Source organism: Miniopterus natalensis, chromosome 9 (assembly GCF_054644295.1).
Source record: "Miniopterus natalensis isolate mMinNat1 chromosome 9, mMinNat1.hap1, whole genome shotgun sequence".
In the NCBI taxonomy this organism is placed as follows: Eukaryota; Metazoa; Chordata; class Mammalia; order Chiroptera; family Miniopteridae; genus Miniopterus; species Miniopterus natalensis.
In genome coordinates this window covers 12,045,176-12,187,179 of record NC_142089.1, presented here as the reverse complement: position 1 = coordinate 12,187,179, position 142,004 = coordinate 12,045,176, and the positions used below count along the sequence as shown (strand labels likewise).

Below are 142,004 nucleotides of genomic sequence, written 5' to 3'. Positions count from 1 at the left end.
CAGAGAGAAGACATAAGTCTCCCAAGAAGACAGAGAGGTCAGAGGTCTCTAAGGGACACGTCCTGTGAGACCCACAGAAATGGGGAGGAAGCTCTGAGGGTGCCCTGAGCAATCTGTTTGCCCCTGGCAAACCTTCCTAGGCTTCCCTATGGGACCATAAGCCATTCTCTCATTCATTCATTCATTCATTCATTCATTCATTCATTCATTCAATCATCCATCCATCCATCCATCCATCCATCCATCCATCCATCCATCCATGCATCCATCCATACACTCAATGTACCAGCACTGTGTGCCATGCCAGTCATAGTGAGGATCCCTCCCATGCTCTTAGCTTTGTTAGCGGACTACATGGAGGCGGAGACTGGCCCAGAAAATCCTCCTGTTCATCTTTGGGCTTTTAAAATGTTAAGATGTTGGACACTTGAGCTTCAGACTCAAAGAAATTATTAGGAAGGAGTATCCCTGCTTATGAAAGAGCAATGATTAATATAAAACCCAACCCTCCATTCTAGACTCCTTGAAGGTAAGTCAGGTCCCTTGGGAGCCAGCATAGTGTGGTGACACAGACATCAGCTCCGGGGGTGGAAAACTAGGGTTGAGATCCTGAATCTGCACTAATTAGCTATACGACCTTGGGAAAGTCGTTAAACTTCTCTCCTGTACGGGAGGGTAATAATGCTAACCAGGGAGGTGACGCGAGGGCTAGATTAGATAAATGGAGCTGCAAATACTTCGCACATGTTAAACATGCTAGGAACAGTTATAGGAAAGAGAATCCGGCTATCAGCCTTGGGGGGTCATCATCTCATAACCTGCAGGACGAGATGCTCTGCCAAGGTCAGAATAATTCTTTTGAAATGGATCACTACAGATTAGTGGGCCTTACGCATGGAGTGGCTCCGGCAGTAAGTGGGCTGCAATAGTGAGTTTCTAATATAAAGAGCTCAAGAGTGAAAAAAAAAAAAAAGAAAACACAGGATGAGACTTCAGAGATGTCAGAGATGAAGACAAGAAGGGAGAGGAAGAAGGGCTAAGACCAGGCCCTCTGGGATTCATTCCAGCGCGTGATATCCTCGTAGACACCGGTCCGAGGGCTGAGCGCCCGACCTGAACCCCAGCCCCTGCTCTCCAGCTCGAGACCTTGGCCAGGCCACTGACACTCGCCACTGCATCGATGAAATGGGGAAAATGCTAATACTCGCCTTTAGCTTATCACAAGGAACAACGAAATCAAACTTGTGCAAGGACTTTATTAAAAGCATTCAATAAATATTATTCACTGTGGGAAGTACCACGTACCCATTTTACAGGTGAGGCCAGTGTGGCTCACAGCATTCATAACTTGCCTAAGAGGACAGAGCCAGCGAAGGGCAGAGATGGGTTCCTGGGGTCAGCTCCCAGTCTGTCTTCTCACCCACCCCCAAGGCCCCATCATCACCATTGTTCCATGCGTCTGTTGAACAGTTAGGTTTGCTGGGACTGAGGCTGGCCTCACCATCAAGAAATAGCATGGGGTGTCTACCCTCAAGGGGTTTGTGGCCCTGTAGCGTAGAAGGGTAGTAACAAGGGTTAATTTGCATTGAGCGCAGCCAACATGTGAGCATATGGGTGCAAACCAGGAGAGAGGGGGTCTCCTTGGCCAGGGATTAGAGGAGAGGAGCCTCTGGGAGAATGGGAATCATTACATTTGAGATATGGAAGGAAGGCTCTGAGAAACAGCTGGCCTGACTTTTTTTTTTGGTCCCCATCAGGGTCTCCATGCTCCTGGTGTACATCAGTCGAGACTCTGTTCTGGAATCACCTCCCCAGGAATGTTTCCTGAGCGACTCGGACCATGCTGGGCACCCATGCACCCCCCCAGGACTGATCCTCTCTCCAGACACTCACCACCATTCAGATCATCATGAGCGTCGAGGTTACCTGCCTCTGCAGGATGTCAAATTCCTCTCAAAAATCCCTGAATCAGACCAGTGCATGTGGTCCTAGTGTGGTGTGAACAGAAGTGCCATGAGAACAAAAGCAGCTGGTGTGTTAATTATGGGATTGTTTTGATAACAAAAGACATGGTGTTTGGGGGAAGGCCTTCATCTGCTCCAAACTGTCACCATAAGCAGGTCCAGCATATCTGTCTTCATAGAGATTATAACTAAAGGTCAACAGACCACCTTCTCCCATCTGATTGGGTATAGGAGGCACAAGGGGTTAAGGTAGAGGCTATGAATGAACATTGGTGAGGCCTCTGTTACTCTGTTGACTTCTCCCTGCCTCTGGCTCCAGATCTGATCATATTTGAGAAGAAAATCCATCATCAGAGAATGATAAGGCATCCTGCTGGTTGGGCACAGAGTTGGAAAGGACTAGTAGGGTATATCTCTTTCAGCCTCACTTAAATGCCTCCAGAGACAAGGAGCTCACTACCTGAAGAGCAAACCCATTCCTGAGAAACCAAATGGACAATTCTGTGACTTCTATCCACAGATCCTAGTTCAGCTTTTGGAAGCCACAAGAGTGAGTTCAGTGCTGTCTGTCCATTTCAGCTGCTTGGCTGTTGTAGACAGAACATCAGAGCTGAAAGGGACTCACGGGGTTCATGCCTCCCCTCAATACACTGGGGCTGTGGTCACTGCGGCCTGAGGCAAGCTGACTGTGTCCCGCTTTCTTTCTTCATCTATATGGCAGGATCATAAACAATGAGAACTGGCCCCAGAGCCAGGGCTGGGCCCCAGCCTCCAGCCTTCTCATTTGCTGCCTTTGGTCACCACCTTCGGCGAAAGGAGAGTTGGCCAGGATGGGTCTGGATCCGGCTGTTCTTGCTCCCCAGTCGTCCCGGTGAGCCTGGCACACACAGCGGGGGGGACAGGGGGGGCTGGCCTGGCCGTGTGCTTTGTTTAGCTCGCATCTCTACCCTCACTCATCTGGCTAATGTGGCTCACGGAGGCAGTCCAGGGAGCTAGCCAGCAGCCTCGGAGCCAAGGGAGCGTTACCATTAGGTAAACTTTTGGGTTCACTCCAAAATGTGGAAGGGGCTTGCTGACTCCTAGGTGCCTATCGCCCAAAAGTCGGGCCAAAAGCTGCAGCATCCTTTCCTTGGTCCTCAACAGAAACCCTCGCTGAGTCCCCGAGGCTGTCCGGTAAAGCGGACAGAAAAAGCAGGGCCTCTGGGGACAAAGAAGGCAAGTTCCAGTTCTGGCTCTTTCACCAGCTGCGTAACCTGACTCAAAACTCTCCCCCTACTTTGGTCTCTGTCTCCTCATCTGTAAAAGAGAGATAAAAATACCCCATTCAAAGGGCTGTTGTGGGGTTTTAACCACGAGAAGTTAAGAAGAGTGCCCGGCACAGTGTCTGGCATAGACCCGGCTCTCCAGAGACGCTGGCCTTCCTGTCCCAGCCTCCCACACGCAGCCCTGTCCTCACCAAATCCCCTCAGACCTCAGCCTCCTCTGGCTCACACTTGGAAGATCACGGTTACCATGGCAACTCGGGCAGCGCAGTGCCTGGTCCCTGTTCACCCAGCTCCGTCCCTCTCCTGCCCCCAGCCCAGCCCAGCTCAGCTCTGGCAGCTGCCACGGCAATAGGATTGTGTGCAGCACAGCCAGCCCCTCCTGTCGCAGCTGACCCCCTGCCACCAGGAGATTTTAAGGGGTTTAGGACTCAGTGGGCATCATGGGCTTTTCCCAGCCAGCACAGGCCCTCCTGCACCCTCGCCCGCTGGAACCCTCCCGGATTAGCTCTGCTCCCTCATTAGGAAGCCTGGTTGGGCCAGGACTGGTGTTTGGAGAGCTCTTCTTGCACCAGCTCTGCTTCCTCCTCTGTCCCGCCCCCTCCAAGCATTCACTCAGCAAATCCTCTCCACATCCCCTTAGCTGGGCAGGCTGGGTCTTGGAGAAAGGGTGTCTCAGGAATTGAGAATTGGCAGGAACTGAATTCAGAGAAATCTGGGTTCAAATCCTAGCTGTATTAGTTTGCCAGGGCTGCCTTAACCAGGCCCACAAACTGGGGGCTTACACAGCAGACATTTATGGTCTCACAGTTTGGAGTCTTGAAGTCCCAGACTAAGGTGTTGGGTCCTCCCGAGGGACTATGGGAGAATCCGTTCCAGGCCTCTCCCCTTGCTTGGGTGGTCTCTGGGGAAGCTTTAGCATTCCTTGGCTAGAGAAGCATCACTCCAATCTGTGTCCAAATTTCCCTTTTTTATCAGGACACCTGCCACAACAGATTAGGGATCCACCTTTCTTCAGGGTGATGTCATCTTAATTAATGACAGCAGCAACGACCCTATTTCCATATAAATAGGGTCACAGGCTGAGGTACTAGAGGTCAGAACAACATGTGAATTTTTTGAGAGATACAGTCCAACCCATCACACTAGTTCCATGGCATTGGACAGGTCACATCACCTCTAGGGCCTTACAAAGGCTCATGTTGAAAATGGAGTAAATATAACCAAGTTATTTGCCCGTGTTGTAAAAATTAAATGGGGCGATGTGCTTAAGTTGTTCGGTCCAGTACTGTAGTTGCTCTGAGTTCCTTTTTGGGGGAGGGTCCTTTCTTCTGGGACCATACCCATTGGTTGCTTTTATTCTTTTTTTTTTCCTTTTAAGTATCATGTCCTTTTTATTTATTTTTTATTTTATTATTTTAAATTTATCTTTATTGTTGAGAGTATTACAGGTGTACCATTTTACCCCCCATTGACCTCCTCCACTTCGCTCCCACCCCCTCCCTAGGCCTTCACCCCATTATTGTCTGTGTCCATGGGTTATGCATATATGCATATAACTTCTTTGGTTAATCACCTCCCCCCCTCCACCCCCCCCTTCCCTCTTTCCTCTGAAATATGATCTTCTCTTGCATGCGTCAATGTCTCTGGATCTATTTAGTTCATCAGATTCTTTTGTTCATTAGCTTCTTCTCAAAGAAGACCCTTCAACTTTTCCTGTAGTACTGGTCTGGTGGTGATGAACTCCTTTAGCTTTTCTTATCTGTGAAGCTGTTTATCTGACCTTCAATTCTAAATGATAGCTTTGCTGGGTAATCTTGGCTGTAGGTTCTTGTTTTTCATCACTTTGAATATTTCTTGACACTACCTTCTGGCCTGCAGGGTTTCTGTTGAGAAATCAGCTGACAGTCGTGTGGGTGCTCCCTTGTAGGTAACTAATTGCTTTTCTCTTGCTGCTTTTAAGATTCTCTCTTTGTCTTTAACCTTTGGCATTTTAATTATGATGTGTCTTGCTGTGGGCCTCTTTGGGTTCCTCTTGTTTGGGACCCTCTGTGCTTTCTGGTTTTGTAAGTCTATTTCTTTCACCAGGTAGGCGAAGTTTTCTGTCATTATTTTTTCAAATAGGTTTTCAATTTCTTGGTCTCTTTTTTCCCCTTCTGGCACCCAGTAATACGAATGTTGGGCCTCTTGAAGTTGTCCCAGAGGCTCCTTATACTATCTTCATATTTCTGGATTCTTTTTTCTTTTTGCTCTTCTGGTTGGGTGCTTTTTGTTTCCTCATGTTCCAAATTGCTGATTTGATTCTCAGTGTCCTCTACTCTACTGTTGATTCCCTGTAAATTATTCTTCATTTCAGTTCCTGTAGCCTTCATTTCAAATTGGTACTTTATTATGTTATCGATTTTCTCAGTTATTTCTATAATAGTATGCTTAAACATCCTTATAAACAAAATTCTGGACTCTGTGTCTGTTAGGTTGCTTGGATCTATTTCATTTAGTTCATCTTCTAGAGATTTCTTCTTTTCTTTCCTTTGTGACATGTTTCTTTGCCTCCACATTTTGGCTGCTTCCAGGTGTTTGTTTCTATGTATTAGGTAGAGCTGCTATGTCTCCTGGAATTTGTAGAGTGGCTTTGTGTAGTAGGTGTCCTGGAGGGTCCAGTGGCTCAGCCTCCCCAGTCACCTGAGCTGGGCCTTCTAGGTGCTCCCCTGTGTGGGCTGTGTGCACTGTCCTGTTGTAGTTGAGCCTTGGTTGCTGTTGGTGTCACTGGGAGGAATTGACCCCCATGCCAATCAGCTGTGAGGACCAGCTGCAACTACAGCCAGAGAGCTTCTGTGCTGGAGATACCCCCATGGAGCAGGATTTACTTCAGTGGAGCTTTGGTGTTCACCAAGTGTGCCCCTTGAGTGTGTCACTCGTGGATGTGGTAGGGTTGTCATCCAGCGTGGTCGGGTCTGACCACCAGGTGCACTGTCTCTGGGGCCTCCCGGGAGGCGCAAAGTCAGCCTGTGCCAGTGCCTTGCCCAGGGCCACCCAGCATGAGCTACACAGCAAACCGTAGTTGGCTGCTCCTTGTGCTGGGCTTGGAGGTGCCCAGGAGAGGCCAAGCTATGAGCCAGTGCAGCTGCCGCTAGTGCCAGGCCTGGGGCCGCTTATCAAGCCGCATGGGGCAGCTGCTGCTTGTTTGAGAGATTTTAGGAAAGTCCTAAGCACGAGGCTCGAGAGGCCACTTGCACAGAAAAGCCCCTGGAAATGGCCTGGATGAGCTGCAGGTGGGGAGGGGCGGGGCCTCCGGGAATCACGGGGCGGGGCCAAAGGTGCGAGTCAGGTGCTGGCGATTCAAACATGGCGCCTGCCTGCCGGCTGTGTGCGGGGAGGACTCGCCAAAGGAGCCATGGCCTCCGCCAGCCCTTCTGCCTGGGAGGAAGCCGCCCTCCGCCTCTCGCCCGGATCCCAGGCAGGTTAGTTCCCCCCGAGTGTCCCGGGTCCTTTCCGGCTGCTGCCCGGCGCTGGGCTCAGAGGGAGCGTCCGAGTGAGTCCGTGCCGGGCCCTTTAGAGGAGCTGCTGGGGCTCCCGCAGCTTCCGGGACCCTCAGGGACAGTCCCCGCTGGGTTCACAGCCCGGGGTTGCGGGGATGTCTCTTCCTGGGCTGGAGCCCTGGGCTGGGGGCCTGCTGTGGGGCTGGACCCCTCGCTCCCCTGGGAAACCTCCACCGCCGAGATTCCCTCCCGGGTTTCAACCGCGGCACCGGGTGTGGCCCGCAGCGAGTCTCCGATATTCAGCCCCGACCCGCCCGCGTCTCCGCCCCTCCTCCCGCTCTCGGTGCTGCTTCGGTTCCCTGGTTGTGGGGCTTCTGTTCAGCAGATCTCCGGAGGCTCTGAGTGCTGGCGGGTCTGTGTTTTAGCTGTGATTGTGATGTGGTGCGGGAGGCGGCAGTGCAGCTGCTACCTGCGCCGCCATCTCGATATCAGCGGTTGCTTTGATTCTTGACGGAAGGAGTGAAAAGATGGGCGGGAGCAGTTCTAAGCCTTTGGGCTCCGTCGCGATAATCCAACCTCCTAGCAACCCGATGGGGCCACGTTTTTGCCATTTCCGCATTGGCTCCATCAATTTATTTGACAGATACTGGGTGCTTTATTCGTGCCATCTCGTCTTTACAAATGTATTATTATTGTTATTTAACAGATGAGGAAGTTGAGGCTCCAAGAGGTGGCGTGGCTTGGCCAAAGTCACACAGTGGAAGGAAGGGGGGGCCGGACTCCCCGGCTCAGAGCATGGGTGTGTCTGGCTGCAGGGGCAGGTGCCTGACACAGCTCAGCCTTTTCTCTCCTGCATGGTCGCCAGAAATCCTTCGCTGACCCCCTGTAGCCCACCCCTGGAGGGGCCCTCTGTGCTCCCATGCAGTTGGCACCCTGCACCCAACCCCCGGCTATACTTTTTTGTATTTATATCCTTCCTTTGCCTGTCATCAGGCTGTTTATCAGCACGCAGCGATGAACCCCTTATACATGTTAAATATATATGCGTCTCGGGGTGTGTGTGTGTGCCTTCCCAGTTATATTTATGCAGTTCCTCCGAGGATCAATTTAGCCAAATAACCGAAGCTATTTAGGTAGCTGACATTCTCACTGTGAAGGGGATGTGGGTGCCAAGTCAGCGAGGTGCTGGCTCTGCTCCCAGGCCTCCCCAGGACTGTTTCCTTAACTTGGGTCATGGTGTGGTGGAAAGTGGAGCAACTCAGCAAGTCCAGGGTTCGAATCCAGGCTCTACAATGGTGTGCTGTGCAACTTTGGGGGTGGGAGATCCAAAGCTGAACCTCAGTTCAACTTAAAGAGGCCCTTTTCTCGCAGAGCTGTTACAAACTTTACTTGATGTAATGCATTTAAAGCTCTTCGTTCATAATGGGAGCTTATGTGGTTGGTGGTAGTTACCTCCATTCTCTTCTTTCTCTTTTCCATCCCTCCATGTGGCTCCAAGAGGGGATTAAGATAAAGCTGAAATTCTCTGGCTTGGCGCTTGAGGTTGTCAGTGATGTGGCTGATTCTCCTTCCTCCAGAAATTATTCTTTCACTGTGCCTGGAAATGTAGAGTCTATTTGGTGCCCGTTTAGTCTCTTCTTGGTGCTCTGTGCAAGCCAACCCTACAGCTTCCAGCCGTCAGCACACCAGCGGGCATTCCCTGGGTGCCAGAGCCCACTCACCTGCCAGAAGGCAGGCTGGAGGTGCGAGCAGCCCTCAACCAAAGACTGAAGGCAGGTGGTGCATAGTACCCAGCTCCCTCTCCCCTCAGTCAGAATAACCCGAGTCTGTCCTACGCGCTTCATCCCTGTGCCCCAGTGGGAGGGAACCCCAACTGTCCACAGCAGAAACCTGCTCCATAACCCTATTAGTTGGCTTCCTTCTCTTTCTCTCCCTGTCTCACTCCCTCAGGTTCCTACAAGTGCGTCCAGCACCCCTTCAAAATAATCCCTATACACCCATATCCTTGTCTCAGGGTCTCCTTCTGGGAAAACTCAACCTAAGACCAGATGGGGTGCTGGGTGGTAAGAACTTAGGCTCTGCCCCTTCCATCTGTCTTTAAATCCTTCTTCAAGGGGCTGGAAGAGGTTAATTATTTAAACTTTCTGAGCTTCAGTTTCCTCATCTGTAAAGCAGAGGTGGTCATCACAGTACCTGCTCCCTAGAGGTGGGATGTCACTGACTGAGGTGACCGGTCTCTCTCTGGCCTGGCTTCAGCCTGGTCCATAGCCCTCTCACCCTCTTCGTGGAGATCCTACTATTCAGTGATCTGCGTATGGTCTTTCTTCATAGAGGCTGCACTACCCCATCTAGAAGACCAATTCCATGAGCAGCGGACCTTTGTCACTGGTCACTGCTGTTTTCAGCACCACGGACAACGCTGCGCCTGGGCTACTCCTTGGATGGTTTATCTGGCTTTGTTCTCGCTGCCTCGCACAGTCCCGCCCTTTGCTCAGTCCTGCCCCTGATTTTGTTTTAGCTGTGCCTGTCACCTTAGATTCCTGTTCTATCAGACTCTATCCTTTACATCCAAGGCAGCATCCCAGGCCAGTTCTGCCCCTTCCTGTACCCTGCTTCCTCTGAGGACAGTCCTTGGGGGGCCAGCCTGAGGTCTTGGGCCTCTGGCTAATGCACCTGCTCAGCACCTCACGTCTCTCCTCGCTTGTGCTCCTACCCCGGTTCTGGTGGGATGCACCCAGGACATCCGCAGCTCGCTCTTCTCTGCAGCAGCTGGCAGAGAGTACAGCTGAGAACCCCTCCAGGACCCTGCCTCATGTGCAAGACCCCTCCCCTCTGTCCTGACTTACTGACCATTGGCACAGTCAGGCCTGCTCAACCTCAGACTTGTGTCCAGGCCTCCTGATGCTGTCTCTTAGCATCTCTGTGATGTCCAGCCTCAAAAGTCAAGAGCAGCAACATAGCCGTGCTTCCTTTTATCGCCCTCGAAATGTCTAGGACAGTTCTGGACATAGGGGAGAAATCAAAGCTTGTTGAACTGAATGGATTTAGGAATGATATAGTTGGGTAGGGGCAGGGGCAGAAGGCCTGGGCCAGGGCAGCTTGCTATGGCCTCAGGGAATCCTTTCCCCCTCTGGACCATGGTTTTTCCATCTGTGCTCTGACAGGCACAGACAGGATGATCTCCAGGTACCTTCTCCCTGCCCTTACCACCCCGCTGCCTACATCACCTCATTCATTCATTCAGCAAGTATTTATGGAGCCCCTATTATGTGCCAGGTGCTCTCATAGCCACTGGGAATACAGCAGGTAACAAGCCAGTGTCAGCTCTCAGGGATCTCCATTCATCATCCCCACCACTCCCTCCATGACCTTGACTGCCAGCATCAGCACCGCTGCTGCATTATCATTGCCCATGATTTAGTGAGCACCTACTACATGTAACACATCCAGCCGAGAGCTCAGCACGTAAAAAGGCACCCCTCCCTTGCAGTACATGTCCTGCTTCCTACTCTCTCATCTGCACCAAGGTAAACCCCTCCTTGCAGGGACACAGCTCCAGTTTCCCCCAGATGGTACCCTCAAAGCCTGCTCCTGGTGTAAGGCTGTCTGACCTACTTGGAAATCCTTTAGCATAAAAAGGAGTTAATGCTTCACCTCAGAGGCATTGCATTTTCCCAGAGTAGGAAAGGAAATAAGACAAAGGCTATGGCTTTCCTTTAAAAAAAAAAAAAATGCTATAAGATGGCAGAGAGGGGCCGGGGACAACATGGGGCTTGCTATGGGCTCTGGCAGCCTCTGCCCACAGCAGCACCTCAATGAGACCCCTTTAAGGAATAACTGCTAGGGCAATACTGATGCGTCAGATGGGACAGATAAGCCTTAATTCTCTGGCTGCAAATGAGCGCATCCACTTGCCTCAAGTAGCTCCCCCTGCCCTGCACCCCGGCTCCCTTCTAACCTGGCTCTCCTGTTACAAAGGGCTCTGCCAGCCCCAGGGCTGAGATTTATTTAAATGGTGAGTGAGCCGTGTGGCTAAAGTGCGTGTTAAGCAATGTTTATTACAATCAATAAATCACAGTCCGGTATCTGATCCAGGGACAGAAATAGCTCGCCAGCCCACGCTGCAGGGGAGAGTGAGGTGACCGCAGTCCCAGAGATAAGACAAACCCAACGAGGCCGGCCTCTCTATAGTGGCTACGAGGGGCTGGCATGTCCCAGAGCCCTGGTCTCATCTCTCCTGACAGTCCCTCCTCCTCTCCTTGAAGGGACTTCGGGAGAGAGCAGGTCTGCCTCTCCTCCCAGCAAGAGAAGCCTGGCCTGGGAGCAGAGGTGCGGCTCGGCGGGCCAGGCGGGCGCCGCGCAGAGCGGGCCTTGGACGGGAAGGCCGTCGGCTCTCCTTTGGTGACTACTTTGCTCACTGTGGGTGGAAGTTTGGCTCCATTCCTTACAAGCGTAGAAGGGAGGCAGGAGGGGACTTCAAATGCCATAGTCAGAAAGTCTACAGCTTCAGATGAGGGGACAGGAACACAGGGAGAGGCAGGATCAGATCGTTTCAGAGCACAGTTTTGTTATCACAAAGAGCTGGGTTCAAATCCCAGCTCCACCACTTCCTTGAATTCATTACCTGACCTCCTAGAGCACCCACTTCCTGCTGCGTAAAGCTGGGGTGAATACTACCCCCCACCTCCCGGGGCTGCTGGGGCCACACGATGGGTTAATCTACATAAAGTATTCAGCATGGGGCCTGCAGTGGTCAGCACCGAGCAAATGGTACCCATTGCGGGGCGTTGGATAGTGGCCCCAAGGACGTCCCACCCTAATTCTCAGAACCTATAAGTGTTACTTATGTGGTAAAGGGGACTCTGCAGACGTGATGAAGTAAAGGATCTTGAGATGGGAGATTATCCTGGATGACCGAGAGGATGATATAATCACAAGGGTCCCTCCCTAGAAGAGAGAGGCAGGGGAAGTGAGAGTAAGAAAAAGCCCATGTGACGATGGAAGCTGTGGGAAGCAGAGCCAGAAAGAGAAGATGCTACTCAGCTGGGGTTGAGATGGAGGAAGGGGCCGCAGGCCAAGGAATGCAGGTGGCTTCTAGAAGCTCAAAAAGGTAAAAAAACAACAACCAGATTCTCCCCTCGAGCTTCCAGGGGGAACCAGCCCTGCCAACAGCTCACTTTTGGCCCCATAAGACTCGTTTCAAACTTCTGACCTCCAGAACTGTAAGAGAATAAATGTATGTTGTTTTAAGCCACCGAGCTTGCAGTAATTTGTTACAGGAGCAACAAGAAAAGCCATATGCCTGTGAAGACAATGACGTTGAGGATGCTGGTGCCAACTTCCGAGATGCAGTCCAGCTCCCCGTGGGTAGCGCAGGCCGTCACCATCGATCTTCGCGGAGGGTGAAACCTGGCCAGAGAAGGCTCTACGGCTGCCTGCTTGGCGTTACCAGAACAGGCCAGGTGGAAAGTTGGAGCACCGCACAGATTTCAGATGCCCACATAGGTGGCAGCCAAATCCTTGGTGGTCCCAGGCTTGTGGCTGACAGGTAGACCATCTGAGCCACTTAGCAGGGCAATTCGCAGGACTTGGGTGTGTCAATTAACACCTCCACACCGGCCAGGATGGCAGCTATTTGGAGCTTGGAGAAGGAAGGGATGGCAAGAGCAAGTGTTGGAGCAATCAAATGCTATGTGGGCCATTAAGAGTAAGAACTTGGCAGAACCAATTGTCAATACGGAGAACTGGACAGAGGCTCGATTATAGGGCAAATGCAGGAGACCCCTTCCCTGGTAAAAGACCAGAGCAAACTTTCTTCGATGCAGAGCCATCAGACACTGGCCCAGGGCTCCCTCCAAACCCCTTGGGATCAGTCCTAGACCTCAGGGTGAGGGGCACCCTACCGTGGTGTCCATGAGCTCTTGCCACCCAGAGGGAAAGACTGAGGAGCTTTAGAATGAGGAGCTTTGTTTTCCTATGAATCGTGCTCTCTTTGGGCTGATGCGAGGCCTCACTGCAGGATGAGAGAGGAGCTCCTGTTCCGAAAGCAGACAGATGCGCTGCGGAATGACTCAGGCTGCAGGGAGCCCGTGGGCAGCAGTTTCCTTTTTCTTAAGTGGAGCTGCCAGGTCTCTGGAGTCCTTGCCTGTCCCACGAGGACTGTGGTGGGTGACGATGGAGGAGGGCATGTGGGGTGGGCGCTGGGACTGGCCCATGGGGAGATCCCGCGGGAGAGAGGGGTGAGGTGTGGCCAGCCCTGGTGAGTCCTGTCTCCACGGATGGTTCCCAAATGCTAGTGCCTGAGTTAGCCACAGCAGCATCACCCAGGGAGCCTGTCCAGAAAACAGACTTCAGGGACCTGTTGCCAGAAATTTCTGTTCATGGTCTGGGACAAGGCATTTGCATTGTTAGGGCCACTCTTTCTACAGCTGCCCCCAGGACCTGCCCCCAGCGATCAGCTCCGTCCCTTCCCACGTGCTCCAGCCCAGCCCCGGCTCCGAGCCAGCCTCCCTTGTTTCCGAATCTCAGCTGCGTTTCTCAGTTAAGACCCTGGCCTTCCGAACTTGGCACTGGGGCCACGTGCTCCTGCCCCTTTCCCAAGGACTTGCCCCTTCCGTGGACCACCAACCGGGCTTGTTCTGCCTCAGATTCCCAATCGGCGCTCTTTCCTGCCTGCTGGGTTGAGAACAACATTGGGGATGGGCCCCCGGAGATTTGAATTTTTTGTCAATAGAGTCTGTACGCAGGGCATCGTGTGGGAACACGGGAGGGAGAGAAACTTCCTAATTCTGTTAGCTTTTATCTGCGTTCGCATTGAGGGTGATCAAACTCATCTCTAACCTCCCACTGCTCCCCAACCACAGCGCCTGCCTGCGTCCCCCAAACCTGGCGCCCACCTGCCCAGGAGGACAGCTCTCAGCACCCCCTGGAAAGACCCTCCCAAGCTCCCCCACAGAGGCTTCTCGTGAATTCTTGTCTCTCGCCCCGCCTTTGCCTCTCAAGACTGCGCAGTAACCCTTCTCTTGCGTGTAAAGTGAAGTGGCCAGCAAACCATTTCTGTCCTGACTGTGTCATCTCCCGGCTCCACCTTGCCCAGCCGGTGTTCAGGTGGGTGCCTGACGCGGCCCATCCGCTATCCAGGAGAGAGTGGAAGGGAAGGCTTTGAGGATGCAACACTTAACCTCCTGCTCCTGTCCTTCTTTCAAAGAGAGAGTTAGTGAACAGGCCAAGTTTGCATATGACAAGTTTTTGCACCTGTCTGAACCAGGTCTGGACAGTTCTGGCCACCCCCAGGAACAAGGTGGGAAAGAATAAGCTGCTGCTGCCTCGAAGCCACCAACATAGCTTCACTGAGTCATTTGCATCAAGTCAGCCAAAGCACCAGCCATCCCAAACATCAGAGAAGCTTCCGGCCCAACGTTAGCCCCAAGGCACATCCAAAAACCAAAGAGAACTGTCTTTCAAATGTTCCTGAATGCCTTAAATTATTTTTGGACAACTCTCCCACTCTCAGGGAATGTGGTGAGGTCTGTCTGCTCCATGAGGGCCCCAGGAAAGATCATTTCCCGCTCCAGGGGTGGAGCTGATGGCCGTTCCCCTCCAGGGACAAGCTATAAAGCAGGCCTTCAAAAAAGTGTGTACTCCATATGACCCGGCAATTCCATTTCTGAATATATATCCCAAAGAATGGAAAGATCTCCAAGAGATATTCACACACCTATGTTCATATCACACTGTTCGCAATGGACAAAAGGTGGAAGCAACCCAATTGCCCATCGGCAAATAGATGGACAAACAAATGTGGTATGTCCATTTAGTGGAATATTATTTGGCCTTAAAAAGGAAGGAAATTCTGATACATGGTGCCACAGGGATCAAACATTAGGACATTATGCTGAGTGAAATAAGCCAGCCACAAAAAGACAAATACTGTATGATTGCACCTATATGAGGTGCCTAGAGTAGTCAAATTCATAGAGACAGAGAGTAGAATGATAGTTTCCAGGGGTTAGGGGGAGGAGAAGGGGGGTGCTGAGTGGGTGTGAAGTTTGTTTTACAAGATGAAAATATTCTGCAGATCGTTGTATGACACTGTGAACATTAACACGACTGAACTGTACGCTCAGAGTAGTTAAGATAGTAAATTTCATGTTATCTGTTTTTTACCACAATGAAAAATTTTTAAAGTGTACACTATACATCTATTAGATTTTTTAATATATAAGACTATAAGAAAGCAAACAAAAGACGCCCTTAATTCCTGTAGCCTGGACACCTATTTTTAAACATTTATTTCTAAAAAGTAATATTCACAGATGCTTAGAATACTAAAACTATAGAAAAGCATGATTTAGATATACTTTTAAAATTTTACACAAAAAGGATCTCTTTTGTACCATTCTGGGTCTCGCAGTTTCCACTTAATAATGCACCTTGGAGGTCGTTCTAAAGCAGCTCATCCAGGTACATCTTTCTTTTCAACAGCTCCACAATCCTGGCAGGAGTGTCCGTTTTCAGAGGCCTTATTCTAGGTCAGGTATTATTCCGAGCGATTATCATGTGCTAGCTCATTCAATCTTTCCAAACCATCTGAAGCAAGTCCAATTATCACCCCCTTTTATACAGAAAGAAATGGGTCCAAAGAGGTTAAGTTACTTGCCCAGCCTCACCTAGCTAGTAGGTGATAGAGCAGGAATTGGAACTCAGAAAATGGGGTCCCAGAGCGGTCCCCTTCGTCACATTGTCACCCTGACCCAGGTGGTATTTGCTTTGTACAAACGAATTAGATGTTTCACCAGTTCCCTTTTGGTGGTCATTCTGGTGGTTTTCACTTTTTTTTCTGCTATAAATAATGCCATCTCTCCCCCCCCCCCCCCCCATCTCTCTCCCCATGTGTGTGTGTGTGTGTTGCGTATTCTGACTACAAGTACAAAAATGAGTCTACGGGGTAAATCCCTAGCTATGAAATGGATGCATTAAAGGGTTTGTGCATTTGAAATTTTGATATTATCGCCAAATCACCCTCCAAAGAAGTGGCATCGATTTGCACTCTCGTTGCTAATGGATAGAGGGCCAGCAAGCGTCTCTTTTGAAGTGCGCACCGAGAATATTATAGGAATACCTGGCAGGGCTCGCAGCTCTTCTTTTAAAAGCTGGTCGATCACACTGGCTTCCTGAGAGAGGCTCCTTAGGCGGATGGGGGTCTGGCCCCGGAGCTGGCGTGGGGGGCACCCGAAGCCGGGACAGTGTAGAATCAGCACCGAGCACAACAAGGCACTGACCTGCGGTCACCGAATGCCGACGGGCTGGGCTCTGTGCTGAACGTGAATGTGCTGTTGTCTGGCTTTTCCAGGTGAAGAGAGCAGCCTTCCTCGGATAACCGCACCCCAAGGGGACCCCATTGAGGCCCCCCAAGGTTGCAGTCAGGCTGATGACAGGAGACCTGGGTCTGAGTCCCAGCTCCCTCGACTTGCTGGGGCGCCTCAGTCAGTGCCCCTTCCCCGGCCTCGGTCTACCCACCGACACAATGAGACGGTGGTACCAGCGCTCTGTGGCCCCTTTCTGCCCCTTTGTACTGTGATTCTGCCGTTCTCGACACAGGCAGGCATTTTCCCTGAACCACTCTTAGCTTTAGGTATTTCTGTGGTGCGGTATGTGGGCCCTGGAGCCAGGCTGCCTGGATATGAAGCCCAGCTCAGAGTCATATTAACTGTACGTCCTCAGGCAAATGACCTAACCTCTCTGATCCTACGATCTTTCATCCCCAAGTGGGAACAGAATTGTTATTTGTTAGAGTTACATGCAAAGCGACTGGCACTTGGTAAGCACTCAATGAATCTTAGCTTTGCTGCTACTACTACGATTCCTACCATCATTGGCATCTTCATGCCATTGGCGCCTGGAGCAAGGAGGATGCTGGAAAGGGCTCCTTGAACTTCAGCTGCCTGGCTGATCTTTAAACAAGGGACCCCATGGGCAGCTCATGCCTTGAAATCTATTCACAAATAAAGCTTCCATGTTGCATGTCCCGAGCGACTTGGAGAGATGGAGAGGCCTGTTTGCATTTGTAACTCATGTTGGTAAAGGGTTTGGGGGTCCACCAGGGAGAGGATGTTCTGAGATGTAAACAGGCAGACCCGCCATTCCCTGCAGCAATGCCCTTGGTCCCCTGGGAGGCGGCTGCTGGAGGAGAGGTGGAGAGGACACTGTGTGGAGCTCTTTGCTCTGCTCAGTGGGAAAAGCAGGACTTGGGGGACTGATGGATCTAGTGGCAAAGGCTCCGTCTGACACTTAGGAGCTGAATGTCCTTGAGCAAGTGGCTGTGCTCTCTCAGCCTCAGTTTCTTCATCTCTAGAATGGGGATAATAGTTGCTTTGGCATCTGTAGTAGAGCCAATCATATGAAAGTGCCTGTCACATAGTAGGTGCTCAGTAGCTGTTAGTGTAGTTTCCCTCTTCTCAAAGTTCAGGCAGCCCTGTGGGCAGAGCTTTGGTGAGCTGAAAGCTTTGGCCATTAAGGTGACATTCTTTTGTCCTTCCCCGAGAGGCATGGGTCCCTGCTTCTCGGAGCGTGGTTCATGGCCCAGCAGCATCAGCGTCCCCTGGGACCATGTAAATGCAGACTCAAGCCCACCCCCAGGCTCCTGGATCAGCATCTGCACTTTAATAAGATCCCAGAGGATTTGTGTGTAGTCAAGTCTAAGAAGTGCTGGTGCGGGGCCCTGATCACTGTCCTCACTCTCCTGGCTCAGCATTGCCAGGGGGCTCCCCTCTCCTGGGTCCAGATGGCAATGAGAAAAAAAGGGTGTGGTTACTTCAGAGCCACGTAGGGGGCAGGAGATGCTCCCAAGGGGCCACCACTCAGGGATGCAGGTACCTGCTGAGATGGTAGCCTGCCCCCTACCCTTCCCTGACTCTGGGGTTCAGGGGGCCTGCAGGGACTGGAGGCCGTGTCACCACCCAAACAATCCTCAGAGGTCAGGCCAGTGGAACAGGGTTTCTGCTTCCCCTGGGCATGTCTCCCAGAAGCTTCCTCCGGTTGTCCTGTCCCTGTGTCAGGGTCGAGCTGGGGACGCCGAGGCTCTGGGCCCAGCTGGCTGGTAATGAGGCAGATCCAGCAACCAGCCGCCGCAGACAGCGTATTAAAGACGCTTGATCCCACTTTAATAACCTGCCAGCCCGCTAGGCCCAACGCGACTCAGGAGTCGTGGAGCAAGTGGGCCATTTCTTATTATTTTTAATAAAGAGCTTTTCATCATGACTTCGTTGGCGCTATTAACATGCCGTGTGTTTAATAAGACTACATGGTAACAAGGGGGCCGTGTAGCTACTTGTGTGTTGAAGAAGCAGGAGCTGCGGCGGGCGCGTCCACTTTCACATGGCGTGTGCACCGTGCAGGTGGAGTCGTACACAGGCCGGGGATGCCGTGCACACGTGAGCGCTCAGCTAGGTACCTGTATGTTGTCACTCATGTGTGCACCTGAAAAGGGCACCTGAAAAGGGCACACATGGACCTGGTTGCATGAGTTGTACAAATGTATGCACAAGTGTTAAGAAGAGTGCATGTGCACACACAGAGTGCTCCAATCCATGGCATGGGGGCACAGAAAAACGTTCCCCACAGACCCACAGGCTCTGCAGAGCAATAGGACTGGGGATGGGGTACTGGAACCCCTATTATCCCGTGTGTGTTCAGTAGGAGATTGTGAGGGGAGCAGCCCCAAGAGGGATGTGGTCAGAAAAGAGAGGGGAGGCCACGGCCCCTGAAGGGTGCTGGCCGGGGGGTTCAGGGACAGGAAAACTGTGGGTTAGCAAGTAACTCTGAAAGGGGAGAGGGAGGAGGAGCCGAAGGAGGGGCGCATGGGCCCCTCGGAAAGCGTTCTGATGGGATAAGGGCGAGGTGGGAGGCTGTCCTGCCTCCCCCTTTCCGAGATGCCCCTCCCACCCCCAAGGGTCTATTTGTGGATTCACCTTTAATCTCTCTCACACACACACACACACACACACATAAGATAAAAGCGCCCGCAAACCTTCATGGAGAACCCGCACTGAGCCACCTATGTCCTGTGCTGCTCATTCAAAACTCTCATAACCTCTTTTGGGGCGCGGGGGGGGGGGCCTGCCTGTCTAGCCTTCCCTCTGCCCCTCCTCCTGATTCTGCAGAGCTCCTCTCATCTCTTCTGCTCAGAGGCCTGGGGATGAGAGGCTGACAGGTGTCACCCAACAACTTCGTGAGGGAGCCGAGGAAAAGGGCTCTCAGAGAAGGTGAGCAGATGAGCCAGGGCCTTGCAGTAAGGGGTGGGGACCTGGCATCCGATCCAGAACCTCAGTCTTGCTGTGGGTGCCGTCTGTCCCTTCTAACAACAGAGGGGAAAGTAGACATGAGACGAGGGCTGGGGGCACAGACGGAAGGGAAAGGAGACCAGGAAAGGGGGAGAGGTGCATGCAGGGCATGGGGTGGGCTGACAGTGAGCTCCCGTGACTCATACGCACTGCCCCACCTGGTCATCCCCTCAACCCAGGGAGGGAGGGAACGAGGGATCGGAGGCCTCATTCTCACAGCTGAGACCTGGGAGGCTGTTCAGTGTGCCCCCAAGTGACATGGCAGAGCAGGTGTCCAAGCCAGGTGGGCTGCCGCCGGTGGACATGCAGTGGGCACTCCCCCCACAGTGTGACCACACACCTTCTGGACACAGGCCACTCCCCTCTCGCTCCTTTGTTGGCAGAGCCGGAGCACAACCAGCCAGCACCTTCCTTACAAAGTCCCTGCGCTGGGCGGCTGGCCGGTAATGAGACACCTGTCAGCCTTCTTGTCCCCCAGCCTCTGCGCGGAGGAGATGAGAGGAGCTCTTTGCAGAGCCCTGGCGAGCGGAATAAAGAGGGGAGAAGGGCAGGGGGAGAGGCAGAGGGAGGACACTGAATAAAAACCATCGACGTTTGCAAAAGAACAGACACAGCATTTTCCTTTACCTCCTGATCTGTAAGCCTCTGGAAATTGGGGGCCTGCGGGGGTGCCTCAGTGCAGCCGGTTTAATTCTGGCCTCTCAGCTCCACACGGCTTTCTGGAGCCGGCATCGAACAGGCTCCCTAAAGGAGACATCGATAGGCCTGGGAAAGACAAAACAACAGCGAATCCCCTGCTTTCTCGGGGGCTGGGAGGAGGCCACGGGTGGGTGGGGGGCGATTGACATTTTAATAGCAGCGGCCTGCGTGGCGCTGGGCAGCCAGGCCCAGACAAAGGCCACAGGTCCCCCGAGTCCTCACCCTGGCCCCCTGCAAGTTCGCTGCTTTCCTGGGCCCTGTGCAGAGTTGGCCGGGAACCCGCTGGCCCTCGGAAAGGTCAGAGGCTCCTGCCAGCCAGGCCGAACTTGGGCCTTGAACTTTAAAAGGCCAGCAAGAGGCTGTTGGGGGCTGTTTGTGAAGCTGATGCAGGGAAGTGGTTTGGGTGGGGACTGTGGCGCTGGGGACAGTGGGAGGACCACGGGGACGGCCCTCAGAGGTGGTCTGTGGCAGCCCAGCGCCGGAGTTCTCAGCTCCAGCGTCAGGGGAGCTGCCTCAGCCCTGTGCTTACACAGTGACCTACTTTCCCAGCTCCTCCTCTCCCCACTGGGTGCCCACATGAGCAGCCCCGCTCCGGAGACTGGAGCCAAGAATGATAATGAACGTCTCTGAGGCACAGCCCAGGATCCCCCATTATTGCTCACTGCTCCGATCCACATCCCTAACCAAGTCCGGCAGGTCTCAGACAAAGGAAATGAAGCCATGGTCGGGGATGGGCTTTGTAAACTGTAAAGGGGGCCGCACAGGAGAGAGGGCTTTGGATGTGTGTCACTGCCACTCCAGAGAGGAGACTCTAGCTACTTTATTGAGCACGTAGTGGGGGCCAGGCGTGGGGTCAGCGGTTTGCATAAAAAGGCTATTTAGTTTGCAAATGGCCCTGTAAGGGAGGCATTATGGTCTTCCTCTTACAGATGGGGAAAGGAAGTCTCAGCTACCTGACTTCCAGTCACACACTCCTTTGTCTTCTCTAGTCACCCGGGGCCTGTGGAGCACCACAGGCCCCCCCCCCCCCCCCCGCATACCCTCTCAGGGTCCCCTCTCTCCAGTCTTGCACCAGTCCTGTGACCTCCAAGTGTCCTTAGATTTACTGTTGCTTGCCATGGCACCACTTTTCCCAGAGGTTCTGGAATGTCTCCCTGTGGGGCACACAGAGAGATGGACAATAGTGGTGATGGCCTGTTCCAGCAGTCCCCAGAGAGAGTGACCTCAGGATCTGGATCTACATACCCTGCCAGGTACACTGAATGTGGCTCTATGAGCTCAGCTGGTGGCTCACTGAGATACCAGTCCAGGGGACTTCAGGGGTCTGGGGGTGGGGATAAGACAGGGCCTTATCCTGGGTGTTTGAGCCCAGTGGGCACCATAAAGTAGATAAGCTCCTATAAGACCAGCTCCCTGCCATGGCTTGAGAGGCGGGCAGCCCTCCCCCCACCAGCCACATGTAGAATCGATGACCTCCTTCATCCAAGTCTGGAGGTTGAGGGACAGCAGTGGGAGGCTGCACGGGAGACCACCCAGAACCCATACTTGGGAATCAGCCAGACAGGAGCCCAACCCTGTCCTATCACATATCAGTGGTGTGATTTTGGCAAGCAGTTTCCCCATACTGGGCCCATTTGGGGCCTGAGTTTTCCCATCTGTAAAATGGGAATAAGACTCGCTCCACAGGTATTGCAAAGGTCCAACATGCCCGGTACAGCACAGACACAAGTACTGTTCACTAATATAGATATGGAATTAGGTTCAAGCTAGGCCCCCGACACTGCCGCCTGCAACTCCCCATTAATCTCTGGAGAACAGGACCAGGAACAAGGGATGGGCATTTGGAGCCATCAACAATGGGATGGACTGTCTTGGGGTCATGAACAGCAGGCAGTCAATGGGCAGAGGCTGGCTGACCGCCTGGTAGGGAGGTTTGGAGGGCTCTTCATGTCCAGGGAGGTGAACTGGATGGCCCCTGGAACCCCCTTCTATCTTCACAGCTCTGTCCTCTCTGGATCCCCATTGTTCTTGCCCTACTCTTAAACACGTGGGGAAACAGCCTCGGAATGTCACTATCTGCTCAGATGACTTGCATTGGATCAAGTGGAGGGTTGGCGCCACTTGATATAGTTGGGTCCTCAGCAGGGGCTCAGCAAAGATTTAGAGTAGTGATGATGAGGACAGATGGACAGAACAGCCCAGAGTGGGCTGTGAAGATCGGACAGTGAGTGGGAGAGCGATGGGGTGAACTCCTGACACAGCCCCAGTACTAGGCCCCGAGGTGAGTATATAGCATCCTTGCCATGGCCCAGTGGGGGACACATTTTTGGAAGTTCAAAGTGGTAAGGCTAAATCAAAGGTAGATATGGGATGCTGTGGGAGCCAGAGGAGGGACCAGCCCGGAGGAGATGACCCGAGGCAGTCCCAATGGGTAAAAATTCGAGAGAGTGATGGGGGAGAGATAAGTAAGGCATTCCTTGCAGGCAGGGGAAAAGAGCAAAAATTAAAAGCGCCTATGTCCATCACCATCACACCCAAGCACGTATCACTACGCCTGGCAATCGCAGGTGTTCAGTAGACACTTGCTGGATGAATAGTAAAGCCAGCGCTGCACACTGCTTGTTAGCCTAACCCGTATAACAGCCCTGTGAGGCAGCCACGGTTATCGCCCTCACTTCACAGGTGGGAAACAGAGGCACAGAGCGAACAGGGAACTTGCTCAAGGTTAAGTGTCTTGAATAAGTTAGTAAGCGGCGGAGCTGGGATTCAAAACACAGGACCTTGGCTGCAAAGCCCATCCTCTGAATCACTCTGCTGGAGTGTGGTCCCACTATGCTCCCCTATTGCTCAGCTGCCTACTGTGCGCAGGAACCATAAACAGGGTTGTATTAGTTTGCTTCTGCTGCCGTAACAATGCACCACAGGCTGGGTTGCTTAAATGACTGAAATTTTTCTCATACTTTTGTAAATTAGAAGTCTGAGATCAAGGTGTCAGCAGAGCTGGATTCTTCTGAGGCCTCCCTCAGAATGGCTTTCGTCCCCCTGTGTCCTCACACCACCTTCCCTCTGTGTGTGTCTGTGCCCCAATCTCCTCTTCCTGTAAGGACACCAGCTCTATTGGATTAGAGCCCACCCTAATAACATCATTTAGACTTTATTACCTCTTTAAAGACCCTATCAGCAAACATAATCATGTTCTGAGGCACTGGGGTTTAGGATTTCAACATATAAATCTGGAGGGGAAACAATTTGGCCCATAATAAAGGGGTTCAGGGGACAGGTGGGAGATGAGGTTAGAGGGATGGACAGGGCTCAAACCCCGCTGGGTCTGTGCATGGATGGGTCACATCTGGACTACATCTGGAGGCCCAGGTGAGAACCTAAGCAGGATCACTAGGCTGTACCAGATGCTCTCACGCTCTGGGACACAGATCACTTCAGTGGGATAAAAGGCCCCTATGGGTGCCCACTTTGCAGCTGAAAAAATAAAGTTGGTAATGACAGCCAAGCATCCCTGTCGAAGCAATTGTACACATTTGCTTTGGCCAGGGGTGCACGGATGATTCATTTTTAACTGTAACACATGCACATTTGAAAATCCAGTAGGGCTAACTGAACACTGTGAGATTAACCGAACCACCCCCACAAACTAAAGTGATAAATGGTGAAGTTAAACTGGAAGGCATTGCTAATTACAAAGCAGGGAGAGAAGCAATTGAAAACCATAGCTTACTCAAGACCAGCCTGCTGGTTCGCTGATAAGTAACAGGGCATCCTTCCCCCAAAAACAAGGGAATTGACGTGTTCTGCATGAACACGTGCAGAGTGGGAGCTGTGTGATGCTGTCAGGTGTGCGAGGCAGTCAGATCTCTTTGAAGAAAGACATCTCAGCTCCGAGTTGATGGTCAATTCTAATAACTCACAGAGTAGGTTAGTCATAAATAAGTTTAGTCTGATGTGAAAACAAGAGTTCATGGAAACCTGAGCCATTTACCTGGAAGAGTGGAAGAAAAGACCCTCATTATGACTTCGCTCATGGCCCACCAAGTGACCCCATGGTCCCCCGGTAAGCTATAAACTGTCCTTTGAAAATCTCTGTGGCAGAGAAAGATCTCAGACCCACCACACCTGGCCTGCCCCCAAGACTGTCCAACACAGGACAGGTCCTGATATGGACATCAAGCACATTAAACACATCCTCAGCACAAGATGTGAGCATTTTCTAAATGCATATTTAAAGTCACAAAGAAATCGAATGGCAACCTTCAACAATTAACATGCCAGCAGAAAGAGTCTGCACAGAGAGACAGAACGGCCAAGTTCCATTTATCTGTTCAGACGCAGCTCAGCCACAAGGCAGCTACGTTGGAGACTCAACTTACTTAGAAATGTGCTCATTTATCCAAAGCCTGGCTAAGGCTCTTTGAAGTCTGCGCTCCTGTGGAATATTTTCTCTCTATGTATTGCTCCTCTCCTGTTCATCTCCTGTATTCATTATCTTCTGCTATCTAACAAATTCTCTCCAAACTTAGAGGCTTAAAACATCACACAGTTTCTGTGGGTCAGGAATCCAGGTGAGCTTGGCTGCGTCCTCTGGCTCAGGGTGTCAGCTGGGGCTGCGGTGTCATCTTAAGGCTCAGCTGGGGAGGGATCTGTGTCTAAGATCGCGCTAGTGGCCGTTGGCAGGATCCAGTTCCTCGTAGGGTTTTGGACTAAGTTTCCTGGGAGCTGTTGTCCATGGGCCTCCTTCAGTTCCTCTCCACGTGGACCTCTTCACTGGGCAGCTCGTAATGTGGCAGCTGGCTTACAGAAGTCACAGCCTTTTGTAACTTAATCTCAGCAGTCACATCCTCGTATCACTTGGGCCAATTCTACTGATTAGCAGTGACTCGCTGAGTCTAGCTCACACTCAAGGAGAGGGGCTTACAGGAGAGTTTGAAGGCAGGAGGTGGGGACCACTGGGGACCCTTTTAGAAGCAGCCTACCATACGTCCCTCTCCAATGTTCTCTTGGCCTCACTAGGTCATCTGAGACCACAGTTCTCCCTCTTGGATTTTTAGAAGACACCCCATTAAAAAGGGGTTGAGAAGTAAGGAGTGAGGACTTGGAAGAACATGATGTGGGTCAGTCTAGCAAACCCCGGTGGGGCAGCTGCTCCGGGAGAGAGATGAGAGGCAAGTGGACAACAGATGTAGCCCCATTACAGGAATGGGAGTGGCTTCAGCCAATCCCCCCCAGAGTCGCATCTTAATAATGCACTGAACTTGGGAGAAAGGCGGTGTCTGTGGCACACCTGATTCGAGCCTTTCTCCTGCTCCCTGAGTCCCCTTGGCCCTTGTCTCCAGCTCCACCGTGGAGAAGCGCTGGGGGGTCAGGGTCATGATCATGGGGGTGAAGCATTGCACTTCATCTGTTCCCTCGAGCTCAGTGGATATGAACACCTTCAGGAAGCGAAAAAACAAAAAACCAAAGCCTCTCTAAGAAGGTTAATGGACAATCGTCCCCATACCATAGGAATGTCACCTCCTTGTTGTGGGGAGTTAGGAGAGGTTAAACGGTTTGTGGGACATGGCAGGAAAACACGATACACATTTCAGTGGTCTTGCCTTGGCCGGGTGCACGAAGCAGCTGGGAACTTGGAGGGCAGAAAGCAAAATGCAGCGAAAGTGCTGAGAGCTGCTGGACAAATGCAAATGTTTAGTTACAGGTGAAGTCTGGCCGCGAGCTTTGGCTTCATGAACGGAGCTTCATCGATCTACAGCCCCCAATGGGCGGCAAGGGAAGGCCAGGGCTGGCACTAGGGTGCGGCATGGGGGGCACAATTTTAAGGAGACCCTCACTGTCAGACACGCAAGGTGACCCCAGGCCATCGCTGGGGTGGGCTAACCTCTCCGCCTGCGTGGGCACTCCGTGTCAGGTTTTGTTTGCCACTGTGTCCGCTGAGATCCCTATGGGGTCCGGCACTTATTTGTGGGATGCATAAATGAATAAGTCACTAAATCAATCAATAAACTCCCCTGGGTGAGATTCTGCTCATCTGTCAAGACCCAGCTCAAAGGCTGACCTACTGTGGAAACCCTGCCTGTCACCTGGGCCACATCTTGGGCTCTCATCCCCCCCCCCCGTAGCCCCCCCTCCCCATCCACCACTGCAGTGTGCCTGTCGACAGCCTGTAGGATGGTGCCCAAGGGCTTGGGCTCCAGCAGTATTCTGCTGGGGTTCACATCCTCGCTCCGTCTCGTTAACTCTGTGACCTTGGCCAATTCGCTCGACTTATTCATACCTCAGTTTCCTCATTTGTAAATTGGGGCCAATAATAGCTGTGTTGTAAGGATTAAAGATGTTAATACATGTTAAGCACTTAAGATGATGCCAAGCACATAGTAAATGCTCAATAAATGTTGGCTATTCCCTGCAGCGGCTCACTTAGCGCCCGGCACTGTAATTATCTTCTTAATTAGATTGTGAACTCCACAAGGACAAGGACTTTGACTTGCTCATTTCAGTGTCCTGTCTTCCGGCACACAGTAGGCTGTATATCTTGATTCCCTTAGTGGGCCATTTTCCCTAAGGGGATAGAACAGAGTCTTGAACTCCAAGACTAGCCCCGTGGCCTTCAGTCTCCCCAATTCCATTCCTTAGCACCCCCACGTGGCACAGTGGACCCCGGGGACCTGTGGCGGGCTCTGAGGCCCCTGTTCCCCCTCCCCTCCCCCTCATTAATCTTGATTAGGGAGGCCTTGCGCTGGAGTTAATATTCTTGTAGATGCCTATCAGTCATGTAGCAGGGACTCTCTGCCGAGCTAATGAGGAATCATAGTGCTGCCGTGTTATTTCTTAGCTAATTAGTACACAGACTTCTGCTGGGGGAAAAGGTCAGGGAAGATATTAAAAGAAAGGGAGAAAGTTGGGGTTTCCAGGAGGTAGGGCGTGGGCGGCGATCCCACAGGAGGCGGGGCAACATCGGGCTCTGGCTTCTCCTTCCCCTGGACTGGCCCCCGGAGGTCAGCCTGGGGCACAGAGGGTGTCCCCACCTTGAGCCACGTGGCTACACGAACCCCAGCCCACCCTGCGCAGGCTGTGAGAGGCTCCGGCTTGCGGATCCAGCATCCTGGTGAGAAAGGCAGAGGCCATCTGGGCAGCTCCCAAGGCCCAGGGTGGCGGGAGGGCTGCGGGCTGTGAGCAGCGAAGGGGTCAAGGCCAGGCTGCGAGGCAGGCCAGGCGGGGGACCGGGAAGCCAGAGCGGAGGCAGGGTCTTGCTGCAGCATTTGTCTGCTCTGGGCTATTTGTTCTGCTCAAGATTCAAATTCTAAAGAGGGAGCTGGGTTCCCTGCCTGCCCCTCGGTGAGCAGAAGGTGGGGCTTGTGTGACGGTCCCATAGAATGACATTACAGAGGATTCATTTCTCCAAAGGGTTGGGGCCTTACTGGGGAAGGTACGCTGGGCAGATGGGGAAGTTCCCTCTGCCTACGTCATAAGCCAATTTCCTCTTTTATTCAACAAAGATGTGTCAGGTGCCCACTAGATGCTGGCTCCTTGGGCTGTGCTTAAGGAACAAATGCCTGAGTGGGGGGGTCAGAGAGACCCACATGCGTCCCCCAGGCATGGCGCACTCTGGGGGGCACACTGGCCACAGCGACGGGAAGAGACCTGTAGTTTGGGGTTATGGCATCTTGGACAACCTAAAATCCCAGCCGAGCAGGCCAGACAGGCCCTGAGTGCTGGTCGCATGAGGTGGCCGGTCGCCCCTCTGGGCCTCAGCTTCTCTGTCTGGAAATGGCTGTTTAATGATTGACTAGGACGCCGTGTATGACAAAGGCCTGGCACATAGCAGGTGCCCAGGACGGCAGGGTTGCAGGATCCAGGGTGAGGCCCAGTGAGTAATTTGAGGCTGAACCAGGAAATGAGTCAAAAGGTCCGGTTTCAAGGAGGAAACAACGGAAGACTAGGAAGCCCTGCCAAAGACAGGATGAGGTAAGACAGTTCTGGAAGGTCCTTCGGGTTGGAGGACATGGGCGCAGGGCCGTTGGCCGGCCTAAAGCTGGGTGCAAAGCAAGTTGGGAGAGCCAGTTTCCCGACTCGGTGGCGGTGCCCTCGGTGTGGAGAGCATGCTTCCTCCGTCCGACTGGGCACGCTCCAGGGAAGGGGCTGTGCCTCTCTCGTCAGTGTGGCGTTTAGCAGCACAGATTGGAGCCAACTGCTTCTGTTTGGATCCGTTTTCTGCCACTTCTGAGCCTCAGTTTCCATACCTATAAAATGGAGGTAATAGTGGCACCTGCACCATAGAATGTCTGCATGAAAAGCCCACACTGAGTATTTCATAAGTGTTCACTAATGCATTGGTCATCGATTGCTGCATAAATACCCCAAAACTTAGTAGCTTAAAACAACAATATTTACTGTCTCAAAAGAATTGGGGGCCAGGCCTTGGCTTGTGTGGCTCCGTTGGTTGGGCATCATCTCATGCCCCGAAAGGTCGCCGGTTCGATTCCCAGTCAGGGCGCATGCCCAGGTTGTGGGCCCAGTCTCCGGTAGGGGGCGTGCAGGAGGCAGCCGGTTGATGTTTTACTCTCACATCAATGTTTCTCTCTCTCTCTTCCTCTCCCTTCCTCTCTCTCTAAAAATCAATAAAAAATCTTTAACAGAAAATTGGGGGTCAGATTTCTAGGCGTGGCTTAGCTGGGTCTCTGGCTCAGGGTGTCTCCCAGGTTGCAATCAGCCGAAGCTGCAGTCATGTCAAACTCAGCTGGAAGGAGAGACTGGGACTTCTCCCAAGCTCACTCCCGCAGTGGCTGGAAGGTTCCATTCCTCATGGACTGTTGGACTGAGACCTCAGCCCCCATGAGCTGTCATCTGCTATTGTCCTCCCCCAGGTCCTTGCCACGTGGACCTCTCCATAGAGCAGCTCAGGATATGGCAGCTGGCTTCATTCATGAGAGCAGGGGAGGGGCCAGAGCGAGTGCCAGCACTACAGAAGTCACATTTTTTTGGAACCTAATTCAGAAGTGATGCCCCATCACTTTTGCTTATTCCATTCACCAGAAGCCCATCACAAGGTCCAGCTCACAATCAAGGTGAGAACCCCAGGAGGCAGTCCTCACTGGGGGCCATGTCAGAAATTGGCCCCCACACCTCCTAGACGGGGGGCTGCCTATGTTGGAAAGGGCTGGGAGTGAGGCTTTGTCCTGTCCTTCACTGCTGCATCCCCAGAAAAAAGCCTGCATGACATTCGTCCAGTGGATCAGACAGGGGTCCCCTCCAGGCAGGGGCTGGAGGGGAAGGGGCCTCCTCTCCCCTCTCTCTTTCTCTGAGCACCCAGACAAGGTTTTGCAGCCCAGAGTCCAGAATAATCCCCCCCCCAGAGCCCCTCCCACCCAGAGAAGCCTCTGGTTGCATCGCAGTGTCTTGCTCTGACCTCCCACTCCGGAGGAAGGCAAATTCCATCCAGAAGGAGATGTGTGAAAATTGGATTTGCTGGCAGGGTCAGGGCTTTATCCTAGCTGTCACCTGCCTTTGAAACAGAGCTTCTCCAAATGATGCCTCTCACTCCTGGCCCTCCCCTTACAATCAGAGCCTGCCAGCCTCCAGCAGTTCCTTCCCTGCCATTTCTGTGGCCACCTCCCTGGCCCAGGCCACCTTCATCTCTTTCTGCGCCCCTGTAGCCTCTTGACTGGCATCCTCTCTCCACCTGGCTCCCTCCTTTCTGTTTCTCACACAGCAGCCAGCGAGGTCTCTCACAAACACGATCAGATCACATGTCCCTCCTGTTCAGAGCCTTCCAATGGCTTCCTGTCACTCTGGAATAAAACCCCAACTCAGGCCCCCTGCTGCTTCTCGAAGCTCAACTCTTAAAACTCGCCCCAGGCTCTGTCTGCCAGTTCCTGCAACACCTGAAGCTCTTCCTCCCTCAAGGCTTTTCTCTGTTCTTCCCTCTGCTGTCTGCAGAGCCAGCTCCCTCTGATCCTTCCTCTCCATCTTAATTGCCACCTCTTCAGGGAAGCCTTTCCTGATTGCACTACGCTCTCATTATTACTGTTCACATCATCTTGTTTATTTATGTCTTGGCACGGATTAGCAAATCATTTTGGTTTAGTTGTTAGCTCGTTTATTGTCTGTTTTGCCTACAACAGTCAGACCCAGGAGGACCAGGCAGATGCCTGATTGCTCACAGCTTTATTCCCCGGTGCCAGCGTGCGGTGGGACACATAAAGTCCCCTTCTCCAGAGGGGTGCAGCAGCAGTCCCAACATCCCTTCCTGCCTGCAGGCTCACCTCCTCGGGTCCATGCTGCATGCAGCTGAAGGTGAATCGAGGAAAGAAGAGCTCTGGGCATGTCTCTCCCGTCTCAGTCTCCCCAGCTGCCCAACGGTGTCAAGGACGATAGGCTCAGGTTCAGAGCTGGGCCCAGCCAGTCCTGTCCTAATATCCCCTCGCATGTGCTCTGTGCGCTGTACCACTGGTACGTTTGCTGTTTTCCTGGATGTTCCCTGACCTTCCCCATCTCTGTGCTTAGGCTGGTGTTTCCCCTCCACCTAGCAAGCCTTTCTCTCCTCTGGAGACACATGTGCCTACTCATCTTAGCTCCGGTCGCCTCCTCCAGGAAGTCAACCCTGGCCACCGTGGTTGGTCAAGAGGGAAGAACTTGGGATTTGGAGTCAGACCTGGTTCATGTCCTTGTCCTGTCATTTGCCCATGTGTGATCTTGGGCAAGTCACCCACCCATCTGAACTTGATCAATGAGAACCGTCCTGTCTGTCAGAGTTGCCACGTGGAATACATGATACGAAGGTGCCCGGCCCAGGGAGCTGTAGAATGGGCATAAGAGGCCATTTCCAGGTTTCCTGGCCACTCGCATTCCCCCTCCCGCTTAATTCTCCCCGCAATGCACTTGGCGGTGGACTTGTCTTCCTCTGTCCCCTCTGGTCTCTGAGCCACATCTGGATAGGACCAAACCCTCTCCATTCCCTTGCCCTGCCCACCAAGGCACTTGCTTTGCACCAAGAGGGTTCACAGAGAGTTCATTAAATGTTCTTGACCTTTCTTCTCTGGATATTCTTCCTTTATAGAAAATGGCAACTTGATACAATGTCCTGCCCATTCATTCATTCATTCATTCATTCATTCATTCATTCATTCATTCACTGAGCGTCCATCCTGTGAACAAGAGAGCCACATCTCACACCCCTGTGGAACTTGTTTTCTAGAATTTCGGACCTGCCATCATTCGTTTGATCAACAGACGCCTCCCTGTTACTGTTGTGTGTGTACCAGTCACCCCGTGAAAGTCTCCAGTCTTTGGCAGTCGTTTCCATGGGCACCCGGGTCCCTTTTCCTGTAGTTCCAAGTTTTCTGGGCCTCATTCCCCCGAGCTCTACTCCGCTCCTTCCATGAGGCCCATGCGACATGGGACCCACGCAGGCAGAGACCTATGAACCCCCCCGGCCCGCTGCAGCCAGGGAGGGTGTCGGGAGTGCCCTGCCTCCCAGCCTCCCGTGTGCGCCCCAGCCTCTCTGACCAGGCTCCCCACCTTCAGAGGCAGCCGAGGTGCCTCGCAGAGGGTCCCACAGGGCCTCCTTTCTTAAAGAGGAGTGACCATGTGATCTAGCAACCCCCCTCCTGGGTAAATATCCAAAAGAGCTGGAAGTGGAGTCTCATAGAGATATTTGCACACCGATGCTCATAGCAGCACTGTTCACAATAGCCAAAATGGGGAAGCACCCCCAAGCCCCCATCACAGGGTGAATGTGTAAAAAAATGTGGTCTATCCACGCAAGGAAATGTTATTCAGCCTAAGAAGGAAAGAAAATTGTGACGCGTTCTGCACAATGGATGAACCTTGAAGACATTATGCTCAGTGAAATGAAGCAGTCACCAACAGACAAATACTGTGTGATCCCACTTATATGAGTTACTTAGAGTAGTCAAATTCGTAGAGACAGAAAGTAGATGGTTGCCAGGGGCTCGGGGGAGGGCGGATGTGGAATTGTTTCGTGGGTGCGGAGTTTCAGTTTCGCAAGATGAGAAAAGTCTGGGGATCAGCTGCACTACAGTGTGAATATACTTAATGCTACTGGTCCATACACTTAAAAAGGATTAAGGTGGTACATTTTATGTCAGACGTACTTTACCACAATTAGAGAGAGAGGGGAGAGAGAGAGAGGTTGAGTGGAGAAGCTCTCCTGGAAAATGACACCTGGGCAGGTAGGAATGGTCCTGTGGGATCTGACCTTGGCCTCCAAGCCCCACCTCCTCCAGAGAGTCCTCCAGCTTTCACTTCTGCTCTCTCCAGACTGGCCAGCCCTCTGGGTACGTAACCCCTTTCCTGCCGGCTCTCTTTAGCACAGCCCACGAAGGCTGCTGCTCCAGCTTTCCTGAAGAAGGAGCTGAATTAGAAAGGAAACAAAGAGGGAAGAGTGAACCTGGAAAGAACACGTTCCTGATCCAAGATCCGACCACCGCCAACCTGCTACTCCAGATTCGGAGCCTTGCTCGGTCCCACGGGGCCCCCCTCTGACTGCCAGGCTTAATTCTTCATTTACAAATCAAGCTGTTTTTCTGCCTGTAAAGCCGGCTTGGCTGTTACCGGGCCCTTTCCTGGCTCACCGGGTTCAGCTCACCTGGTTCGCAGACCCCCGCCTGCCCCAGGGGCCGCCTCTGCGCCCCCTGCCGCGCTTGGGGTTCACCCTTTGGGCGCACTGATGCGTGACCCTGGGTAACTTCTTTGTCCAATCCAGCCTGGTGTCTGGACCCTTAAACTCGGCCCTTGGCCCCGTGGATTCACCTCCACTAGACCTTTAAGATACGGTTAGGAGTCGGGGGCATTTCCTCCTTAGCTGCTGAGCCCCCTACCCAGGGCCCTGGGGCCGAGAGAGCCCTTTGGGGAAAGGGAGGCACAGGCACCAAGCCCCCAGACCCTCGGCCCCAGGTGACAGCCCCTGGGAAGAGGGCAGCCGGCTTCCCTTCCTGATCTCCATATGCCAGGATGTGAGCTCAGGAGATGAGAGGCCAGAGCTCAGCATCCTCTGACCCTCCGACCTTGGCCATCAGAGAGCTGTAATTGCTCTGCAGCCCATTTGCTACCCGAGCACAGCCCCACCAAAGCCTGGTTCGTCTCTGCCTGACTCAGGGCCTGGCAGATGAAAACCATTCTCTTCGCTTCAGTCCGCGTGTGATGAAAGCCGGACTCGGGTTTCAGAGCTGGCGGTGGCCTCAGGAACTGCCTGCGGGACTGTGTGCTCACTCGACAGTCAGCACGACCGAGGGGCTGCTTTGAGAGCCACACCACAGGGCGACACACCTCCTGGCCCTGGTCCGAGTGCCCGGGCCACCCCCGCGGCAGACAGTCAGCCGGAGACTCATTCACCTGCGGCCCCAGCTGAGGGTTCAGCTCTGCCCCGCACTCGGGGCCCCCCGCCACTCCCGCATTCCTCCACCTCGCTGGGCTTCAGCTCCCCCATCGACCAACGGGAACCCCACTTCCCTGAGCTTCACTGTCTAATGTGACGACACATGTAAGGCACCCAGCCGGTAGCAGGAGGTCAGTCAATGCAATTTCCCTGCCCCCCCTCCAAGACGGCCGAGGAAGCGGGGAGCACCCCGCGCATCCATTGCCTAGATTACCAGGTTCAGGCTGTGCTGTCGCTGACCTGCTCCAAGCGGATGGCTGGGGAGGAATAATGATAGGCTTCTTACGGTTGTATATTACGGTTCTCAGAGCCCATTTCAAATTCTTCATCATATTTGTTCTTTAAAAAAGACCTGGGGGGCTGGCAGGGGAGGCGTGATCAACCCCATTTTATAGAGACAGCTGCCGAGGCCCAGAGAACAAAAGGACCTTCTCCAAGGTCACAGTGCTGGTAAGTAGCAGAGTTAAGGTGGGAGCTCAGATCCTTGTTTGTTTTGTTTTTTAATTTAGTTCCGGAAAGTTTGCCAAGGCACCACCCTGTTCTCGGGAGCCTCTGGGGCAGTCAGCGTCCTAGGAGAGCGGGGCCAGCGATCCTGGCAGGGTGGCACCTCTGGAGCCAGCAGAGCAGCTCCCTGGTTGAACTAATTGTCATGCTCCCTCACACTCACACTGAGCCTGCCTTCCAGAGAGACCCTAAAGTGCTTCTGAGCTCCTCGTACATATTTATATGCCTGCGTGCTCGATAAAAATAAAACCACTTCACCCACCGCTGAAACGCAGCCACTCGGGGTGTGAAATATGGGGCTTATCGAACAGCCACAAGGAATGGCGCTCAGGGAGGGGCTCCAGTCCCCCTGACATTGCAAGGGGCAGGTGGCAGGAGGTGGAATTTAATTATCTTGATAAGTAAATGTTGGACTTGGACACAGAAGCCAGGTGGACAGCTGGTCCTCAGGTACCCAGGATGCCCTGAGCCTCCCTGGGACAGAGAGCTGGTCCTGCCAGAGGAGACAGATCTGCCTGTCTAAAGGGGAGTGTGGACCCCTCAACATACACTCCTCACATGCACCCCTGAACCTCACTCCCCAAGAGCCGGCCCGTAGATACTGGGGACCCCAGCTCTCTGTTCTCCTACACTTAATTCCCAACATGTGCCACTCTTTCCTTTAAATGGAGGTGTCAGGAGGTCTCAGTGATCTAACGTGTCTTGGAGCAGGACCAGGATGAGCATCTTTGCTGGCGGTCCATTTCTGTCAGCCTAGTTAGGAAAGGTATTGTTCTGGAGAAATCGAGCATCTTCCCTGGCCATTCAAACCTTCCAATGGGACCTGGACTCTGCTCCGATGGCTGATTCTGAGCCCGCTCTAGATTCAGACCCTGGGTCCCTCCCTTCCTCCCTCCTTCCCTTCTTGCCTTCCTTCCTCTCACTGTGCTTTGCCGTCTTACCACTATACTCCCAATTCCCTGGGCAAGCACGGGAAAGGCATCTAACACATGCATGCTGAGCCCAAAAGTTCTTCTCTAACTCTTAGGCATCCATCAAAGCTTCAGGTCTCAGTCCAGAAAGCCAGTCCTAGCTCAGTGCCAGGTACAAGTTTCTGCTTCCTCGGTGATCCAGGAGGGGAGAGATAGAGAGATGGAAGGTGGAAGCAGACTCATGCCCAGGTGACACCATCTGTCAGGGGACTCAGGGATCTAGCCCAGGCTTTTGCCTCTTACAAATGGAAACGCTGAAGCCCAGAGAAATGAAATTGGCTCCCTGTACTATAAATCAAACTGGAATTTTCTAAAATGTTTTGGGACCTAGAAACTCAAGACAGAAAGCAGGCCAGTGGAGAGTGGAGGAAATGATCAGGTTTCATCATAGGGCTTTTGCAACGAACCAGAGCCCTTTAGTTACAAATTCCTTTATACTCCCAACTGGACAACTAGTCTGGCTGGCTGGACCTTCCTTCTTTGCTTCCTGGCCTCTCCAGAATCACGTAACCCAGGCCTGAGCTAGGGTGGCATCGGAGGTGCCAAGGGGCAAGGTGAAATGGGCCTAGACCTGGAGAGACAAGACAGGTGAATCAACCGAAGAGACTACTATGTTGCTGTGTAGCACCGACAGAACGCACCACAGACGGTGGGAACCCAGGGAGCTGACTATCTTGCTGTTGGCCTCACTTCCCTCATCTATAGCATCATGGACCCATCGCACAGTTGTGACTCACTCAGGAGCTTCCGTATACACGTTTTGTGACAGCACGCTTCTTTGTGAACGTCTAAAGCTTAACAAATCAGTGCAACAGGAAGCAGATTCGTTTTACAGAACGTAGGCCCTCAAACTTGAAAGGTTGTAAAGATGGAACAAATCGCATATTAGATGGCGCCACCTGTTGTCCGTGTGCGGTACTGCAGCTTGACAAAAGATCCCAGGTCTGACTTGACCATGGTGGAGACAAGAGTCCAAAGCCCGGAATAGACTGATTCGTGCCCTAAGATGCCACAGAGGGTACGTGAATTTCAGATCCCATTTGCATTGACCTTTTTTGCTGGTTCACGGTGACGGCAGCCCTCTGCCGAGTCCCTTGAGGTCTTGACCCCGGAGCCTTGGCCAGCCTCTCCACTGCAGAGTGCAGGCAGCTTAGGGTGTGAAGATGGAACCACAGCGTGGGGTAATCACGGCACTGCACGGCTGCCTTAGTAGGCAATATTTGTCATAGCTAGTATTTATTGAGCGCTTACATCGTTTAAAGCATTGCCTTATTTAATCAGTGCAACAGCTTGATAAGGTTGGTACTTTTACCTCCATCCCCATTTTACAGGTGAGGAAATCAAAGTGCAGGGAGGCGAAATAATTTTCTCAAGTTCTTACAGCAAGTCCGTCCTTCCTCCCTCCCTCCCTCCCTTCCTTCCTTCCTTCCTTCCTTCCTTCCTTCCTTCCTTCCTTCCTTCCTTCCTTCCTTCCTTCTTTCCACCCAACAGTCATTTTCTGGAGTGTCAGAGCTGAGATTTGGGCTTAGACAGGCCAATTTTAGAGCCCATGCTTTTAGACACTGCGCTTGACTACCTCTGTTGGCACTTTCTAACTATGACTAATACCTATTAGTTCAGGTCTTTTATACTTACCAAATTCAATGATACAGAAAAAAGTAGAAATCTTGCTAGTGTTTTCTAATCTTGATTCACCCATTCACTGCTCCATCCATGAGCTCATCCACCATCCATCTTTTCTCTAGTCCATCTGTCTACACACCCACCCACCATCACCCATTCATCAATCCACCCACCCTTCTTTCCATCTTTCCATCTGTCCTTCCACCCATGCACCATCCATCCATCCATCCATCCATCCATCCATCCATCCATCCATCCATCCATCCATCCATCCATGTATCCACCTAGTAACTCTCACATTCATCTATCCATTCATCCATCCATCCAATTATTCATCCACCTATTTATCTTTCCATCCATTCATCCATCCATCCATCCATCCATCCATCCATCCATCCATCCATCCATCCATCCATCCACCCACCCATCCAAACACTTTCTTGAGCACCCACCACCAGCCGGGCACAAATAATATAAATCAGCTGTGGTCTTTATCCTCATGTTGCTCAGTCTCAGAAATACATAAAGGCAAAGCGGCCTTAAGCAAGGGGCTTTGCCTCTCTGTGCCTCAGTTTCTTTGTCTATTTTGGAAAGTTAAAAACAGAACCTGCCTTATAGGGTTATAAAGGGAATGCAAGGAATTAGTACAAGCAAAGCACTTAGCACAGAGCCTGGTACATAGTAAACACTCACTAAATGCCATAATTGGCAGTGGTGGTTGCTATTATTATTACTACTACTATGGTAATCCAGGAAGAGATCAGACATGTCCAGGGCGAAAGCAGCATCTCCAGTCCAGCTTGTGATCTGCAGAACTCTTGCTCATGAGATGTTAATAAGTATTTATGCAAAGAGTATTCTGAGGCCAAATAAGTTTGGGTTTCAAGTAAACAAAACTAAAAAACTGCAGAATTTCTCATAGCCTTTAATATATTGATGCGAACCATGAATCTCCAAGGGGGGATGGCCTAATATGAGCATTTCTCAAGTGTACTTAACCATGGGACCCTCTTTCAAGGAATGTTTATCACAAACATGCAAAGCAAATGTTTGGTGGGACCCAGTTGGTGAGATGTTGGCCTCCAGTGTCGACCTTCTCTCTGCCAAGCTGGTCCCAGGGCTTAGCTTCCTGACCCTGACTCCTTCCTACGGTCCAGCTCCTTCCTCTGTGTCTGTGATGCTGAGGTCCATTCAGCCACCCACAGCCTCGGATTCCCCACGGAAAGCCCGCAGGGTCCTTGTGTGGAAAGATGAGCTGGAGCTGGGGCTGGAGAGTCCAGATGGGACTGAGGTCCATTAAGGACACGTTTGGACTTAATTCCAAGCGACTGACTCCGTATCGATTTGGGTCACTGGTGTTAAGGCGTCAGTTTCAGTTGCTTTTAATTTAAACAAACAGTAAAAGACTCGGTCCTGTCTGGTGTGTTATCTGGTGGGTGTTTAATTCCCAGCACGGAGAGGCAGAGAGCAAGGTAGGAAGGGGCCAGAGGACTGCGTGAATGAGTGTAAGTGGGAGAGGCAGGGGCAGGGGTGGAAAGGGAAGGAGAATATTCTCATGTGTGGATCACTGAGTGAGGCCCAGAATCCAGCATTCCTCTACCTTGGCCACTTTACACAATTCTTTTCATTTCTCCAAAACTCAACTTACTTATCTTTAAATTGGGCATAAATAAAGCTGCCACAGGGAGCTCTTATGAGGACTGAATGAAATGAGAGAGGTGGATCCCACTGAGCTTATGAAAGATTTTTTAAATCTCATTTCTCCTCGAAATACTGGCTTCCAAGGCCTGTGTGCCTGTGTGTGTGGGCACACACACATGTCATATGTGAGTGTGTGTATCTTGGCCAGGAAGAGCACTTAAGAGCTCTAGCTCTGGACTCTTCCGCGGTACAAATCTGGTTCTATTACTGTGTTATACTGGGCAGGTTGCTCAGGCTCTCTGTGCCTCATTTTTCTCATCTGTAAAATAAGAATAATGATAGTATGTTATCATATGTTATTGTGCAGATTCAACGGGTGCCTGGCAAAGGAGAAGTACTTTCATAAATGCTTACTACTCTTAGTGTCATTGTCAAACTTCACAGGGGTCTTTCCCCCATCCCTTTGGAAACTACACTGTGGAACATAATAATATACCATATCCCTCCCCTCTCCTAGAAACAGACTATAGAGGTCACAGAGGACCTCTTTGACCTCTGGGGGTGTTCCCTAGGGTCAGGAAAAGAGAGATTTGCTTTGTGCTGTAGCGCCCTCTGTTGGGAGAGCCCAGCTCAGCACCATGGACAGAGGGAAGCTGGGGACAGAGGGCCGGCCCCACTGGCCCCTGGAAAGCCCAGGGCACCGGCTCAGCCCCTGCACAAAGAGGAGACATGCCCCCCCACCCTCACTCATGGATCTGAGCGCCAGGGCTGCAAAGTGGAGGCCATGCTGGCGGCCCATCCGTTAGGAGACAGGAGCCAAGGGTCGTTAAGCAAATTAAAAGCCTGTGGCTGCCCTGGGTGACTTTTCTTTTGGCTAAGTCACCCCGTGCCCTCTGCTAACAAGGCCTCTCAGCGCTTCAAATATGCCCGCGTCTGGGGCAAAAGAAAAGCCCCTGATGCTGTGTTTTATAAAACAGGAGCTGGATGAGTGGGGCCCCCCAAGGGAGGGTGTGCGAAGCTGGCGGTATTACTATGAACAATTACCATACGGTATAAACACGCGCATTACCGCTGAGCTGTTCTTGGGAAACCAACTGCGCACCTGCACAGGATGTCCTCTCCCTGAACACGCGGTCCGCGGGGAGGGTGCTAGTTCCCCGGGAAGGTTCCTGCCACAGGGTGCCTGCCAGCACCTGCCAAGCAGCAGCCTCGGGCTAAGAGCTGAGGGATGCGATGGTTACGACCAAGTGCCCTGCCTTCAGCCACCCACCCTCTCATCCATCCACCCAACATATACTTACTAATGGCCTACTGCGCGCCAGGAGCTGGCTAGGAAGAGCAATAATTATAATACGGGGTGATGTTATAAGAGAGTGAGGAGGATTCGGAAGTCCTGGGGTGAAGGACCCACCACGTCCCCCCAGTCCAATCCTTGGCATCAGGAGGCAACGCTCCCTTGGCTCTCGGGCCTCCCTTCCTCCTTGTGAGCCTCTCGCTGGATGTCATTCCAGCTGCCATAATGGAGGCGAGTCTCTAGCCCCTTCCTGCTGCTCTCTGCGGACTTTCCCCCCAGCTGGTATGGGCCCATGGGTGAGAGGGAAGCTGGAACCCCACCTGACCCCCAACTCTCCTCCCTAATGGCTGGGCTGCAGTGAGTGCAGACCGGAAACCGCGCCTGTTCAGGTCTCACCCGATGAACTGTCGCCTGTCAACCTGCCCGGATGCACTCTGACTGGCAGCAAGGCCCGCAGAGCAGGAAGGTCTACGCTGTGAGGCCTGGCACTGACCTGCGAACTCGGACCAGCCTGCCAACGCGAGGGTCCCCCAGCTCGACCCCGCTCCCCAGCCAGGAGAGCCCTTCCGCAGAGAGCTTGGCGCCTGGGATGACTTGGGTTCTACTGGCTTTTTCCTGGGCCAGAGGGTCAGGGAGGAGACAATCAGGGACTGTGCCCCGTGGCATGGCTGGATCAGCCCAACAGGAGAGTGTGGGGGAGGGGTGACGTCAAGCTGACCCTCAGAGACTTGGGGGGGGGGTGAGAAGGAGCAAAGAACAGCCAACCAAAGTGAAAGGAAAGGACCCAAGACTCCAACATTCAAGCCAGAACCAGCCCAATCAGACTGGCAGCCAATTAGTCTGATTCAAAAAAAAAAAAATACCCTCATAGGGACAAACTGTAATCAAACACCTATTTATAAGGGTTTATTACGATCATTATTATTATTTTACTGAGAGGATCCTTCTAAAGCCTGTCAGGTGAACGTTTGCTTTCAGGTCTTCATAAATGCAAATCGCTCCTTCTCTGGGGCTGGGAGGGGACTGGGGTGGCGGAGCTGCCGCAGGGCTGCCTTGGGAAGCCTGTAGTGCGGCTTGGAGAGGACAGATGGAGGAAGCAGGTCCCTGCAATGGGGCATCTCTGCACAGCTAGTTCCCTAGCTGGGGGCTCTCCATGGACCGCTACACAGAGGACCCTGGGCCAGGAACCAAAGACCTGCATTTGGAGCCCAGTCCTGCCCCTGGCTGTGCTGGCCTCTCTGTGCCTCAGCCTGCCATCTACTGGGTCCCTGCCAGGGGTGACATTACATGCTCTGAGCTGCCCCATCTAACCTCACCCCCAGTCCACCCCAAGTGCTAGAGTACGTCTCCACTCCTAGGAGGCCCCAAAGCCCATAGCCAGGCCGGAGGCTCAGTGGTGTGTGTGTATGTGTGACCCCACTCCTCAGGCCTGGGGTGGGGGTGGGAAAGGTGTTAGGTCTGCCAAAAAAGTGAAAACGTGGTCTCTGCCAGGAGGAAACAACCAGTTCCTTACCCATCCCTGGCTGGACCCAAGAACGTGGCTATTCTTGGAAGAAAAGACAAAACGTATCCCATTTCCTTGGGTTCCTGGGGGAGGGCGTCTCTAATTGGGGAAGTTTCAGAACACCGGTGCCCCTCGTCTTTCCCACTAAGGGCATTCATAGGTGGCAAGGCCAGCGCCCTGGGCCACACCCTGCCTGCTCTGCTCCACCAGGGAGGGCGTCGCTCTCCTGGAGGCTGTGGAGGCGGCCTCCCTCCAGCGGTGTGTGCGGGGGGGGGGGGGGGGGGGGGGGGGGGGAACCCAGGGATGGAATTAGGTGGAGGATCAGGTGGAGCTTGGCTTCTGGAGGGCAGGGGACTCGGTCAGCTGGGAGGCGGCTGTGAAGATGAGGGCTGAGAGCGAGCTGTGAGTGAGGGGGGCCTGGGGGAGGGGAAGGGGTGGGAGACAGGGAGGAAGGGGAGGGGGCCCGGGAGGGGGGAGCTCTCCTTTTCCCTGCAATAAATCGGCTTAGCGGACGGGAACCAAACAGCCCAGAAAGGATTAAAGAAAAGTCTGTATAATACAGCGGAGCGCGCGCCGAGGGGAGGGCGGCAGGGCGGGGGGCGGGGAGAGGGGGAGGGACGGAGGGCGGGCGGGCGGGCGCCGGGAGGGGGGCGCTCGCGCAGCCGGGAGAGGCGGACGCGAGGCGGAGAGAGCGCGGTTTGGCTCCAAACTCCAGCGCCGCCGCGGCTCCGACTCCCGGCGGTGGTGGGTGCCGCTCGCAGTCCAGGAGCCGGCAGCCGGCGGCAGCTGCGCGCCCGGGGACGCTCGGAGCGCGGGGGTCGCGGCGCCCCGCTGAGCCCGAGCCCGAGCCCGAGCCCAGTCCAGCCGAGCCGGGCGCCTGGGCGGCCGGGCCGCGGCGGCATGGGGGCGCCCCCGCGGCGCCCCGCGCGGTCCGCTACCGTCTCGGCCGGCGGCCCGAGGCAGGAGCGCGCCTGAGCCCATGGCGAGGGGACCTGCCCGCCCCGCCGCCTCCGCCACCGCCGCCGCCCCGCCGACGCCGCCAGCCCCCGGGCAACATGCGAGCCGCCCGGCGCCTCCGCGGCTGCGTGAGCCTGCTGCTCGCCGCGATCCTGGACCTGGCGCGCGGTGAGTGCGCGGGCGCCCGGGCTGGGGACGCGCGCGGGGCCGGGCCGCCGGGGAGGGCTCGGGGTCCGAGCACCGGTCTCGGCGTGGCGCGGGGGCGGGGGGGTGTGGGGGGGGTGTCTGTGGAACTGGTCGGCTTGGCGAGGGAGGAAGAATGTCTCCTGCGGAGCGCGCGCTCTGGGTCTGAGCCAGGGTGTGTGTGTGTGTGTGTAAGAGCGTGTGCCTTTGTTGCGTCCGTGTGTGAGGGTGCCCGGGCAGGAGCTGTGTGTGAAGAGTGTGCTGGAGTGCATTGAGAGATGTGAGTGTATGTGATGGTGTGAGAGTGAGCGAGTGTCTGGAGGGGTGTTTGAGTGTCTGTGCCAGTTACACGGAGAAGGTGTGTGTGTGAGTGTGAGCGAGGGTGCTTGGGGCTGTGAGCGGGTGCCAGCTTCTCCGCGAGGGTGTGAAGTGTGTAAGCTTGTGTCATTGTATGTGTGAGCATGTTAAAGCGTGGGTGAATATGTGAGGTGTGGCGTTTCACGCGTGTCCCAATTGTGCGGGTCTCTTGAGGGGTGTGTGACAGCAATGACTATTTGGGGGGGGGGAGCATGCGTGCCTAGCAGGTGAGAATGTGACACTTGGGCAGGAGTGTGGAGGTGCGGGCGCCTGGGGTTGTGTTGCTTTGTGGGACCAGAGTGTGTGTGGTGCGGTGGAGTGAGTGGTTCCAGCCGGGAGAGGGAGGTATGGACGGGTGGAGCGGGCGAGGAGGTGTGAGCAGTGTGTGTGTGTCCCGAATGGACTGGGTCCCAGCGAGGCTGAACCCGCTGGACCCAGGGGTTCCCAGAGCAGCGATCCCAGGTTCCCTAGCTCCAGGGTTTGGGGTTTGCAGCTCCCTTGGTGCCTCCAGCCCGGCGCCACCGGCTGGTGGGTCTTAAGTGCTGCGGGAGTCGAACCTGGCGACTCCGGCACCTTTTCGGTCAGTGAACCCACGCATTGGCTACCAGCCCAGCAGGACCGAGGCGGGACTGGCGAAGAGCCACAGGCGATGGGACTGGAGGGTCCCCGTCCTCGATGCTCCCTAAGCCTAGTGTCAAACCTGGGTGCCCAGAACCAGCCCGTCTAGAATTACAGCTTAGTCCCGCTGTGGAGAGGGGAAGGGACGTGGGGTGCCAAAAAGTAGCCATTGTGACCAGTAGGGTCTCACCCCCCAGTCCAGCTGGGTGATGGGGGAGGGGGTCAACTCTGTCCCCTGCCTTATGCCTTGCCCTAAGGGGTGGTGCCTAACCCGGCTCTGAGAGTGCCTGCCAGGAAGAGGCACCCCCTAAAATAACCCCACCCGTGTCTACTCCGAGGTCCTTGCAGAATGCTGGGTCTGCGGAAGGGAGGAGCTGCAGAATTCGAGCCTGAATGGTGGTCATGCTGGCAAAAAAGGGGGAGAGAATGGCATAACCCAGAAGGCAGGCCAGCCCTGTACTTGGTCCCCTTATCCTTGGAGCAATAGACTTCTCAAAGTGGATCAAGATCTACCCCCAACTTTGGGGCGAGGGCTCCCTCCCTCGGACGCCTCTAGAGGGAAAGGTTATATGGAGAGGAGGGGTGGGGACAGGCGGTTGTCCGGGTGCCAGCGCTACCGAGGGCACCGGGATTGTTGAAAGGCACTGGAGCCCTCACCTGGACGTTGCAGGGAGCAGGGGCTGGGAGTGGGGGGCAGGAGAGGAGCACCCCTCCCCGGAATACTCAGAACAGGGAGACGCAGCCGGAGAGGGGATGGCCGCTAGCGGTGAGAGAGGCTTTGGTGCGAAACCCGTTCCATCAGAACCCCACCCTGCGAGCTTTCCCGGGAACGAGCGAGCCGCGATTTTCGGGCTCCCGAGCTTCCGAAAGCCGACCCGGCGTCCTGGAGCCCCCTTGCCAGCCTCTGCAGGCTGCGGGAGGCGGGGGGTCCTGGCCTCCGGGGATGAGCGCAGCTGGGCTTGGGGCGCCGACGTGGCCTCTGAGCTCCCGCCGCTCAGAGTGAAGGAAAAGCGCCCACCCGGATCTCGGACCCGAAACTTTCCGTGCCTGGGGCGCGGGCGGGGGTCCCGGAGGGAGCTGTCTCTTCTCCGCAGGGGGAGACAAGACTGCGCGTGGGTGGGGAGTGGGCCCCTCCCTCCCCTTTCCAAGTCGGTGCCCACGAGGGGGCGGGGGTACAAGCAGGGTGCGTGAAAGATGCAAGAGGCCGGCTTGCCGCAGGAGGGCGCCCTTCCTGTATGCGGCTAAGCCGCGCACCTGGCATTGGTCTCTGCCGGCCCACCTGCGGGGCGCTGCTGCGGGGGGCCGGGTGGGTGGAATCTAGAGCAAGCATTCAGAAGCAGGCTTGCTCAGTGGGGGGCCATGGAGGTCATACTGGGGAGGGGCATGGCCGGCGCGCCCCGGCCTGTTCTGCCCCGTTAGGTTGCAGGGCAAAGGCGCTCATCTTTGGAGAGGTGGGCCTTTGGGTTGGAAAGGAGTCCTCTGCGCACAGCACTGGCTGGGCGGGAAGTTCCTACCCTTGGCTCCCCGTTCCTCAGTATCTGACTCCAGAGCAGAAACCCACCCTTCTCAGGTCTCCCAGGTCACCCAGGAGCGCCTAAATGGCGTTTTCAACTGGCACTTCTGGGAAGGCAGCCCTGCACGTGCGCGCCCGTGCAGTGGCCCTGGGGAGGGGGAGGGCACCCGGCATTGGGAGTCGGGGCAGGAGAATGGATCTCCCACCTGCCTCATTGGCCCTGGGAAATCCTCCAGGAAGGGTAGTCAGGCTGAGTTAGGTGGAGCCAAAGGCCCCAGCCGGAGGCCCTGCCAGTTCTCTCCACAACCAAGGGTCAGCCGGTGGGTTGGGTGCGGGTGGCTAGCTTGGCTGGGCCGAAGCAGCCGCAACACTGAGACTGCGGGGGCTGTGTAGGCTATGGCTGGTGTGAACACTATATATATTTACCCTCCCTCCCAACCCCCAACCCACACCCGGCTTGGGGCGGGGCTCTGCACTGCAGGGCTCCTTCTGAGCCCTAGGCAGCTCTGTTAAGGGGCCTGCCTGGCGCAGGCTGCTCCTCTCCTGCTCCCCCAGATTGGCCCCACCTCCAGGCCTAAGCTCCACTCCCTTCCCACCCCAGATGCAAACTGGAGTTTTGCCTGAGATGTTGAACTAGGGTTTCCTTTTTAAGTGCAGAGCTGGAAGCCACCTCCAAGATCACTTACTTTAGTGGTTCAGAAAGTTCTATTTGTTGTTGTTTTTAGCAGGAGTATCTTCTTAAAGTAGGAACTGATTATCACCCCCCCCCCCCCCAAATCCTAATGCTATAGGCAAGATCATAGGCACAAAAGGAGAGCGTCCCTGGTCCATGCAGTGATGAGACCCTGCATCTAACAATCCTTCCACAAGTCTTTAACAATCGAAGCTTGCTCCTGTCTTATCGTAGCCGGGTTTTGTGATTTCAATGGCCATGATTATGTGGATCAGCTGCAGTGTGTCCAGCACATGCTGGCTGCCTCACGGTCCTCACGCACGCTGCGAGATGGGTTTAAGCTTCCCTTTTCACAGGTTAGGAAAGTAAGGTTTAGTTTTAAGATTTTTTTTGATACAGGAGTACTGGCTCCTTCCAGCTCCCACCTGGTCCACCGCAGGCTCCCTCTTTCCTTCCAGTGATCCCTCTCTTAGGCTGCAGAGAATTCCTTGGGCAGGGCATGCGGGCAGGAGCACACAAGGTGCCAGTGATGCCTTAGATTGGCCTGGCTACCCGGCTTTTCAGAGCATCTGTCTCATGTACACTTAACCTATACTGCAGTTCAGGGGCGGGGTGGTGGGGGGTGGAGGTGGAGGAGTCTAAGCGACTTGCTCAGGTTCCTGGGTAAGCAGCCTGTGACTTCAAAGGCAGAGGCCAGACAAAGAGCTGAACAAAGAGGAGGCTGGTTAGTTCTGTTAACTGGGTTGCCTGGGATCCATGTAGGTGTCTAGCCCGGCTTGCCACCCTGCCCACCTCTGCTACATCCTCAGTCCCCTTGAAATTCATTTATTCATGCACCCAATGAATATTGTATACTGATTGTGTGTGAGGCGTTGTGCTAAGCGTTGGAAACAGCCCTGACCATGGTGGGAGGGTCCCTGCCTTTATGGTGCTTATGGCCTAGTGGAAAGTTAAGTCTTATAGGGAGGAGGGGGCTATATCTTCCATCCTCACTGAGCGCTCACTATATGTCAGGCATTGTGCCATGTGCTTTTGGTTCTTGTCAACCACGCTGAGAGGTAAAATTAGCCTCATTTTGCAGATGAAGAAACTGAGGCTCAGAGAGGCTAAGTGACTTCTCCAAGGCCACCCAGCCAGTAAGTGGTGAGCAAAGATTTAGACATAGGGCCGTCTGAGCCTTTCCCTCTGTGCTCTGCTGTCCCCTGCTGAGAGTGGCCCTCAGTGCCTTCCTCGGCTCCAGCCACGTGGGCAGTTGCGGTGTATCCAATCCCCTGTCTGGACATTTCAGTCCTTCCCCAATCCTCGTTGAGATAGAATTATCCAGCGTGTTCGTCTGCACAGATGGGAGAGCGGGTGTCCCTGAAAGCCCTCGTCACCATCAGGAGAATGAATGGGCATCTGCTGTGGGTAGGACGCATCTGAGAAGAGAAAGACCTAAGGCCAGGATCCTTAGCCCAGGGGGGGTGACAGCTTGGGCATGGTCCTGGAAAGATCAGTGACAGCCCAGGTGGAAATCGGTTGATACCTGCTTAGATACCAAGTGAACTGATGTCCCCTATAGGACGTTCTTGGGGGAAGAGTGATTACTTGGGGTGTTAAGGGGATGCTTCAGAGAGGAGGGAGAAATTTAGACCTTGAAGTAAAAAGAGGGCATTAATACAGGGAGAGAAACGTGTGTGAGCAAAGAGCCAGAGGCAGGACCATGCCCGGTGGGCCCAGCCCGACTCAAGGCTGCCCCCCCCCCCCAACGCAGAGGGGGCTGGGAGGGAGGGGTGAGCCTGCCGATGGCTGCCCTTCACGGTGCACCTGTGAGAGCTCGTTAGGCATCAAAGGCCCTCAACCATCCATGAGGCAGCATTAGGAGCTACGTTTTGCAAGTGAGGACAAGAAGCCCAGGATCTTTCTCTCTCTCTCCCTTTCTTCTCTTTTCTTTCATAAGTAATGAATGAGGCTCTGGATCTTTTTTTAAGTGGAAGAACTGGGAGTTTCAGACCCAGGTCTGAAGCAATCCGGAGACACTGCTGCTCCTGGAGGAGAGGAGAAACTAGTGATTTTTCATCATTTGCAAGGGGGAATGAAGCAGCCTCTACCATTTGCAAGAGGATGCAGAGCCTTCCGTTTTGAGTGATAGATGGTGGTGGCGGTGAAACACATGACATCACTTCCTAAAAGGGATCTGTCTCCAGGATGAGGTTCTTGGGAATGAACCAGAGAGATGATTTCCTGGAACTCACTTTACACATTTGGTGGGTCCAGTAGCCGCAGGGGCCCATGATCACCAAGTCCTACTGCCCACAATTCCATGGATGGAGCAAATAAATACAGTGTGTACGGAGCTGGAGGTGTACAGAGTAGCTGCCCAAAGGAGTGGAAATGGACATTGTGACACCCAGGAAAAGAATCTGGTTTTTGGCTTGGCCCCCAGCCATTCCTACATCTCCTGGCAGCACACCAGATTTGCTTTGGGAAATTTGCAACTGCCACCCCCAATTGCACACCACCTTTGTAGGTGACACAGTCAGGTAACACACCTCAAGATGAGCCCATCAGACACACTCTCCCTGGAATCTGAATATTAAGTAGAGTGTCAGGAAGACAGAATCACTGGAGAGTCCCCCTTGCTCCTGAAGGCCCCCAAATGCTGGTTTCCTGAGAAATAATGATGGGACCTACCTCCCAGGGTGCTAACAGGATTGAACAAATCATTACATGCCGAGCTCTTAGCTCTGATGAGGGTCACCAGCATTATCCACAATTATGCCAGAGCTGCTCCAGCTCAAGTGGCATGTGTCCTCCCAAGGCCAAGGGCTTCAGCTTGTCCTGTTCCACCAGTTCCTTTTTTGACTTGAATTGTCCAGAATGATTTCCACTACTTACAAGAGAGGCACCCCACTCGGCACCCTGTCTAGGTGTGATGAGCCTTAGAATTGCCGGTTAGCCACTGTAGGTAACTCCTGGAGGATGATTCATGGCCCTCTGGCTGGTGGTGACCGGTCCCATTACCTGCTCCCTGCCTTTCCCGGAGGCCTGAGGCATTGCTGTCCCCCACCCCCCACCCAGTGCAGTCCAAGACCCAAGTTGTTTCTCCCAGTGAAATTCAGGGGTGGAGCCAGTATCACCGTGAACCTCCCAACCCCACCTTAGTAGACTAGAAGCTCCCTGAAGACAGGGATGCTCTCCGGGTCGGCTATCGAATCTTCCCCATGAAACACATGATGGGTGCTCAGTAGAGGCTGGTTGTTTGAATGAATAAACCACCTTTGGCCTTTAGACATGTGCGTCCTGGTTTAGAAGAGGGCTGGCTACATGGCTTTCTACAGAAAAGTTATGAAAAGGCTTAAGGCACCCCCGGCCCTGGCGTGGGTTCTGGGTCTGAGCGGATCTTCAAGATGTGTTTATTAAATGAATGAATGAATGAATGAATGAATGAATGAATGAATGAATGAATGAGATCTCCCTTAGCCTGAGATTTGGTCCAGACTCTCAGCCTGGGCCTGTTTCATGGCCCTGCTCAGTCACCTCTGGAAGTCCTTCCCAGTGTGAGAAGGTGTTCATGCCCAGCTCTGCCCACCATTACTCACATTGGCATCACAGCTGGCATCTGGGGGATGAGCCAGCTATACAAGGTGGTGGGAACACCAAAGGGCTTCCTCTTCCTTCTGAGTTCTCCTTGGTGGGGGAAGGAACTGTCCTTGATTAGTGATAGGGGCAGGGTATGGGGAAGAAAGGAAGGAAGAGAGGGAGAGAAGGAAAAGACATGCACCCAACGTCTACTATGTGCCAGGCCCTGAGCCACACGATATTATAAAAAATCCTCCCAGAAATTCCCACTTGGGAGATAATATTCTCCCTGCTTTCCAGAAGGCAGGTGAAGCTTAGAGAGCTTGGGTGAGTTGCCTAAGGCCCCCCTGTTGAGGGACAGAGCTGGATTCACACCCAGGCAGTGATTGGCACATCTCTTCCCTACTCTGAGTTGATCCTGTTAGGTAGCTTGAAACTGACCAGGGTGGGAGTATTTACACCATGGAAATCAGCAAACACCAGGGATCAGGACTCCTCCCACCCCAGAGCTGGTTATTAAACATTTACCAGCACACCACTGGGCACAACCATCCTTCTTCAATCACTGTCTCTGCCCCTGTTGTTAATGCACTGTGGTTTCCATCTGAACTCGGTTCAAATCCTAGCATGGCCACTTCCCGGCAGAATGTACTTGGGCAAGTCATTACCTCTCCATGTCATGGTTTCTTGGTCTTTTGAAGATAGAGGGTGTGGTGAGATGCAATGTGAAAGCACCTGGCATGTAACTGTCCCTTGGTCATCAGTCCCTCCCTTCCTCCCGACCCCCAGAATGGAGTCAGCTAACCGTGCAGTCTCTCTGAAAGGCTGAGCCGGCTCCCACTTCCTCTCTATCTCCTGGGAGCTGATGTTGTAGCCAAGTCAGGGAACCAGTCACTTTCATTAATGGAGCAGCTGGCTAGCCTTGTTCTGGACCAGCAGAGACCTCCCTCAGGGAGTTTCCGGTTGTTGGCCACCCCACACAGACAGACTCATTTGAGAACAATAAAAGATCATGTATCATAAATGGCCAATACAGGGATATCAAGAAGGCTCTGAGGGATTGAAATGATCTTGACAAGTAAGGAGAGAGTCGCAGGTGGGGGAACAGCATGCACAGAGGCCTGGAGGAGGGGACCAGAAAGCTGCCTGGGTGAGGCTTGGGAGGCAGTGAGGCACCTGTCCTCACCTGAGCATAAGGTGTTCATGAGGAGCTGGGAATGAGGCTGGCGTTGGCAGAGGCCCACGTGCCAGGGCACGGAGTCTGGATTTGAGCCCAGGGCTACAGGGAGCAGTTGAAGAGAGAGGAGTGACATTCCCAGAGCAGGGCTCTAGGAAGATTAATTTGGCTTTTCTGGGCCACCTGAAGCTGGAAACTCGTTGGAACCTCCGCTGGGTTATAAATGATTGCTCTGGGGTTCCCAAAGAAACAGTGGCATCAAGGAAGAAAAGGCATCATTTGGAGACTGCCCACCTCTCCCAGTGTCCACACCTGGTAAGGAGGGAAAACCAGGTCCTGGCCCAGGCCCCACCAAGCTTACATGGCCTGGAATGGGCCTGCTGCAGGTGGAATATGTACCTCGGGTCTGAACCAAAAGCGATGGGAGGAGGGGGCCTCCTGGGGAGAAGCTTCTAGATCTCCAGTGGACATGGGCTCTGGAGTCTGACCAGGGTTCAGATCCCATCTCCACCCCTTGTCCAGCATGTGAACTCAGATAACCTCTTTGTTGCTTTCAGCCCTGATTTCTCTCACTGGACGTGCGGCTGTTCTGGTGGCCTGGTGGGTGGGGGCTGCAGGGAGAGTGAGCCATGTGGTCCGAGGGGTTTGCACGCAGGCTGCCTAGTAGGTGTGGAAAAGTGGCTGCTGCTGCTACAATGAAGGTCGGCTCCCCAGCATGTGGCAGAGGCCCCAGGTGTGAAGGAGAAGTGTTTACAAGTCCCAGTGCCCAGGAGGAGGGCGTGAGTTGTAGGTTTCCCACGTGGAGCATGAAACCAGTCCAAAGCCTTGAAATCACAGCATCAGGGCCAGAAGGGAACTGAGAGAGTATCTGCTCTATCTCCTTCCCCCCATTTGAAAGCTGAGAAAACTGAGGCTGGAGAGAGGAGTGAGTGACTCTTCTCTTGGCACACACCCTGAGCATGATGTGGGGGACCGCCTTCTCCCTGGAGGTCCTGGGGCCCATCCCTGGGCTCAGTTGGGCACACCCACCACCCTAAGAGCCTTGCACCAGGGAGCATCAATGTTTCCCAGACTTGGGTGGGGATCTTGGCGGAACTCCAGCGGGGAGTGACCCCCCAGCTCATAAATCATAGGAGCAGCTTGGGAGTCGCCAGGGAGAGAAGCAGCTGAGCCACTGGGTTTTTTTGTTCCTTTGCCAAGCTGTTCCCTTTGCCCTTTTGTTTCTCTTTCTGCAGAGGCACTTGCGTTCCTCCGCTGGGGTTGTTTGTCACCAATCCTTGGCGCCTCCATTCTCTCCCCAGCGCCATCTCTTCCTCCCCTCTCCCTAATGCCACCCCGGAGGAAGGCGTCCATCACAGGTGGCCCTGGCATGGCTCTGGGCGGGGCGGGGGCGTGCAGGGGCTCAGGGTGCAGACAGAGGCCTGTGTGGCCAGAGGGTGGGTGGCATCCGCATTGAGAGCTGGTGTTCGCGGCTCCAGCGCAGGTTTTTGTCAAGTGGATATTCAGGTTACACAATAACCCAAGGCCAGGTGCCTGGTTCCACAGAAGCAAGTGATAAGTTGCTAATTGTCGCTCGGCACCTACGGTCCCAGATGGGGGAGGAGGGAGAGAGGTGGAGGACTGGGACGGCAACGGCATCACAGAGACTTCTTTGTTCACTGGGCAGCAGAGAAGGGGGCTGGAGCTCAGCTTGGAGGGAAGAGGCATCGTTGGGCGGTAAATTCCTAGGCCCGTCGCTGACTGAGGGGCCTGGTGCAGGGCAAAGGCAACCCTGATGGGGAAGAGTTAGTGGTTCCCGGGACAGTCGGAGTTGCAGAGAGAGCAGTCTTATTGCAGGAAGCAGTATCATTCATTCAGTCAGTCATTCATTCCCTGATTCATTCATCGGTGCAGCACACATTAATTGAGTGCTCCTGGGGGGTCAGGCACTGTGTTGTTCCAGACATTCAGAGAATGAACAGGTAGGTTCTCGCCCTCACAGGGCTTACAGTCTAGGGCTGTGCTGTTCAGTACATGGCCGTTGGCGATGACTGGCGTTCACGTTAAAACTAAGCAAAGTGGCCCAGCTTTTACTGAACTGAATTAAACAGAATGTAGCTCTTCAGTCACATCAGCCACGTTTCAGGGGCTCAGCCGGCACCCGTGGCCGGTGGCTCCTGTGTCGGACAGCGCAGGTGTAGACAGGGCATTCCCACCGTTGCAGAAAGTTCTGCTGGACAGCGTGGGCCCAGGGCAATGGTCCTCTTTAGGTGGGGCTGCCCACTGGCAGTAAATGACGGACTCACAGAGAGGGAGGGCCTCGTCCCACTTCTCGCTGGTCCCGCCCTTGTAGCTGTGCCAAGGAGAAAGCCTCGGCTGATGCCGTCATTTCCTTCACACCCTCTGCCACTTGCTAATCTCTTTCCCAAAAACACACACAAAACAAACCCTGTAGGTCGGGGGCAACAAGGCTTCCACCAGCCAGAGGGAGCAAGACTTTTAACAACAGTGTTATGTTTTCGTAGTAATTCTTTTTCAGTCACCCTCTGTTTCAGGCAAGTGAGACTGGTTTGCCATTTGGGGCAGGGACTGAAATTCTCTCTTTTAAAAAAAATGGCTTATTTGAGTAAAAAGTGAGCAGCGCTAAAGAGCAATGTTAAGTACACAGTGGAGCAGGTAGCTTGTGGATGCAGCCTGGCGGTGGCGGTGGCGGGCGTGAATGTCCACCTTGGAGAAGCCCCAGTTCAGATGGACCCACATGGCTTTCGGACGCAGAAGGAGTCGGGTTTAAGGGTCAGCACAGCTGTTCTTTAGCTCTGTGACTTTGTCAGCTTTTTTTACTTCCCTCCATGTCAACCGGGTGCCAACAAGAAACACAGAACTCAACTGCAGAGTCTGGAGGAGGGCTAATTAGAGGGGTGTTCGCGTGGGGTTTAGGGGATGGTGCAGCCCCTTGGGGAAAGGGACAGTGGGGAGCTGTTAACCCCCTTAGACCGGGAAGAGGGCTGTGCAGAAAGCTGCCTGACAGGACTGGCTCTGGAGACAGGGATGCAGCCAACTCTTGGGGTCCTGGCGGGGAACTGGAGGGAGAAATATCCCAGCTTTACTCTTCTCCTGTTGCTGAGTCTCTTGCTGGTGCCACTCATTGACCAAACCCAATTGGATGCCCTTGCAGGTTGGCCTCCCAAGCACAGAACCGGTGGAGAGGAGAGGAGAGTGAGCTGGGCGCAAATAGCGGAGCTCTCGCACCATCCTCCTGAGCCTCAGTTTCCCCATCTGTAAAATGGGGATTGCGTAACTGCCCAACAGAGCAGGGGCTATGATGAAATGAAGCGATGTGTGGCGCTAATAATTGGGCGCTATTTATATCAATAACAGCAGTAAATTCATGCGCCCAGTCCTGCGCTGGATGCTAGACTGTCCTGAGCCGAAAAGTAACAAATGAGCGTGGGGCTGGCTTTTCAGGGACCATGAATTTGGGGGAACAGTGCAGTTTGCGGAGAGGAAACGCCTGCACTGTCCACCGCTGGGACTGACCTTTGCCATCGAAGTGTCATCCCTGCTCTAGACTCCTCCGTGCCCCTACACCTCCCCTGCCCCCGGGGCCACCTCACCGACTGAGGATCCCTGCCCAGGACACATCTATTCGTCACCCCCTAGTCTGCTTTCTACCCTATTTCTCATGGAGAGGTTCTTTCTCCTTAGACCCATTCGGGTCGTCTTCCCACCATCCCCACTGGCTCCTGCCATGTGCCCCATGGCCCACGCCGCTCACGGACGGACTCAGAGCTGCCTCCGTCCATGTGGAGAGGCAGGTGCTGTCCCCATCTCGGCGACTTTCCCAGAACAGGCTGCTCCCGCCCTTGCAAGTGTCGGGAAAGAGGGGACGCAGTGAGTAAGTTCGCCCTCGGGACCACAGCATCTTTGTCATTTCCTGAGACCTCCGCGGGTGTAGCTGGAGTTCAGGGGTTTGCCGCCTTCCAAACGGAGAGAAGTGTTGCTCGGGAAAACTTCCACCAACAGCCCCTCGCCCCCAGCTTCTCAGCGGCCGAGGTGGCTCTCCCTAGCCCCTCTGTTTCCTCTGTCTGGCCCTTTTTCCATCCACCTTGACTGTTCAAATTGACTCTGATGAGAACTAATTTTGCCAGTTGAAATTCAGGAGACACACGTTCCGCGCTTTGCTGAAATTGCCATGACAAATACCGGCGGCAATTGCTTCCCTGCTCATTCTCTGAAGCGCTCCCGGCAAGGCAGTGCCCCTGCCCCTCGCCAACATGCCATCTGTTGATCCTGCCCTGTTCTTCTAATTGCCCTGCCCAGTGCAGGTTGGTCTCAGTCCTGCCAGCTGGCTCAGTGGCAGCGTGACCCTTGGGGGGGGGGGGAGTAGGGGTTGGCTCCTGCTTGTATTAACTACTCATTACACCATCTTCACAAACCTCCAGGAGGCATGTGCTTCTAGTATCCTCATTTTATAGCAAAAGAAACTGAAGCACAGAGAGGTTAAGCCACTTGCTCAAGGTCACACAGCAAGTAAGTGGCTGGGCTGAGTTCTGAACCCAAGGGGCCTCACATTTTAACTGCTTTCTATACTAGAGATCCTTTCCAACTTGATCTTTCATGTTTCTGGGGCTCTGTGGACTGCCCATCTTGATTCTGCGTGGTTCCCCCTGGGGCTTGAAAACTCTAGCAGCAGCTGGAGCCAACGTGGGCCCCAGGGCTGAGTCACTGTAGAAGGCTGCGGGCCTGGCCCCTCCCTGCTGGTTCTGCTCTGTTGTCTCTGGACTCATTATTATTATTATTATTTCCTTCCAGCATGCTGCTAAAAGCTTCCCGCAGAGAGCATGCAACCCAACTCTTTAAAATTTAAAGGGCTTTACTTAAACAATGTTATTTCCCTTGGAAAGGAGATAAGAGGCATATGTGATGCTTATATTTAGTGCAGTGTGTGGGTCTTAGCTGATGCTTGTGGGGTTCAGTGGGCATGGAGGTGACCAGGAAGCTCTGCAGCTGGTCTTCCCTCCCTCTCATCCCCCAGAAAGTATGGCCTCAGAAGAAACCTATTGTATGCAGTGTTCTAGGAGGCGGAGGATGGGTGTCACCGGAGGGGAGTCACTGGGAAGATGTAAAGCCCCAGTGTCCTGCTACACAGGACCTTAGCACGAAAGACAGTGCTCTGAACTACCCCAGGACCTTTGCACATGCTGAACCTACCTCTTTCTTTGGACTAAGTCCTGTTCATGATGCAGGTCTCACCTTAGACATGACTTCATTCACTCATCCAGCAAATAGTTGCCATGCATCTACTATGTTCACAGCACCATGGGGCACAGAGGCTGTTTGTGACTCATCTTTATGACCCCTGTGCCTGGTGTAGGTCCTGCTGCAGAGCAGGCATCAATAAGTGTTTATGGAACTAATAAAAAACCCATGCAGATGCTGTGGGATCTGGAGGAAGAATACGGTTGCCTTCCAGGAACTTAAAGACTCCTTGGAGATTCATACCAAAGACGCTGTAAACTCTGAATGAGCTGATTAAGCCTGGCAGAGCCACACCCACTCAGGAAAGGCCGGGAAAATTCCTTCCTTTCTTCTCTTGACCACCCATCATCCATCCACCCATCCAATAAGTCGGACACCTGCTGGGTTCCAGGTAGCGTGGCAGGCGCTGCAGATACAGTGGTGGGTAGGAAAAGGTCTCCTGGAGCTTACCTCCTGGAGTGTGCGCTTAGGTAGACAGTGCACGGCAATATGTACGCAAGACTGGAGGCGGTAACTGCCGCAAAGAGGAGGAAGGCCCGGCGAGGTGGCGGCAGGCGCAGAGGCGTGGCCTGCAGAGTGTAGGGGGGGCTCCTGTTCACTGAATGCCTGTGGCCCAGGCAGCAGTCACTGACTACAGTGAATGTTGGGGTGGCAGAAGCGGGAGGTGTTCGGTAGTGACGAGGAGAGACGCACGATCCTGAGATGTGAACTGGGCCTTAGAAGGTGACAGGGTTTGGCAGACCCATGGTTCTCAAACTGTGCTCCTCGGAACCCCGGTTTCCCATGAAGGTACCCCTCCACACACACACCACTTTGAGAGGCCAGCATGGGACTCAAGGTGATGGTGGAGGGGGCCCTTGTCCCCACTTAAGCCAAGAGCCCTTCTTTGCCTGTTTTAAAAACTGGCTTCTACTTAATCTTTACTTTGAGCACAGAGTCCAGTAGGAATTGGAAAATCAGTGGATGGAGAGGAGTCTCCACCACCAGGGCTGGAGGAGGTTCTGGAGCTTTCCTGGTTCAGTTCAGCCCTCCTTCCACTCTATATAAGGGGAAACTGAGGCACAGAAGGGCCAATGCTCTGTCCCAGGTCACCAGCAGGAAGGGACCATATCTGGGACAAAACCTCTAATGTCCCTGTTTCTGAGCTGGGCAGAGGCCCATGAGGAAGTGCGCCCTGACCCTGGACAGGAGGCTGCGGGGCTGCTGCCTGCCCCACCCCCAGCTCAGCCACAGGGCACCCCTATAAACCTTTCTCCTTGGCCAGCCCTCATGGGAGCCAGGAATTAGAGGAAATATTTTATGATCCCATGCTTCGTTATGTTTTATTAAAAGCACCCGCGCTGGCTCCCACTGGCACATCTGCCAGGCTCTGTCCTGGGGCCTCCTCTCCCTCTCTACCCCCACCTCTCACTGCCAGGGAGGCAGACAGCTCCCACCTCACCCCCTTCCCTCACAGAGCAGGGCCCCAGCCTGGCTGTCAGGTGTCGATGAAATAAAGGGAATCCTGCAATTGAGGACAGATTGGACATTTAGGGTGATGGTCCCGTGTGTTCACACATCCCTAACCCCATCTGGTCCTGCAGCTCCCCTTGGTGGGGGCTGGTTCAGAGAGGTGGGGGGCAGGTCCAAATTTGCACAGCACATTAGATGTACCTGGCCCTGCAGGCTTGACCCTCCCATGCACCCATGCAGATGCGAGATCAGGCTGATGTCCTCGGGCTGGCCGTGTTCTATCCACTGGCCACCGCAGGCAGGGCCTGGCTCTCAGCAGGCTCTTGGTTTCCATCTGGGAGCCAGGAGGAAAGCCTCTGCATCTAGATATCTCTGGTGGAGAAGTGTCCCCCCTTCCTTCCTGATGGGAGGTCCTGTGCCATATCAGGGGTTCAGGTGGAGTCCTTAGAGTGTGGCTCATCTAGATCTGAATCCTCTGAGCCTCAGCTTCTCATCTGTAAAATGGGAGAAACAATACATATCTTGTTGAGGGCACCACATAAGGCAGCTGACACCTAGTTTAATACACAGTGGCGATGTTTTTTAATGAGCTCCTCCATTAAAGGAGAGAGGGCATTTAATCAGATCTTCACCGAGGGAAGAAGGAACTGAAAATCTTGCTTGTTACTATCATTTGCTGACACTAATGGAGAACTTTTTACTCATTTATCAAATACTTATTTTTCTCCTACGTGCCTGAGGAGATGGCGCCAAACATGATTGTCAAGAGCCCTGGCCTCATGGGGCTGATATTCTGGTGGATGAAGCAGAAATAGACCAACACAAATAACCTCACTTTAGATGGTGTCATACTGTGAGGACAGCAAAGCAGGGCTGTGGGACACTGAGGGGCGGGGGCGGAGCAGCTTCTCTAGATTGGGTGGTCAAGGAAGGCTTCTTGGAGGAGGTGCCTTTGAGTTGAAAAGAGAGAAGAAAAGAAACAGGAAGAGGCTGGCTCAGCTCCAGCATTGGCATCTCCTGGCCAGGCTTCATGTTTGTGGCTGACTCCTTCTGATGGGGACGCCTCTGGACACTGCTCCGTCACTGGGGATGGGTCCCCTGCCGTTCCCTGACGCCAGTGCCACAAGCTCAGCTGGCCCATGACAGCACCTCGTCAGAGAAGCAGGAGGCCAGGACTGTGTTGGGCATGCTCTTGCCTGTCCTCACTGAATTCCTGCAGATCTCGAGGAGGTGGGTCCTGTACCTTTCTCCATTTCGCAGACGAGAGCCTGAGGCTCAGAAACGAAAGATCTCATCGCTGGGAGAGGAGCTGGGATTTGAACTGAGGTCTGTCCGCTTCGCCATCACCTCCTACCTCCGCGCTGTGTGTGTCTGTGTGTCTGGTGGGCGGTCGAGGAGAGGGGAAGAGCCCACCCTCGCCTCCTCTGGTTCCGCCGGCATCCCCGGGGTGCCTCTGGGCTGCAGCCTCGAGCGCGGGTGGGTGAGTGGGCTGGGTGGCAGGGCGCCCACACGGTATTGATGGTCCTCAGAGCTGGCAGGCGTCGGGAGGCAGAAAGGTATTAATTAGCAGTTATTCCCTGGCAGTGAGGAGATGGATAGAGATTAAGGTGGCGGCCCGCGCATCCGTTTTGTAGCAGCCGAGAAGCAACAGTAAATCAGCGCTCTGAATCGATGCTGTAAGAGGGAGATATGTTTTAATCTTATTAGTGGTGTAGCGTTACGGGAGCGAGGCGGGAGAATGCCTCACTCGAGGGGCCTGGGTCAGGAGGGAGGCAGAGAAATGGACAGGGGCCTGGACCCTCTAGAAGAGCGTCAGGATGGAGAATTTTGAGCCCTTTGGGAAAAGGCAGGAGGAAGGGGGAGAGGGGGTGGGAGGTGGGGAAGCGGGGACCCTCCAGTCTTCCCAAGGGCCTCCGCCACAGACTTAGTTCTACTGTGCGCCCCCTCCAGCCCTTCCCTATGAACGGGGGCTCTGGGTTGGACACTGGTTCCACTGCTGGGCCTGGACGGGGTTCTGACTCTGAGTTGTGGCCGAGCCACGCCTCCACCCAGGGCAAAGGCTCGGAGGCTGAGAAAGGGTGGTGGGCGGAGGGTGGGGGTCTGGTTGGCTGGAAAGTGTGAGGAAGATCATAGAGTAGGATGGTGACCGGGGAGCCATCTGGCCAGTGCCCCCCACAGCAGGTGGTGAGTCACACCTTGAGCAGCGTGGCCTTTAGTCTTCTTAAAAAGCTTCATGACCAGCGCCTTGTCCCCAAGTCTAGAGGGGAACAGGTGCAAGAGGTGAAGGGACCTCCTCAGGTAGAGCAGCCCCAGGATTTGACCCCATCTCTGAATGGCGAAAGCGTCCTTTCCGCTACAGGGCCTGGCCACCTCCAGAAAAAGTCATGGGAAAACGCATGAGATGCAGCCTTTGAGTGTGGCAAGGGGCTTAGGGATGGGACACCCTCTTCTTCGCCTGTCCCTTCCTCAGTTCCACACTCCGCACCAGGACAAGTACCCGCGGGAAGGAGACTGGTAGGCGGGGGAAAGGGGGGAAAAACAGCAGCTAGGATAGATGATGAGTACCCAGGGTAAGCGCCTTGCTCTCGCTGGGCCTTGTTTTCCCTACCAGATCCCCAAGGCCCTTCTAGCTAGAACATTCTCCAATTCTGTGTTTCTCCCTTCTTCAACTATCAGTTGCCTACTCTGTCATTTAACTCTCTCCATAGCCCCTGTGATGCAAGCATTTTAGCCACATTTTATAGGTAGGTAAACTGAGGGGCTCAGAGAGGGTTAGTTACTTGATCAGGGTTACATGGCTAGTGAGTGTCAGAGCCTGAATTCAAACCCAGATCAGTCTTCTCTCAGGACCTTTCATCACATGGCACCACCTCCTTGTTCAACAGCCAGAATATCATAGAGAAAAAAATGTTGTCCAAGAAGGAATTTGACTCTAGGCTCATCACAGAGAGCAGCAGCCCTTCTGTGCGTGTGCAGTGGGGTTTCTTGCCACCCACCTGCCTCTAGGTTCTGTCCAAGTTTGGCTGCCGCTTATCAGCCAACCTGCTCTGATGGCTGAGCCAGCCCTCCCTGTGTATGGCTCTGATAGCCTGAGCAGGGGACCCAGAGCACCCCTGAGCCCTGGCAGCCTTGGGCAGCCAATGAAGATGTCTTGGAGGTCTGCCTGGGCTGCCAAGGCCGGGCCAGGCCTTTGAAGGAAGCCACTGCCTCCCAGGGGTGGAAACCCAGTGTCTCGACAATCTCGCTTCCTTTTGTCCTGGGAGAAAGGAAGGGGGTCTCTATTCATGGAGAAAAGCCCTTCCAGAAAGATAGCAACTGCCAGAGAAAGAGGGTCCAGCCTGGGGCCCTCTTGTCCCTGCTTGGGATAGGGGGACACACCAGGGTCAGATTTTTTGTTTTTCTGTTCAGGGATAATTGCCCAACCTCAGCCTCTGCAGCCAGTGGCAGGTGAAAACTTCAGGCCTTCCTGTTCCATGCTGTGGTTCCCTATCTGTACCTCCAACTAGGAGCATATTGCCATATAAAGTGAATGGATGTGGGAGCCGGGTTTAAATCCAGCACCACCACCTTCCAGCTATGTTAACCTGGGCAAGTTAATTTACCTCTCTGAGCCTTGGTTTTCTCATCCAAAACTGAGGGCAACAATGAGCTACCACATGTAAGTTGTTACAAGAATCAAATGACATGATTTTATCCCTTTATTTACTTTATTATAGTGGAAAGAGCATGGGCTTGCAGAATGGGATATTATAAAATTTAATTATATTAGATAGGGCAGCACTTGCTGCTGTAACAAACAAACCCTGAAATTTAACTGGTACAAGCTCAATCGTTTATTTTTAGCTTACATTGCAGATATTTTTGTAAGTAGGTACCTGTGCTCCGTGTGGAGACTTGAGCATCCAGGCCCCTTTCATCTGTGACTCTGCTATCTCTTAGGGGCTTCAGAGTCCTTCTTTCCAACCAGTGGTAGAGAAAAGAGAAAGCAGAGAAGCAGCTGGGAAATGTCATCCGTGGAGGAGCGAGAGGGGAAGGGTGGCAGCTGCCTCTTAGAGACAACCCCATTTTTATATGGCAGCATGGAGGTGGGAGTGTGGTATGTCTTATTGTGCATGGATATTTGGTATCCAGATGATGTTTCTGTTTCAATAAATGTCATATCCATGTGCCTGCCTCACCCACTCTGTGAAATCAGTCCTTGTTTTTCTTATTTACCCTGTCTTGTTAACTTCTGTAATTTTAGAACCTAGCATTGTTCTGGGCACAAAGTATATATTTATTAAATATTTGGATTGATGGATGGGTGATGGATGGATGGATGATGGATGATGGATGAATGAAGGATAGATTTGTGGATGGATGATGGATGGATGGATTGATGGATGGGTGATGGATGGATGGATGGATGGATGGATGGATATGGATGGATAATAGATGGGTGGATGATGGGTGGAAGGAGGGTTGGAGGATGGATGGGGGATGGGTGGATGGATGGATGGATGGATGGATGGATGGATAATAGATGAATGATGGATGAAGAATGGATGGATGAGTGGAAGATGGATGGATGATGGGTTGAGGGAGGAATGGATGGATAGATGGATGATGGATGGATGGATAGATAATAGATGAATGATGGGTGAAGAATGGATGGATGGGTGGAAGATGGATGGATGATGGATTGAGGGAGGGGTGGATGGATAGATGGATGATGGATGATGGATGGATGGATGGATGGATGGATAGATAATAGATGAATGATGGGTGAAGAATGGATGGATGGGTGGAAGATGGGTGAATGATGGATTGAGGGAGGGATGGATGGATGGATGAATAGATAATGGGTGGATGATGGATGGAGAGTGGATGGATGGTTGGAAGATGGATGGATGATGGATGGATGGATGGATGGATGGATGGATGGATGGATGGATGGATGAATAGATAATGGGTGGATGATGGATGGAGAATGGATGGAAGATAGAAGGGTAGATAATGGATGGAGGGTGGATGAATGATGCATGAATGGATGAGTGGAAGATAGATGGATAGATGATAGATGGATAGGTGGATAGGTGAAATGAAAGTGAATGAAACCACAATGACCTGTGACTAGGGGAACTCAGATTTGTGGTCAGCCCAGTGGACATTCCTGCCTTGTTGACTGCTAGATTCCCACCGCTGAGGATGGTACATGGCAAATGGCAGGTTTTCAGTGTTTGTTGGCTGGAATTCTTAGAGATCGTTTAGAAAGTTCAGTATCTGAACCTGGGCTGAGCACTGGCAGCCCCAGCCTTCAGACAGAGGGATGGCCGAGATGCCCTGGGTATGCACTAAACTCCCAGAACTGGGAAATTATTGCAGACTCTTGCCCCATCCATAGATTCTGGGCTTAGGCAGCCTCTAGGGGCTGTCAAGGAAGGAGATGTTGCAGATCTCTCCAGAGCATCCTTAAAAAGTCCCCTGCCCTCACTTGAGTGCCTCGTGAGGACCCTGGTGTTTCCTTGCTTTCTCCTCTGTCAAGGTCTTGGCCTATGGGGCAGACAGGGAGGCTCTGAGTGTGGAGGAGGGGGGGTGGAGGGGAAGAACACTGAGACAGGGTTAAGTGCATCCCTTCCTTCTTGCCAGACCAGTGAGGATTTGGCTTTAATTTTTTAACCTAAATAGAGTTATATTCGCTCTCTCTCCCACTAGATGCAAAACTCTTTTTTGGAGCAATTAAGGAAAAGCATAAATCAGTCCATTTTTAAAAGCTCAGACTGACTTTTTGGCTGGCTAAAATTAGCATCTCCATAGAGGAGGAGGGGAAGGAGGGGAAAGAGGAAGCTGAGTTTGGCCTCAAGATATCCGTTCACCAAGGCTGGGGGTGAAGCCAGCCTCTGTCCATATGGGTGCTCAGGTCAAGGGTAGCAAGGGCCCTCAGCCCCATTGGGCTCTGCTCACCAGAACATCTTTCCTGGTCCAGCCCCTGTCTCAGGTATTTCCTCATTTCCTGATATAGTGGGGAAAGAATGGGTTTGTAGAGTGACTGAGCTTGAACTCAAGCTTCACCACACAGCTACTGTGCCGTCCTAGGCAAGTCACTTCACCTCTCTGAGCCTGTGACTTCTGTGTCAGACAAGTGCCACCCTTTCACTTTCAGACCCTTCCTCTACCACCTGAACCAGCTACCACTCAGGCTTTGGACCTACATAGTTCCAAATACGAAATCCGGCCCTTCCACCCATGGCCTTTGCCTTGGTTTACAACCACACATCTTAGCATATTTGTTATTTGACCAAGCTGACTCCTCCATTGGTCTGGAAGCCCCCGAGGGCCTTGTCTGCCGGTTCACTGCTTGCCGGTTCACATCGTACATGCACAAACAATATTTACTTCTTGACTGAACATATCTCTGACAGCCACATTCACCCGTCACTTTACCTCTAGAGCCTCAGTTTTCTAACTGTAAAATGAGAAGGAGAATCTCTTCCCTCGGGTGAGAATTAAGTGTGATAAATCCCGTATTTGGGCGATCTGTATCAAGCTCTTCCTATATGCTGGGCTTCGGGATATAGCAGGGGGATGCATAGGTGTGGTCGGTCCATGCCTTCCAGGAGCAACAAACTAGTGTGAGGCAATGTACGCTTCAGCACCTTGGAGAGCGCCCGCCAGTGGCTCTGCTGATTGATGACTGAGCCAGCGGATGAATAAATGAATGGAAGGAAAATCTTCCATCTGTGACTCCTCTTAACTCTCACCTGTAAGGTTCCCACTATACATTATCTGAGGGAATTCACTTTTGTGCTGAGAGTTTAGAGTCTTGGTTTCACTCTGGCTGTGTTGCCCTGCTGGGTCCCTTGCCTTCTCTGGGCCTCATTTTTTTTCACCTGTAAGAAGGGGTGGGGCTGTCATCTCAAACTCCCTTTGAGCTGGGAGGGATGTTCTGGTCTCTTGTAGACACGGTCTCAGGAGCTCCTGGGCAGAAATCCTGTCGTCATGCCTTTCCTCCTGGTCTGGTTCTTCTTTAGGTCTAGCTCTGATGCCAGCCCAACTCTCAGGGGGAGGGTTAATTACTCACAGGCGCTATCTGCTCATCTCTCAGACCTCTTATCTGGGACAGAAGTGTTTAGGCAAACTCATTAGGCCAAACAGGCCAGGCTCATGGGAACCAGAGCCTTTTGACAAACATCTCTGGGCTTTTCGGGGCCATGGAGGATGTACTCGGACATTGCCCTGTGCTCATCAGTGACCCCTGCCTCCAAAGGCCCATTCAGCCCATGCTGTTAAGATCAACCTGCAAGTCCTGAAAATTCCAGGCACCCAAGCTCGGGTCCACTGTCTCTGGGACCATGGCAGAAAGCTTGAACTCTGGTCTCCCCCACCAGCTCGCCCTGTGAGCAGCTGCAGTCCGGCAGGGGCCTCAGTCAATCACAGCGAGCCAGAGAAATCCTACACAGAGTTCCACGGCCATGCCTGGGAGATTAGAGGATTCTCTGCGATTTAGATTGATCAACAGATTTTTCTGGAGGGAAAGGAGGCTGTCACTGAGCATATGTTTTCCTCAGGCCTAGGATTTAAGCTTTCATGTGCACCAGCCCACGCACCCCTCAGCCAGCCCAGTGAACTGGTGTATCAAGCTCCCGTTACAGGTGAGGACCCCAAACCTTAAAAAAAGCAAAATGACTTTTTCCAGGAACTAAGGAGTGAAACTGATATTGACTGGGAGCCTCGAGGGGCCCATGCAGAGCCAGGTGTCTCCTTGCCTGTCTTTCCCTGATGCTTGCCTCACACTCGGAGATGAGCACCGTTATTATCTGTGATGGGGAAACTGAGGCTCTGAGGCATGAAATCACTTACTTGAGGTCCCAAGGCTGGGGAGGGGCAGTGCCATACTTCACACCTACTCTGGGGAACTTCAAAGTCCCTCCTCTGTGTACTGCACTAAAAAGCCACGGAGGGAAGTCACTTTGGGGAAATGGCAATAAAAAGAGAATTCATAACTATAATATATTTGCATGGATTTCTGCCACATACAAAGGATTTTCAGATATTTATCATCTGGTGGTTCCACCACAACCCTTTGAGGTAAGCAATATACATGTTTACTTAACAAATATTTATGTAGTACTTACTGTGCACAGAGCATCTTCTGAGCGCTTTATAAATATTAATGTGATAAACCTAAATTAAAAACCGTATGAGTCAGGCTCTACTTTTTCCCCATTTTACAAATGAGGAAACAGAAGCACAGAGAGGTTAGTGACCTGACTCAAGGCCACACAGCCAGTGAGTGACAGAGCTGGGATTCCATCTCGGGCAGCCTAGCTCCTGGCTCTTATCTCTCACTCTGCTGCTGTCTTGCCCTCCACATTTTAGAAGAGAAGGGGTTAGGCTCAGAACAGGGAGTGACCTGCTCCAGGTGGGCAGTGGGCAAGTGGCAAGACAGCCTTGAATGGGCCCTGACTTGAAGACAGGAGCTGAGGGACGCCCCCTCTTTCCCCTGAACCCATCAGGTCCCCTCAGCTGAATGTCAGCTGAGATTCAGACCCAGTTGACGAGGCTGGATCTGTTCCGGGAATGAGTTTCTCTGCCCCAGGGTTGGGGTTCAAGAGGAGACAGCCCTAAGTGACAGGCAGGACAAGCAGGATTAACGGGGCTGAAGACAGTCTGTGCCTGAGCCCCACACGAGCTACAGAGTCAGCGAGCTTAGAGATCCTTGTCTCACAGCTGGCATATAATAATCCCCACTTTCTCCTGCTCGCTTTGTCCCGCTGTTTATCTCAATCCATTCTTACGGCGGCCCGAGAAAGAAGCGGGCAGGAACCCGGGCGGCATTGGGTGGCCACTTCTACTATTATTGTTCTTACTTGCTTTTGGGGTCCCCATCAAAGCAAGCCTAAGACAAGATTTGGGTGCAGGGAATTTATTTGGGAGCCACCCCAGGAAACCCCAGCAGGGGAGGGGGTAGTGAGCCAGGAGAAGGAAGGAAGCTCTGATGGGATTCCACCATCAGAGAGCAGCGTGGGACATACCTCAGGATCGCCCTTTATTGGGGAGGAAGCTGGGGTATTTATCCGCCAATCCCCACCCCTCACTGACTGAGCATCTCTTTGGGGCGCTAGTCTGGCCTGCTACGTGTGGGCCAAGCACGCCATGGTGGAGTCTCCTATTAGGTGGAGAAACGCAGGACACCAGCCTGGAATCTGCTCCCTCACTCCCGTTACTATGTTACCTCTGCCACCACCCGTTAACTGAGCATTTACTATAAGCCAGGCTCCTGCTAAGGGCCTTCCCTGAATTATCTCACCTAAATCCCCTTTCAGTGAGGAAACTGAGGCACGGAAAGGGCCATGCACAGAGTCTGTGGGAGAGCTGAGATCCAGACCCAGTCACTCAGTCACCAAGCACGCAGTCGGCACCGACCGTGTGCGCAGCCCTGGCGAGGACTGAAACCCACATTCAGAATCACTGGCCTTGCGCTTCTCCGTGTACAAGCTCTCGTCTCTCCTGGGCGCAGAGACTGTATTTTCTAGATTCTGCAGGGTGGTCCCAGGTGCAAGTATTTTTACCCTTTTCAATAAAGACAATTTGTGACATATATAACTGAGCGCACGCTAATGTTTCAGCCTTTGTCAGACTTTTCGCATGAATAAATGTGCTGCTCCCTGCCCACTGGGAAAGCCGTGTCTAACAAGACACTGCAGCTCAGGCTGGGAAAGTGTGGTCCTCAGACAGAGGAGCGGCCCGATTCAGGCTCAGAACCCAGGGCTCCGGGAGGCACGGCCTGGGCCACGTCGGTGATGAGGTCAGTGGGGGTCCCCAGACCCCAGGACATATCGGGGCTCCCTTGGGAAGCACCCCACCCACTCTCCTTTCAGCAAGTCTTGGCCTCTGCACTTCTTGCCCCCCTTCCTCTGTGTCTTCATCTTTCACCTCTCCCCCTGCTCTCCTCTCGGGAGTGGACCCCATCGGGCAGTGTGGCTCCATGGTTACCACTGCAGGCTCTGGGGCAGGTCCCTGGGTTTGAGCCCTACAGTGTGTTGGCTGTGTGACCTGAGCCTAGTTACCTGGATGCTCTGGGCCTCAGTTTCTTCATATGCAAGATGGCGTTAATATGCTAATAGATACAGCCAGTGCCCAGCCATAGCCCCTTGGCATATCTGTTGACCAGAGAGCCACCTGCTCACTGTGAATGCAGCGACCCTCAGCTCCTCTGAGTCAGAGTCCTGGCCTGCCCCTCTTTGCCATATTGTCAGTGCTGGGATGGTCAGATGTCCCGCACACATCTGATGACCTGATGGTCCTTCTCCCTCTTGCTCCCGTGACAATATGCAGGAAATCGCAGGTCCTTGGGCTCTCCTGGTCCATCCACAGGAAGCCCTGCACAGGTCCCCTGCCCTCTGGAAGAGGGATCTGGCCCCATCTGGGGTGTCAGCATTCACCCGGCCAGGCTTCAGCTGGAAAGGAGCTGGGCTGTGAGCCCAGCAGATCGGATCTCGGGCACTGCAGCCAATCCTGGTGGCTGGGCCAGGCAGCAGGCTATGCTAATTGCTCTGTGGATAGTGGACCTTGTTTGCATATATGCAAATTGGGGGTTTATTAGCTCTTCCCCAAGATGGGTAAGTTCAGGCCTCAGCCTGCCCCCTGCACTGCCTGGTTTAAAGGCTTCACTAACCGATGGGACAAGTGCCCATCCAGATGGAGGACTCAGCAGGCAGGGCCGGTTGTGGCCTTGACAGCTGAAGAGTTCAGTTGGGACCTGAGTGGTCTGATGCAGGAACTGGAGACTGTGGTCTGGTGTTCTCTCGCTCCCCCATCCAGGGGACCTGGGATATCCCAGGGCCTGCCCCGGGCCTTCTCCTCTCAGGGACAGGACTCATGAACCTGACCTTGGCCCCACACATGCCTAGTAGCAGCAGATCCGGCTGCGAGGGTCCCCGAAGACCGATGGGCATCTGCCGAGGAGGACCCTGGGCCTGCGTCCCTGGGCCCTGCAGGGCGGCTGCTCAGAGTGCAGGCGTCGCTGAGCCTCGGCGGCCCTTCTGTCAGGCTGAGCTCGGAAGATGGAGCTTCCAGACTTCTGTCCAGTGCCCTCCGCTGCCAGGCCTGTCCCCTCCATCCTGCAGCCAGGTCCTCGTGCTGGGCTGCTCATCTCCCCGGATGACCACAGCAGTCTCATCTCTGGTCTCCTGCCTCCACTTCTCCTCCTCTCCCTCCTCCCCCCGGCAGCCCAGCTAGTTTTTAAAAATCACAAATCTGATCACCTTTCCCTCTGCTTAGCACTTCCCGTGGCTCCCCAGTGTCCAGACATAAAGTCCGAGCTCCTAACCTGGCCTATCACGAGGGTTTCCAATGCCCGCTTTCCTTGCCCAGCAACGCCCCTCTCACACCCCCACCGTGGGTGCCTGGAGGGCAGGATCCAGCCTTGTCTCTTCAGAGCCTGGCAGAGCTGTGTTGGAATTTCAGAGGCCAGAGAAATCACTTTCCCAGAGACTTCCTCGGGATGCTCGCCTTGAGACCCCCCTGGATTTCATCTGATGCAGATAAGCCTGTGGGCGGCCCCTCATTTCTGTGTCTCTGTTAGGGTTCCAGGCTCCTTTCCTGGGTGAGGGTCTTGTCTTCCATGTCAGATTAGGAGTTCTCAAATAGTGGAGGGGTACATCTCCCACATCAGACTTGGGACCTCCCCAGCGAGGGGCTGTGTCTCCCTCCTCAGACTGTGGCTTCATGATGGTGGGGGCGATGTCTCCTCCCATCAGAGTGGGACCCCCGAGGGGAGGGCCAGTGTCCTGAGACACCATCACATTTCAGTCTAATGATGTTTTCACATAGTGAGCTCTGGAAGACGCTGAGGAGGAAGGAAGACAGGACACAGGGAGCTCTCTGTGCCCCTGCCCCGCCTGGGCCACAGCCCCTCAGTAATTCTGAACTGAGTGGGAAGTACCGGGGTCCACAGGTGACTCTCAGACCTCACTTCCTCTGCTCCATGCAGGGAGCCCAGAGCCCTCACACCTCCTGCACCCCATCCAGCCGGGTCCTGCCAAAGGGGGCGCTGTTCCCCACTGCCTCCCTGCCCATGTGGCCTGTGACCGAAACCTCTGATTTGGTTCGACTCCCCAGACCTGAGGGCACCTGGTCCACCTGTTCTTCCACACCCGGTTTCTATGTCTGCTCAATCCTGACCTAGCTTAGCCTGCATCTGGAACCTTCTGGAAGCATTTAGGTCCAGCCCCCTAAGCCCCTGAAGACACCACCTGATGTTCTAAGTCTGACCAGAGAAGCCTCCAGTACAACAGCCCCCAGCCCACCAAAAAGAATGTGCAGGGCCCTCCAAGGTGACCCGTCACCCCACCTGAGGACTGTCCGCCCCAGCCTCCCAAACCCAGGCGAGCAGGGACCTGGGCAGAGGAGGGTGGCAGGTGACAGCAAGGCTGGGAGGGACAGATGCTGCCTCCTGTCGAGGCCCCTTTTCTGGGTCACCTTGAATAAGACATTTAATGCCTCAGTTTCTCCATCTGTCAAGCTGGGAGAACACAGCAAGATGCTACAATAGGTGCCGGGGTGGCGATGGTTATTGTGGGGAATCGTGGGCCTGGGAAACTTGCCTTCCTGCTGTTTTGAATTATCTGACTTTAAAAAAGCACTTTTTTTTTTTTTTCGATTAAGAAAGTAACACCCGTGAGCTGGGATAATTTGGAGCATTTAGACAGGCACAAAGAAGAAAGTATCAGTGTGCAGAGATGGCCGCTGTTAACTCCACGGTGGTCACCTGCCTTTCTGGGCACGGAGATATAGGATTTGAGGGGGAAACAAAGGAATTTATGTGTGTTTCTTTTTTTTAAAGTTATCACTGGAGAAGTTTTTGTGGTGAGATGACACCTCCTTGCTTTTGTTCCCCAGCCCTTGTGTGGGTGTCTGAAAGCTGCCCATTACCCTGTTTTTGCCACCAATTTCCTCAATTCATACTCCCTATAAACCACCCTGGGGAAGTTTATAGACCCACAAAGGCATTCAAAGTTAATGGCAAAACCAGCCATGTGAAAACCCCGCCGTAAAATCTACCGCCCTCCCTCCCCAGTGCCCGAGTGCCCCTGCCCCTCCTGGGTCCTAGGAGGCAGCCCATTCCCTGCTGTCCCAGCTGGCCCTGGGCCCTGGGACAGGGGACCAGGGGAGGGAGCCGGGGACAGAGTCCACTGGGACACGGAGCGCACACACGCCCTTGCGGCCACAACACAGAGGCAATAAATATGGGGACTGTAATTTATGTAGATGCTTGGAGTCCAAAGCGAGGGGTTGGGAGGGACTAATGAACTGACATCCCTCATGTCGGCTTCTCAGGGCGGGGAACACAGCAGGTTCATCACGTGTGGGGACACTTGCTAACCTGAGGACGGAGGTGAGATAAACCCAACTGCCGCCCTTGGGCTCCCCTAGCGAGGTCGAGGCTGTCAGGGGATGGGACCCGGAGCTGGGAAGGACTTCAGCCACTCCTTTATTCGTCCCTTTCATAAATATTGCCAGGCTTTGTTCCATTTTTTGCCCAAGCCCTCCCACGCAGAAGCCTGGCTTGGTCTTTTAGAGGAGAAATGTATGGCTTCTGTCAGGGCAGTGAAAAAATCATGAACTTGGCACTGAACTGGGCTCTGCTGTGTGACCTTGGGCAGATCACTTGCCCTCTCTGATCCCATTTGGACATCCATCTAACAGAAAAAGCAGGGATGTTACAAAGATTGAATGTCATGCTGTAAGGAACCAGGCAGAGAGGGAGTGCATTATAAATGGCAGGTTCTCTTTACCAGGTTGCTGATTCTTACAAACTGTAGGGGAGGGGAGATCTCTTGTCATGTCTCAGAGTGCCACGTTGGAAGCCCAGGGCCTAGCAGGTTTCAATCAGCTTAGGGACTGCCCCTTGTCTTTCAGACAAAGAGTCTGGGTGGGGGGCAGGTTGTGTGTATAGTGGGGAGATGAGGCAACTCTGATCTATTCTGGGCCCCTAACTGACTCAGCAGGTGACCTTGGCTGAGTCATTGCACCTCTCAGGAGAGGCTGGACCCAAGCCAGTGCCTTTTCTCCTGAGCCCTCCAGGGAACATCACTGGAGGGGTTCTGATAGTGAAGGAACAGGCTCTCCTCCCACCAGCCCAACCACACCCCTGCCACTCCCACACTCTTTTGGGGTAGAAGTACCTGGTTTTGGTCCAGGCAGAGGTAATCCGGAGAGTCATTTTCTTCTGCTTCATTTGATGAGTAAGGAAACTGGAACTGGTTTCCAGCCAAGATCAGAGCCAGGGAGGGTCCCAGATGGGACCAAAATCGGATCCAATATCCCCCTTTCTCCCCAGCCCTCTGCCCTGCCTCTCTACTCACAGCATTTCACATGCTCTGTGTTATCTTAATTGATAACTCTGTAAGGAGCCAAATAACATTGCCCTGATTAATAAATGAGAAAAGCAAGGCTCAGAGAGGTTAGCTGACGTATTCAAGGTCACACAGCTAGTTAATGGCAGGGTCAGAAATCAACGGTACAGCCCCTAGCAGATGCCAAAGAAAGAGTCACCCTTGATTCCTCTCTTTCCTTCACTCTGCATCCAGTTTAAGAACAAGTTCTGGCAGCTCTTACCCCAGCACATTCCACACCTGCTGCTCCTCTGTGTTGCCACTGCCACCCCCAGTCCAGGCCACCATGGGTCTGGGCCTGCCCAGCCTCCCAGCTGGTCTCGCGGCTGCTGCTCTCACCCTCCGGCTCTCAGCTCCTCAGCGCACCCAGAGAGATGTTATTAAAATGTAAATCAGATCAGATCGCTTCCAGGCTTAGAACCCTCCAGGGTTTGCCTGTTGTACTTGAAGCCCAATCCCTCTCCTTGCCCTGTCTCCTCGCCTGGCGGTGGCCACCCCCTGACCTCCCCTGGCCCCACTCATGCCTCTCCAGCCACTCGGGCCTCGCTTTCGTCCCCACATGCGAGGAGCCGTCCAGCGCGCGGGTCTTTGAACTTGAAGTTTCCTCTCCTGCCGCCTTCCCTTCCTGCAGGGTTCAATTTAAGTACAAAGGACCAGGAGATGTCTTCCCTGTCATCCCATCAAAAGGCTTTCTTCCTGCATTTTCTCTCTCTAGTGACACCTCTGAGCCATCCCTCAGGGCGTATCCATCGTTAATAATTTTGTTTGGTCATTTGCTTATCCATCGTCTGATGCTCCAAAGAATTTATTATTGTTGCTGTTATAGAAAAATGTGTCTCCTGCATTCCAAGACTATACTGGGTATCAGTACACACGACTCATTTCAATTCACAACTCTGCGAGAGAGGTGCTATTATTATATCCCTCTTATCGGTGAGGGCACTGAAGCCCAGAGAGGTTAAGTAACCTGTCCAAGGCCACACAGCTAGCTGGTTTGAACCCAGGCAGTCTAGCTCCAGAATCCAGGTTCTCAACCGTGACACCAGGCTGTCAGCTGCGCCAGGGGCAGGGGCCATTCTGTCATGCTCCCCACTGCGTCCCCGCTGCCCTGGCGCAGGGCCTGGCACGGATCAGGTGTACAGTGTATGTTTGTTGAGTGTAGGAGTGTGGACCGCCCTGAGCAAGAGATGTCATATTATAGCTTATTTCAGTGCTCAGAAGAAATGAGGAAAGACGAACAGGAAATGGAAAAACAAGACTGTGCAATGTAAAGAGTGAACCGTTTGTCCTCGGATGAGCGCGGTGGCTTCTGCTCCAGCAGAGTGGCCTGCCCGCCCCCACAAACAGGTTCATGGTCTGTGCCCATTCAAAGAGCCAGAGCATAAACCCAGCGCTTGAGCTAAGTGTCCGTGAGCTCTTACAGCATCAGCAAGATGTGCTCACCAGCGTGAGTCTGCCGATGTCCAGGGACTCGTGACAGGCTAAGTGCACAGAGAGGGTCCGGGGCCTGTGTGCTTTAAACTTGGAGCAGCAGCCAGGCCAGGTGCGTGTCATCCACATGTGCCTGCGCCCCTGTGCCCGTCAGCACTGGGAGACAGGACCGGCAACACGGCCCAGGACCAGCGAGCCTGGCGGGGGAGGCACGTGGAAGAGCTCTGTGTCGGGGGTGACCACGGGGGCGGCGACAGTCCTCAGGGCGCGGGGTGAAGGACAGGCTTGAGAGAGCCTTGCGAGCGACGATGATACGCAGAGTGGGCATCCCGCACGGTTCAGAGGCTCCGACTCATCCCTGTGCTAATCATTAGTGTCAATACTGCAAATCATGGAGCTAATGTCGCTAATAATCAGGGTGATATATCCTGACTCCGCCACCCTGGCCGGGTGCCCGGCCGGCCAGACCTGACTCCCAGCACCGCTCAGCCCACGGGCTCTCTGCCGCAGGCCAGCCCCACAACCTGCCCGGTAGGTCTTTGTACCAAGGGTAGGGCAGGAAAATCTTGGGTGTCTTTCTGAGGTCCCTCCAGGGTAGGACCCTCGCCTTTAAATCCAATTCTCCATCCAGGCTTCATCATTTTCCAACTGGGTAACCTTGGGTGAGTCATTTGCGCCCCTCGGTCCCTCATTTGTAAAATGGGTGCATAATGCCTACTATCAAAGGTAGTTTTGAGGATTCTTGAGATAATATGAATGCATCAATGGATGGAACACCTGGCATGGGTTTCACTGTATGCTAATTATTATATGTTAATTCGTGTTCATTTATTTGGTAGCAAGAATGTAGGCTTTGGAGCCAGGTCTATCTGGAGTGGAATCCCCCTGCTGCCACTCACTCTGCGCCTGGGCCTCTCTAAGCCTCAGTTTCTTCATCTGGAAAATGGGTAGAGTAGCTATCTGATGGGAGGTTGGAAAGAGCAGAGATAGTGCATATATAACACCTGGCACCCGATACTTAAGGTGCCTTAAAATTAAGTTCCTACTGTGTGCCAGTCACTATGCTCAACCCTGAGGGATTCTGTTTTAACTCCAGGTGTCTGAGGCTGGGTGACCAGGGACAGGAACATTGGGCTCCTGGAAAAATTACTTGTGGGCTAGTGAGGACACGTACATAAATACCTAGTTAAGGACCAGGCAGTTCAAGCATTTGTCCTTCCCTTCCCTCTTGATTCCAGAGGGTATAAGTTGCTTTCTCAGAACCTCCAGGGGCACTGAGATCCCTGAATTCAGTGTAGTGCCCCCAGGCACCCCTGCAATCTAGCTACCCCAGCAGAGCCACCAACACATTCATTGGGGCAGCTGCAACCTCGCCATGGTCTCACCAAGTGAGGTCACAATGCCAGTGCATTCTGGGTGGTCCAAAATGGAGAGTGTCTAACAGGGCAAGACTGGAATCTGAGCTGACAAGGCAGCCCTGTCCCTAAAGCCCTTGCATGTCCATTACCACATCAGCCCCCACCTTGGTGCCTTCAGGGGAAAAAAGCAGGGGCTGTGCCTATCCCAGTTTGCAGTAGAGAAAACAAAGTTTCAGGCAGGTTATGTGACCTGACTAATGTGGCCAGGTGGTGAAGGATGCATCTCAGCCACCATGAGTCAGACTTCTGGAACCCCAGGGCCTTTGCACATGCCATGTCCTTTGTATGTTGTTATATTATCTCACTTGAGTTAGGTCTCTGTTCAAATGTTCCCTCCCCAAAGAGGCCTTCGTTGACCACTTGTAATAGGTAATTAACATTCGCTGCTGTAATAAACAATTCCAAACTCTTAGAGATAGCACAGTAAAAGTGGATTTCTTGTTTGGGCAAAGTCAAAAGCATCTATTCCTGCCTTTATTCAGAGGCTCCCCTGGGTGACTCACCTCCAAACAGTGGTTCAAGGACCCCAGCCTCTTCCACTTTGTGGTAGTCTCCCTGCAACCCTCCCCTCTGCTCCCTGGGCCTGCGGGGTGTTGCATGTACCTGGATGTCATCCCTTACTTTTGTCCCCTTGAGGGCAGGGCCAACACAGGAAGCTGACTGAGGAGTAATCTGTGTTTCACTCCTGACTCTGCCACTTTGGGGCCCCGTGATCTTGGGTGCGCTGTTTGTTCCTCTGGGCCTCTGCTCCTTCATCTGTGAAATGGAGATAATAATACCTGCTTCGTGGGTTGCTATGGGAGTAAGAATCTGGCATCTGTATACGATGAGCTTGGCACTTCTTAAAGATTCATCAAACTAGCTACAGGGGAAAGGGCCAGCTCACCTGCCCTCTCCAGGGGCAGTTCTGCTGAGTCCCCAGGGGAAGGACACAGGGCATATGGTGTCCTGTGTTTCCAAAGAGCTGGCGTGCCTAATGGAGGGACCTAGTTGCCCCAAACAAGTTTTAGGGACATAGAGGCCATCTTGGCAACGCTGAAATCAAGATAGACTGACCTGGGTTTGGGGCTGATGAGCCCCTGGTGCAGCCTTGAGTGGGGCAGGGACAGGCCGGAGGAGGGCAAGCCATGTCCCTCTGGGTCAGTGCTGGGCAGTGACCTTGGGTGACCCTTGCTCCCAGCCCCCTCCAGGATGAGGAAAGGGGAGCTGATAAGTCCAGCCAGTCGGGGAGGCTGGGCACTTAATTGATTAATGTTGGTATGTGTTTTGACGGGCCCAGATGCAGTGCTGGTGGAAGGTGAGGTATTAATACATATAATATATAATTATGATGTACCACCGGCCTGGCAGCCGGTGTGAATAGTTAGCCAGCTGGGAGCTAATCTGGGTAAGTGGGCTTGAGCAGCTTACAGGCCCCTCTCAGGTGCAGCAGGCCCGCTTCCAGCCTGTGCAGAGGGACTGGGCTCTGGCTGGCCTTGCCCTCCATCAGGGGACCATTCTGCCTGGCTGGTAGGGGCCCCTCCCGGGCCTTCAATATCCATAGACCTTCAAGTGGCTCAGTCAGGGAAAGAAGGAGACCAGGATGGGCTGAGCACTGTGCACACACCATCCCACCTCATGCTCCTATTTGCATCTCATCTTCTTTGCAGATAAGGGAAAAAAGGTCAGAGAGGGTAAGAAACTGGCTGAAGGATGCACAGCAAATGGGTAGCAGAGCTGGGATTCAAATCCAGGTCTGCCCACTTCAAGTCTAAATGTTATTTCTTGGGGAAAGCAAGACCAAGGCCACCCTTCCCCCCTTCATCCCTTGTAAGGAGGATTCTGAGGGAGGTGTGCACCATCCTGGGTCTTTCTCTGGAATGTAACTTAAACATTTAGAAACATGGTTTTATAAAGGGAGTTTGGGGAAGACCCCAGCAACTCTAGGTTCCCCTAACAGGCAGCTACAGCTTCTGTCTATGAGTTTGCATAGCCCAGGGGATGCACCGTGACCAGGAGGTAACATGAATGTGAGGGGCAGTGGGTGTGAGGCTAGGAGTGGGGTAGGAGGGAGTGAAGCGCTCATCAAAAAGACATTCAGATTTAAAATAACTTTCAACAGCCCTGGCTGCCCACTGTGCCTCCTTAGTCCAGACCCCAGACCCCCCCCCCCCAGCCTTACAACCTTCTCTGCCCCTCATGGTCTTTTGGGTGTGTGTATGGGGGGGTTCAGCAAATTCTTGGGGGCTTTAATGCTGCCTCACTTTCTGACCTCAGGCTGGGCTGCAGCAGGACCCTGTCTGGTGACTCACTGAATGGTGATTCCAGGCAAGTCCTGGTTCACCACATCCTTCCAGTACCCCCAGGGCCTCCCCTGTAGCCCCCGACCTCGGGCCTCCCAGGCCGTGGACTCCATACTCCTCTCCCTAGCGTGCCTGCCGGGCCTCCTGCCTGCTGGCCTGGCCTGGCCTGGCGCACGCATTGACTCAACTTCAGCTGCAAGGCGGCCCCTCTTCCTCCGAGCTGCAGCCCTAATGGGATGCTAAGTGCCTATTTTGCAGATGAGAAAATTGCAATTAGGAGAGGTTAAGTAACTTTCCCGGGGGTCACATATTCGGTTTGTCTGACTCCAGTACCATGGTTTTTCCACTTTATCAGATTGCCGCTTTGACGGGTGCATCTTCAGGGCAGGGGCTGTTTCCCCCACCAGACGCAGGGATCCCCTAAGGACAGGACTGGGTCTCCTCCATCAGAGTATGCCTTAGCTCAGAGCGGGAACCCTGTGCCTCCCACCAGACTGCGAGCTTCCCAAGGGTGGAGGCTGCGTATCTCCCATCATCCTGAGACCCTACAGAGGTAGGGCCAGTGTCCCTCCCATCAGACTGGGAATATCCTAGGTAGAGTTGTTTCTCCCTCATTAGACTGGGAGCTCCCTAAGGGCAAGCTCAGTGCCTCCCCCATCAGGCTGGGAGCTCCCTGAGGACAGGGCTGAGTCTGAAGTCCCTCAGTGTCTCTGCACATGCTCCCCACCCCCACCCCAATTTTAGTCTCCCTTGCCAGTGGCACCTCTGACCCTGCACAGGACTCGCCTCCAGCCTGAGCAGAAGCTGCCAGGCCGCAGAGCCACAGTACACCCCGGGCATTAATTAGTGTTGCCGCTGTTAAGTGCTTTTTCCCGTTTATGCAAATCAGCGAGGTAAGAGGCATATAATGAAGTGTTTGTGGTTTAATACTGTGCAGTAGGAAGGAAGATGAATTTTAATTACTGGCTCCTAATTGGATGGATGGCTTGTTAATATCCTCTTGACAGGATGTCTGAGCCAGCGCTGCCCATCGAGCCCGGCCCAGGTGTCTGCTGACCCACCCACCCCGGGGCAGCCTCTGCGAACGGAGCCTGCCCTTGACGGGGTCGCGCTGAGCACCCCTCTGCCTTTGCCTTTGAAATTTCTATGGAGACTGGTCCTCTCTCTCCCTTTGGCAGGGCCCTGGGGCTCCTGTTCAAATCCCCACTGTGCCACTTACTGTGTGACCCCCGGCAAGTCACCTGCTATTCTGTAGGTGCTCAGGAGAATGGATGAGAGGCGGTGGGAAATTTGCAGTAAGAGAGGTTTCCCAGAGTAGGGAGGTCCTGAGAGATATGTAACATCAAGAAATGAAGAGAGGGTGGGAGAGAGAGGAATGCAGGGTGTTTGGGAGAGATGGGAGATGGGTGCGACCCCAGAGTTAGGGGGTACTGAGGACGACCCCCTCCCACTTGTCCCTTAGGGCTCTGCTTGGGCAGCCCCTCTTCCTAGAACTTGCCCTGCCCCCTGGGGTCCCAGGGTTGAGGGTCTGCCCTGGGTTTGATAGCCTCCCTGTGCACCCCCTTCCTCATGGCATCTGTCACTTCACATTCAGCAAGCAATCCTGGGCACAGGAGACCCTCTGCAAAGCCCTGGGCCTCTGGTCTGCTGGAGCCAGGGTCTGGCCTCCTGGAGTCAGGGTCTGGCCTCCTGGGCCTGCACCTGAGATCAGCTAACTCCTCGAACTTGGGGGTTGAGATAAGAAAAGGGCGCGGTCCTCTCCCCTCTGAACATTGCTATCCTTCACCCAGAGTCCCCCGGGGCCCTCCCAACCCCGCTGAGATAAAGGGGGAAGGACACCCAGCATTTACTGACCACCAGTTGTATGCAGAAGGCACTCCTTGTGGCACCTTTAACGGCTCCCATGCCACAGATGAGGAAACTGAAGCAGCTTGTGGGAGGAAACTGAGGCAGTGAGTGGACTTCAGAGCTGGGATGCCAGCCCAGGCCTGTGTGAGTCAAACGTCACGCTGTCTCCTCTGGGCCTGTGGGCACCTGCTAGATTCCCCAAAGTGTACCCAAGCCCCCAAGAACCTATTTACCTTCCTCCCAGCCCACTTTGCTGGGACTTACCAGGCAGAGGCCAAGGCAGCTGCTCCCGCTGCAAGTGCTTGTTCCAAGAGCCCCTCTGATGACAGGAGAACAGACGAGCCGGAGCCCTCAGGAATCCCCTGGCCGAGAGCCTGCCAGAGTTTTAAAGGATAGCAAAGCTATGAAATGGGCATTAAAAAACCAAACAAAAACACTTGTTTGAAAGGAAAGCAGATGCCAGACAGATGTGTTCCCAGTTCACGCTGCAACCATCTAATGTGGTGGTGGAATGAGGCTCTATCCTTGTGTTCAGTGGCCAAATATTTATTAAGCATTTACTGCCAGAGGCAAGTGATGGGACCAAAGGCACAAAGCTTTGGAATCATGCAGATGAAGCAAGCCTGGGTGTGAATCCCAGCTTCCCCTTGGGAGCGCTGTGTGACCTTGGGCATAGCACTTTACCTCTCTGAACCTCAATTTTCTCAGCTGCAAAAGAGAATCATCATACCTTCCTTATAGGGTTTATTAATATATATTAGGGATGTAGCACAGGTCCTGGCATTTTGTGGGTACTCAGTAAAGGTTTATTCCGTTCTCTTTATTATAGAGGCTTCGGCAAGCTAAAGGCATGAAATTTACCAGTGTTTGCCCTGCAGACCAGGCTGATGGGAAGGGGGTACCCCTCGGAAACCATGACAGAGCTCAGGGTCCTGGAGGCAGGAGAGCTACACCCCAGAGAAGTGTAGCCCTTTATAGAGGAGAAAACTGAGGCATAGATGGGGGAAGTAACTGCCCAAGGATGTACAGCAAAGAAGTAGCAGAGCTGGGATTTGAACCCAGATCCAGCTGACTCCAGAGCACACAATTTTCCTTTCATTTTTTCCTCCCTCCTTTTCTTTCCCTCTTTCTTCCTATTGGATGTCACCAATTTGCCATCTTTAGTTTGCACAGTTTACTCCCACTGGCACCATTGGAGAGTCCCTCCCCAGCGCCCCCAACCCCCGTCTTGCCAAACACTGTGTCAGCCAACCTTTGGGAATTTGGCTCCCCTGGTAAGTGAAAGCGTACAGTTTGAATTTATCATGAATGAGGTTGAGCATTTTTTCCTGTATTTACAAACCATTCGTATTTTCTTTTTTGATGACTATCTATCATGTTCTTTGCCCTTTTTAAATATAGTTTGTTGGTCTTATTGATTTCTAAGACATTTTATATATTAGGGATATTATTTGTAGTAGGAGACTGTATTAGCTTGCTCAGGCTGCCATAACAAAATACCACAGACTAGGTGTCTCAACAACAGACGTTTATTTTCTTACAGGTCTGGAGACAGAAGTCCAAGGTCAAGGTGTCGGCAGGTTTGGTTTCTCCTGAGGCCTCTCTGCTTGGCTTGCAGGTGGCCACCTTCTCACTGCATCCTCACATGGTCTTTCCTATGTTTGTGCGCATTACTGGTGTCTCTTATGTGTCTAAATTTCCTCTTCTTATAAGCACACCAAGTCAGACCAGGTAGGGCCCACCCTAAGGGCCATATTTTAACTTAATCACCCCTTTAAAGACCCTGTCTCCAGATAGTCACATTACGAGGTACTGGGGGTTAGGACTTCAATATGTGGTTTTTTAGGGGCAACACAATCCAGCCCATAACAGAGCCCCCACATTGCCTTTTTTGTAACCTTACTTATATATTTTTCTCACTACATCATAAAGCCTCCTTAAGTTCCTGAATTTGAGTATCTGAAATTGGTCTGATCCAGGAAACCGAGCCTTTCTCTTTGCTGCCTGGTTCCCCTAGCTTGTCTTCAGAGACACTGTGGTCCAGAGGGACTTGGGAGTTGCTTTGAATGGCCACATAATCACGTCCTGGCACTTTACCTGGCAGCAGGGTGACCTTGGGCAAGTCACTCCGTCAGAGTCTCGCTTCTATGAATGAAGCTAATCACAGCAAGCTGGCAGAGCTGCTCTGAGCTGATGTCTATAAAACGTGGAGCCCGTGTCTGGCCAGCAACGGGGACTCGGTATTCTGTGGGCGTTGTGAGTTTATGAATAACGGCCGTTTATCAAGCATCCAGGACAAACAGGGCACGAGGGGAGGGGAGGCAGAGATGTGTGTCTTCGCTCACAGGGGCTCACGGTCTGGAGGGGCAGCTGGAATAGCTGGGTACCGCTTGTCCTCCAAAGCCAAAATGGGGAAGGGAGGCATCCAAGGATGTGCTGGCGCGTATCCGAGTCCGAAAAGTGGGGGAGATTTCTGCAGGTGGAAGGAGGGGCTGGGGAGGGCATTGCTAGGGAGAGGGCCAGTGCTCCGGGGCAGGGGGCAGGAAAGCAGAGACCACCTTCACGGGGTGGACCTCCTTCCGCTCTGGGAGGCCCGGGAAAGAATGGCAGTGGTTGGAATTGGGAGGCGCTGTGGCAGATCTGTCCGGCAAACAGAAGCCCCTTCAGGGGAAACAGGCAGACATACAAGTGCTTGATGGAACTTGACCTTGACGCTCTAAGTGCTCGCCGAGCGAACGGCACGTGGTCAAGCAGGAGTAGTCGAGCACCCGCCAAGTTGACCGCGCGCGTCCCGGCCGAGGCTGGGCTCGCAGGGGGAGAGGGCGCAGTGGGGCAGGACCTGGGCGGTGTGGCCCGAGCCGGAGTGGAGGACCAAGGACATCGGCAAGATGGTGAGGATCGATCCCAGGGACCACTTTGGCTGGCAGTGGCTCGACGGTGCAGCAGAGAGGAGAGGACCTCAGCGCCTGGCGCTTTGTCTCCTCCAAGTCTTGCTCAGACCTGCAGCGTGGAGAGTAGCGGCCCATCGTGCCGGGGAGGGAACAGTCCCAACGGCGAAACAGTTTGCCCAAAGTCACCGAGGGGAGGAGCGCCCCGGGTGCCCACATTCCCTTCGTGCCCCTTGGCTGGGTCACTCAGACAAGTGACACTGATGAAAGCAGCCCGTGTCAGGGTCCAGTGACCTCCACCAAGCACATGTTTTGCTGAATCCCCATCTTTCCCACGGCTCCATTTCGGGCTCCTTTCTTAGGAAAAAAAGGACACCTTCCTGTTTACCTGTTGCTGGAGCGTCACTTTGTACCTGCCCCTCATGACCGGACTGGGAGAGGGGCATACCCTGAGCCTCACCTTTGCTCCCCACTCCTGCTGATACGGCGGAGAGGAGGGGACCCCACCTCCCCAGTGCATGCGCTCCTGTCCTCCATAGCAAGAGAGGCTGAGTGGCCAGCGCGCTGTCACTTGGTCCCTCTGAATTACTTTGCTTGGCTGTGAATTCAGGACCAGGGCTCCTCCCGTTGGCCCTTCATTCCTCCCCCTGCTCTAGGTCAGCCGAACGTCTGCTGTAGAAATGCCTGCTCTCCTTTTAAATATCAAATCCATGGGAGGAGACCAGCCAGCTTAGCAACATGGTCCAAAATATCTCCAGTGGACTGAGGACACCCTGAGGTTCAGCGGTCCCCCCGCCGCCTTTGGGTGGGGGCGGGGTGGAGATGCAGTGAACTTTCTGAACTCCAGGGAGGGTCTCTGCTGCTGCCGGAGCCCCCTCCACACCCTCTGATCGCCACGGAAGAGCGTCTGGCCATTACCGTACATATAATAATCCTTAAACACTGCCATTAAGTCACCTCTCATTCTTTTAAACTGCCCAGGAAGGGACTTCAGGGTGATATATGGAGGCTTTTATGGCTAGTACTGGGCAGCTTAAGGACTTAGCCGCACGCTGAACACAGGCGTCGGTGCATAAATAAGAATCACTGTGATACCAAAGCATCACTCAGCTCAGCTCGGTGTCCTGGCTTCTTAGCAGCACAGACCCCTCCCTGCACCCCGAGTCATCGCCACTTGGCGAGGGGCACGGGGGACAGAGGGACTGGCCCGGAGCTGGACCACTGGATCCCTGTGATGTCGCCACAGCTGGATGTGCTGGAAGGCCCAGCTACTTTATGTCCCCTGCCTCCCTTCCTTCTCATTCAGCCTTTTCCTCGATTACCCTTTCCCGTGAGGATCAGGGGAGGGGACAGGAGCGGCATTGCCACGTCTCATAGTTAACTTACAGCATGTCAGCCACCCTGCACCTATGATCACATTAGATCCTTGACTTTCCACAGACTAAAGGTGTTCTGCCCATTTGCAGCTGAGGAAATCCAGTGACATGCCCAAGGTCACCCAGCTGGTGAGGGACAAAGCTGGGATTTGAACCTGTCTCTGTGCCTCGGTTAAAAGTTCTCTGTAAGAAAAGTAAAGCTTCGGGGCTGGGGTGGGGTGGAGACAGGTCCTGGCACTGGTGGGCACCTGTGAGGGCACTGAGGAGCCCCGTGGGCATCATAAAAATGGCGAAAGGACAGCAGGGAAGGGACAGCCTGGGAGCTTTTCTGTGGGTTTGCAGACAAGGGCGGGGCTCACGGGGGCAGGTGCACTTGAGCACAAGCAGATGGACAGTGTAAATATTTAACGAGTGGCGGTGGCTCTGGGGAGTTGCTGTTCACTCCGCGGCTCTCTCCCTGGGCCCTCTGCAGAGGGCTCAGGACCCGGGTGGGGCCCTGGGCGCAGGCTGCTGAGGTCCTGGGTCTAAGCGGCCCCCGTTCCCCGCATCAGCAGAGAGCCCCGAGGCGCTCCGGGCAGGAGTCCCACGCACCCCTCGAGTCCCGCAGTGTCCTCACAGACGGCAGCTCCTCACCGCGCCCCAGGCTTTCATGCTCATCACCCTGCTTCCTGCTGCTGAGACGGGCGCTTCCAAGTGAGGGGAACGTGCGGCCCGGAGGCACCGGGGTTCCCATGAGAAGATCTAGAAGTCACTCCGCATGTCCCTGGTTGTACAAAGAGCTGCTGAGTGGCGGAGCAGATGTGGCCGGGACGTGCTCAGATCCCCTCGCTCTCAGGCCGCAGAGGGGGCCCCGACCCCACCTGCCAGCTCCAGCTGTGCCCAGGGCCCGGCCTTGCCTGGCACAGCCCATTTGCCCACCAATGCCAAGGCCTTCTGCCCTTGGGGGAGATGACCCGGAGGCTTATGTTCGATGCCAGCTCCCGGTGTGGCGCAGGGGCCGAGCCCCGGGCACCCGCAGGGCTGAGCTGCCTGGTGACACGCTCAGCCTGGCTTCCCCGGGGCCCTGGCAGTGTTCCCTAGAATTGCCCCCAAAATACACTGCTTGCTCTTGAATCCCTGTCTCGGGTCTGCTTCCGGGGTCCTTTCTGAGCGAGTGGTGCCCTTTATTGAGCACTGTGGTCTGTGGGGCTCTGGGATAGATGCTTTTCGCATCGTTCTTCCATCACAGTCCCCTGAGGTGGGACCCATCCCATTACTGTCATTTTGCAGATGACACGACCAAGGCTCAGAGAGGGTGAGTAACTTGTAACTTGTTGGAAGTCACACAGTACGTGACCAAACCGGGTTTCAACTTTCCTGCACTTATCCCATCCCTGACACACACACACACACACACACATACACACACTCACACTCATACTCACACACACACTCACATACACACATACACTCACACACACATACACTCACACACATACATACACACATTCTCACACACTCACACACTCACACGTATACACACTCACACACATACACATACACATGCACGCACACACATACACACACACACATGCACACACTCACACTCTCTCTCTCAAATATCTGTGTGACCCTCATCTAGATTTGAGTAAAGCAGCCTGTCTTAAGAGTCCCACAATCAGACCTCTGTCCCAGCTCTGCCACATGTGTGCTGTGTGGCCTCAGGCAAGTCACTTGCTCTTTCTGAGCTCTGTTTCCTTGTTATAGTCTGTAGGGATTGGATTGCATGATGTAAACAGGCCCTTCTTTCTCTGCCATTTGGTAAAATCTCAGGCTGAAGAGGTGGTTTTAGGACGAATAATAGCCCCCCTACTTTACCCAGGGGGGAGTAAGTGTGTGGAGTTAGCCCCAGTGGATGGGAGGGAAGGAAAAGAGAAAGAGCCGCTGAGGATTCAGGGCAAGTTGACCATGGAGGGAAAAGGCAGCCCTAGAAGGACATTGGGAGGCTGGGGTGGGGTGTACGAGTCCAAGGTTAATGGCCCGGGGTAGGGGGTGTTGGCCTGGAACCACTCCGATCCCTCTCTCTTGGCTGGAAGAGTCCTGGGGAGGACCCAGGAGAGGGCTCCCCCGTACTGTCCCTTACGTGGGGCCCCTAGCAGAGGGTGCTCCAGATCCTGCTTCCCAGGAGGGCCCACTCACGGGGAGGTCGCCTCCCCCAGCACAAGGAGGGCGGATGAGGGAGGAGAGCTAATGAGCCAGTGCCATGTTCTGTCCACCTCTGCAAGCAAAGAGCAAGGCGGAGGGGAGAGTGGGCTGAATTATGCATGTGCCTGTTAATCACGCCCTGATTAAAATGATTGTGCTAATATTAATTCTCCCAGTCCTCTCAGCGAGAGGCTCAGGGGCCCCTGGTGGAGGCCAGTGCCCGCTCCCTGTTCCCGGTGCTAGATCATGTCTGACAGACCTGTGCCTTTGAAGGATGCTGACTCCCCGCCAGTTCCCGAGCACGCCCGGGGTAGGGGCTCATCCCCCTGGCTGTGGAGGGAGGACTGGTGACTGACCTGGACTTAGGAACCTGCAGAGGTTCAGAGATGTCAGAGGCTTGGACTGTGGAAATAGGGCAACGACCCTGGTTAGGACCCAGACTTCTTGCTCCTCAGGCCATGGGCTGCGTCTAGAGGCTGGGACAGGGTGGATTTGCAAGGCAGCCACGTATGAGTGAACTACTTTAGAAAAGACAGAACTCTTTGCTTCACCAGATCACAGCAGGAGGAGGCCTGGGGGGCATCCTCAGCTGGCAAATACCTGAGTTGTGGACACCCAGATACCTGAGGCTTCATAGCTTAGGCACGTGGAGGCATCATGGCCAAGTGAAGGTGGGAGCAGGGACTCTGGAGCCAAACAGACCTGAATTCCAGCCTGGTCACCGCCAGGCTCTGAAGCGTGATCTTGAGAGTAACTGACTCTACTTTTGAGCCTTAGAGGCCCCCTGTGAAAAGTGGGGCACTGATGCCCACGCCCCAGACCTGTTGTCAAGACTAAAGGACATGGTGAACTTAGCCTACCTCCTGGCACGTGGAGGATGCTCCTCAGGAATAAATTTCCCGAGGAGAAATCCTCTGCTCCATTGATGTGGAGAGTGTACATGCCCCGGAGTTGAGGAGTATCCCCCCCAATTTCCTACCCCCCCACACACACCAGGCTCTGGAGAGCTTGCCTTTTCTTCGTGGGTGAGGCGGACGAGGTCCTGGATCCCAACAGAGACTTTAGAACACAGAGCAATTCCCAAGGAAACGGTGTTTCCAGTCACTGGTAGCCACAAATACAAAGAAAACTTTGTCGGCTACCCCCTACATTGAGGGGGTTTTGGGGGGCTACTCTGGAGCTCTGACTACCATCATTAATGATAGCAGGGTAGATACGGCACTAGCGGTGATACCGGCAGCCACACCCACAGAGTGCTGGCCACTTGACACGCATTGTGTTCTTTAATTTGTGAACCCATTTGAGGCTGTCAGATATTTTTATCCCGCCTTACAGATGAGGAAGCAGAGTGGTTCAATTACTCGCTGAGGTTTGTCATTCTCCGTGTCTGTGCTTTTCACCATGGCTTTATTTATCGCATCCCCTGACACTGCTTCCCCGGGAAGATGTATTGCTTGATCCAAGAAGCTGACTCGTAAGTGAACTTGGGGGACAGGCACCCTTCCATAAACTAAGGATTGCCCACGCTCTGGTGGCCTGGAGGAGCAGGAGCCAACAGTAATCAGTCAGTGGGCACTTTGTGATGGGCCCAGGCCACAGGGCAGGAGGGCCAGGGCTCAAGGTTTTGCCTCTGCCCAGAAAAGTCCAACAGAGCTCGGAGCACATACCCAGAGATGACTGGTAAGAACGCACACGTGTGTGTGTGTGTGTATGTGTGTGTGTGCATGCGTGCGCGAATGCACACACACATAGGTGCATATGCATGAACCTGTCTGTACTCACCTCATGTGTGCAAAAAACATAAACACAGGCCATTGCCCACTCACAAGCTTTCTAGGGTGATTTTTCCCCCCCAGCTGATTACTGCCTTGCCCTGACCTCACCTCTGTTCACAAACACACTTATTGATGTGCCTGCACTTCGTTAGCTTGAATAGGCTTGCACAGTGCTGGGGCAATGATTGAACGTCTTAACTCCTCTCTCCTCATGGTTAACGCTGGCTGGGAATTCCCTCCCTTTACAGCAATGACCCTGTGCAAGGGAGGGGACCTGTGCCTTAGAAATGGGACCGGGGAGTGGGGCGGGGGCTGGCATGTGTACTTTTCAGTGTGCCTGTTGTCTTCAACGTGTATCCTATAGCCAATCAAGCTTCTTGGTGGGTGAAGGAGATGATGAATGTCTGAATGTGACCCTCGTGGGGGCACAGAGAGGCCCTGAGGTGGGTAGTTTATCTAAAGCGGCAGAGGTGAGAGCGGAGACGCCTCCCAGAGCCAGCACGCCGGGATTGCAGGCTGGTGCAGGTTGGTGGGACGCGAAGCTGGCCACAAAGGGACGCGGCTCTCCTTTGTTTCGCAAGCTCTCCTTGGCCGGGGCTGGAGCCATCACAGTAGATTTCCATCAGCTGTAACAAACATAACCTTGAAGTGCCAGGTCGTTGGGAAGGGAAGGGAGGGTGGGAGGCGGGGAGAGAGTGAACAGGCGCCGGAGAGAGAGCCGAGGGGGGGTGTCCCCTGCCCGCCTGCTCCGTGGCGAACCTCCACCCGTTCTTGCTGCCTCAGGTAGGCCAGCCCAAAGACGCACGCAGCCGGGCCCCGCCCGCTCTTCTTACCCTCTTAATAACCCCTGCGATGCATTAAGCTGCATTCCCTCCGTTTACACGGGAGGAAGTGGAACCTTAGAGAGGTCTCTGGGCCACCAGGAGGGAGACCCCGGTTTCAGCCACCTGTCTTCCTGGGTTCGCACCCCCGACCTGCCTCTTACTATCATGTGATATCAGACAAGTCATCTAACCTTGTGCTGCCTCAGTTTCCTCACCTGTGAAATGGGGATAATACTGCAGAACTCACTGGGGTTGTGTAAACAGTAAGTGAGTGAATATGTGTAAAATGCATGAAACAGTGCCAGGCGCGTGTTGAATTCTGTGCAAGTATTAGCTGTTATTCTATTATTATTATTCTGTGTGTGTAGTTTGTTCGGCAAGACCTCAAAAGCCTCTTTCTCTCTCTTTCTCCCCAACGCCCCTTCATGCTGGATCCCCCTCCCTTTTAGAGTTAAGCCTGGTGTCAGCTCTCCGGCCAGCCATCGACGCGGGCGCCTCCCGCCTCCCGCCCCAAGGGTTTGACGGTGGAGGCCTGTCAGTGTACGCGGGGTCCCCCCCACCCCTTCTCTTTGAGAATCTGAGGGCATAAGTTAGATAACCATGACACCTGTTTTAAATTAGCCTTCAGAAGCCTCCGACAGCTGAGAAATTATTTAACAGGGAAAGAATTGAGTACATGAATAAATATTAATATTAAATCTCTGCTTCCCCAGATTTAGGGGGTGGGGGGGGACTCGCCGAGAAATGGAGGCAGCAGCTCTCCGGGCGATGCCACCGCGTGGTCTGCAGAAGCGAGATGTGGGAGCGGGAACTGGAAGCAGCAGGCCATTGGTCCCGGGCGGGGCTCCATCCCGCAGGGGCTGGGGCTGGTGGCAGAGGCTCCTGGCAGCTCAACAGGTAGCCTTCCCAGGGCCTGGAGGGCATGGGGCAGCCAACACGCACCCCACCCCGCAGAGAGGAGCCCCATGGGACTCTCAGGGGCCCAGCACTGTTCTCGGTGGGCCCCGTCCTCCATAGAAAATCATTATGATGTATATATAATGACCACACTGGTATAAAAGCAAATAGGATCCAGGCTGGATTCATGGTTGTATATTTATTATTATATTATTTTCCCCCTATTGTAAAAGGAACCAAAATGAGAGCATTGTCATGGGCCTTGGGCACTGTGCCGGGCGGATGAGTCAGTGCCCCTGGCTGGGGTGGGGCTGATGCTTGACCTGGGGAGGCAGGGACTGGTGAGGAGGAGGCGTCCTGGGGGCGGGGGTCCCCGGAGAAGGCAGGACCACCTAAGGGTGGTGAGGATTTGAAAGCTCAGATCCCATCTTTCAGGCCTAGATTACATTTTCTATTAATGTATAATAATAAATTACTGTTAATAATAATAATAACAACCATGAGGAGCTCTCTCTGTGTTGGCGGCCCTGACTTCCTTGGCATTCAAGAGCCGCCATGCCCACTGCAGACTCAGGGCCCCAGTGTTTCTCTCTCAGCTTAGAGCCTTCTTCCCCGGGTGGCCACGTGCCTGGCTCCCTCCCTCGCCCGCTTGGGGTCTCTCCACTAATGTCACCACCTCAGTGGGGTCCTTCCTGACCTTTTTATCTAAGTAGCCCTTCCCACCCCTTTCACTCCCTGTCCCCTTACTCTGCTTAATTTCTCCATAGCACTTATCACTTCCTAATATTACATTGTGTGACAGATATAAACATACGATGCGACTTTTACTGTATATAACACACTGTTGCAGGTGTTTGCTTGGTCGTGGTCCAGGAGGGTAGGCTCGTGTCTCATTCATCCCTGCGTCCTTAGCATCTCGAACAGTGCCTGGCAAACAGCGTGCTCAGTAAATATTTGTAAGGGAATGAGTGGGACCTTTCTAGCACATGAGAGATACAGCAGTCATGGCACCTGACACGCTGGGTTGCTGAGTCCTCGCCGTTCCATACAAGGGGATGCCAAGATCTAGAAAGAGAAGCAAGCTTGCCCCCAAATAACATGATTAGTAGATTAATAGTGTCCCATGATTTAAAAAAAAAAAAGTGTGGGAAGGGCCAAGGTGTGGGCTAAGAAGGGATCTGGAAGGCACAGACAGGGAGGGGTGAGAGCACAGGGGACCAGCGTGGTCTCCCCTCCTGCTCCAGGCTCAGCATCTCTGGCTCTGTCAGCTTCCAGGACTTCTGGGCCAATGTGCCTAGTGAGGTTGGTGGCCTCTCTGCGGTGCAGTTGCCTGTGGATGTTATGTCTGGGCTCATCCACGTTACCTGGGCTCCAGGCCCCCATGACCTCATCTCTACTTCCCCTGATGAATCACGAGTCCCAGGGACAGGGCTGCCGTCACTGTTCTTATCCAGCAGATAAAACATCACCCTCTTCACCTGCTGCCACCTGGAGGCCCAAGATCACAGGAAGCCCGCCCCCCCCCCCCCCCCCCCCGGCTGCCCTCGTCTCTATAATGTTGTTTTCTAATAGAGATACTTGAACCCTTGTTCTAACAGCAACCTCTGAGCCCCGAGAGGTGGCCGGTGTTTCCCTGGGCTGAGGCATAATCTTGCCTTGCGCTTCACATCAGAACCTGCCGGCTGGGAGGTCTCCCTGGAGGTCTGAGGGGTGCCATGGGGGCAGTGGACAGAGCACTAAGCTAGGAGTCAAGCCACTAGCTCTACTACACACCCCTTCTCTGAGACTCGGTTTCCTCATTGATAATAAAATAAAGGTGCTTCACCTTGTGGTTTCATTTCATTCACTGAGGCACCATCCATCTCTGAGATTTGGGGGCTCTCCCTTCCCCATGAAGGTGTAGATTCCATGAGAACAGGCCATATCTGTGAATTGCTGAATTTTATTTTATGTAAATTATACCTCAATGGAGTTGATAAAAATGAATGCACGTGAACCAGATACGGGGCAGTCAAAAGAATATTCTAGAAGCAGTGAGAATCTTGTGCATCTGGTACTAGTGGGCATGGTCAGAGACGGGCCCAGAAAGCTCCAGTCTCAGGGGCGTAAAACATCATCGTTTGTGCTCAGAACCATGGACCTGCGGTTGGGTGGGCATCAGTGATCCAGGCTGGGCTGGGCTCTGTTGGGCAGCTCCAGGGGACTTGGGTCCAGGTTGCAGGTTGAGCTCAACTTGGCCTCATGTGTGTTCATTCTGGGGTCCCCCCTGAGGGAGCAGCAGCTCCTGAGAAAGCTCTTCTCATAGAGAAGGCAGAGTGCAAGAGGGTGAGTCCCACTGTGCAAGCCCATTAGGAGGTTTTGCTGGCATCTACTGTCCCATGGGCCAGAACAAGTCACATGCCCATGCCCTAGATTCACGGGTGGGGAAGCATGCTCTGCCCACAGAGAAAGGGGGAAGGGAGTGGGTATTTGCTGAACAATAGCCCATGCCACCGCAGGGTGACTGGGCACAATGGTAGAGTCAGGCCCGCATAGGTTCACCTTCTCACCCTCATCAGCCTTGTGACTTTGGACAAGTAACATTCCCTGCCTGTGCCTCAGTTTCCCCATCTGATAAGCAGATATCATCAGATGTAACCCATTAAATCCCGTCCTGTCCATCAAGCTCCCTAGCCTCGGGCTTCACATAGAATGAGCACCTACGTCAGCCAGTATTTCCGAGATGACGAGAGATGCTCCGATTTCATCTTTGTCATCACTCCTGGTCTCCTTCCCCTCATTTCTTCCTTCAGGGCCAAATCACCCTCCCCTCTCCCTCCTCAGGGTCTCCGCCTTCTTCAAATATTTGGACATATCCCCGAAGTCCCCAACCTTGGTCATGGTTAAGCCGAGCGACACAGATTTAGTTCCTTTAGTCTTTCCTCGTAAATAAATCATTTTCCTCGAACAAGATTTAAATGAGACACATCCCTGGGCCCCCACCATCCACAGGCTGCAGTCCAGCGACAGGCTGTCCTGCTGGCAGGTCTCCTGGGCTGCAGGGTGGGCACAGCAGGCTGCCTCAGAGATAGGAAGATTTGGGCCTCAGGAACCTCACCCTCCAGCAGCAGCCAGGCCAAGTGTTTGTTGATGTCCTGCCCGCAGGTGGAAGGACCGTCTGTCCCCATGTATTTTCCGCGGTGGGGATGGGTGGTTGGACACACGCATGCTACTCACCCAGCTCCCACGTGGCAGCTGGCCACCACTTACCCCTTCATGGGATGTGTGTCCCGTCTTACACACCATGTGTCTAACTGTCTGGTCATCCACGTTAATTCTAAGACATTAGAACCCATCTCTTTGAATAGCGCCGAAGTCTGGGGTGGTTCCCACTCCCTGGCTCACCCCTCCAGAAAGGGATCAGGGTGTCCCCACAGAGTGGACAATGTGTGGGACCAACAGGCCCCTCTGGGGGCTGCACCCATGATCTGGGACTAGCAGAATGTCAGGTACATGCCAGTCCATCCTTCTGTCCATCTCTGGGATGCGGTTTGGGAAGCTGGAAGCTTATTTCTATGACCTTCTAGGAAACACTCCCCTGACTGAGCTTTGAAATGGTTCCCAAATATAAAAGTCAGTGATCGAGGAGAAACGTGAAACAAAGCATGTTCCAGCCCGGGGTTCTCCCGGCAGCAGGATCCGCGTAGATTTGTAATTCCTTATGGCATTTCTCAGGCATTTAAACCGCACATTGTAGCCCACAGACAGCTGCAGTATTGTTAACACGGACGCTGGGCAGATCCGAGCGGAATTCCTTCCTCCTGGTGGTGAGAACGTATAACCTGGTGGCTGAAGATACACTTGGGAGTAAGACTTCCTGGGGCAGGATCCCAGCCCCACCACTTACTAGCTATGTGACCTTGGGCAAGCAACTTTGTGTCTCTGTGCCTCAGTTTGCCCCCTCTGAAAAATGGGGATGGTAAGAAAACCTATCGCAAAGAGTTTCTGTAAGGGTGAATTAACCGAATGTCTAAAAATGCCTCGAAGAGTCCCCAGCGCAGAACAGGGGCTCAGCATGTGTTTGCTGCTGTTACAGGTGTTGCCACTTGGCTGTGTCTCCATCGCCGGGCGCGTCATTCCCCGCCTCTGAGCCTCAGTGTCTCCATCCGTAGAGTAGGCCTGCTGCTACTTGTCCCCCAGGGGCTCTTGTGAGAATCAGGTGAAATAAATGGGTGAAAGTGCTTTGCGAAATGGCAGAGCATCATGCATTGCGAACGATTATTCGAGAGAGGGCTGCGTATGTGCGCTGGCAATGAGGTGAGTGATGAGCTGTGATATTTAAATGAGAATTCTAAGCTCCCCAGAAGCCTTTATTTCCAGTCCCCAAACACTTATTGTGTTGGAACATCTTCCCGTTCTCTACCTGGGAGACTGATTCACTCAAAATTGGCTTGGGGAAGGCAAAGCTATTTGGGGAAGGCGGGGAGGGAGGGGAGCTTGTAAATCTTTCCCCAGCAGCGAGTTGCTGGGTGATTGCGAAATGGATTGTAGGAGCTCAGTCCCGCGCTCCCCCTCTGCCTTTCCCCCTCCCTCCCTCCCCTACAGTGGTGGGGGAAGGAGATGGATGCCGTCTGTCCAAAGCCGAGTACCTGGAAGTACTCTTGGTACTTCCCTCTCCCTCACGCTCCATGGCCCAGTGCTCACCAAGGACTGTAAAGATCCCTCCGAAAAATCACTGGGTGCTCCCCCCTTCCATCCCCTCCAGCCCACAGAGGCCGGCACCTCTCCCTTGAATGTCCTCAGTAGCATCCTAGCTGATCCCTTGTTTCCTCTCTCACCCTCCTAGATGTAGCCGCTAACAGGATCTTTAAAAAGTGCCAATCAGTCTTCCCAAAAGCTTTGGTAGCTTCCTTTTGTTTATACAAAAAAAGTTCTAATTTCTCCGAAGGCACCACTATTATGATCCCATTTTACAGATGAGGCAACCGTAGCCCCATCCAGTTCTTTCCCTCTGGTCCCATTCCCACAGCTCAGAAGTGGCAGGATCGGGCCCTTTACCCCAGCGGCCTGGGTGTGTCCACCACTCCGGCCACTGGTCTTCTCTCTGGCCCTCTGACTGAATGGACCCTGTCAAACCTCAGAGGCCTTGCATATGCCTTTCCTGATACCTAGAGTTACCTAGAATTCACTCCCCTCCTCTCATTGTCTCCCTTACCCCGCCTAATATTATCTGGGTGACTCCTGCTCCTCCTTCAGGTCCCCGTTTCCATGGCACTTGCCAAGGCAGGTCTCCCCGCCGGCCTGGGGTCTACACGCTCACAGCCCCTCTCCGTTTCCTCAGTGGATCACCCCTCTGTGACTGTCGTTGACCACCTACATCTCCCGCTACAGCAACATCTGGATGGCAAGGGTGGGGTCACAGTCAGCTCAGCCGCTGTAACAAAATGCCACAGACGTTTATTTCTCACGGTCCTGGAAGCTTGAAGTTCAAGACCAGGGTTCCAGCAGATTCAGTTCCTGGTGAGAACTCTCTTCCTGACTAGCATTTGGCCATCTCCCTGTGTCCTCACATGGCAGAGAGAGAGAGAGAGAACGAACTCTGGCATCTCTCTCTCTTCTTATGAGGTCATTAATCCCCACCCTCTGACCTCATCGAAACCTAATGATCCCCCAAAGGCATCACCTCCAAATACTATCACACTGGGGGGAAGGTTTGCACATATTAATTTGGTGGGGGGGGGACACATTTAGTCCATAACAGGTAGTAGATACCTTGTTCCCCTCAGGATCACTGATTCCAAGAACAGTTCTTGGCACTAAGCAGGCGCTCAGAATATTTGTTGAATAAATGAATGAATGAATGGGTGGGTGGATGGATGGATGGATGGATGGATGGATGGATGGATGGATGGATGGATGGACGGACGAAGGAATGAATGAACCAATGAGCAGATGAGGAATTGCAGTCCTGCTTGGACACCGAATCTGGAGATCCCTCGTAGATTTGAGATGAACCCTGCATACCCACTTATGTCCCAAGAGGTTTCTGTGACACCAGAGAGGGCTGGAAGAGTCATCATCTAGCAAAGACTCTGCTTTTCATTAGCAGTGACCTAACTGCTAGCTTGGCTTGCTAGGATAATTTCACTTTTCCTGAAACATAAATTTAAAAAAAAAAGAATAGAAGAAGAAAAAGTTGAACTGCTCTGATCTCCCAGCCATGAAATATCCCCCTGGGATTAGATCCCTGCTATAAAATATTGTCCCGAGATTAGATCTCAAGCCATGAAATATAACCATGAATTTAGATCCCCACCTTGGAAATACAGTTTGCTGATTAGATCGCCCCCGTGAAATATGGCCTTTGGGTTAGCGCATGTACGTAAAATATGGCTTTTGATTAGATCGCTGCGGGGAAGGCTGAGGCGCTAGCTGGGAGCGGGGACTTTCGCCACAGGCTCACGAAACACAATAGAAATATATGGCGAGGGAGAGAAAGCAGGCAAGGTAAATTAGCAGGCGACGTTTTGGAGCTTGGACTTTCTTGGAAGTTGTCAGCGTGAGGGGAGAGGGTGGGGACAGACCGAGGCGTGGAGACTCGGCTGCCGTGCAGGTCCCACCTCAGCTGGTGACGGTGGTGGTGACAGCTGATGTCCTGGGGCTTCCTGTGCTTTCTGAGTGTTACCTCGGGTTCCTGAAAGGAAGGTGACATCGTTACAGTTCTCAGTTACAGGTGGGAACTGAGGCACAGAGAAGCGAGGTCACTTACTCAGAGACACACAGCTGGCACGTGTCAGAGCTGGGATTTGAACCTGGGTCACCTGTCCCTTGAGACTTTACCCTTAACCACTGCCCTGTGGGTGGCGGAGCTGATGTAACCCCTGGCCTGGTCTGTGGTGCGGGGGTGATGTGGCCCCCACCGGCTCTCTGGCACTGCAGGGGTGAGGGGTGGGGCCCCCTGTGACAGTCAGAGACAGCTGGTACTGCCCTTGGGTCCCCCTGGGTGAGGATCAGTATAGAGAACCAGGGGGTCCAGCTGGGCGCATCCCCACATTTAACCAGAAGCTTAGGCCAGAGCTGGGCAGTGGCAGAGCCAGACCTAGAAGCCAGAGTGGCCCGCCTTTGACGCAAATATCGCCCACTCGCTCTGTAAATCTCTCCGTCTGTCCCTCACACGCACACTCTCTCTCTCTCTCTCTGAAAGCAGCAGAAAACTAAATTTGGATCCTGGGTTTATTCGGCAAGATGGTTTAGTGTAATAATTCAGAGCTGGGTGGGGTCAATCAGACGTGGGTGGGACTCCCAGCTCGCACCCGTAACCAGGTGGCTGACCCTGTGGGGGTCCCGGGCCCTCCCTCCCCAGGCGCCGCCCACAGCGTTGCCTGTCTTCGGGAACAGCCCCTGAAGACCACCGCCTAACCCAGGGTCATGCCTCCCCACCCGTCCAATGGCTGCTTGATGGAAACGGGAGCCTGTTTTCTTGCCTCATTTCAGGGCAACTCTGAAGGGTCCTCTCGGCTCCAGGGACCCCAGTGGGACTGGCTGAGACACCGCAGGCCAGCTCCCCTCTGTTTCTCTTTCTGCACTCCCCCACCTGTGCCGGCCCAGACACCCCAAGAAACCTCCTGTACATAACTCTGGTCTCATGGTCTGTTCCTCAGAGCCCAACCCATGGCACACACTTGGTTTCATCACTTAGTTTCTCGTGCATAGATGGGTATGGGCACAGCTACCCCAGGAAGCAAGGGTGTGATGGGGTGTGTCTGTGTGTGTGAGAGAGAGAGGTGCTCAGCCTGGATCCTGGGACACAGTAAGTGCTCAGTAAACATTTGCCCAAATCCCTGACGGGGGTCCCCAGCTAAGGAAGCAGTCCGCTCCACCTCCTCTCATCTGCACAATGGGGCCCATCAGCCCGTCCTGTGGGCACGGAGGGGGCGCTGGGGGCCAGAGCAGGTGCTCAGCAGATGCTAGTTCTGGCCCCATCCTTCTTCCCCCTGCCTGGGTGCTCGGCCAGAGCCCGGGGGGAGCGGGGGGCATTTCCTTATCTCCCTGGAGCCAGCCGAGAGGCCAGCTCTTATCGGGGATTTGTGAGCTTGTAAAACATGGCACTATCACGGCATCTCCCTGGGGCGAGGGTGCTCTCTGCTGGGCCTGATCCACGGGTGATCATGACCTGTGATTGAGGGCAAAGCAGGGCTACCCTGGGCGAGTGGCAGCCAGGTCCCCTGGGGAAGCCAGAGGGCATCAGGGCAGCCTGCCGGGTTGGCGTGACATCAGAGGGGACAAAGCAGCATGTGGGTCCCCTTTCCTTCTCTCCCCTGCAGAGAGATTTCAGACTGTGGGGTGACCCTGAGCATCCCCAGGAAACCAGGAGGAGAAAATTCTGGGTTTAAGAAAATGGTGGCATCGACCTCAGTGACCCCCTTCATTCACCTCTTCCTTGTTAAGCACCTACTGTATGCCAGGCACTTGGCTGCCCAGAGCACTGGGCTGAGTCTCAGATATCTGATTCTGCTTCCAATGGTTTCTAGCTGTGTGACCTCGGTCCAGTCCCTTGCCCTCTCTGAGCCACATGTGGCCAATGGGAATAAAAGTACCCATCTCACCAGGTTAACATGGCTGTGAAAGAGCTGCCTTATAAACTGTGAAGCCTTGTGCCCATAGGAAGGACATGGCCCAAGGATAAGCTTGCATGTGGATTACACACCAAGAGGAATAGCAGAGTAGTGAGAAAGTCCCAGGAGCCAGAGCGGGATTCCGTGAGTGGGAGCGGATTGTGCCAGCGTTTACATTGGGGGTGGGGGTGGGAGGGGGAACTAGAGAGAGCGGGCATTCCAGGCAGAGGGCATGGCATCCACAAAGGCGGCTGGGCAGGGTCACTCGGGCAGGCCCTCGCGGAGCTGGCCAGTGGCTGCCTTGCTGGTCAGGGAGGCCGGGCCCATCTGGCTTTGTTTTTCTCCTGCTGTTTGGATGCTTTTCTGCTGAATTCTGCGTTTGTCACTGTTTCCCTGTGATTCTCTTTTAAACTTGGCATCTGTTTGGGCTCCATCCTGTCCCCTCCTTCTGCGTTCTGATGCTCAGATCTGTTTGCAACCTGGGCATCTGGTCTTAGGGCAGTAGGTGGTTCCGGCACCCTCAGCAGGTCTTGGGGATGGAACCAGGGATGTTTGGGGCGAGGGCAGAAAGCCTTTGTTTAAGCACTGGCCCTGCCTGACCCCACGCAGGTGGCACCTGCCTCTGCTGAGAGTCGAGCCAGCAGCTTCCCTTCCTCCCCTGCATTTCGGGGGCCGCCATGGGCTTCCCCTTCTCCAGCACATGCATCTGTCTCTCCAGCTCCGGGCTTCAAACAGCAGAAGAGCCTGGCATTCCAGCACTCCCTTTGGAGCCACGCGAGCCTGGGTTTGCCCCTTGGCTCTGTCACTTAACAGCTGAGCAGTTTTTTCTGTGTCCAGGAGCTGGTTTCCTACCTCTTCAAATGGGTTCAGTTCTATCTGCCTGGGAATCGCGTAAGGATGCAAAGGAATTGGGCCTGGGATAAGCATGAGGGAGGAGCACAGCTCTGGGCCAGGCTGCTGGAGCTACATCCTGGTTCTGCCAGGGCACATTAGCTAACGCCTCTCTGTGCCTCAGTTTTCTCATCCACAAGATGGGAACAAGACCTGCCTTGTAGAGTTGATGGGAGCAGTCAGTGAGCTTATATATCTGTAAGGTGCCTAGAACTGTGCCTGATGCTTCATTATCATCACAACGAGCATCATTCGTGTCCAGGAACATTGTCTGGGGCCTGCCCAGACCTCCCAGGGCCGAGGAGAGGACACAGGCCGTGGCCTGGTCAGCAGCAGGGTACCCTGAGCACCAGCGAGGTTCGGCATCTGGGCTGATCTCTGTGTGTGTGGTTGTGTTGGGAGATGGGTGGGAAGAATCAGAGACTCAGGTTCGAGTCTCTCGCCTTGCTGTTGTCTAGGTGGACTCCAGCTGGTTACTTCCCTACCAAGTTCTGTTACGAGTTCAGTTTTTGTTTTCTTTCCCCAGAAAATTGAGATCATCTCTCCCCTGAAGCATGCGTGAGAATTAAACAAGAAAATAAATGGGAACATTTTTGGAAAAACAGGGTGCAGTGGGCTGCTTCCATGCATTTGTTTAACATTTATTCACTGAGCTCCTACTGTGCGGGCCGTGCCACCCTGGCCCTGGCGTCCAGGGCGAATGGACAGGCCACATCCAGTCCCCTCAGAGCCTTCACTCTGGAGGGGGCGGCGGGCAGCACCCCCTCCCCCAGACGGGAATGAGCTCTCCAGGGTCACTGTGCTGAGATAAGTGCTCAGCGTGGAGGGGCTGAGGGCTGTGTCAGGGGGCCAGCAGGACAGGCGATGAGAGGAGGTAACATTTGACATGGTAGCTGAGTAAAGTGGAGACAAGCTCACAGATACATGGGGCCAGAGGGAAGTGCAGCATTAAAGGGGGTAGGGAGGGGAGTGGCTCTTGTGGTCAAGGACCGCCCTGCAGGGCCTTGTGGGCCAGGTCAGAGCCTGGGATCTATTCCAAGGGAGATAGGAGCCATGGGGGGTTTGCACAGGGGAGGGACATGGTCTGGTGGGATGTTCGTCTGTTACACCCATGGAATATACAAATATTAGTTAGCCTCCCTGGCCGGGTGGCTCAGTGGGTTAGAGTGTCATCCCATACGCCAAAGGGCACATACCTAGGTTGCAGGTTCGATTCCTGGTCAGGGCACATACTTAAGTTGTGGGTTTGATCCCCGGTCGGAACGCATACGGGAGGCAACCAACCGATGGTTCTCTCACATCGATGTTTCTCTCCCTCTCTTTCTCTCTCCTTTCCTCTCTCTAAATATATTCTTGGGTAGAGGATTATATATATATATTAGCCTACAAACAGATCAGCAGAAGAGAAACGAATTTTCCCATGATGTGTGTGTGTGTTTGTATGCATGTGTGTGCATATACACACATGCAGGGAGGGCTTTGTGAGTGTGGGGGGACATTGCCATGGTTTGGACAACAGTCAGGAACCAGAAAAGATGAGTCAGCGTCTGAGGTGCCTTTTGACCCAGAGAGTCTGTGATTTTATGAAGAAACAGTTATGTGGCTTGTTTTCCAAGTCCCCAGACCATGAGTGAATTTAGGACAATAGGTGGCATTTAGGATGAGCTGGACGTGAAAGATGCATCGCAAACTGGTCAGCAGCAGAAGCTCTGGAGTCCTGTTTCTACAGAACCGGAGGCCTTTGCCTCTGGGGGAGGAAAGAGAATGGAGACGCATAGATGGAATTAATAAAAAGCGGCCAGAGCGAATGCGTTTGGGGCATTTACTGTGCGCAGGCTCTGTGCTCACCACTCTACATGAAATCCATCTTTTGGCTCTTACATCCGCTGGATTAGTTTGGTAGGACTGCCCTGACAAATTACTGCAACCTAGGTGGCTAAAAACAACAGAAATTCATTCTCTCACATCTTGGAAGGCAGGAAGTCAGAAATCGAGGTGTCGGCAGGGCCGTGCTCTCTCCCAGGGCTCCGGGGGAGAACTCGTCCTTGCCTGTTATAGCTTCTGGGGTTGTCAGCAATCCCTGGCATTCCTTGGATTGTAGACACATCACTCCCGTCTCCACCCCTGTGTGTCTGTCTTTGTCTCTCCTCTTCTTATAAGGACCCCAGTCATATTAGATTAGGTGCCCGCCCAAAATCAACATTACCTCATCTTAACTAATTACATAGGCAAGGACCTTACTTCCAAATAAGATCCCATTCTGATGCTCCAGGTGGACGTGAATGCCAGGGGGCACTACTCAACCTAGTATACCCACTCTTTTGAAGGGGGTAATAATGTCACCCCAATTTCACAGAACCCCAGAAGGCTAAGTAACCCACTCAAGGCCACGCAGCTGCAAAGCGAAGCTGGATTCGAACCTGACTGTCTTTGACAAAGGTTCACTCTCCTGCCAAACCACCAGCTGCTCCCGTGGAGGGACTGGCATGTGAGCCAGCAGAATGGCTCACTCGGGGTACTTGGGCCTCCGCGAATTGATTAGAGTGCTGGGGTTCGCAGTGGCGAGAATGGGCTGAAATGGAGTTGGAATGAGGGGCCCCTCCTTCACCTCTGGATGCTTCTGAGCCTACCAGGGACCACTGTCCCTCTAACGCCCCCAGGTTCCCTCACCCTGCTGGGGTGCGTCAGCCCTTGCTCCGAGCTGCCCTGCCCTGTTGCTTGTGTCTCTCCAGAGTGAACCCTGTCATCTCTGCACCTTGCATTCTCTGATCCAGGATCCATCTTGACCCCCTCCAGGCAAGACACTGCCTAACCCAGGGAGCAGCACATTGCAGGTGCGCTGCGGGTCCATTCATTCCCTCCACAAAGAGTTATCAAGCGCGGTTACGTGCTGCGAACTGGAAACACGCACCGGGATGGCGGGGAGACAGACTTGCACACAGACTGGCCGTGGGGGAGGCGCAGGGGATCATGGGAGCCCAGCGAGGAGTCCCGTCCAGCCTGGGGAGTGGGAGGGAGGCAGAGAAGGCTTCCCAGAGGAGGTGACGTCGAGCGTGACAGGGGAGGCAGTGCAGTGACGGGAAAGGAGAGGGAAGGTCAGTGCAGCTGGAGTGAGCGGCAGGTGCAGAGCCCTCCAGGCAGGAGAGAGGGCTCAGAGCCTTCTGGAACTGCGGGCAGCTTGCTGAGGCTCGGGGTGTGGCCAGAGAGAAGGCGGGCGGGGAAGTGTTGATGGAGGGGCCCAGACGAGCCTGGGGCCTTCTCCTGGGATACCTCTTCCGTGGGGACAGGCAGGAGGCAGGAGGCACTGGAGAGTTTTAAGCGGGGGCTGAACGTTGTAGAAAGCTTTTCGTGGTAGCAGGCGGAGTGAGGCTGGAGGTGGGGAGGCAGGAAGGAGCCCGTCCTGTGATCCAGGAGGAAGATGCCATGGGGCTGACTGGATTCTGTGCAGCCGGGAGTAGGGGAGGGGGGCTGAAGAAGGGAGAGATTTGGGTATCACTAAATGCTCATTGAACTGGATTCAATATTGACCTGCAGCACTGATTTCACCTCAATGCAGGGGAGAAGGGCCTTGGTTTGCACACCTCCTGAGTCCCTGCTGAGTGTGGGAAGGTCCTTCCTGCTGGGTGGGCAGGGGGAGTTTTGGGTGAGCACAGGGAAGGCAGAAAATCAGTCTCTGTGTGCCATACCTTGGTGATAGTGCAAGCCTCCCCATTTCCTGGGTGGTGAGGCTCTCTCCCTTGCCCACAAGCCCCCAGAGGACAGGGACCAGCGTGTCTGCAGAATCCAGGAGCACACTGCATGGCCCACAGCTTACCAGCCAATATCCTGAGATACCAGCAGGAGGGCCCAGGTGTGTTCACAGCCAAAGCTTAGCACAGGCTTCCAAGGGGTCCTGAAGGCGCCACCCTAAAACAGTGCATGTCAGGGCTAACACTTATTGATGGCTCACTGTTCGCCAGATCCTGTCGCAAGGGCTCTATGCATTATCTTATCTGAGCCACCTAACAGCCCCACGAGGTAGGTACCCAGTGTACCCATTTGATAAATGAAGAAACTAAGGCGCCCGGAGGGGAAGTGACTTGCCCAATGTCACACCCCTTGGAAGTGGCAGAGCTGGGACTTAAACACTTGTCCTCATGACTCCCAAGCCTGGCCTATGCCTCCACCCCAGGAAGATGCCGTTTTCCCAGGAGGCCGCTCTCTCCAGAAGATCACCTTAACCCCGAGCTGCAGAGCTGGGTGGGAAAGTGGCCCCACGCCCCGTCCACGTGAGTGAAGAAAGACTGATGGGCTGGCTTTCTTTCTTTTCCTGGCTTCCCGGTACCAAGTATATATTTTTTCTAATCGGCCCGGCTGCTGATGGTTATCTGGCTTCGCAAGAGAGCGAAAGAGACTTTGTGTCAAACGCTGAAAAATGACTTTTCAGGCAGCCTCTCCGTCTCCTGAAAGAAGGTGACGTGCTCGGAGCATACAAATCACTCAGCGCTCGGGCATCTCGATGCGAGGAAGGAGTGTGTTTAGATTGTTAAAACCACTCCCGTCCCTTCCCAAGGTCATGGGCAAGCAACCCGGCCTTCTCAGCTCCTGGGGGACAGTGAGGCCCAGAAATGAGAAGTGATGTGACCCCAGACAGCAAGCCTGGTGGGCTCTGGGCCCAGGAGGGGTCTCCTGGATGCAGGAGGTATAAGAGCCCAAGAGGAAGGCTGGCCTGGGATTCCAGGTGTCCATCAGCCCACAGTAAGCTGTGTAACCTTTAACAAGTTCCTTAACCTTTCTGGGCCTTGGGAGTCCCCTCCAAGTATATAGGCCCACACACTCTGACTCAGCTACGCCATTCGTCCAGCCGAATGTTCAATAGCTGGGTTTGCCTGATGCCGACTGATGCCCAGGGATTCCCAGGCAGTGGAATTTACTGAGATGCCACTAGGTGCAGGGGAAGAAGGTGGACCTGAATCCAGGCTCTGGATTGGGCAGCCTGCTTGGGTTCAAACCTGGTTCTGCCACGCAAGCTGTGTGACCTTGGGTTTGTGACCTATCTACTCTGAACCTCAGATTCCTCATCTGTCCATTGGGGAAATAAGCAAACCTATATCACGGGGACTCTGGTGACAGTGAAGGGCTTAGAAGAATGCCTGGCATGGTGTACGTCCTCAGCAAATGTCAGTCTTGTCATGATGACTGCTTCTTGGCTGTGCTGGCTGGGCAGGTCCCCTCAACTCTCCAAGCCTTTGTTTCTTCAACCATAAAAAGGGCATGAGGATTTAAAAGATCAAAGTACTGAAATGCTTGGCACACAGTAGGTTCTTCATCATTCATAGACAGTATTCTGGCTCTTTTGCAGAAACATATTTTTAAGTACAATTTTAGTTTTTAAGTGTAGCTGATGTTTTGCCATCCTTTGAAAATTTATAACAAAGAAGTGCCTAATGGAATATATCTCAGTATCAACACTGAACTGACTAGGCTGTCCTGTTTTCTGAGTGGCCATGATGGGGGTCCCCTGAAGGGGGGTGTCTGTTTACCAGAATAAGAACCCCATGGAGGTCAGGGCTCAGGGACAATGCCCAGAGCAGGCTTCAGCAGGTCACTCATGCGGCAGTCTCGGGTGCCAGCAGTTCCTTTGCCTCTGGGCAGGGGTCCCACTCCCCTTCTTCCTGGAAGTCCAGTGGGCCAGGAGGGTGGCCCCCACCTGTGCAAAGTGGCCGCCAGAGAGAGAACTGCGAGAGATTGCGAGCCAGGCTTCTGGGCTGCTGGGACATTTGTCACTTGTCTCCCCATTTTATCTTCCTGGCTATAAAATACAGAGAAACCACATAGCCAGGCCTTTAAAAATACAGATGGTCTCCAGATGAGTTTGTGATGTTGGACAAGGCCTGGCAGGAGCTTGCCTCCTGCTATAGTGAAACGAATGGCCCTCCCCGGCCAGGAAAAATTCTAAAATTAGGGAGCAGACCGGCAGTATAAAATGCATGGATCAAGAGAGCAGAAAAGTGAAGAGAGAGCCCCAGACTCGGCGCCAGGCAAACACAGGCCTGGGCGTCACTTGATAGTGGGTGACCCCAGGTCCCGTCACCTCCCTCCTGGCCCCACTTAACTCCTGGGGTGTTGTGAGGACCTAATGAGATCATGGAGGTAAAAAGCTTTGCTGTTGAAAAGAATTAGCATAAAAAGACGTTGGGAAGGCCTCTCCCTTCCTCCTCTGCGCAGATGCCCACCAAAAGCAGGAGCATGTGACTGACAGGCTTCATGGCACAGAAGAGTTGGTTTGATGAGGCTCTTGGTCAGTTCCTTTCCCCCCTCTCTCTGCCTGGTCTCCCTCCCCAGTGGGTCCTGGCCCAAGGGTTGGATGCTGTACCTCAGGTGTGGGCAGGTGCAGGGCTGGTGGCCTGTGCAAGTGGAGCCACGGGGGACTCTCAGCCCAGAGCATCTTGGAGAGGGAGCATGGGGCATGAAGCGGTGGCATGGGGAGCGGAGAAGCAGACCAGGACAGCAAAAGGCAGGAGACAGAAGATGGATGGTCTTGGCAGGGAGGACGGGCCCAGCAGCAGCTTTCTAGCACGCCTGTCACCTCAGCTGTGGGGACAAAGGAGGCCCAGACCCAGTGTGGATGCTCCAGGCCTCCATGCCTGTAAATGAGGCAAATGAACTAGACTGATGTCCTTCTAAAGCAGACATTAAAATATATTATATATATATATATATATATATGTGTGTGTGTATATATATATATAAAAAATATATATGTGTGTGTGTGTGTGTATATATATATAATATATATATATATATATATAAAATATATATATATATTGATTTCAGAAAGAGGAAGTGAGAGGGGGAGAAAGGGAGAGATAAACATCAGTGATGAGAGAGTCATTGATCGGCTGCCTCCTGTATGCCCCTCGCTGGGGATCAAGCCCACAACCCAGCATGTGCCCTGACTGGGAATCCAACCTCTATCTCCTGGATCCTAGGTCGGTGCTCAACCGCTGAGCTATGCTGGCCAGGCTAAAGCAGACATTTTAATACATGGCTTTGTGAGGCACCCCGAAATGTCAAATAGATACATGGGGAGCTGCTCTGGTTAAAGGGTGGGTTGACAACCCTGTGCCCCATCTATGAGGTGCCCCCAAATTCAAATGCTGCCCCTGCCACTTACTGGCTGGGTGAAGTGTTTAAATTATTGGAGCTCTCTAAGCCTGTTTCATCATCTGTAAAATGGGAATAATGCTAGACCTGACCTAACTCAGTGAAAATTGTACAAGACAAAAGGTGTGCCTGATCCAGAGTAAAACTCCCGCAAATGTCCCCATTCTAACCATGGTTTTATTGGACTCCCTCACACCTGGGCCATCCCCGGATCCCTCATTGCTGCTGGGCACAACCCCGGGAAACATCTCTAAGACCGGCTGTCACTTCGAGCATCCTCTGCCTCCAAAGTCCCCAGCCCCTGACTCCAGGGGTCTGCTATTTGGCCCTGCCGCCTTTGTGTGATGGGAAGTTGTGCCTGAGCTGCCTTCCTCATGGCTGTGGTAATCGAGCCCAGGGGGAGCGTGCAGCAGGCCCCTCCCCGCCTCCTGCACCCCCCAGGCCTCCCTCCTTCACTATATCTCCCCTCCGACAGTCACAGCCTCAACGCTGTATTTAATCGCCTCCATTGTCTGCTCCACACAGGGTAATCTCGGCTCGGAACACATGTTAACAAATGGGCAAAGTTTTATCAGGAGCTGGGCCCCCCTCCCTGCTTCGTCAGATAAGATGCTCCAGCTTTCTGGGCTCATGCTTGGGAAGCTGCTCCCCGGGGGATCGATCCCTGAGCCGCAGCACTGTCTGCAGCGGGCTAGCAGGCAGGTGAGGGGGCAGAACCGGGGGCTCCAGGGAGCCGGGACAAGGCCCGCTCATGGGCTCTGCTGCTCCCTCGGCTGGCTGGGGACCCCCGGAGACTCTGTCAGCTGTGGGGCAGGGGGAGGCTTAGTTCAGGTCCCCCCTCTGCCTGTCCCTAACCAGAGGGTTCTGCACAAGTCACTTCCCTCCTCTGGGTCTGCGTCAGCGCGTAATGAAATAAGAAAAAAGCCACCTGCCTCTTATACAAAGTGAGGTTCAATGAGATTATGGGCACGCAGTTGCCTGGGGCTTAGCGGTAGATACTTGTTCTTTCTTTCCCACCTGTTTCCGTGTCCTAGGGCCGCGTAACAAAGCGGCTGAACGCCGCGGACGGTCACCCTCGCAGTTCTGGAGGCTGGAAGCCCAAGAGCAAAGTGCTGCCAAGGCCGCGCTCCCTCCGGGGACTCCAGCGAGAGCCCCGTCTTGCCTCTCCCAGCGTCCGGTGCTTGCCGGCAGTCCTGGCGGCCCTTGGCTTGTGCCGGTATCACTGTCGTCACCTGGTGTCCTCCCTCTGCACGTCTGGACTCTGTGTCCAGATTTCCCTCCTCTTATGAGGACATCAGTCATATTGGACTAGGGCCCATTCTCATCTTAACTTGGTTACATTTGCAAAGACCCTATTTCCAAATAAAGCCACAGGTGCTAGAGGTGAGGACTCCAACATATCTTTTGGGGGGACACCGTTCACCTCACAATACCACCCTTTGGCCAAGCCCTCCAGCTCAGGTAGTGCGGATCCTTGCTGCCCTGGGATGCAGCCTCCGCCACTAAGCTCACCCTGCCCGGGGTGCCCCATGCCTTGTCTCATCCATCCGGCCACAGCCCCGCAAAACGCGTGCTGCTATGGGACCCTTCTCTCCTCAGCTGCCTCACCCTGTGGTAAGCCAGAGACAGGCGTGTAAACAGATAATAGTGTTTGTGAGATGGGGCCACACCAGGGAGATGAGCATTTATGGGAGGGACAGTGTCCCTTCCACACTAAGGGGAAGTAAAATCAGGAAATCTTGTGAGGGATCAATTGAGCTGAGCCCGGAAGGATACAGAGATGAGACGGGCCTTCTGGAGGAGGGAACGGGGCAGGCAAAGGGCCCGAAGAAGGTGCTCTGGAGCTGCCCCGGGGGGTGGGCAGCCCTGGAGGCTGGGTCGGGGACTGAGTGTGTGCTGGGAGAAGATGGAGCTCCTTACAGATGAGGCTCTAAGGGGCAGCTGGACTGACACCCAGAAGAGCCAGGCTAAGGAGTATAGACTTGGTCCTGCGGCACTGGAGAGCCACCGAAGGTTGTAGAGCAAAGAAAATGGTGGGCTCAGATCTGTGGCTCGGAGGCCTGATCCAGCAGCAAGCACATTTGAAGGTTTTTGCCGAAGGGAGGGCTTTTCTATGTAGTGACACAATTATCAGTGGAATTTTAAAGAGCTGGAGAAGCCTGTCCACCAGAAATTTCCCAGTGGGGTCTTCAGCCCAGCTGGGCAGACAGCAGCCACACTGCCTCAGCTTCCTGGTCCTGATTTCTTCTTCCCGTGGATGATGGACATCAGCTTTGGCCCAGGATACGCAGGGGCCAGGGCCTAGCTGTCCTCCCTCCTCAGGGATGTAGCAAAGGGGCACGTATCACTGGCACCTGGCCCCGGCACCTGGCCCCTTTTGCCCCTGATTAGGGCATGAGGATCTGCACTTCTTCCCTGGCAACCGTCCCTGACCCCACTCCCGAGATTTCAACTTTCACATCCAAGACTAAGCTCTTCTGGTGGAACCTCCCAGAGATGGGCAGTGAGAGGCCCCGCAAGGCCCAGGCATCCATTTCTGTGTCCTATAAGTGGAATCATTTATTTCTGTCTTCTAATCTTGATTAAACCCACCTGCAAATGAGCCAGATATTAAATCCATGACCTTAATCTCCCTTCCCTCCCTGACCCTCTCTCCCTCTTTTCACCCCAAGAGCGGTCAATTTCGCGCAGGAGAGCGCTGAGCGATTGGAAAATTCTATTCTGGGCCCTCTCTGCTCGGTCCCCACCGCTGAGCGCCCTGCCGCCTCTCCTGACAGTTTCACTTTTAACTCTATTTACATTCTGGAAAGTACATAAGATTTCTATCATGTACTTTCCTAATGTCAATTTTCCCATGATGAGAGTAAGGCTGTAAACACCCATATTTTCATAAGCCTATTATAGTTCCCCATATATTCAAAGTAGGTGAGCGATGCCATCTCGAACTCCTCGGGCTGGTGGAAGTGGCGGGGACAGGAGGGGCGGGCCCAGGAAGTCAGCCCAAGGCGAACACTAGGAGCCGAAACTCACAGATGTCACCTTTATCGTTCACTGCGTGACCACACTAGTTTGGTGGCCTTTCTTCCACCCCTAACTCAGTACTATCTCTACTTATGATTGGTGCCATTAAAACCTGTTAGACTATTGACTCAAGACTATTGAAGCAAAAACCCAGAGAGCACGCATCCCCAAGCCCTCGTCACCCCAGGGAGAGACACCTTGGCCTGGCCTACTGGGCCCACATGGGATTGGGCTCTAGGTGCGGGACACCATCCCGATGCTCTGTAGGAGTGTGGGGACCTTGGGAGGGAACAGGATGCATTGGGTCAGCATGTGACGGTGGGACTTGAAGTCCTGGAGCTTCTGGGTGAGGGGTGGGTGAGGTTTTCTGGAGGACATCAGATGTCAGTCACCCAGAGGAGTTTTCTGATCAATGTCATTTTACCAGAGACCTCAGGCTCCTCCCTGCAGAACCCAGTTGTTGCAAAGCTCATGGGGGGAGGAGGGGGCTCTAGGATCCAGCAATGAACTGGATTGTGTCTCAACTGTAAGCCCCCTAAGTGCAGGGACGTGGCCGCCTCTGCCTCTGGCCCTTGACAAATAGTTGTTGAATGAATGATTGAATGAATGAATGAATGGTGTTTAAATACTTTTCACTTTGGGCTGAAGGAGTAACATTCACCAGAGGTAAAGCAGCAGAGTCTATGTGAAAGGGGGCAAGTTTGGGGTCAGAATCCTGCCTCCCACCTTTAACCCTTTCTAAGCCTGGGGTAGACAAACTTTTTCTATAAAGGACCCAACGGCTTTGCAGGCCCAGAGGTAAAATGAAAGCTCTTATGTGGGTACTTATATAACCACTTAAAATGTAATCATTTAAAAATATTGAAAATCATTCTCAGCTGGTAGGCCCTACAAAAACAGGTGACGGGCAGGCCTTGACCTTGGGGGCCACAGCTTGGCGAACACTGCTCTAAGCCTTGGTTCCTTTACCTGTAAGTTTTGACCAAACCTTGTCTTGCCGGTGGTTGTGGAGAGTCCCTGCCCCAGATGTAAGGTACCTGGCAGCGTTTAGCACTTGATAAGAGCCCAGCCCTAAAGCACTATGGCATGGAGAGCCCACCGGGTCCCAGGCACTCTGAGGAAGGAGCTCGTGAGCTCCGACCCTGGGGAGCAGGAACTGTTGAGGTCTCATTCCGCCGATGGGGAAGCGGGCGCAGGGCGGTGTCGCCGCCTCCCGGGGCAGAGCTGGGATGCGAGCCCAGGCGGTCGGGCCCCAGGGCTTGTGCACTTCGCCGCCATGGTCAGTTGCACTGGTTGTCTTCGTTGCCAATGTTAATTCTCATTTTCAATAATCCAAAGGCATCACAGATCGTCCCCAAACAGTGATGGCACACAAGCTCCTCTTTGAGTGTGTCATGCATTTGTTAGTTTTGTTTGGCCACCGATTTACCTCCTGAGTTACAACTGCTGGGGTCTGTTGGTTTGACATCTCTGAGCACAGGCTCGGGGACAGAAGGGAGACAGGCGAAGGGGAGAAGTTCCAGGGATGGCTGAGTTGAGTAGGAGGGTCATCCAGCCCACAAACACGCAAAGCGATTGTAAGAGTGGAATTCACAGCCAGGGCGTGGTCTGATTTCAGCCTGGAGGCAGGGAGATGGACAAGTTGACCTCTCAGGACTGCGTCCTGCCTCTCGCGGAGTGGGGAGTGTGCGTCCTCCAGAGAAAGTCCTTCATAGGTGTGAGTGTCCTCCTTCTAGTGTGGCTGCTCAGAACCCCCTTTTCAATTTTGTTTAAAATGGGCCGAAGTTGGAGAAACAGGATCTCAGAGGATTTACAACACACTCCCTCTGTCTGCAGGAGGCTGGGAGACTTTTAGAGCATTAAGGTGTTGGTGTTGTGGACTGAATGTGTGTGCCCCACCCGCACAATCCACGTGTTGAAACCCTAACCCCCAATGTGATGGTATCAGGAGGCGGGGCCTTTGGGAGGTGATTAGGTCATGAGATTGGAACCCTCCTGAATGGGGCTGTGCCCTTGGAGAGCTCCTTCACCCTGTGGGGACGCAGCGAGAGGACATCCATGGATGAAGCAGGAAGTGGGCCCTCACTAGACGCTGAGTCTGTCAGCACCTTGATCTTGAACTGCCCAGTGTCCAGAACTGTGAGAAGTAAGCCACTCCGTCTCTGGTGCTCCATAGTCCAAACTGACTAAGGCAGAAATAAATGGAACCATTCGCATCTTTAACTCTAATCAGGTTAGAGAGGCCAGTTCCAGAAACACACAACCAATTCAGAAAACAGTCCTTAAAATTCTCTTCTTTTAGAAGAGGCACCAAAGTCGGTATTAGTCCGGGCTCTCCAGGGAAACAGTTTCCATATGCATTGTTCATGAGAGGCTGAGAAGTCCCAGGATCGGCTGTCCGCCAGCTGGAGGCCCCTGAGAGTTGGGGGTGTGATTCAGTCTGTGTCCAAAGGCCCGAGGATCCGGGGATCTGGTGGTGTAAGTCCCAGTCCAGGGCAAGAGCAAGAGGATAGGAAAGGCTGCTCCCAGCTCCGCAGTGGAGCCTTTGTTCTGTTCAGCCCCCCATGGGGTGGCTGATGCCCACGCATCTTGGGAGGGCAACTTGATTGACTAAATCCATCCGTTCAACTGCCTGTGTCATCCAGAAACACCCTCGCAGACACGCCCAGAAATAACGTTTAATCTGAGCGCCCCGAGACCCGTTCAAGTAGACGCATAAAATTAACCCCTACAGTCGTACAAGAGAGGCTTTGGTTTGACCTGTCAAATGAAACGAGCACCGGAGAGTTGTGCTAAAAAGTTTCTGGAAAGAAAGAGACAGAGATAAAGAGGAAGAATGAATGAGAATTCCAAAAATACTAACAGTGACTTTCTCTGCGCGGTGGTTCACAGGAGGGAATTTATTTCCCTGTACAATTACTTGTATCATTTTTTATTTTCTATAATAAACAAATACTCATCTTGACATCCCCAAAGGGAGAAGTCATTAAAGATAAAGATATTGATAAGAGTAGGGCTGTGTCTTTCTTCCGGAGCCCAATAGGAAGTTACCTTCTCGGTGTACAAACCATTTCGTTTGTACAGGGGACGTTTGTCATCCAGGTCTTTCCCTGACTTCCCCTTATCTTGCTGACAAAGAGAGGGATGGAGAAGGGGACTCTGGGCGAGTGAAGCCTGCGGGAACATGACTCCAGCGGCCCGTTGCAGAGGGCGGTAATCACAAGAATCAGTTTGGGGAATGAAATACAACGCCAGGCCTTGTAGCCAGGGGATGCCAGCTGAGCAGTGTGATTTTGAGCTCTGTGAAACCCTAGAGTCCTATCTGGACCGGGGACAACTAACTCAAGGTGACCTATATGCAGGATTCTAATCAAAATGTGGAATCAGAGTCGGAAACCCGGGCACGCTAAGTGGCAAGGGTTAGTGATAAAGCTACAGAATCCTACCTGTGGTGGTTCTTGCTCTGTAAGATCATCTGTTTGAATGTTGAACAGTTGTGTTGATGTATCCCTTTCATTAAAGCAGTAGATGGCACCATGCCTAGCTCACCATAGGCACTATAAAATGTCAGTGATTCCCAGATACCATTCCTGGTGCTGGATCCACTACAGTGAACAAAAGAGATAAAGTCCATTCCCTCATGGGGCTGACATTCTAGCGGGGGGGGGGGGGGGCAGGAGGGAAGGGGGTAGGAAGGTATATATAAATGATAATAAACAAATGGATAAATGTAAAATATAGCATCAGGCAGAGAAGTAGCACTATAAATAATAAAGCTATTTTAAGGATAGAGAGAGAAGTTAGGTGGGAATTTAGAGAATGTTAGACTGGGTGATCGAGGAAGGCTTCTGCGATGACATGACAGCAGAGATCAAAATGAAATGAGTAGATAAGCTATGTGCAAAGCTAGGACAAGAGTGTTCTAGGAAGAAGTAACAACCAGTGCAAAGGCCCTGGGGTAGAAATGAGTTTGGGGTGTTTAGGGAAGAGCGAAGAGGCCAATGTGGCTGGAATGGAGTGAGCCAGAGGGGGCGGTAAGAAGTGAGGTTGGAGTGAGAGGCAGGGTCTAGACCATGCCAGCCTTCTGGACCATGAGAAGGCTTTGCCTTTCACTGTCCATTGTGATGGGAACTACTGAGTGCTCAGAGTAGGGCAATGGCATGATTTGATTGATGTTTCAAAGGGACCTCCTGGCTATCTGTGATCTCAGGTAAATATCTTGTATTAGTCTGCTATTGCTGCATAACAAATGACCACAAACTTAGAAGTTTAAAAAAGTCCCCATGTTTCTAATCTCATAGTTCCTAAGGTCCAAAGTCCGAGTAGGCTAGGTTTAGTTCTCTGCTCTGGGTTTCACAAGGTCAAAACCAAGATGTTGGCTGACTGGGTTCTTATCTGGAGGCTCTGGGGGAGAACCCATGTCTACACTCATTCGGGTTGTTGCAGAATTCAGTTCCTTGTGGGTGTAGGACTGAAGTCTGTGTTTGCTTACTGCCTGTTGACCTGGTTGCTCTCTGCTCCTATAAGCTGCCAGCTTTCCTTCTTCAAAGCCCTCAAGGGCATGTGGAGGCCTTCTTGGACCTTGAATCTCTTTCACCTACACAATGTGATCTATGGTTTAGCTCTGCCTGCAGCAACGCTATTTGGGTATGTGCAAGTTTCTAACATGGAACCTGAAAATATAGAGTTATGGAGTTGACAGTACCAGTCTCCACTGCACTCTTTTGAAGCATTTATTAAGCACTTCTGTATTCCTAAGAGTGTTGTGTATTATGGAAGGATTAAAAAAACAACACACAACAATAGACAATTTTGTCTCACTAGGGAGCTGGGACTAATGATGCAGAGAGCAGGCAGTGGATTTGGTAAAATACAAGCAAGCTCAGTGCTAAAGGCTACAAAGCGGGAAGATTCTGGCAGGGGTGTGATTCTATGTTGACGCATCTCCTGCCAGACCAATTTCTAGCTCTTTTCGGGTGCCTGGCCCAGCCACTAGCAGGTGCTTCATAAATATTTGTCCAGTAAGTGAACAAATGAATGAATCAATGTGCTTTAGTTTTTCTACTTGGAGAATAGGGGTGTTGGCCTCCCCGTAGGCTTGTGGGAAGGTCAGATACAGAAGGACATGTACACTTGGCCAAAAGCAAAGCAGGTTCAAACATCAGTGTTGTCTATTTGGGGGAGTGTCAGGGGTTGGCTTTAACATGCCCCAAAGAGAGATGTGGGGAAGACGATTCACATCAAAGGCAAATACATGACCAGCATTCCTAAGAAATGCCCCAAGTCCCCTGGGAGGAAAGGCAAGGGTCCCATAGGGCTGGGTGGACATACTGAAGGCAACTCACATTTTTCAAAACCCAACAGAGGATCTCTCTGCTTGGAGCCTGCTCAGGACAGAGCCCAGTTCTGCCCTTGAAGAAAGCCAGCATCCCTTGGGTCTAGGAATAATATTTTCGTGACAACAATGGTCTTTATTCATAATATCTCCAAACTAGAAACCACCTCCGTGCCCCTCCATGGTAGAGTGGATAAACAAATTGTGGCATTTCTTATAATGGAATACTACCGAGGAAACATTTATTTTACAGCACAAACTACTGATAAGTGTAGCACATGGCTGAGTGTCAAAAACATCATGTTGAGAAAAAGTAGCCTGACACAAAAAGGGCACATCCTGCATGATTCTGTTTATATGAGGGTCAGGATGAAGCAAAGCTAATGTGTGATGGAGACGCCAGCGCAGAGGTTATCCTGGGGCTGGGGGGGGGGGGGGGGCGACTGGTAAAAGGCACGAGGGAGCTTCCTGGGGGGCTAGGGATGTGCTCTATTTGGATCTGGGTGGTGGTTACATGGGTGCGCAATATGTAAAAATTCATCGAGCTGTTCACTTGAGATTTGTGCATTTGGCTATAAATCATACCTATAAAAAGAAGTAAAACCGCTCCGGCAGTGATCGCATCCACCATGGACTGAGTGATGCGTTAGCACTGTGCAGCTATTCTCTCCAACCCTGGGCGGTAGGCATCGGGATAAAAAGGCTGCGGCTTCAGATCCCAAGAGCTCAGAGTTAGGAAGGCGCAGGGCAGGATTCCCACCGGTTTCATGGCCTGACTCAAGCCCTTTCCTGTGAGAAAGGCAGCTGGTCTGGGGTGGGGCTTACCCGAGACTTGCTTGCCTGCAGCAGGCACGTCATTGCTTCCTAAGTTGAGCTAGAAGCATCCAGTTGTTGGCGTGTCCCCTCTCTGCGCCTGAGCTCTTTGTCTCTGCTGACACACTAGCCCCAGACATGGTCTGTGCCACCTTTGCCTAGAGGCCCCGTCCCTCTCCCTCTCTTCACTAGACAGCAGGAAGCCTGGGGCCCTGGAGGAGGGAAATAAAATGACCCCGCTCACCCCCCGCAGCCCACTTGCTCCCCACCTAACCCCTCCACTCAGTAAGACGTCTACAGCCTCCAACCTGGCCTCCAGCAGGAGAAAGTTCGGTGGTGAGCGAATCAGGCCCACAGCCTTCGGTGACAAGCAGGCATTCTATAACTGAACAGCGGTAATAGGCTGATGTTTATCTTGCAGGATGGGTGCATTTAATAAAGTATTAATATGAAGACCAGATTGCTTCTCCTGCCAAGCAGGCAGAGCAAGATTAGCAAGGAGGGAGGCGCCCCGTGCTCCCAGGGAGGGGGGAGCCCCAGAGACTTCCTTTGTGAGCCGGACTCCTTTGCTGTGCAGAGCAAATGCATTCTGCCAAGGGCGGCTGGGAAAGGGCTTTCTCCTAGGATCCTCCTACCACAAAGGCAGAGCAGGTCCTGGAGGGCGGGAAAGATGCTCTGAAGGAGGGAGCGGCTCCATTCTGATGACAGAGAAGTTTGAGTGGAAGTCAGGTGTTGGGTGCAGCTGGGGTAATGTGGAGGGAGAACTTTCAGCCGCCTACAATCCCGGCTTCAGATGGCAGGCCCTGATGTTTGGGGACTCTCTGTCTCCTGCGCCTGGACTCCTGAGCACATATTTATACCTTCCAGAAGTCTGCTTTGCTCTCTTTGCTGCAGGGTTTCTTAACCTTGGCACTGCTGACATTTGGGGCTGGACGATTCTTGGTTCGGGGGGGCATCGTATGCATTGCAAGATGTTTAGCAGCAACCCTGGTCCAGACCCAACTGATGCCAGTAGCATCCCCCACCACCAGTAGGGACCATCAAAAATGTCTCCAGACATTGCCAAATGTGCCCCGGGGGCAACAGTTGCGCCTGGTGGGGGCCCCTCTGCTTTTATTGGACTATTTCCAATGGCTGCTAGAAGGCAGAGGCAGGATCTCGATGGCCAGTAAGGCTGCCGCCCTGAAAACTGAGCCTCCAGGCCTGGCGTGGCTGAGCTCAGGGGCTTCCATTCTGCAAAAATGAGCCCGTTCCTGACCCATCAGCCGAACACGCTGTCATCCGAGTTTATTTAAAACCGACGCAGACCCAGAGAGCAAAGCCACGCTTCCTTCAGACCATCTCTTAAAAGAATAGGTTGAGGGAGACAGAACTGCCACTGAGCAAATTCTCTTTGCAAATGTCCAGGCCCTTTGGACATGAGAAAATGCAGTCTAATGCGAGTTGCCTTTTGGGGAGAGAAAAATTAAAGACCCCCAAAATTAAGGATTCCTTTATTGTGCCTTTAGCGTCCGAGCTCAGCAATTAATTCTTCTATGCTAAAGGACTCCTGTGTTTATGAGGCATTATTATTTCATGGAGGCTCGTTTTAAATTGCAATTTTTTTCATTAAGTTGCCTCTTTTTACTGATGAAGACCAGTTTATAACCCAGCTTAGACTGTGTTCCTTGAGTAATAACTATTTTTCTTTTAAAATAGTCCTTAATAACCCATCATCCATATTTTAAATTTTATTCCAAGTCGGAGAAGCCTCCCTGTTGCTCATGAGCCTGTCCTCCTGATTCTGAGTCATGTCCAAGGATGCGGGGCTGCCGGGCCCTCTGTGTGGAGCACTCAGCTTTAAAAGCCTCTGAGAGGGACACGAATGGCCTCAGTGACTGGGTTCTCAGCCCCTGTGCTCCCGAGCTTACCTGAAACAGCCAACAAAAATGGGCCATCTGCCCCCACAACTTTCTAGCAAAGTCCTTAACGCAGTCTTGCGGGTAGAAGGGGACAAGGGTCTGGAGAAGTGGGGTTGAGGCAAGAGATTGATGGGCAGGCTCTGGGTGAGCACTGTGTCCACATGCCAGGCACTGGACGGAGCCCCTGGCCTGGGCCATGTCCCTGCATCCACTTGCCCCATTTGGCAGAGGTCGAAGCTGAGGCTCAGAGCAGAGAAACAGCTTCCTTGGGGTTATTGTGGTAGAGTCAGAAGCTGTCCCCAGGTCTGTCTTGTCCCCGGGCCCAAGGTCATAGTCTCTCAGCACCAGTGGCCTTTGACAATATCCCCATACAGAGAAGGAGGACAACTTTTTCAATCACTTGTCGGCTTTTCAGATCACTTTCCTCTGTACTCATCTCAGTGTCACCACTGACCTGAGAAATAAGCACCATGAGCCCCTTTTTCAGATGAGATGGCTGAGGTCCAGACACGGGGAGGGACTTGCCCTCTGTGTCCATTACAGAAGGAGGTATCCAGGGCCTTGGCTTCAAGGTCTGGGCTATTTCCTTTTCTTCCTGCCACTATGTGTGATTTCCCCATTGTCGGCAGCACCCTGCAGGCCCTGTCCCCAGAGAGGGCACTGCAGAGACCGTGGCCAGTCAGGGTGTCTCACAGGCATCCTGCATCACATCGGTCTCTCAACCTTCCTCCCTCCCAGCAGTTCCGGCTGTTCTGTGAATGCTGGACTGGTACAGGGATAGGGAAGTTGTGGTTCCTCTCACCTGCCCTCAAGGACATAGAGAAAGTTCCAGAAGGTGACAGCAGGCTGTCAGATGAAAGACAGAGACAAGACCAGGGTGTGCTGGAAGGGTCACAGGACTGATTCAGGACACCTGGGTCCTGGTATTAAAATTGCATGTTAATTGTCTCTGTGACCTTGGCCAAGGCCCTTCTGTTCTCTAGGCCTCAGTTTACCCATCTGTATAACAAAAGACTTTTAATTCAAGATCACGAAGGCCTCTTCCGTATGATTTTCTGTAATGGGGTACCATGGTTTGGGAATCCAACTCAATGACAGTGTATAACCCGACTCGTTGATTTATTTTGTTGCCTATTTATTCATCTGTTTATTTGCTTTTTTTTCCCCCACCAAGAACCTAGTGAGTGCCTACTATGTGCAATCTATTAGCAGAATAGCTCCTGTAACAAAGCATCCCAAAGTTTCAGTGGCTTGACACAATACTTTTTTATTTCCCACTCATGTCACTGTCTGTGAGGGACCCTGGAAGAGCATGGCTTCATGCTGTCATTCAAGTACCCAGATCCTTTCCATCTTATGGCTCTGCCCTCTCCCAGGTCCTCCGAGCCCTCTTCATCCATGCAGCAGGTAGAGAGGGGGGGTGTGGGCGATGGCGTGAGAGGTTCCTAGGGGCCAGCCTGGAAGCCATTATCCGCCCCCACACACACTAGGATTTAGTTACATGGTCCCACCAAACTGCAAGGGAAGCTGGAAAATGTAGTTGGGCTGAGTAGCTGGAAGGAAGAGGAAATGGAGTTTGGGGAGCACACACAGCACAGAGCAAGCACTGGGACAAGCAGGAGGACACAAGGGTCCAGATGGAGACGTGACTGGCAAGTCCAGCATCAGTCTCTTGCAGAAATCTATTCCCTTTGCCCTGTTGTCAACCAGGACGTGCTGCCTAATGAATCTCCTCCCCAGTCCCATCACTGTCCCTTGCAGACACCTCAGAGGCAAGGGCACTGACTGAACACGTCCTCCCTTCTCCGGCCTCAGTGTCTCCCATATTTAAGATGGGGTGAAAATGCCCCATACTGGCTCTCCAGGGAATTGAGGAGCATCCGGTGCCCACAAAGGACCAGAGAACACCCTCCTCAAGCTTTTTATTAATAGTACAGCCACATCATTATTAATAATGAAACACAAATTAATAATGAATAAACAAACTAACGATAAATAATACATATGTCACAAATAATACATTACTACTACAAGGCTTCTGAGCATCTATGGCCTCTGACAGAGGAGAATTTTATTAGCTGGCTGGAGATCACTTCAGAAGAGCCTGGGAGATCGGGGCAGGGAATGGATACCCAAAGGTGGCAGGCACACCTCCCTACAAAGAAGTCTGCAAAATGTTTGAGGTCCCTGGAGGCCCAGAGCTGAGTTGACTTTCTGCTGGGGGGAGGTGAGAACCAGGAGTGAGGGTGGGACCTCCCCTCTGGATATTCTCTCGTGGCTCAAATTTAGGGAGGGAAATTCATAGCCCAATAAAGCAAAAAACATCCAGCCCCAACAGAATTGGATGTTATGGCCAACATTAGGCCAGCGGAAGGTATCTGTAGAATGTGCTTGCTTGTCCCCGGGTTCGTTCGTTCATTCATTCATTCATTCATTCATTCATTCATTCATTCATTCATTCCGTATGCCTTGACTGCCAACAGTGTGGCCAGAAGCATGCTGAGCGCGAATAATGCAGTTATGGAGACATGCTTTTGCCTGCCAGGAGCTCAGTCCATGGTGGTGGCAAAAAGGGGTGTCACCATGCAATGTGTTAGGGCTCTGGTAGATGCTATGAGAAGGACACTTCACCCAAGGCTGGGGGTGCTGGGTGTGGAGTATGTGCTAGAAGAGGCCTGTAAGATAAGTGATGTCTAAGTTAAGACTTAAAGGGTTTATCAAAGCATTTGGGGGGGGGGGGGTCAAGTGATGGTAGGTGTTCCAGACAGAAGGATGGCAGGTGCATAGACCCAGCAGCCAGAGGAAGTCGGGCATATTTGGGGAGCTCAGGACGGCTGAGGCTCAGCATGCAAAAAGCAGAGGGACAAGAGATTGAGCTGAGGATGAGCAGGCCATGAGGAAGGGGTCTGGACTTGGTCCCAGAGGCAGTGGGAAGACAAAGAAGGATTTGGATCCGGGTGTGACATCGGTACACTGGGCTGTGGCATGATCCCCATTAATCCAGGGCTGCACAGCTCACCAAGCCCCGTCTTGCGCCCTGTTCCTGTGTTGGTTCATTCATTAGTTATTCATACAGAGCGCCAGCTGAGCACCCACCACGTGCCAAACATTATACAGGGAACTGGGGATGCACACCAGGTCCCTGACCTTAAATAGCACCCAGTCTGATGGTAGAGACACACAGAAAGGACCACATGTATATTACAGTGTGAGGCGACAGGCTGTGATTGAGATGTTTACACGGGGGAGCATCGGACTCATATAAATCAGGGACCAGGTGACTGTTGCTTTGAACCTGAAAGGACACATGAACATTTTTCTAGATGAACTCAGAGGAGAAAGACTTTCTAGGAAGAGGGAACAGCACAGGCGAACAGAAGAACCTGAGGTCTGGAAGGGCTGGTGGGTGGGTTTCACGGTGGCACCAATGCCGTGTGAGACTGGCTGAGGTGGAGGGGCCAAGAGAGGCAAGCGACCCAGTTGGCCGTGGCCAAGTCTGAACTGAATCCTGAATTGGAAGGCAATGGGTGGGGAAACTGAATGGTATTAACCAGAGAAATACCACTGGGACTCCAGTGTGGTGGGTGCGTGGGAGGGACAAGGCTGGAGGCTGGAGACCAGCGAGCTGGCTGTGCAGGGTCCTGGGGAGGACCGTAAGGGCCCAAACCCAAGCAGGACCGGTGTGGGACAGGGGCAGTTTTTGGGGTTTTTTAAAAATATATCTTTATTGATTTCAGAGAGAGGAAAGGAGAGGGAGAGAGAGAGAGACAGAAACATCGATGATGAGAGAGTCATCGATCAAGCCCACAATCGGGCATGTGCCCTGACCGGGAATCGAACCCTGATCGCCTGGATCCCAGGTCAATGCTCAGCTGCTGAGCCAGGCCCGGCCGGGCAAGGGGCAGTTCTGAGAGGAAGGATGGACCATCTCAGACACAGACGAGCTGTTAGCTTCCCCTCTGCGCTCAGAGGCCTTCTTTTTTTAAAAGCCCCTCCACCCTGTGCCCCACCTCTCCCCCCAGTTCCTACTAACAAGGAGGCGACGCTGGAACCCTGTTAGCCCCGCGTGGGAAGGCGTACTCCACAGCGCCCTCTCTACCTGCCTGAAGGTATCGCTCCAGGAACTGGTTTGTAATATTTATTCCGATGGAAATTCTGTGACACCGGGAGCCCAGGGAGGCTGTCACCAGTGCCACGCTGCGGTATTTCTCTCCGTGAGGTGGGGTGACCTTTCTTCTTCATGAGTGGCGGGGCGTGGAGCTCCCATTGTTACGTGGAGATAAATCCCTGCACCCACAGAGGGGGAGGGTGGCATGAAGAATTCGTGTGACCCTGACTCCCGGGGTCACCGCGGCAGGGCCTCGTATCCAGCTGGTGGTGCTGCTGCGACCACCTGACCGGTCCGTCTGCCCGGCCAAGTCTTGGCGTGGCCCACGCCCTCGAGCAGGCGGGTCCTCGCATTCCCTGCACCACTTCTGCATTTCCAGACACAGAAGTGTCCTGAGGGAGCTCTTCCTCTGACAGCAGACACAGCTCCTGCCCCTGAGGGAAAGCTGGTGGCCCATTGCTTTCAATTCTTCCCTCATTACTTTGTATCAACACGTGATGGCTTGGGCGACAAGACAGGCACTCCTGGGCCAAGGTAGCTTTCCAGAGCTGGGTTCAGAGGACGGTATGTCAGGGATGCGATGAAACAAATTCAATGACCCAGCTTCAAGTCTCTCAAGGCCCTGGAAAAGTTCTCAGACACACCTTCCTGGCCTCTCCTCTGCTGGCTTTGAACTTGCCCTTGGCCTCCACCGTCCGTCCTTCCGCCGCCCCCTTGTGGAGGTGTTGTGTTGTGTTCTGTTGTTCTGACCTGGTGCCTGTCTGATCCCACCACGCCCCACGTAAGATTTCATGTGTCCTTCTGGGCATCTAACCCCACTACCCACTCCTGCTCTCACCTTCTCCATTTGGAAGCCAGGGGTAGGGGCTCCTGTAGACTGGTGGAGGGGAGTTAATTCAGGATCAGTGGACCCCCCTGCCAAGCCTGATGGACGCCCGGTTTCCTGTTCCAAGGCCCTGCCCTCCAGTGGTCCAGCCAGTGCCCCCTTGCATTCTGCTGCTTTCATTCATGGCTTTTGCTGCCTATGGTCTTTGCTGGAGCCAACGTGCCATTTGCCGACTCACTGTTGCCTAAATTCTACCACCCCTGATGGGGCGGCCGCTCACCACCCAGTGCCGATTTCCTCTGTTGGACAGAGCTCTCCTGCCTGGCCTCCATGAGAGGCCACTGGATACTCCTACGTGGCACCACCACGGGTCCAAGCAGATGTGGTCAGAGAGGAGGACCCGAAGGCACCTGAGGTCAGGGGGGGCCCTGGAGCGGCCTAGGCCAAGGCTCACAGGGAGGAGGTGCTTCTGAGAGGCCCCTCTCGGAACAGCGGCCACTCTAATGATGGGATGGTCTAGGTGGTGGGCGGGATTAACTTGTCCCTGCCTTCAGCACAGGGACTGTCCCAGGCACGTGGGCAACCTGGCACATGGACACAGCCCCGAGCCCTGTGCAGCAGGGAACGTGCACTGACTATATCATCGCAGGTGCTGTGCGGTGTCCCAAGTGGGAGCAGGAGGGGTGTTTGGGGCTTTGATGGCCTAGGGAGTCAGGGAGAGTTTTCTTGAGGAAGTGAGATTTCCATTCATCCTTGAAAAGTGAGCAAAATTTACCCAAGCCAAGAGTGAGGGCTCGGGGCAGAAGGGACAGCTTGTGCTGGGCCCAGGGTCGAGAGAGAAGCTGCAGGTGAGAGAGCGGAGAACACAGCAGGACTGGGATGGGGCGTGGGAGCCGAGAGGGACCCGGGACGCGGGAGAGCGGGGTGTGGCCAGGGAACTGCAAGAGGATTCGGGGCCTTTCTGACGGGGCACTGGGAAGCTCAGAAGGCCCTCGAAGGCCAGGGGTGTGCATCTCCGAGAAACCACTGTGGCTGCTGGTGGAAGCTGATGGAAGGGCGTGAGTGGCTGCAGGAAGTCCAAGACAAATCCTCATCTCGCAGCTTCCCTCCTTAACCCCAGCTTCCTCTCTGACCACCCCCTGCACACCCGAGCGCCAGGGAGGTCAGCGCCCACTCCCTCAGCCCTTACAGCTGGTCGAGGGAGCCGTGGTCACCCCCATTATGGAAACAGGCAGAGAGGTTTAAGTGAGTTGCCAGGGCCACCCATGGGCCTGGTGGGATTATAACTAGGGTGACCAACTTGTTTTAGTTTGCCACTCTTGTGCCGGAAAATCCCTTGGCCCTGGGCAGACTGAAACATCTGGTCACCTTAATGTAATTTATGTCTCTTTTCAGTGTACCCCACCCATGGAAACCCTTGCCAACGCCTATCTATCTGTGGGGCCAGACATGAGCTGGACACCTAGAAACGTCCCCTCCGAGCTGGGAAAGGGAAGGGGGCGATGCTAGGATATTGCGCGTCGAGTTTCCAGGCAGAGGAGCCATTTGTCATCACCTCATTGGGAGGGCGCCGGTTCCTAAATATTGCCTGCGATTTTGCTAAATGTTTCTTAACGGAAGCGGTCTAAGTGCTGTCGGAGATAGAGCAGAGAGTGATGGCAGCCTTCAGGATAATGAACTGCTTAGTTAAGATGAATCCGTGCCACTCCTGATCCCGCTTCTCGATACCGCGCGTGGGGGTGGGTGGGTTACGCAGCGAGGCTGCCTGGTGGCAAAGTCGATGCTGAAAAAGACAGAGCTCTGTCTTTAGCTGGTGGCCTGATTAATTGGTGGCCTCGGAGAAATGGCGTGAGTTGTCCTGGAAATGAAGGTGGCAAGATTCAGGCTCAAACATCTGACATGGGATTGAATGGAGCAGGAAGGCCCTAAAAATCCAGCTTATCCTTCATCTTACAGAGGAGGAAACTGAGGCCCAGAGAGAGAGACAACCTGCCCAAGGTCCCAGAGCTGGCTGGCAGCATAGCTGAGACCAGAACTCATGTCCTACGTGACCTCAGCACGTTGCATGACTCTTCTCCGGGTGATAGCGGGAGGTGGTGGAACTAGATTGGCTTCAGAGTCGGGCAGATGGGTTCAAATCCCAGGCTTGCCGCTTACATCGCAGCGGCATTGGGCGAGGCACTCTGTGGCTCTGAACCACAGTTCCTCCCGTGACGGAGGAACATCCACAGGGTGGTGTGAGGATGGAGAGTGCACACGTAAGGAAGCTCAGAAAGCAGCGCTTGTCCAATTCTGATTTTAACACTCTCGATATTAATGGAGCTCGCGTTCCGGAAGGAGAGGCACATGTGCAAACAGGCAATTACACTCCAGTGACATACACGGCGACCCAGCATCGTGCAAGGCGCGCACCGGTTGTTGCGAGAGCCGATGAGAAACTGGGAGCGAAAGTGCTGGGAAGACTGGAGAGTGCCCTGCGCCTGGGGAGGAGATTTTACTCCTTAGAGCCCAGGCTTCCTACCTGCTCTGCAGCCTGGAGCCCGTCCATCACTTCGGGGGGGGGGGGGGGGGTGCTGAGAGGAAGAGCCACAGCCAGGAATGGTTCACCCTGTCCTCCACCTTCTGTGGCTCCAAGTGGGGGACCTCGGGAACCAGAGACCCAGTCACTTCTGCCTCAGCTTGGAGAGGTGTCTACCATTACACACGCCCGCTGGGTGTGAACCTGTTCCCCGCTGTGCATTCCTGGAGGGCAGGGCAAGTCCTGAGCCTCCTGCTTCTCAGGTCCGGAGCAGTGGGGGCAAACTTTGTGGCTGAATGAATGAAGAAAGGAGAGGGCAGAAGATCCGTCCTCCCAGTTGGCTCTGATCTCTGTGCTCTTAGACCACGTGGCTCTGGGGCTCCCTGTGAGCCTGACTTCTGACCTAAGTTAGAGGCTTCCCAGGGGTGATCCCCATGTCTTACCCCCTCACCCTGGGCGTTGGCACCTGAAGCCTTGGACCATGGAGGTCGAGTCTGACTTCAGCTTCCACATTGGTCCTCCCCAGGTTGATTTTTGTTTTTGTTTTGTTTTTTGTCCTGGAATATCGTAGCCATTAAGCTCCAGGCAGAGGTCAGGGCCCTGGGCTCGATCCGGTCAGGTTGCCTGCACAATTGAAATCCCCGAGCCCATCCTGGCTAGTTTTCTCATTAAGACGATTGGACTGGATTGATCCATTAGGTCGATGGCTGGACATCAGCCGGTGGGAAGCCAATCAGAGGAACCTGGATGATAAACCCAAGAAGGACGTCCCCTGCCGAGCTTGGATGGGGCTCTGGGAGGCAGGGGAGAGGCTGGACTTGGTGTGGAGGCAGCAGTGTTCCCCAGGGCATGGCACCAGGGTCAGAGTCCCAGGGGTGGCTGGGGACAGCTGTTGGTGAGAAGTAACATCTGGAGCTTGCAGAGGTTTGAGGGTTCTCCCCAGGCACTCAGCCCATAATCACCTCCCACCAGGTCACCACCCCAGGGCCCAGAGTTGGAACTGCCTCTCCCCTTGGGTGGCAGGGTCTGTGTAATGAAAGATTAGGGGTCCGGGAAGCAAACAACCGTCCCCTGGGGCCCTCCTCCCTTTTCATCAGGAGTAGTTTGGTTACGAGGCTGGGAATGGAGGGATCTGAGCGCCTGGGACACCGTGTCCTGATGTGGATTTCCCAGGACCCTGGCTGCATCGAGTGCTGCTGGCATTTAGGGAATGGCTAAGGGACCCGTGCTCAAGTAGGTTTGGAAATGTGAGATTAAATGCGTTCTAGCCGCTCACTTCCTGCAGGGCCTAGCAGGCTAACGGGCATCCACGGCTCTCTAAAGGGGGGCACGGAGGTGTAGCGTTTGACACAGAAGGGTTTCTCTGGGCGATCTTACACATTGAGGCACTTCCTTCAGGTGCCAGCAGGCCCTGCGTTCACAGAAAAATTCATCCCAGGGAGAAAGGTTAGGACGCGAGGGATCCACGGGAGCCAGGGAATCTCCCAGGAAGAGAACCGTCAGTGAGACGGGAGCGGAGGGTGATGGCCCATTCTGGCTCAGTTAGGGGTCACAAGCTACAGAGAGAGCAGCGCCCCCCAGCGACGTGTCGGCCCTCTCCACCCGGCAGCCCTCCGGGCCTGCTCCCGCCCTCACCTCCCCACTCTGTTTTTTCCCATAGGCTACTTGACTGTCAACATTGAGCCTCTCCCACCCGTGGTGGCCGGTGATGCCGTGACCTTGAAGTGTAACTTCAAGACGGATGGTCGCATGCGTGAAATCGTGTGGTACCGGGTAAGTAGCCTGTCTGGGGACCCACCCAGCTGGGCTATGTCGTCAGCTCTAACCCAGCCCTGGGCTGTCCTGTGCCTGTGCCCTCTGCCAGGTGGGGATCCTCCGCCGAAACCCTCCTGCAAGACCGCTCTGCTCGGCCTTTCCTTCTGCTCTCAGGATCTCTCGTTCCGGTCTCTTTGTGCCTATGATGCCACTATGCTCAGGAAACCCCGCTAGTACCAAGGACACTGTGGGTGTAACGACCCAGGGATGTTGTGGGTGGAATTTTGGGCAGGAGGCTTTCGGTAAGAAGAGCAGGATAGCTTCCTGCCTTCTTAAAAATCAAATTACAGAGCTAGTCTGCCTTCTAATCCATTTTACAGAGGACTAGTGCTGGTGTCTGGCACCCTAAGTTTAGGTCCGAGAAGGGATGTCATTTGAGACCCGCAGATGCCCACCTGCCCAGGGCCCAGGTATTGGCAGCAGGAGGACTGGCTCGTGGTCTTGGGCGCAAGTGTTGGCCTTTCCAGGCACTGACAGAACCCTTCGTGTGTCTGGACTGGGCATCCCGGACGGGTCTCCTTTTGCCACCGGGAGTCGGGGCTGGCTAGGCTCAGGAGGGGGTCCGGTGGCATTGACATTCCTCTTGCAATTAACGTGGGGTTTGCACAGAGCAAGGGACCGTTGTCTTGGGACCGGGTTCGGTGGAGAACTCCCCTTCATGATCTAAAACAGAGGTTGGCAGAGTTTCTCAGTGAGACCCAGAGAGTAAATATTTTCCCCTCTGGCGACCATATGGTCCCTGTCGCAGCAACTGAGCTGGGCTGTTGCTGTGTGAACACAGCGACAGACAGCGTGTCAGCTGAGGGGCATGGCTGGGTTCCCATAAAACTTTACTCATGGAGGCCGAGACTGGCATTTCACATAATTTTCACGCATCACAAAATACTCTTTATTTTTTCAATCATTAAAAAAATGATTTTAAATAAAAAACATCCTGGGCTTGAAGGCTGTACAAAAACAGGTTGTAGGCAGATTTGGTCCCATTTGGGTCATAGTTTGCCAGCCCCTGACATAAAATAGCACTTCTCGAACCTTTGTAAGATGCGTCACCCTTTCTTCAAGTGACCAATGATGACACAGTCAAATGGGGCTGCTCTCCGTGGAGTGGACGGAGCATGGAGGAGAGAGTGGGGGTGCGGTGGGGAGCGCAGGGTGAGAAAGGAGGGCGTGGGCACAGTCTGGTGATCAGGCATCTAAAACTGGTTCCTTCGCTCCTTCAAGTTCTGTCCGCACCCACAGCGCAGCGCGTGGGACCTGCTGGACCACCCTCCCTTTCACAGCGTGACTCAGAACCGCCCCCCTCAGCCTCCGCCTTGCTCCTGGTCCAGTCCTGCGCTGAAGCACCCTGCCCTTGCATTTCCTTCTTGCAGTTTTGGTCCTTAATTCATCCTTTGCTGGTCACTGCTGTTTGGTTGGCTCCAACCCAGACTCCTTGAACCAACCTAGATTCACCTCTAGGGCCCTCCAACCCAAGCCAGGTTCACACCGGGCCCCACAGGTGTGAACCTGACTTTCGGGGGCCCCACCTCTAGGTGAGGTTTCCATCCCCAGTAGATCGACGGGCCTAGAGAAAGTCGAGGCATGTGTTAAATAGTGCCATGAACTGAATCTCTAAGAGGCGTATTTACACGATATGGGAGCTGCTTGGCTGACACACGCTGTGAGCATCTCATTAGCACCTGGCAGAAGGACTGGGATAGATTAACTCCAGCTCACTGCTGATGATGGGACCATCCATAGATGGGATCTGAGCAAGGGATAGCGAAAGACCTGCCCAGCTGGCAGAGAGAACTAGGGACACCCAATGGGAACAGTTAATGAGGGTGAAGGTGGGAGGGAGCTTGGAGACAGGAAAATACCAGTGGGCACCTCACTGCCTTCCCCGCCCTTGGAACAAGTATCCTCAGTCTTGTTTGAAATTAAATGTCACTGCATCACAGTGGTGAAAATCTCTCTGCAGAGGTGCTGCCAGGGTGGGGGAGACGCCAGTGCCAGGCCCAGGCGTAGGAAAGCAGGAGCCAGGCTCCACGTGGCTCAACTCTATGTTCTCTGAGGTTGGGGGATGGGGCTGGGCAGGAGGAAAATGCCCAGCTTCCAGTTGAGACAGAGACTTTCCCTCCCCTTCTCCACCCCCAGTACTGAGAACCCCTGTGCACCCCATCCCCGCGCCAGCCTCATCTCCCTCCACCCCAGCCTGTGATCATATAGATTGCTTTAAGAATCTCTTACGGGTGTCAGGCCCTGCATATCAGGCTATGGTAGGCTGCACTAATTAATTTATTTTATTTCATTTCACATCCTTTGACGGAGGGCCTCTGGAAGGGGGTATGCAGATGTATGCAAATCACATGCAAATTGCCCACTGGATCCAAATGCTTGGGCCCTTTTGATTCTGTGGCTGGACTGAGGTAGCAGCTCAGCTGACTTGGGACTCTCCTTGGAACCAGGCGCGCCCCAGCGCCCCGCCTGTGACAGTGAGGACGGTGCTGGAGGATGGGAGGAAATCAGGGGAAACGGCTCCAGGCTGCCAGCTCCCTCTGCCTGCTGCGCTCTGGCCTCCCGTCGCTGATGGCCTCTTTTCCCAAGGAGCCAACTGAATGGGGAGAGATAAGGGCCTACCAAGACGGGGGCACCAGGAGCCACGGCTGGGCAGGGCTTCTGGAGGAAGCGGGAGAAGCAGCAACAGGAGCCCCAGTTTCCTTCCCCAGCCAGACCCCCCTGCCACGCTTCATCTCCCATTCTCCATCCCCCCCCTCAAATGGGAGCCGCTGAGCCAGTGTTGTTTGTTTTCTGTACATGTGTTCGCCTCCCCAGCTTCCTTTCCTCATGCCCCATGAATGAGCTTACAGAGCCTGGCTTGGAAGGAAATGAATAGATTACACAGGCCCAGCCAGGGCTGTGTCTCCAATCCCTTCAGAAGGGAAAAGCAGGGCATTGTGATGAGGCTACCCCTGCCCGCTCAGCCCCGTGGGCACGAAGTGGCCCGAAACATGGGTAAAACCCAGCAGCCTCCCCTCTGGTCCTAAAGACATTATCTTAGCCATGGAGTCATCCTGAGCTTTCAGAAACTTAGTTAGTGGGTTGGATTCTTTGGGTAGATGGGGGGAGCTGATGAAATTGTCTAAAGCAAAAGGGATTGCCTCCTTGGAGTTAACAAGACCTCTGGCTGAACATTTGGGCAAGTCTTGCCTTGTAGGCCCCTTGGGAGTGAGGTGGGGTCAGGGAGAATAGGAGGAGATGGCCAGGGTCTGCACCTTGGACACTTCTGCCCCATGACCTGGCTAATTTATAGAAGATATCAAATCTATAGACTAGACTCAAGAAAGTGTACATGATCAGAGCCCGTGGGTCTGTGCTTGCCAATGCAGCCTACTAGTCACGTGTGGCTATTTAAATTATATTAAATCAAATTAAATTAAAAGTGTTTTTCCTGGGTCAGACTAGCCACATTTCAAGAGCTCGCTAGCCACGCGTAATTAGCGGCTACCGCATTAGCGCAGCAGGCATGGAGGAACATTTCCATCATCACAGAAAGGTCTACTGGACAGCTTGCTGTAGATGTTTGAAATTTTTTCCTGTGGTCTCTGGAATATGCTGTGCTTTCCTGTCAAAGAAATAACAGTGAATGTTCACTGAGCCAGCGTTCCAGGAAAACTCACTCTAAAGTGAATTTCAGAAAAATGAATTGTATTTGTTTTGTACCCTGTCATCGTTAGATTGTGGGGCTTGGGGGTGGGGGGGAAGATGGATCATCTCAGAAGGCTTCTTTGAAAACAAAGAGATGTCGAGAGAGTTGTCAGGCCCTTAAAGTTCTGGATATCACAGTTGTTTTTCAAAGCCCTGTTCAACATAAGGATGCTTCACAGCCCTTTTTACCATCTCCTGCTGTTTTCTCCCCTGTGGCATGGGTTTCCTCTCCTAGTTTTGAGTCTCCCAGTCTCTGTCTTCACAGCTGCTTTTCCCCTAGAAAAATAGAGTGGCTAATAGAGTAGAGGTGCAATTCCATACATGACCAGTAGGAGGCACTCACCTAACAACCAAACTACCCTAACTTTAAAGTCAAGACTTGGTTCTAGAAAATGAATGATAAATAATATCCTTTACTTAATCATTTCTATTTGTTTACACCTATAATTGGGGGCTCATTGAGTAACGCTGCTAATACTAATCAGAGTGACTAACACTTGAGCCTTTACTATGTGCCATGCATACATGAGTACATTTCATTTCCCTGTTGGCGTTGAGGGAGGTATTCTTGTTACGCCTATTTTTCAGATGAAGAAACTGAGACCATCCAAAGAGACTATCTCAGCTCATGTAGGCATTCCTGACTTCTGCAGAAAGTTCTAGGCACTCCCTCCTCTGTGATTCCTCTTTGTGGGTCTACACTCCAGCTCTTGTCCCATCATGTTAAAACACCCGTCTGCCCACTCTGCCAAGAGCATCTCAGGCACAAGGGCCCTGTCTTTTCCTTGCTGTATCTACTAGGTATGCCTAGTAGTCACCTTGGTAAATTTTTCTTAAGTGAACAAATGGTAGCGCTGTAAATATAAATGCATGTGCACCGAAACATGCCATGTACCCATTTCTGTTTCTGGTAGCCGTGTGTATACAGCTGATAGCGTCATTCTGTTTGGGGGTGTGAACCTTTGATTACCCAGGGGCTTTATGGAAAAAAGGGAATATTTCTTGTTGGGGAACGCTGTCTAAACTCATTTAGGTGGAGGTCACCTGCCCAGCAGGCAAAGCCAAAGGTCTGTTTATATCATAGAAATCCATTAAACAACCACAGAGAATCACGGGAACTTGACCTTTCACAGCAGTTTTCATTGTCTCTGCTGTGTTTGGTCTCTTTCCTTCACAATTTGTTCCTAAGAGCTGCGCGGGGCCCAGGTTACAAGGCCACAGTGAAGAGAGCCACGGAGCAAGACAGATCTACAAACAGTGATACCCCCACCTCAAGGAGCCCCTGCTCTTGCCTCTTTCACCTTGTGGGGGACGGTGCCTGGGTGTTTGCTTCCTGATGTAAATGCCTCCGCAGTGATGCTGCCGGGCCCTGTGAGCTCCCCTTTGGGGCTCTGCTGGATGCTTTTGAAGGGAAGAGATCACGGCTATTTGGGACCATTGGGGCGGGGGGAGGCCGAAGGCTGCGAAGGGTGAGGTGGAAAGAGAGGATTAAGTGTGTGACTTTGGGCAGGGGCCTGACCTTCTACATTTTCGAAACCTCATCTGAAATGGGACATGAACTCGCCCGCACTGTAGACTTCAATGAGGTAATGTCTGCAAGCAAACAAGCCCAGTGCTTGGCTCATTGTGGCTCCTATTTAATCAGTGGTAGCCGCTGTCCTATCATGTCTCTTGGTAGCTTAAGGGACCCAGAGAGGAAAATTATGAAACAAGAATAGAAGGCGTTTGGGGAGGATCCTTGAAGTTCAAGCTTCCTTGAACTCCATCCTGCCACCTGTGTTCCCAAGGCAGGTGGGCAGAGGCCACACTTGACGCTGGAGCTCTTTGTTCCTATGTGGTTGTGCTGGTGGACTCATTGGATTTCAATTCTTGGAAATATCATTACATAGCTCAGCCTTCTCAATGGATCTTAGCTCTCTCTGAAGTCAGGAGTTATTTCAAAATGGCTTTACTGGCATTGGCTCTCTCTTAATCTCAGTCCTTTTGTGGTCTGAAACAAAACTGAAAATGATGATCGTAAGGGGACATTACAGTCCAGTGACCTCATTGGAGCAAGATGGCAGATACACTCTTAGTGATGAGTATAGACCAGGCCCAGGTTCTGGAGCACTGAGCTCTACCACCCCTTTGGCCCCTCTGGCTTGGAGCCCAGCATGGCAGCTACTCAACCTGGCTGCTTCTGGCTACTCTCTTGGACCTGCATCCTGATCTGGGGCTCCCAGATCTTACAGCTCCACGATCTGGAGAAGAAAGAGACTAAGGAAGACAAGAGGTCATCTTCACAGAGCCAGAGCCAAGCAGGTCCAAGCTGCCTTGTCCATCCCCTGCCCCTAAGCTTCCAAAGGGGCCAACTCCTCTGATGAGCAATGTTCCACGCCTGGTCTTATCACACCAGTCACCTAAGAGGAGAGAGTACCCGACGGAGGGCCCACCAAAGGACAGTTGATTGTAAAATAAATGTAGTAACACGTAAAGGAGAAATAAGAATACGTTTCTAAGTCTAATTCCATTGCAATTCTTTTATTCCATCTTCAGCCACAGGTTGCATCCATTCCAGGCCCTGGTGGCACAGCTCCTCTTTGCAGGGCTGGAGAGATGGAAGGAACCTTAAGCTCCCCCTAGAGGTCAGAGTGTGAACTGCAATTATTGCCGTCCCCTCCCTTGGTCTTTCGTGACAGCGGGGTTGCAAAGGGGCTGCCCACGCGGACTGCTCTGAATTTCAGAGCGGCCTGTAAAAATGCCCTATTGGCTGAGCCTCGTCCTACAGTTATTGAATCAGAATCTCCAGGATTGGAGCCTCGGGGGCATTTGTACTTTTAGCCAGGTCCCTCGGTGATTGCAATGCCCTGGGCTCAGCCGGGGACCACATTCTGGTGTTTGGGAAACTGATAGAGGGAGCTGCTCCATTCATCCATTGACATTAATTCAACACATAGTTATCGCAGGCACGTTGAGAAACAAGGCAAGAAGATCCTGAAGTCCTGCAGTCTACCCTGGGGGAGGAGTTAAAGAGATAAACAAATGAGCAAAGTAGCCTGATGGGACAGAAAGGGATTGGTGGGCAGGAAGTGACTCATTTAAACCAAGATCCCAAAGGCAACGCCAAGGCAGGGAGATGGAACATGCCAGGCAGAGGGAGGAGGGAGTGCAAAGGACCTATGTTAGGAACAATCTTCCCTTGTTCAAAGAACAAAAGGAGGTCCCACCACGTGGCCTTCTGAATGAAGGGAGTGGGGAGAGTTCAGCGAGGAGGTGAGGCAGATGGGGAGGACTGCTCGTGCCAGGCCCTGTGCTCAGGGAACTGGAGCTGGAATGATTCTAACGGCAGCTTTGGAGGTTTCAAACAGGGAAGTAACAGGACCTGGTTTACTTCATCACATGTCACTTCCAGGTGGAGACGGGACTGTAGGGGAGGCGAGACTGGAAGCGGAGAGGCCACAGTTCAGGCGAGAGGCAGCAGTGGCTTGGGTGTGGGCTAGGATGGCAGAGGCGATGGGAGGAGAGAAATTCTGCTATGACTTGCGGGTTGAGTTTAAAGGGCTTGCTAACATGTGGAAGGGGCGAGGGGAAGGGAAGGTTCTGGATGGCTCCTGGCTTTCAGGCTTGAGCAGCGAGGTGTGGGGGGACAGAGCTGTTCACTGAGACTCGGAGGACAGGAGGGAGGAGACCCTTGGACAGGATTCTCCCTCAGCCATGTTACGTTCCAAGAGGCTCTAACCCATGGAAATGGAGCTATCAGAGCAGCAGTTGAGGCTACAGATCTGGAATCCTGGGGAGATGTCAAGACTGGAGATTTATACCCGGGGGGTTATCAGAATGTGGATGGATTTAGAGCCATGAGCCTGGGTGAGATGACCCAGGGAGGGGGACGAGAGAGGAGCACCCAGTGCTAGACCCTGGGCCCTTAAGATTTACAGACAGAAAAGTAGCCCGGCCAAGAGACAGAAGCAGCAGCCAGAAGATATAAAGAAGGTGAGGAGTAGGGTGTCCCAGACTCCAAGAGAGAATAGTCAGCTCTGCCCAGTGCTGCAGAGGTGACTTAAGATAAGAACAGAGAAATGGCCATGACTTTGGCCACACGATGCCCTCTGGGGACCTGGAGTTAGCAGGGGCAGCAGCCTGGGGTGAACTGAAGGAAGCATTGAGCCCCGCTGTGGCTTGGCCTTGAGGTTTTGACTCTTAGAGGGATTTGACCTTGAACTTCTGGACGGATCTTTGCAGATAACATACAGACCCAATTGCTTCTACTTGGCCCATCTCCATGGCATGTTGCTCCTAAGCTCCCAAGGACATTGTCTATTCCACACTTCCCCAGCCTGGCCGCCCGGAACTGGTGGCAGCCTGGCTCTGCTGCTCCAGAGCAGGCGAGCGGCTGCCCCGAGAGTCTGGGGGACTCTGGAGTAACGAAGCAGTGCGTCTGGTATTTGCAAGAGAGACCTCGGCTCTCCCCTCCAATGAACTCAGTGGCCTTTGGACCACAGCCATTCACACAACCTTCCCCAGGCCCTGCTGGGTGCTGAGCACGGTGAGCAGTGGACTCCCTTCCCCGGGGGGAGAGGTTTGGGCCAGCCAGGGGTCATTAAGCTGTAAAGATCTGTTTCCTCATCTGGCCGATGGGCTTCATCGACTTGCCCTGAGCATCTCACAGGGGTTTGTGTGACACAAAGGAGGCGCTCTGCAGACAAGGGGCGCAGGGGAGTGGGCCTCGCTTGCATAGCTCCATCCCCTCCCGCCTGGCCAACCTCACCCTCTCCCCTGTGAAGCCCCCCACCTGGCCGCCAAGACGGAGCTAAGGGTCCTCCTGCTGTCTGCCCTCAGCACGTTGTACACGCTTCGACTGGGGCGCCACCACCTGTATTCCTGTCATCCGCCTTGTCTCTGTGCCTGTGGCTGAGTTTTATTTATCTGCTTCTCCAGTGTGCGCCGTGGTGCCAACAAGCCCTGGGCCAGGGTCCCTCTGCGGGGTCTCTGGATCCCTAAAATGTAAGTGGGTAGGCTTCTGGGGGTGCTCGAAACCCAGAAAATGAGGCCAACACGTGTGCATTTGGTATGTGGGGAGGGAGGGGCTGAAGATTCTCAAAGGGGCCTGCGACCCCCTGAAAAGTTCAGGAACAGCAGCAGCTGGAGCCCAGGCACTTGTCCCTCCTCAGGGCGGGTCTAGGGGCTGCAAGGCCACATCAGAAGGCCTGTGGTCCATGAGCTTTCCCGGGACCTGGGGGAGGTGGTGCTGCCATCAGCCTCAGGTGGGAAGAGCCGCAGGGACAGGGGTGGGGCATGGTTAGGCTTGGTGCAGATGCCCTGGGGGGTCAGCAGGGATGTGCCCTTGGCCAGGAATTGAGATAAGATGGGGAGAAAGGAAAGGCTTCCGTCAGCAGCCCATCGTCGCTCTCCCTGGCACATGGGGAGGATTTTGAGCAGAGAAGTCCATCCTCTGGGGAACTAACATCAGGTTTCTGACATTGACAACGAGGCCGTTCGTTCCTCTGCCCAGAGGCTTTCATATGGGGCTGATAAGAGCTCTTGGCCCCAAAATTGTTGAGACAGGGTGCCAACAGCTGTCGTGACACCCAGATAACAAGAGATAATATTGGGCCACATGTGGACTCCACCGGGAATGAGCTGTCCCATTGGATGGTTGTGAGAGACCCAGTAGACTGGCAGCTCCTGAAGGTAAATGGCAGCTGCTCTGGTGTCCTCACCAAGGGCATGGAGAACAAAGACCAGGAGCCTGGGAGCAAAATATCCTGCTGTGTGACCTTGAGCAAATCACCTTCCTTCTCTGAGCCTCAGGATCTTCACCCATAAAATAAAAGGGTGAAGTGAGGGTCTCTATAGAATGTGCTGCCTCTTGCCCTCCCACCTTGCAGCCAACCTGCCTGCCTCCTTTCCATCCCCCCAGAGGACCCAGGGCCAGGGGGAAAGGCAGCCACTTCCCCAACAGGGCATCCCTAGGGCGGGCTGGGACAACTCATCAGGGATGGAGGTCCTGGCGTGAACTGCTGGGGGGGCCTCTGAGCCAGTGGACTCGGAGCTATATTAAGCCCAGAGTGTGATTTCCAGGAGACTGCCTGAGTTCGCCCCGCTGGGTTTAAATGACAAGGGGGTGACTTAACTTGTCAGAGAGGATTTGAGGTGAACTTCCACTCCAGCACGCCGACAATATAAAATAGCAAGACTGAAATGAGCGATGCTTCCCAGAAGACCGGCTCAGAGTCCTCCACCCCACCAAGTCCTTCCCCCTCCCTCTCTCTATTTATTCCTCTGTGTTGGGCGTGTCATCCTCATAGGAAGGGTGACTGTGTCTTCCCACCAGGAGACTCAGATGCTCAGGGGGCAGCCACACAGTCCCCCTGCTGCAGAGGGGCACAGCCTGGGGCTTTTCTGAAGAACACACACGATTGTATGATGATCGTGCCACCCCTCACAAGAGCTCCCATCACCTTAGCACCAAGTTCAAGGTCATTAGCCCAGCATACAAGGTCCCTCTTGGTTTCTCCAGCCTTGCTTTTTTCACCACCTTCCCAAATGGCCCATTCGAATGGCGCATTTGCAATCCTCAGAGCTGCCAACCCGCTTTTCCGCCTCTGGGCAGATGCAGTGCTGCTTCCTCCACCTGCCACGCCCCTGTCCCCTCCATCTGTTGAACTCTGACTTGCCCTCCAAGGCCAGCTGTGGCGTCACCCTCAGCGACCTTTCCCACCTTCTTCCCCCTTCCATCTTCTCCCTCCTGCAACTGCCATGACCCAGGCTGACTTAGATTCTCAGAAAGCTCTCAAAACACTCAGAACTCTGTCCTGTGCTGCACACACTGGGCTCGTGTCTTCATTAATGCAGCAGCTATTTCTTGAGCACCTACTATGTGCCAAGCACTGGGAATAGAACACTGTATAAGAACAACCTGGCCTTGCTTATAGGGAGCTTGTAGTTAAGCAGGGGAATAGGTATGACATGAAAGAAGGTTAAATAAATGAGTCCTTAAAATTGTGGTAACTTTCCAAAAATGAACGGGTGTCTGCTAGCTGAGAGCTCAGGACAGGGCAACTGATTGTAATAGTTGAATGTCTCTCCCAGAATGCAAGCCCCTTGTTGGTAAGGACCAGGTGTCCTGTCAGCCTTTGTATCTGAGCACATAGCTTAGAGGATGAGTGAGTGAATGAATTAATATCTTATGTGGTTGTGAGGGACAATAGAAGTAAACTCTTAGTTGATGAGGTAAAGAATTTTCTCACAATTGAAGCTTTTCAACAGTGGATTGGAGTTCTTGGGGACTGCTGAGGGGGCCTAAGCAAAGATCATAAATGCAGTAGACAGGACTTCGGCTTCCTAGCCCAAGGAGCCCAGGGCAGGAGGACGCTGCTGTTTCAGTGCTGGAATTCTGTGCTGCAGCGGCCCAGCTGCCCAGCGATGCCCTCAGGCGAGGCAGGGACGGAGCGCCCGGCCAACTCGGCTAGCCCTGTATCGAGCGTGGACACCAGGGCCCGGAAAGTTCTACATTCCCCAGGAGAGGGGTGATCGTGAAGGTTCTGGGAATCAGGCCTCTGTGGGCACCCCACCCCTGAGTGAACATTCAAAGGACATGAGGCTGCAGACACCTGGGAGCTGAGAGGAGAGGGTGGAATGTGAAGGAAGCAGGTGTGACCGGGTCCAGAGGACCACTCCCCAGCCAGAGACCTTGTAAACACACCTCAGCCCCCGTCTCCTGCTTGAAGCACATCAGCCAAGCCTCCCAGTGTTCGGATACGGGCCAAAGTCAACGGCATTGCCTTACGGTCCTGCGTGGCCTGGCCCCCACCTGGCCCTCGGGGCTCCTAGCCCCAGGGTTCCCCTGAGTGAGGAAGCCGGGGGGGTATTCAGAGACCTCAGAGAGCCTGGGGGAGGTGGGGGGAGGCCCAGGCAGGGCAGAAAGGACCGTGCAAACTGCACGCTATTATTCTGTTTCAAGCCGGGGAAACCGGGGTTCGGGGAGACTTGCTGTAAGTCTGCTTCTAGGGAGTGGTCAGGTCATGCTTGGGACCCGGCTCTCTGACTCCAAAGCGATGCTCCAAATGTCAGGCTCCTCTGAAGGCCATCGATGCCATACTGAGGGGTGGGAGGGGTTCCCCCTGAGGGACAGGACCCCTCGGAAGGGCTGAGCTCCTCGGGCTTGGGAAGCCCCCCCCCCCATCTCTCCCTCGTAGTGACTGTTAATGCCATTGCTGTAGTGTAGGTCAGGTGCTGGGTCAGGGATACTACAAATCACCTCGCCGACCCCTCACAGGGACCGTTTCATACCGGTGCTCTCGTCCGTTTTAGAGCTGGGGACACTGAGGCTCAGAGAGGGAAGTAACTGGCCCCAAGCCTCACGGACAGTAACGTGGAGCCAGATCTGTCCACCAGCCCATCTGACTTCCCCTTACAGCCCGACCCTCTCAGCGTCCAGCCTGGTCCTCAGAGTGGGCAGGGGCCACCTGGGACCCCCTTTGGGCAGCTCTGCAGCCCCTGCCACAGGGAAGAGGGAGAGAGGGCCGGTGCCCTGGGCTGTCCTCACTGTCACACGGCCAGGGCCACCTGCCAGCAGAGGCAGCGTTCCGGAGCCACACAGACTGTAATGTCAAAGGGGGACCAAAGGGAACCCAGCTCCCCTGCAGAGATGACACAGGGAGCGTGGCCCCCTCCCGAGGACCACGCGGAGCAGGTATGTGGGAGGGACAGGGCTCTCCCCTCTGCACCCCTCCCTGCACACACACGACAGCTGCCCAAGTCCCTTTGGTGAACGTCGGAAAACGTCCAGTGACACCTTCCTCGAACTGTCACACAGCCCCCAGGGACCTGTGCATGAGGAGACAGGCGGCCTGGATTCGTGGGAAGCCTGAATCAGAGACGATTCTTTAAGAAATGAGGTTTTATAACAATAATTATTATTTTGCAAGGCGGTGGAATAACTCAGATGAGTCTAAACATGTGTCGTCGACTAGTGGTCCTCGGGGGACCCGCTTTAACGGTTATAATAATCGTTTTAATTGGCACATTAATTATACGTGAGCAGGTGCTTCCAAAATAATTGAAGGTGTTGGAAAGCTGTTTATTTCTTTAAGTGGTTTAAACATTCCCCTCTCACCCTGTTTACTCGATGAATATGAAATCACAGCGGGCCCTTTCTTGGGAGACAGAGAAGTGAAGCCTGTCGGAGCTGGTGGGGCCCCCGGCTCATGCCTTCGCCCCTTCACACGCAGAAGCGGCGCCTGCGGAGAAATGCACAGGCTCTGGGGCCAGGCAGAGATGCCACCCCCGGCTCCCGCTCTGCTGGGAGAGACCGAATCAGGGGGCAGGCTGGAGGGAAGTCCCTCAGGAGACCCCTCAAAGGAATCCAGCTGTGTTGCTGTGCTATTTGGGTCCTGCCGAACGATGCGGCACTCTGCTGATTCATCTTTCACCACGTAGTTATTGGGAGCCCGCTATGTCCCAGGCAGGGTGCTAGGAAACCGGTGATATTTTCATGTTTGTCTTTTATGTAGACATCTTACTGAAACTGATCAGTTCTAATAGGTTTTTTCATTGCAATCGTTTATATATTTGTGACGCAATTATATTATCTGCAAATAATAACTGTTCTCTTCTAACATCTGAGTATGTCATAATGTAGAAAAGCCCATATTGTGGGACCAGATCACTTGGATTCAAATCCTAGCTTTGCCACTTAGAAGCTGTGTGACTTTGGGCAAGTCACTTAACTTCTCTGTGCCCAGTTTTCTGATCTTACGTAAGAACCTAGAACACTGCTTGGCACTATATAAATGTCGGTGTTGTTATTACTTATTGAACTTATTATAATTTCTTGCCTTATTCCATTGTCTAAAACGTCCAGAATGCTTATAAAATGTTTCCTTGTCTTATTTCTGTTTGCCATCGGATTGCATTTATTTTCTATTGCATATGATATTTGTTGCCAGTTTCTGATTATTACATTTATTTTCATGTGAGGGAAGTTTACATCTATTCCAATTTCACCCAGAGTTTTTATAAAGAAAAATTAATTAAATGCTTCTTAAGAATCTATTGAAATAATCATATGGCTTCTCTCCTTTAATTTACTAATGTAATGAATTATGTTCATGATTTCCCCAATATTGATCTTCCAATGGGATTTTATAATTTCTTTAAACAAATATCTTGTGTCCCAAATTAAAAGAACTCTCAAGTACTTATTTTTTATTATTATAAATGGAATCTTTTCATTGGATTTTCTGGGGGTCTCTGGGATGTAAGAATGCAATGCAATTGATTTTTTTGTGGCTTCATCTTGTATCCTACAAATTAGATGAATTCATTTAATAAGCATGTGTTGGCTCTCCTTGTATTGTCTGGGCAGTCAGTCTTCCTAGCTGGCATTTTTCTTTCTTTCTTTCCTCTATCTTTTGAATATGCATGTATCAATGAACAAGCGTGTGCTGAGTACCTACTAAGTGCCAGGCACTGAGCTAGGCTCTGCTTCCTGACTGCTCCTTGGACTGTTGGGCGGGATGAGGTGGCTGAGGTACCCTCCTCAGCCGGTACACTGAGAACAGAAGCCCGAGAAGGGGGAGAAATCCCTCCAGGTCCCTAAGCCACTTAGATTCTGATTGGAATTCTAACCATTAACCCTCAGGCCAGGCCACCTCCCAACTGATGATCTCCCCTTCCAGGGGCAGGAGTAATTAACCTTGACCCCAAGGGGCAACCAGGGTCAAGATGCACTCTGAGACGCACCCGTCATTTCTTGAGGTGAAAGTGAAGCTAAGTGCTTTGACACGAGCACCTGACCTTGAACTGCCCGGCTCTCTGTCTCCGTTTTTGCCCTTAAATCTGGGACCCGCTTGGACTAAAAAGGAACGGATGTTTCAGTTCTAATTTTTTCTTTCAAGCAGAGTCTCAGATCTGAGGGGCTTGGAGGTGGCACTGCCACATGCCGTGGTCCCAGGCTTTCCCCTGAGCCTGTGGGCGATGCCCTCCTGCTCCCTGACTGTTGGCATCTCGGTGCCAGCAGGCTCCACTCGCTGCCCAGCACGCCTCCTGCTGCCGCAGGCCCCACACCTTCCTGCCTGGCGTCTCGCTCTGTTTTTTCAAGCTAATTACTCCAGCTCATCACAGTGAAGACAGCCCCCTTCCCGCTTCCCAGCATCTCGCACCCCGAGGAGCGTGTATCTTGTTATCTCCCTTCACCTAACACCAGTCAACTTAATTATCCTTGTGGAGCTTCGGACTCCACGCTCCGGGCTCGTTCTCACAATCGGTCTCCGCGGGCTGGTCCCCTCGGGCTTCCTCTGGCCTCCTGCAAAGATGGCAGCTGCTGTCCTGCTGTCCCGCTGCCCAGTCCCTGCAGTGATGCCCTGCCCGGGTGCGGGGCAGAGAAGGCAAAGGGGGACTGACTCCGCGGGTGTTCTCATCACCAAGTCCCGTGCTTGGGATGCCTTTTATTAATTCACCGAGCTGCCGTGTGGGTTCGTGGCAGCCTGTCTAGCATGTCCTTGTGGCACCAAGGACCTGCTCTGCCCGCAGAAACCACGGGCCTGAGAGCCTCCTGGGGTCCCAGGCAGCCCCAGCTCTGCCCCCCACCCTGGTTCTCAGAGTTTGTGGGAAACTCATCGGCTGCTGAGGCTGAGTTTGAAAGCTGCTCGGGACTCAGGGAGGAGAGAATGAATGCCCCCGATTATTCACACCGCGCCGGGCACTGGAGCTGAAGCTCCAACCCGGGTCCTTCTGGCTCGAGCCCCACTCAAGCCATTTTCTTGCTCTCTTGAATCTTCCATGTCACAGGGGCTGCGGGCCTTTGTGACCCCAGGATGGAGCTGGCTTCTGTCAGGTTTCTGGTGCCCCGGCTGTGCCAGGGGTTGGAGCAGCAAGAGCGTCCTGTTCTTCCCCGGGGCCATCAAAGCCCCACCTGGGACCCGCCGCCACAGTCTTACCTACTGCCTGCCTTTGTCATGCTGGGTGGTGGCAGGGAGTGAGAGCATTGTCCCCTGAGTGCGAGCTTCTAGGGTGCTTGGCAGAGCGGGATGTCGGGAGATGAGAGCAAGAGGAAGCTCCCCACGGGGGCGCCAGTGCTCCAGCCAGGGAGCCCCTGGGTCGTGGCAGGTCCCTGGCCTCTCCAAGCCTCTGTTCTCCTACCTAGAAAATGAGGGGAATAGCATCCTCCTGTGGAGTATTGTGCGGGTAAAATGAGATCAGCAAGATTCCAGCAAGTGCTGACCGTAGTGTGTCAGGAAAATAGTAGCAATAACAATAATAATAAAAGCTAATATTGAGCACTGACTATAGGCCGGACACCGTGTAAGCGCTTCACACTTATTGGCTCGTTGAGTCCTCATGGCAGCCCTGTGGGTAGGTCCTGTCGTTCCCATTTTATAGATGAGGAGACTGAGGCACGGACAGGCAGGAACGTGGTCAGGATCATGCAGTCGGTAAGTTCAAGAAGTGGGACTCAAACCCGGGCAGCCGGGCTCAGGGTCTCCACTCCTATTCGGCAAGTACTTGGAAATGTTAGCTGCTTCCCATGCCTCCCCCACTCCCACCCCACCCCCGCCCCATCTCCTTAGGCAAATGGAGCCATGAGCTGAAAGGAGTGAACACTGAAGTGAAAAGGGGCCAGGAATAGAAGTGGCTACACACATGGAGGGTTGTTCCCTGGCGAGAGAGGCCAGCAGCTCGGTGGGATTATAGATTTCCTGCGAGCAAAGCCTGCTCCCCCACCCCCCCATCCCTTCCACACGCCCCGCATGGCTCCCTGCACCCAGTGGGAGCCCGAGCGATGCGGGCTCACTGCACTTTGAAGGGAGACACTGCGACTCAGTTGAAGCTGCTGGAATTAACCCCAAGGCCCATCTCCAAACTGCACCCCGTGGGGGCTTTCGCAGCCCGTCGGAGGCCCATTCCTGGCGCCGGCGAAGTTCCTCGGCGTGATTTATAGGCGGCCTCGTAGGCGAGCGGCGCTGGGGTTTCCATTAGAAAGGGGCGGCTGCCGTGGGGGCTCTCGGTCAGGGGCAGGGCCTGGAAAACGCCTCTAAGGCAGGCACATGGCCTCCTTCTCGGGCCTTGAGAAATTCATTCAGCACGGTCGCTTTTGCCGCCACAGTCCTTAGGACACAGCTATTGGTAAGACATGGTTCGAAGAAGCTGCATGGCGTGTTCCCCCGTGCAAGAGGCTCTGGGCGAAGTTATTCATTTTCCAGCATCCCCAAGTCATTCATTCACTTATCCAGTATTTCCTGGGCAGCTACGGGTGCCAGGCTCTGCACTAGATGCCAAGGGTACAACAGGAGCAAGGCAGGCTGGTCCTCGCAGCCCCCAGGGGCTCACGTCCTGTTGGGGGGTGCAGAGGGCAGGAAACAGAACTTGACAAAATGATAGGGGGGGGTCCATAGTGTGGACCCCAGACCTGAGTGGTCAGGGTCGGCTTCCCAAGGAAGGACAGTCTGAGCTAAGATTTGAAGAATGAAAAGAGTCTGTGAGAGTCTGTGCAGACCTAAGAAGGGAGAAAGTGGGGCAGCCCGGAAAATTAAGGGGCCACCTCGTGGGGGCCGAGACAGGGAGAGGAGAAGCAGCAGAAAGCAGTGGACGCCCCCTCGAGCAGGTATTCATCTTGATAAGATACTTGAGCTTACTCCTGAGAGTGAAGGG

General features: G+C 53.4%; 1 protein-coding gene across 1 annotated transcript; it reads left to right on the top strand.

Moving 5' to 3' along the window:
- Positions 1 to 41,720: 41,720 nt before the first annotated feature.
- Positions 41,721 to 124,932, top strand: LOC148092349 (uncharacterized). The gene is made up of 2 exons (XM_087820812.1): positions 41,721 to 41,812; positions 124,531 to 124,932. The coding sequence occupies exons 1-2, from the start codon at positions 41,743 to 41,745 to the stop codon at positions 124,857 to 124,859; spliced, it is 399 nt and encodes a 132-aa protein (XP_087676938.1). The 5' UTR covers positions 41,721 to 41,742; the 3' UTR covers positions 124,860 to 124,932.
- The last annotated feature ends 17,072 nt before the right edge of the window (positions 124,933 to 142,004 follow it).

Bases quoted from the DNA above. Each gene is read 5' to 3' on its own strand.
- LOC148092349 (XM_087820812.1), top strand. From the start codon at position 41,743: ATGCGAGCCGCCCGGCGCCTCCGCGGCTGCGTGAGCCTGCTGCTCGCC. The intron at 41,813-124,530 runs GTGAGTGCGCGG...TTTTTCCCATAG, and splicing joins GATCCTGGACCTGGCGCGCG to GCTACTTGACTGTCAACATT.